At 49.6% G+C, this 144179-nt stretch overlaps 1 protein-coding gene across 1 annotated transcript; it reads left to right on the forward strand.

Annotated features, from left to right (window-relative positions):
- The first annotated feature begins 42852 nt into the window (after positions 1-42852).
- On the forward strand, positions 42853-111870 carry KCNK3 (potassium two pore domain channel subfamily K member 3). The gene is made up of 2 exons (XM_083178856.1): positions 42853-44038; positions 108045-111870. The coding sequence occupies exons 1-2, from the start codon at positions 43756-43758 to the stop codon at positions 108893-108895; spliced, it is 1134 nt and encodes a 377-aa protein (XP_083034982.1). The 5' UTR covers positions 42853-43755; the 3' UTR covers positions 108896-111870.
- Positions 111871-144179: the final 32309 nt, after the last annotated feature.

A 144179-nucleotide genomic window follows, 5' to 3' on the forward strand; every position in this document is an offset into this window, starting at 1 on the left:
GTACATGGCATATATACAGAGTGGGATCTATGCTATGGGGTCTATGTACTAAGCATTGGGCAGTGATACCAGGGGACCGGACCAGCCGGCACACGACATATATACAGAGTGGGATCTATGCTATGGGGTCTATGTACTAAGCATCAGGCAGTGATACCGGGGGACCCGACCGACCTGTACATGGCATATATACAGAGTGGGATCTATGCTATGGGGTCTATGTACTAAGCATCGGGCAGTGATACCGGGGGACCGGACCAGCCGGCACACGGCATATATACAGAGTGGGATCTATGCTACGGGGTCTATGTACTAAGCATCAGGCAGTGATACCGGGGGACCGGACCGACCTCTACATGGCATATATACAGAGTGGGATCTATGCTACGGGGTCTATGTACTAAGCATTAGGCAGTGATTCCGGGGCACCGGACCGGCCTGTACATGGCATATATACAGAGTGTGATCTATGCTACGGGGTCTATGTACTAAGCATTGGGCAGTGATACCTGGGGACCGGACCAGCCTGTACATGGCATATATACAGAGTGGGATCTATGCTACGGGGTCTATGTACTAAGCATCAGGCAGTGATACCTGGGGACCGGACCAGCCGGCACACGGCATATATACAGAGTGGGATCTATGCTATGGGGTCTATGTACTAAGCATCAGGCAGTGATACCGGGGGACCAGACCAGCCGGCACACGGCATATATACAGAGTGTATCACATTGGGCCTCATATCCCAAAATAGATACCTGTCTATGCTTCTATCCATCTGCACAGTGCAGGCTGCCTGATCATCCACTAAGGGGTCTATGTACTAAGCATCAGGCAGTGATACCGGGGAACCGGACCAGCCGGCACACGGCATATATACAGAGTGGGATCTATGCTATGGGGTCTATGTACTAAGCATCAGGCAGTGATACCGGGGGACCAGACCGGTCTGTACATGGCATATATACAGAGTGGGATCTATGCTACAGGGTCTATGTACTAAGCATCAGGCATTGATACCGGGGGACCGGACCAGCCCGCACATGGCATATATACAGAGTGTATCACATTGGGCCTCATATCCCAAAATAGATACCTGTCTATGCTTCTATCCATCTGCACAGTGCAGGCTGCCTGATCATCCACTAAGGGGTCTATGTACTAAGCATTGCACAGGGATGCAGTGAAATATGTCTATTTACTAAGCCTTGGATGGAGATAAGGTGGAGAGAGATAAAGGGATCGACCATCTAATGATTTTGTCCCCACACACAAGGCTGCAAATTAATGTTTATGCAAAACATCCATTCACATGCCTGCGGGGGATCGCGGAGTGTGCGAGGGAGCAGACGGCCGTGCGGGCGGCGTCTGTTGGATGAAATTCGCAGCCTTGCGGGTCCACCAGAATAACCTCCATAGTCCAGTCCTCAGGCACCCATTCTGTGAACACTGTACCCGGCGAGTCTCAGATCTGCACACTGATGTATGCTGTTATGTGTGGTGGGCATGACACACACACACAACACACTGGCATATTGCACGCTCACTGAATGGGCGCACACCCAAGCCAGCGTGTGGCCCCATTTCTCCCAGTGCTGACCCCCCCTCCCCTCTGTTGTCTGCGTGAGGTAAATGTTGTGCTGCCAGGGATTAGTTTCCCGGACGAGAGCAGAATCCAGCTCAGAGCGTTGGTTGCTATTTATAGCGCAGCCGTGTCGTTATGTAAGAATTTAGGGGGGAAAAGTAGGATACGCGGCTGATACTTCCCAGTGTTCAGGTGATTACGTGCTGAGCGCAGCGAGGCGGAAGCCACATTAATGCTCCTTTATAGACCACAAAAGGGGGCTTAACCCTGTGAGTGCCAGCTGGATTTGTCAAAATAGGTGTGAGAATTGCCCAGCAAACATCTCTATTCCTCATAATGACCTGCAACGTTTATATAGGAAATATCATCTTATTTTACACAATATTTTTTATTTGAATTTATATAACAAATGTGAGCGACGCTGGGATTTTTAGCCCATCTCTCACAGAGATGTTGGCACTGAAAGGGTTAAATGCACGGCAGTGGTTACATTACACTGCAGGTGACAGCATTGTTATTTCTACCCATTGTTGTGTTGTGTATTGTGTCACCTACTGTATTACACAGCGCCGCACGTTACCCATCCTGCTGTCCACTCCAATGAGTCTCTTCCCAAATGGCTCTTCCGATGGGGGAAGTGCACCAATCCTTGGAGAGTGAGAAGGTGAAGAAGTTGCCGATAGCAACCTATGAGCTCCTAACTGACAAATTATATAGTAAAGACTTTGTAATGACAGGAGGTGATTGTTTGGGTTTGGCATATACTCAGGGGTTAAAGTGAGGGGGAATGGGGTGCAACTGAGATCCACCACCACTACCACAGCCCTGAACAGTAATTCCAACAGTCCCAGCGGCTTCTTCTTCTCACACGGCGTATGTGATGTCATACCGTCACCGCCGCTGAAGTGAAGAGCCACTAAGAGGAGCGGGCTCAGGGTGAGAGGGGGCTGGAGGGACTGGAGGTGGGGAAACACCCTCCTATGGTTACTCACAATGGGGCCGATTCAGGTTCGCTCAGTAAGCGAAGATCACAGTTTACCAATCGCCTGAGATGCCACCAATCCGAACACTCCCGCCCCCTCCCCCGCTTAACTACTTCAAATTGCAAGCGCCAGGGCAAAGATGGGGCGGGCAGCTGACGTCCTGTGGTGTTAGCCATCCACCCCAGCAAGCATCGGCCCACCCATGGGTACACCCAGCATTTTCATGGGGCGCCTATAAAATGCTGGGTGGTCCCATGGGCCCCCGGCCCTACCGATGCTTCAAGTCGCTGAAGTCATTCGCCTAGGGGAGCGATAACTTGCGCATATTATACCATTGCGCATGTGCAGTCCCCAAAACATCTTGATGGGGCCAAACTCGCTAAATAGCGAGTAAACTTGAATCCCCCCCTATGTCCATTGCAACTTCTACACCAGGGCCAGAATGTCTGCATTCAAAGGCGCAGTTTTTGGTTGCAATACACTCCCCAAATGGTGGTGACACACCTGCTGTTCAGGTGCCACTTCGTCACCTCCTCCAAATGCTCGATGTTACATAGTAACATACTGTAGTAGGTAGAAAAATGACTTCCGTCCATCAAGTCCAACCTTTGATTACCGGTTATATCCCTGGATGTTTTTATCTAATAAATGATTGTCTAGCCTTAATTTAAATTACTGTACGTTGCGGTAACTGCCGACACCACCGCACAGGGAAGAGAGTTCCATCATTTTACCACCCTGACCGTAAAAAGCCCTTCCTTCCAAGTCTTCTAAACCTTCTCTCCTCAAGTCTAAGTGCAGGCCGATTCTCTCCTCCCGTCTAAGTACATGCCCACTTCTTTCCTCCAGTCTAAGTGCAGGCCTGATTCTCTCCTCCAGTCTAAGTGCAGGCCCGATTCTCTCCTCCAGTCTAAGTGCATGCCCGCTTCTCTCGTCCCATCTAAGTGCATGCCCACTTATCTCCTCCAGTCTAAGTACAGGCCCGCTTCTCTCCTCCAGTGTAAGTGCAGACCCGCTTCTCTTCTCCAGTCTAAGTGATGGCCTGCTTTTCTCCTCCAGTCTAAGTGCATGCCCGCTTATCTCCTCCCGTCTAAGTGCAGGCCGGCTTCTCTCATCCAGTCTAAGTGCATGCCCGCTTTTCTCCTCCCGTCTAAGTGCATGCCAGTTTCTCTCCTCCAGTCTAAGTGCAGGTCTGCTTCTCTCCTCCAGTCTAACTGCAGGCCCACTTCTCTCTTCCAGTCTAAGTACTGGTCCACTTTTCTCCTCCAGTCTAAGTGCAGGCCTGCTTCTCTCCTCCAGTCCAATTGCATGGCTGCTTCTCTCCTCCAGTCTAAGTGCATGCCCACTTCTCTCCTCCATTTTAAGTGCTGGCCCGCTTTTCTCCTCCAGTCTAAGAGCAGGCCCGCTTTTCTCCTCCAGTCTAAGTGCAGGCCCGCTTCTCTCCTCTAGTGTAAGTGCAGGCCCACTTCTCTCCTCCAGTGTAAGTGCAGGCCCGATTCTCTCCTCCAGTCTAAGTGCATGCTCTCCTGTCTTAGTATCTGATTTCAGAATAAATAAGGTGCCTGACAGATCAACAGATGTCTGTCAAACAAACTTTCAGCGCAGGAATGACTAGTTGCTACTGCACAGAAACCGCATTCCCCACTGAATCAGGCCCAGTATAAAATACACATTCAGCCAAACCTGCACATGACCTATCTATAACATTACTGTTGTCCCATATACTGTAACATGCATATTATTTACGGCCTCGTTTGGTCCTGAATTACAGCTTTAGGGACTGACTGGACCTTTACGGGAATTTGTTTGTAATGAGTTCGGAGATCACACGTCAGTGCCTGGAGGAAGCGATGCAATTATGTGGAAGTGATACTATGGCGCTCAGGACGCACAGATAAAACACAAAACATTCTGCGGGTACTGTCATTGTTCTCAGCGCACAATATTAATATGTTTCCTTATTGTGGGTTTAAGATAAGCGGTATTATATTCTCCCCCCGGAGTCCTCAGCCTGTGCGCAGATAATTCCCAAACCTTCATATTCCCGTTCTACAATACAGACACCGAAGGACAAGACCATCTGTATATTACAGCGATTCTCAATTAAAGCACTTATTGTGATTCATATTAGAGTTCTGCAGATCTGCACAAAACTCTAAAACCTTTTATTACATTCCACGGGTAAACAACATTACAGGGTTTATTTTTAGCCACGTCTTATATATTGCCTTGCCTGCCGCGAGCCAGGGAAATAATCGCATTGAGGCCTCAAGATAATGTTGGTTTAAAGCATTTGACGTGATTGCAATGCCATTTAAATATGTTAAATGTATGAAATTAGTTTCATATGGGGAAATGTTTTCCGATATTTATTTTGCCGGTCGGCATTTAGCCTTGGCGACGGTTATCCTAATGATCTGATTGGCTACCTGTTTTCCTAGCCCTGTGAATGTTCCTGCGCTCTGATTGGCTACAAGTTTGCATAGTCCTACAACTCAATTCATATTTAAATCCCCATGATTTGCTATGGATGGGTCTCTCCTTGTCCAACTGCAGAAACGGCCTCCATAGGATTTAGTGGGATTTACCAAGCTCCGGAGAGCAAAGCTTGGCACATGAAGATGGCAAATTCATTGTAAAATCATATAGGCATTTGAATTGTGTCTTATGATAAATAGAGCAAATTCCCGCTAAGTACTCTGTTGGTAATCCATTGGTATTGCCAGCTGTGTGCATATTGGGCAGCTGCAGAGTAATGCCAACCGCAGTCCAAGCCGTGGCTTCGGGGAGCCGGCACAACACGTGTGCCTGTATTATGCAGATCTGCAGATCCAAAATTGGCCGCCATCTACTGGACCTCTAGCGTCTGACAGGGAAGCGCAGTGCATATAGGCCCTGATTCTGGTTGGCTGAAGATTGCAGCTTACCAAGCGCTAGAGAGGCCGTCCCACCGAATCCCCACCCACGCCTCCGTTTACCCTCACAACCATGCACGTGGATGTGTAATGAAGACACACCCCTCTCCGACCATCGAATGATTTCTCCTGCAAATAAAAGTCAGTCGGCCATTCGCAGTCAGGGTTTGCACATGCGCAGAAATGCACAAACCTCGACCATCGGGACAAGGGTCGAATTCGGATCACTATGTTTGATCCAGAATCGGCCCCATAGCGCTACCCAGAAGTGCTGGATTCCGGGAGCGTCTGTTAGCAATAAACCCCTGTCAATGGGCAGGAAACCTCTGGCGATGAGCACGTAACCCTTGGCAATGACCAAGAAGCCCCTGCAACGAGAATGATTCTCCTGGCAATGAGCAAGAAGCCCCTGGCAACGAGCATGATTCTCCTGGCAATGAGTAAGAAGCCCCTGTTAATGAGCATTAATACACTGGCAACGTGCAAGAAGCCCCTGGCAATGAGCATGATTCTCCTGGCAATAAACAAGAAGTCCCTGGCAACGAGCATGATTCTCCTGGCAATGAGCAAGAAGCCCCTGGCAACGAGCATGATTCTCCTGGCAATGAGCAAGAAGCCCCTGGCAATGAGCATTAATCTATTGGCAACGGGCAAGAAGCCTCTAGCAATGAGCATTTAGATAAAAAAATATATATATAATTAATATATCGGGGCACCAGAAACTTTTTTTAGGAGGAGGCGTAAAATTTCTAGTTATGCCACTGACGCCAACATTGCACGTGTTCCTTTGCCAGGTAAAACTTGCGATGCCGGCAAATGTGATGTTCCATCCCAGAAAGGGGCATTGCGCTTACGCCTTGAACTGAATTTCTAACTTTAATTTGATGCTTTGTTCCTCTGAATATTCTGATGCTCTGATTGGCTGCAGGTTCGTTGATCTATCTGATATTTGTGGTGCTCTCATTGGTTACAGATTGTTCCATCCCTCTGATAGTCCTGATGTTCTCGCTGGTTACAGTTTGATCTAGCCCTTTGATAGTTTTGATCTGATATTATGATTGGCTGCAAATTTGTCTAACCCCATAAATGTCTCTGTGCTGATTGGTTGCTGGTCACCCTAGCCTAGTCGATGTTCCTGTGATCCAGTTGGCTACGGGTAGGCCTAACCCTGTGCTCTTATTGGCTGCAGGTCCTCAGGGCCATGTGAATCTTCCTGTGCTCTGAAGATTTGCCTGCTGTAGGTCTATAAGTGTTCCTGTTCTCTGATTGGCTACTGAAATCTATAAATGTTTCCATTTCCGTCACTAGGTTCCATGTAAAACCTTATTCATCCGGGGCTATAAAATATGTCAACTCCTTGGCCAAATGCTTGTCTTTATATGACTTTATATAACTGTGTGCAACGAGCAGGCGGTGGTGCGTGCATATTACATATTAACGATCCCGCGGAACACAAATTGCCTGTAATGTATACTGCTGTAACATTATATGCGTGAGACTGGTACACATAGCTGTGTTCTATAATGCTAGGAAAACACAATGCTAGTATACTGTAAATAGTGATATAAAAGCTTGGTAAACAGCGTGTCGGCAACAGTTCATCAGCCATTCACTATAATGTAGCTATCCTGCGCCAAACACCACCAGCATCACAGCTGAGACGGGAGCTCGCCGCCGCTTAAACATTCTTTATTAGATTTTTGCAATAATGCAGCTGCTAAATATTCCATGAGACATTAATAATGGATTAGTGAATAACACAATTGCTGCGCTGGAACGTTATAGATTCTCTAGATCGTCACACGCAGCAGCCTTTGGAGATACAGGATGAAAGAGTCCAGAGCTTAGAACGATTTTCCTCGTTACGTCCATTATCTGGTGTTTGGCGCGAAGGTGCACACTGCACAGACTCCCCTGGTTATCCGCGCGGCTACGTATATATCACATCTGTCGCTTTACAGTCTTTTAATACAGTGACGGAGAGATAAATGCAAATGCAAATGGTTCATATTTAAAAGTCACCGTAGGGGGAAAACACACAACTCAGACAGGCTGCATTATTGTCTGGGTATAAATTGGCAATATGTATAGAACATATTTTGGTGGCAACCAAAGATTTCCCACCGGTACGTCCTTTTCAGTGCTGCTATTTAGAAAGTATATTATTAATTGTTATTATTATCATTAAGAAAATCCGAATGCTGAATATGCAATGAGGAAGCATGAACCACTAAAGGGTGCTGACATGCTGACAATTTAGTTAACCTATCAGCTGGTATGCAAATGAGATAGGGGTTAGCCAATTAGGGCATTTAGGGAGGAGTAGGCAGGATAGAAAGGATCACATGCTATAGTGATCTTCCTCTTTTCTTCTCTGTGGCAGCAGCGCGTCTGGGATGTCGGGCAGGGGTAGTGCCCATGGCTCCAGGTCTAGCAGATGTCATCAGAGCATTGGCAGCCCACACACCGCTGTTCAGCAAGGTGTAGGTGAAGTGAGGCCTACTAGGCGCGAGGCGCATGGCCTGCTGCGAGGCCTGGGTCCCGGAGATCAATGAGGGGGGGGGGGGGGTGACATCGGTGGCTGTGGTGGCAGATGCTGCGCAGCTGCCGTGGCCCCCCAGGTTAGCACTCCCCACCTGTACAGTGAGGCGCCCCTGTCGCCATGCATCCCTCATTCATCCCCAGGCTTGCTAGCAGGCTGGCACAGGTGGACATGGCTCCGCCGGCCGGTCACCCTGTTCTGGGTGGGCAGGCGCCCATCCCTGCTGGTGGGCCCCCGGCCACCACGGTTCGGTCCAGGGGGTTGATAGGTATGTCCCCATTGCACCAAGCCAGGAGACAGTGGCTGCGCAGGTCCAGGATTTTGCCCCAGCGCAGTCCACGGGGAAGGGCCGTGGAGGCTCCAGCGCCAGGGGCCCCTCCTGGGGCCCTGGCAGTCGCATGTCCTCAGCCCATGCTGGCAGGGGACGGGTGCAGCAGAATATGGCCCAATTGACCTCCTTTCTGGGCCAGGTACCCCCACAGGGCCCCCCCCCCCCAGAAGTTTGATAGCTACTCCCCCCCCCCCTCGTGTTGTAGGTCCCCTCTCCGCTCGCTATGGCGGCAGCTCCTGTTCTGGTGTCATCCTGTCCGGCACACCAGACCGGCACTGGGTTGGTGGAAATTGGACAAGGTCCGGCCCCCACGTCTGTCCCTCCAGGCGGGCCGACCTCCTCCCCTGTTGTTATCGCGTCCTATGCAGTTCCAGGTCTTTGGTGGGGACTCCCATTGCCGTCGCCGTGGAGACAAACGTGACGCCCATGCAGGGCACTTCGGGTGGGTCTTTACCTAAGGATTAGCGGCGCAGGGCAGTGCATACGTCCTCCTCCGGCGGGTCCGGTTCGGGTAGAACGCCTGGCCGGCTGGCTGGGTCAGTATCCGAATAGGCGGGATGCGGAGTTCCTGGAAGAGGGTTTTCAGCGGGGCTGAAGAATTCAATTGCGGATAGAGTAGATACAGGTAGAGAATTCAATTGCGGATGCCCTATCCAGGGGCGACTGGGCAAGGTTTAGGGCCTTGGCCCCTGCAGCTTCATTGGTTGAAGAGCCATGTCCTCCTTATGTTTGGCAGGTCATCAGGCCGGTATGGAGGAACTAGCCATGTGTGCTACAGTATTGCACCTAGGATTTTGTGGTGCTATCAGGAGAGATGACACGAGTGGGAGGAGTGAGGTTGTCCGCCTCACAGGCAGGTAAGACACCTGGAGAGGCCATGGTGGCCTTCGTTTGGAGCTTGTACTCCCGGGGATATCCTGTGGCCACGGTGCGGGGTCTAGTTCTTTTCCGCCTTGTATGGGAGGATGGACCCGTCGCGGTCTTTTCTAGTGTCTAGGGCATTGCGTGGCTGGCGACGTGCCTCCATGGACTGCAGGCGCCCTATTGATATTTTGTTGCACCCACCACTGCTGGGGACCCTCCGGGACATCTGTTGGCCTTGGTATGAGGTCCGGTTGTTCCAGTTGGCTTATGCGATGGCGTATCATGGCGCATTCAGGATCGGGGAGTTGGTGGTGCCGTCCAAGTGGTTGCCCTTGCCTTTAGATGTGGAAGATGTTGTGGTCCAAGTGGACTTGGTGTTGTGTCATTTGCGATGATCCAAGATGGACCAGGCTGGTAGGGGATGTGGCTGTCGTTGCTCCCATGTGCGGTGGAAGGGGTGTGCCCTGTGGAATTGGCAGAGGCCTTTTCACAGGTGCGGCCCGACCGTCCTGGCACATGGTTCATGCATGAGGATGGGTCACCTCTTACCAAGTATCAGTTCTGTAATGTCCTGGGTCAGGCACTGCAGGCCTTGGGCCTTGTTCCTAAGGAATTTGGGTTGCCTTCCTTTCAGATCGGGGCTGCTACATCTGCTGCTGCGGCGGGCCGCTCCGACGCAGAGATTCAGTCTCTGGGTCAATGGCGCTCTGCAGCGTTCGGCAGATATATTCGGACGAATGTATCTGTCACTTTACACCATGGTCAACTGGATGCAAAAGCACTCGTCAACCTACTGTGGGGACTTGAAGTGGTTCACATTCCCCCGGGGGCACAATTCGGCCTCTAATGGCATACCTGTTAGTGGCATGGGGGGTTTTTGTGTTTGTGACTCAAGATCTGGTTGGTATGGTCTCTTTTTCTTTTCCCTGTGTGATGCGCAATTGGGTTCTGTGTGACAGATCATGTCAACGTCAATATTAATGTCTTTGTAAATATTGCAGGTCGACCGGACAGCAAACCTGTGTGCGAGGCTGGCCTCGGATGTGTGTGTGTTTCCACAGGCTCATGCGGTTAGGAGGTTAGGTGTGCGTGGTATGCTTTTGGTGTGCGTTGCAGGCTCAACTGTTGCAAGCCTTGCGGGACTTTGGAGTCCCTGAAGTATTGGTGATCCATTTAGGTGGCAATGATTTGGGGCGGTGCACCGCCCTGGACTTGAGGTCGCTGATTATCAGGGACCTGCATATCATTGCACATTCATGGCCAGCTTGTCAGCTGGTGTGGTCCTCCATGATTTCTAGGAGGGTCTGGAGGTCATCCAGGTCTTGCCCCCGCCTTGAGCGCACCCCAAAATAAGGTGAATGCTGCGGTAGGGCGGTTTATGTTGGCTAACGGCAGGGGTGTCATTCACCATGATAGCATTAGTTTTGACCGAGATGCGCTGTGCAGGGATGACGGTGTCCATCTGAGCCCGGAGGGCGTGGCTCTGTTTTTGTCTGCATTGTTTGCGTGTTTAGTTTCCAGGTGCTAAGCGTTTTAGAGCGGTGGTGGTGGTGCGACTTAGGGCCTAGCTTTGGAGGTAAAGAACGGTCATCTTGTGTAGTTGTGTGAGTTTGTAGATAGCGGGTGCGCTCTCCCTGACATCGATTGTCATGAGTCATGCTTCTGCATGGGGGATGGCCACACCATCTGCGAGGGTGGTTGTGCTGGCAGAGTGATAACCAGCGGTGTATGGATGGTATGGTGACGCTTACCCCACTTTTCCTCTCTTGACCGTTCTTTGGTGCCGCAACCATTTTGATAGTTTATAATAAGTTGTCAAAAGAAATTTGCCATTCAAGTTTTGAAACGCCAGCTCTTGTGTCTGTATCTTTATTTTAGAGTTAAGTTATGGTTTAAGTTTCTAAAGTGTTGGGCATAAAGTTACCCAATGGTGAGTTCATTATTATTATTATAATTATTTATATGGCAACAGCATATTCCGCATGACAAAGATAATAATAATAATACAATATGGGCTGCTAACAGACACACAGCAGGGGTCAGGTACAGTAAGTATACTTACCCACCTCTTGCCTCACCCCACAGCTTAAACCTAACACCTCCCTAGGGGTTGTAACTGTGTGTGACTGTATGAATCCCCTGGGCACAAGGCAGAGTGGACCACCGGGATTCCACTGCCGGGATTGAGGCTGATGGGATTCCTCTTCCAGGATTGGACCATGAGGATGCTGACTACCTCCCATTCTGCCACCACTGTGGCAGAGGACAGTATTAATGAAAAGCATTGTCTACTGATATAAACACAAGGCTGAAATACAGAAGGAATAAAAAAAGATGTATTTCTATAACCGCAAGATGTACAGTATCGCTGCATGTTGTGGAAATACAACTTTTACTAGAGCCGCTGCTTAGCAATCCTCAAAGGCACCAAGCAGTGACATCACTGCAGCTTAAAACAATTTGTGACATCACCATGGTGGGGGGTGTTGAAACTCCAATTACCATCGGACATTCTGAGCAAATAGGGACTGTATCCAGACCTTTCATGCTGAGATTTATTATAGATTTATAAACATCAGCGACATTGAAGAGATATTGGTTTTACATTGGGGTATCGCCCCCAGCATTGCTTTACACATTGACCGATCTGTAGTATAACGATTAAAGCAGGGAGCTCGGGAGGATACTGCTCCACTTTTATATGAGATATGGGAACGGAAGGCGGATATTCCCAGGTGCACCGCCTGGCGCTCTATCCGCACTAACGCCTTCACTTTCTGCTATTAATTATATACAACTTCGTTTGATTCATCTTTTTTTTATCTTAACATTTGTAATTCTTTTGAAATAATAAGTCAGCGGGGCATTGCAGGAGCGATCTGTATCAAAGTGATGCTGGACTCAGGCATGAATAATGGATTTCCACAGTCATTTACTATAATTATACTCTCCCAATCCCTGTACACACGGCGCGCTCAGGTGTGGCTGCAGCCAAGGTCTCGTTTCTCCGACAGAGTCATTTCATGTATTTCTGTTCTCTGGTCTCATATTCTGTAGTATGTAATTGTTTAACTTCAAAATATAATGTGTATAGCTCATATAATGGCCCGTGTACACTAGTGAGGTTTTATATATACTCCTGGGCTCATCATCCACACATTCCGCCGCTGGTATGGGGGTGCATTCTGGACACTGTGTGGGTATGGGGGGGGGGGGTATTCTGGACACTGTGTGGGTATGGGGGTGTATTCTGGACACTGGGTGGGTATGGGGGGGTATTCTGGACACTGTGTGGGTGTATTCTGGACACTGTGTGGGTATGGGGGGTGTATTCCGGATACTGTGTGGGTATGGGGGGGGGGTGTATTCTGGACACTGGGTGGGTATGGGGAGGTATTCTGGACACTGTGTGGGTATGGGGGGGTATTCTGGACACTGTGTGGGTGTATTCTGGACACTGTGTGGGTATGGGGGGTGTATTCCGGATACTGTGTGGGTATGGGGTGTATTCTGGACACTGTGTGAGAATGGGGGTGTCTTCTGGACACTGTGTGGGTATGGGGGGGGGGTGTATTCTGGACACTGTGTGGGTATGGGGCAGGGGCTGGCTGGCAACTTTTAGCCTGGGGGGCAAGTCCAGAGCACTGGCCCATAAGTAACAGTGCATCGTTAAATTTAGGTTTAATACAAAATAAAAAAAAACAATAATAGGACACCACAGGCTGCTCCCCTGTATAATATCAGGACACCACAGGCTACTCCCCGTCTTATAATAATAACAGGACAACACAGGCTGCTCCCCTGTATAATAATAGTACCCCCCCACAGGCTGCTACTCCTGTATAATAATCAGACCCCCACAGGCTGCTACTCCTGTATAATAAAAGTACACCACAGGCTGCTTCTCCTGTATAATAAAAGTACACCACAGGCTGCTCACCCTGTATAATCGGACACAACAGGCTGCTCTCCCTGTCTTATAATAATAACAGGACCCCACAGGCTTCTCCCCCTGTATAATAACAGGACCCCACAGGCTGCTCCCCCTGTATAATAATAACAGGGCCCCCACAGGCTGCTCCCCCTGTATAATAACAGGACCCCACAGGCTGCTCCCCCTGTATAATAATAACAGGGCCCCCACAGGCTTCTCCCCCTGTATAATAACAGGACCCCACAGGCTGCTCCCCCTGTATAATAATAATAACAGGGCCCCCACAGGCTGCTCCTCCTGTATAATAATGGGACCCCCACAGGCTGCTCCCCCTGTATAATAAAAGTACACCACAGGCTGCTCCCCCTGTATAATAGGACACAACAGGCTGCTCCCCCTGTCTTATAATAATAACAGGACCCCACAGGCTTCTCCCCCTGTATAACAACAGGACCCCACAGGCTGCTCCGATTCCCGCTGTATAATAACAACAGGACCCCACAGGCTGCTCCCCCTGTATAATAATAACGGGAGCCCCACAGGCTGCTCCCCCTGTATAATAATAACGGGACCCCCACAGGCTGCTCCCCCTGCATAATAAAATTACATCACAGGCTGCTCCCCCTTTATAAAAACAGGACACAACAGGCTGCTCCCCCTGTATTATTATAATAATAATAATAACAACAATAATAACGGGACCCCCACAGGCTGCTCCCCCTGAATATAAAGGGACCCCCACAGGCTGCTCCCCCTGTATAAAAATAACGGGACCCGCACAGGCTCCTCCCCCCCCTGTATAATAATAACAGGGCCCCCACAGGCTGCTCCCCCTGTGTAATAATAACAGGACCCCCACAGGCTGCTCCCCCTGTATAATAAAAATACATCACAGGCTGCTTCCCCTTTATAATAACAGGACACAACAGGCTGCTCCCCCTGTATAACATGACCCCACAGGCTGCTCCCTCTGTATAATAATAATAATAACAGGACCCCCACAGGCTGCTCCCCTTGTATAATAATAATGGGACCCCCCCACAGGCTGCTCCCCCCTGTATAATAACTGAACCTTACAGGCTGCTCAGCCTGTACAGTCCCACTCCCTCTTACCTTGCTTGATGCCAGACAGTGAGGCAGGTTGCAGCATAGGGAAGAAATGTAACGCACAGGCAGGAAGTAGGTGGAACATACAGAGTCTCTGTAGTGGCCTCCTGCACTAGACATGTCCTCAGTGCAGGAGGCCGGCGGCCATGTTTATGGAGACCACTCGGAAACTGGTCAGTCTGGCTGCAGCAGCAGCCTCAGAACAATGGCGGCCCGCACGCAAAACGATTCAGCGGCCCGGGGGGCACATGGCACCCTGCCCCCCAGCCCGCCCCTGGTATGGGGGGTGTATTCTGGACACTGTGTGGGTATGGGGGGTGTCTTCTGGACACTGTGTGGGTAGGGGGGTGTATTCTGGACACTGTGTGGGTAGGGGGGTGTATTCTGGACACTGTGTGGGTATGGGGGTGTATTCTGGACACTGTGTGGGTATGGGGGGTGTATACTCGACACTGTGTGGGTATGGGGGTGTCTTATGGACACTGTGTGGGTAAGGGGGTGTATTTTGGACACTGTGTGAGTATGGGGGTGTATTCTGGACACTGTGTGGGTATGGGGGGGTGTATACAGGACACTGTGTGGGTGTATTCTGGACACTGTGTGGGTATGGGGGTGTATTCTGGACACTGTGTGGGTATGGGGGTGTATTCTGGACACTGTGTGGGTATGGGGGGTGTCTTCTGGACACTGTGTGGGAATGGGGGTGTATTCTGGACACTGTGTGGGTATGGGGGGTGTATACTCGACACTGTGTGGGTATGGGGGTGTCTTATGGACACTGTGTGGGTAGGGGGGTGTATTTTGGACACTGTGTGGGTATGGGGGTGTATTCTGGACACTGTGTGGGTATGGGGGGGTGTATACTGGACACTGTGTGGGTGTATTCTGGACACTGTGTGGGTATGGGGGTGTATTCTGGACACTGTGTAGGTATGGGGGTGTTCCCTGTCTGAATTGACACTAGTGCAGTGAGGTAGCAATACTGACCACTGTACCACCCTTTTCCATGCAGGCCTCTCAGCACGCCCTACCTAATCTCTGCACACTGCTGTATTCTGGACACAGAACAGCTGCAGTTGCTATACACAACAGTATAATACTGCATTATCTTCCAGATTGTACGTGGACATAACAACCAGACTGGGAACAATTCTCCACAACCGTCCCCACCGACCGTGGCACCTCTGACCCGCGCATGGGAATCCTCTGATTGCAGCCGCCACTTGACTCCCGCAATTATAGTAACACGATGAAGCCTCCAAACGAAGGTGTTTAACCTGCAGAACTCGTTTCCCTAAATCATTAGTGTAAATACATTTAGGCCCTGCCAGCTGAACCGATGAAACAAATGTTCTGTGTTACGGAAGGTCGGTGCGCATTAAACCCGCCACACAGTTTCCTTGTTAAAAAATAATATGGTCTCTCGGACGTGCTTCCAAAATGTGGTCACTGAACCGTGGGTAATACGTAGTTACTATAAAAAGTACAATTCTCTCTGAGCCTCAGCAAAAGCGCTCATAAATAATTCACAGTATCCGAGGACGACGGACCTGGTTAATGGAGAACTAGCATCTGGCAAAATGGGAAAACGCGTTTAAAAGCGGAGATTTACTAATGACGTGACAGGAAAATATCACGCCAAGAATAACGGCGCTACGCTTGTATGCAGATTTGCGTGTCATTATGAAAGCACTTAGATAGTGTGGGGGGGGGGGATTTACTAAACATCATTGTACAACCTATTGCAGCGATGGGGAACATGCCACTCCAGCTGGTGTTGAACTACACATCCCAGCATGCACTGCAACAGTTTTAGCATGGCCAACTATCAAAACGGTAGCAGTGCATGCTGGGATGTGTAGTTCAACAACAGCTGGAGTGTTACGGTTCTACTGTATGTGACGACAGCCTCGTTTCGCAGAAGGATGTGGATCATGGGGTCAACAGCATCTAGGTCAACCCCAAAAGATCAACACGCACATTGTCGACACTGGGGAAAGGTTGACACGTGGAAATGGTTGACACAGAAAAGGTTGATGCATAAAAAGGTCGACACGACTTTTCAAAACATTTTGGGGAGTCAATGCTGATCGTGTTGACCCGCCATTAGCATACCGCGTCCCCTCACATTGATGCTTGCGTATGACTCGGGGACTAATCAAGTCACCAAAGCCATTTGCAAAGGGAGGGGGGAGGCTGCACATGAGTATGCGCAGTCTCCAAAACACCGGGACGTGGACGAACTCGCTAAATTGCTGGTCAACCAGAATCACCCCCTTTGTTGCTCTCCACTTTATCTCTCTCCAAGATGTGATACATAAATGTCTCCTGTAGAGTGAAGGTAAGAACGTTCCCTCCCCCGGGGGGCGCCGGCGCGAACATTCTGCCTCTGCATCCATATTACTGGCCCGGTCCCTGTGACATGCGCCGCGCGGAATCAGAACGGCGGAGATGGGAAATATTCCGATGGGATCACATGATTATCATAATATTTCATTTAGATCCCGGTTTCTCATCCAACGTCTTGTACGGTCGCCCTGTGAGAAATACACGGGCTATAAATACAGAGCCTCCCAGCGTGTTTTCATAAGAGAAAAACCCAATTACTTTGCGATGTCCCCCGATGACGCTGAGCCCCGTTCCTACGGTTTAGTAATCTAGAGAATAATATTGTGGAATAATAAACTAGCGGAGAATAAGAAAACATAATAGCGGCTTCTTGGAATGAGTCCGTTTATTCTCAGATGAACACTGGAATCGGGAACGCATTCACTATATTGGAATAGGCAAATCTGTGTAATGTTCCGCTAATGTTCTCCGAACCGAATACGCAAAGGAGAGAAATTGTTGTCAAATGGTAAATGACTAAATATAATATCAGCCTCGTAGCCACGTTCCGGATCCTCGTCTGCAGAGCGCACAGATATTTCTTAGTAATATTGCACTGAAGTGTTTTAAAAATAGACTTTTAATCTTAGCGTTGCCCAAATGTAAGACTTTGAGGGGCTGATTCAGCTCTGTGCACGGCTGCGAATGGCTTTGCAACTGTGCAAAGAGGTGGAAAACACGATCAAACGGATCCCCTACCCACGTGTGCGGCACGTTACACGGCACTGTTACTCGGCACTGCGATGGTCGTGGGGAGATCTGGGCCGCTCCACCTGCGTTTTCATGCAACACTTCCACAAACACGTGCAGCTGTCAGTACGCAAGTGTATGGCCTGCGGTCACAGGCCATCGCTGGCTGTAGCTGCACGGAGGGCTTGCCAGTGCACACTGCGGACTGTCACTATACGGGGTTCATTCTTCCTGCACCAATCAGGCTGTATCTTTGTGTAGTATGTATGTTCTCCCTGTGTTTGGCTCTGAGTGTGCAGAATAAGCGCACAGTCAGAAAATATACAAGTGCTGCAGGTTAAAGCATACGAGAACGCTCCCAATTAGTCAGGGGGTGATGCGGGGATGTGAGTAACAAACCGGCAGTTTAAAGTGGAATTTCCCACTCGCAGAGCATGACACCGGTACCGAAATACAGAGATTGCTGTCAATCCCGATGGCGGTATCCTGATCGGAAATATGCTGGGGCAGAGGTTAGGGTTAGGCATGAGGGAGTGGGTTAGGGTTAGGCTGCGGTGCGGGGAGGGTTGAGGGTCGGGCAGAGATGATGGAAGGTTAGGTTTCAAAGACTGAGAGTTATATAGTGGGAGGAGGGTCCCCAGCAGCACAGAGTATATCAGGAGATAAGTGATTTGTCAGTGATGTCAGGTGTCATGTGACAGGCAATAATATGATGTGTGGAGGGGAATGGAGGCAGCAGGAAGCCACAGACTGAGAGTTATATAGTGGAAGGAGCAGGGTCCCCAGCAGCACAGAGTATATCAGGAGATGAGTGATGTATCAGGGAGGACAGGGCTGCATGTGACAGGGGCAGTGACATGATGTGAGGAGGGGAATGGGGGCAGCAGGAAGCCACAGGCTGAGAGTTATATAGTGGGAGGAGCAGGGTCCCCAGCAGCACAGAGTATATCAGGAGATGAGTGATGTGTCAGTGAGGACAGGGCTGCATGTGACAGAGGCAGTGACATGATGTGAGGAGGGGAATGGAGGCAGCAGGAAGCCACATACTGAGTTATATAGTGGGAGGAGCAGGGTCCCCAGCAGCACAGAGTATATCAGGTGATGAGGGATGTGTCAGTGAGGACAGGGCTGCATGTGACAGGGGCAGTGACATGATGTGAGGAGGGAATGGAGGCAGCAGGGAGCCACAGACTGAGGTTATATAGTGAGAGGATCAGGGTCCCCAGCAGCACAGAGTATATCAGGAGATGAGTGATGTGTCAGTGAGGACAGGGCTGCATGTGACAGGGGCAGTGACATGATGTGAGGAGGGGAATGGGGGCAGCAGGAAGCCACAGACTGAGAGTTATATAGTGGGAGGAGCAGGGTCCCCAGCAGCACAGAGTATATCAGGAGATGAGTGATGTGTCAGTGAGGACAGGGCTGCATGTGACAGGGGCAGTGACATGATGTGAGGAGGGGAATGGAGGCAGCAGGAAGCCACAGACTGAGAGTTATATAGTGGGAGGAGCAGGGGCCCCAGCAGCACAGAGTATATCAGAAGATGAGTGATGTCAGTTAGGACAAGGCTGCATGTGACAGGGGCAGTGACATGCTGTGAGGAGGAGAATGGGGGCAGCAGGAAGCCACATACTGAGTTATATAGTGGGAGGAGCAGGGTCCCCAGCAGCACAGAGTATATCAGAAGATGAGTGATGTCAGTTAGGACAAGGCTGCATGTGACAGGGGCAGTGACATGATGTGAGGAGGGGAATGGAGGCAGCAGGAAGCCACAGACTAAGAGATATATAGTGGGAGGAACAGGGTACCCAGCAGCACAGAGTATATCAGGAGATGAGTGATGTGTCAGTGAGGACAGGGCTGCATGTGACAGGGGCAGTGACATGATATGAGGAGGGGAATGGAGGCAGCAGGAAGCCACAGACTGAGAGTTATATAGTGGGAGGAGCAGGATCCCCAGCAGCACAGAGTATATCAGGAGATGAGTGATGTGTCAGTAAGGACAGAGCTGCATGTGACAGGGGCAGTGACGTGATGTGAGGAGGGGAATGGCAGCAGGAAGCCACAGACTGAGAGTTATATAGTGGGAGGAGCAGGGTCCCCCAGCAGCACAGAGTATATCAGGAGATGAGTGATGTGTCAGTGAGGACAGGGTTGCATGTGACAGGGGCAATGACATGATGTGAGGAGGGGAATGGAGGCAGCAGGAAGCCACAGACTGAGAGTTATATAGTGGGAGGAGCAGGGTCCCCAGCAGCACAGAGTATATCAGGAGAGGAGTGAGGTGTCAGTGAGGACAGGGCTGCATGTGACAGGGGCAGTGACATGATGTGAGGAGGGGAATGGAAGCAGCAGGAAGCCACAGACTGAGAGGTATATAGTGGGAGGAGCAGTGCCCCCAGCAGCACAGAGTATATCAGGAGATGAGGGATGTGGCAGTGAGGACAGGGCTGCATGTGACAGGGGCAGTGACGTGATGTGAGGAGGGGAATGGAAGCAGCAGGAAGTCACAGACTGAGAGTTATATAGTGTGAGGAGCAGGGTACCCAGTAGAACAGAGTATATCAGGAGATTGGGGATTTGTCAGTGAGGACAGGGCTGCATGTGACAGGGGCAGTGACATGATGTGAGGAGGGGAATGGGGGCAGCAGGAAGCCACAGACTGAGAGTTATATAGTGGGAGGAGCAGGGTCCCCAGCAGCACAGAGTATATCAGGAGATGAGTGATCTGTCAGTGAGGACAGGGCTGCATGTGACAGGGGCAGTGACATGATGTGAGGAGGGGAATGGGGGCAGCAGGAAGCCACAGACTGAGAGTTATATAGTGGAGGTGCAGGTCCGCAGAAGCACAGAGTATATCAGGAAATGGGTGATGTGTCAGTGAGGACAGGGCTGCATGTGACAGGGGCAGTGACATGATGTGAGGAGGGGAATGGAGGCAGCAGAAAGCCACAGACTGAGAGTTATATAGTGGGAGGAGCAGGGTACCCAGCAGCACAGAGTATATCAGGAGATGAGGGATTTGTCAGTGAGGACAGGGCTGCATGTGACAGAGGCAGTGACATGATGTGAGGGGGGGAATGGAGGCAGCAGGAAGCCACAGACTGAGAGTTATATAGTGGGAGGTGCAGGTCCGCAGCAGCACAGAGTATATCAGGAAATGGGTGATGTGTCAGTGAGGACAGGGCTGCATGTGACAGGGGCAGTGACATGATGGGAGGAGGGGAATGGAGGCAGCAGGAAGCCACAGACTGAGAGTTATATAGTGGGAGGAGCAGGGTCCCCCAGCAGCACAGAGTATATCAGGAGATGGGTGATGTGTCAGTGAGGACAGGGCTGCATGTGACAGGGGCAGTGACATGCTGTGAGGAGGAGAATGGGGGCAGCAGGAAGCCACAGACTGAGTTATATAGTGGGAGGAGCAGGGTCCCCAGCAGCACAGAGTATATCAGAAGATGAGTGATGTCAGTTAGGACAGGGCTGCATGTGACAGGGGCAGTGACATGATGTGAGGAGGGAATGGAGGCAACAGGAAGCCGCAGACTGAGAGTTATATAGTGGGAGGAGCAGGGTCCCCAGCAGCACAGAGTATATCAGGAGATGAGTGATGTGTCAGTGAGGACAGGGCTGCATGTGACAGGGGCAGTGACATGATGTGAGGAGGGGAATGGAGGCAGCAGGAAGCCACAGACTGAGAGTTATATAGTGGGAGGAGCAGGGGCCCCAGCAGCACAGAGTATATCAGAAGATGAGTGATGTCAGTTAGGACAAGGCTGCATGTGACAGGGGCAGTGACATGCTGTGAGGAGGAGAATGGGGGCAGCAGGAAGCCACAGACTGAGTTATATAGTGGGAGGAGCAGGGTCCCCAGCAGCACAGAGTATATCAGAAGATGAGTGATGTCAGTTAGGACAGGGCTGCATGTGACAGGGGCAGTGACATGATGTGAGGAGGGAATGGAGGCAACAGGAAGCCGCAGACTGAGAGTTATATAGTGGGAGGAGCAGGGTCCCCAGCAGCACAGAGTATATCAGGAGATGAGTGATGTGTCAGTGAGGACAGGGCTGCATGTGACAGGGGCAGTGACATGATGTGAGGAGGGGAATGGAGGCAGCAGGAAGCCACAGACTGAGAGTTATATAGTGGGAGGAACAGGGTACCCAGCAGCACAGAGTATATCAGGAGATGAGTGATGTGTCAGTGAGGACAGGGCTGCATGTGACAGGGGCAGTGACATGATGTGAGGAGGGGAATGGAGGCAGCAGGAAGCCACAGACTGAGAGTTATATAGTGGGAGGAGCAGGGTACCCAGCAGCACAGAGTATATCAGGAGATGAGGGGTTTGTCAGTGAGTACAGGGCTGCATGTGACAGAGGCAGTGACATGATGTGAGGGGGGGAATGGAGGCAGCAGGAAGCCACAGACTGAGAGTTATATAGTGGGAGGAGCAGGGTCTCTAGCAGCACAGAGTATATCAGGAGATGAGTGATGTGTCAGTGAGAACAGGGCTGCATGTGACAGGGGCAGTGACATGATGTGAGGAGGGGAATGGGGGCATCAGGAAGCCACAGACTGGCAGTTATATAGTGGGAGGAGCAGGGTCCCCAGCAGCACAGAGTATATCAGAAGATGAGTGATGTCAGTTAGGACAGGGCTGCATGTGACAGGGGCAGTGACATGATGTGAGGAGGGGAATGGAGGCAGCAGGAAGCCACAGACTGAGAGTTATATAGTGGGAGGAGCAGGGTCCCCAGCAGCACAGAGTATATCAGGAGATGAGTGATGTGTCAGTGAGGACAGGGCTGCATGTGACAGGGGCAGTGACATGATGTGAGGAGGGAAATGGAGGCAGCAGGAAGCCACAGACTGAGAGTTATATAGTGGGAGGAGCAGGGTCCCCAGCAGCACAGAGTATATCAGGAGATGGGTGATGTGTCAGTGAGGACAGGGCTGCATGTGACAGGGGCAGTGACATGATGTGAGGAGAGGAATGGAGGCAGCAGGAAGCCACAGACTGAGAGTTATATAGTGGGAGGAGCAGGGTCCCCAGCAGCACAGAGTATATCAGGAGATGAGTGATGTGTCAGTGAGGAAAGGGCTGCATGTGACAGGGGCAGTGACATGATGTGAGGAGGGGAATGGGGGCAGCAGGAAGCCACAGGCTGAGAGTTATATAGTGGGAGGAGCAGGGGCCCCAGCAGCACAGAGTATATCAGAAGATGAGTGATGTCAGTTAGGACAGGGCTGCATGTGACAGGGGCAGTGACATGATGTGAGGAGGGGAATGGGGGCAGCAGGAAGCCACAGACTGAGAGTTATATAGTGGGAGGAGCAGGGTCCCCAGCAGCACAGAGTATATCAGGAGATGAGTGATGTGTCAGTGAGGACAGGGCTGCATGTGACAGGGGCAGTGACATGATGTGAGGAGGGGAATGGAGGCAGCAGGAAGCCACAGACTGAGAGTTATATAGTGGGAGGAGCAGGGTCCCCAGCAGCACAGAGTATATCAGAAGATGAGTGATGTCAGTTAGGACAGGGCTGCATGTGACAGGGGCAGTGACATGATGTGAGGAGGGAATGGAGGCAACAGGAAGCCGCAGACTGAGAGTTATATAGTGGGAGGAGCAGGGTCCCCAGCAGCACAGAGTATATCAGGAGATGAGTGATGTGTCAGTGAGGACAGGGCTGCATGTGACAGAGGCAGTGACATGATGTGAGGAGGGGAATGGAGGCAGCAGGAAGCCACATACTGAGTTATATAGTGGGAGGAGCAGGATCCCCAGCAGCACAGAGTATATCAGGAGATGAGTGATGTGTCAGTAAGGACAGAGCTGCATGTGACAGGGGCAGTGACGTGGTGTGAGGAGGGGAATGGCAGCAGGAAGCCACAGACTGAGAGTTATATAGTGGGAGGAGCAGGGTCCCCCAGCAGCACAGAGTATATCAGGAGATGAGTGATGTGTCAGTGAGGACAGGGTTGCATGTGACAGGGGCAATGACATGATGTGAGGAGGGGAATGGAGGCAGCAGGAAGCCACAGACTGAGAGTTATATAGTGGGAGGAGCAGGGTCCCCAGCAGCACAGAGTATATCAGGAGAGGAGTGAGGTGTCAGTGAGGACAGGGCTGCATGTGACAGGGGCAGTGACATGATGTGAGGAGGGGAATGGAAGCAGCAGGAAGCCACAGACTGAGAGTTATATAGTGGGAGGAGCAGGGCCCCCAGCAGCACAGAGTATATCAGGAGATGAGGGATGTGGCAGTGAGGACAGGGCTGCATGTGACAGGGTCAGTGACATGATGTGAGGAGGGGAATGGGGGCAGCAGGAAGACACAGACTGATAGTTATATAGTGGGAGGAGCAGGGTCCCCAGCAGCACAGAGTATATCAGGAGATGAGTGATGTGTCAGTGAGGACAGGGCTGCATGTGACAGGGGCAGTGACGTGATGTGAGGAGGGGAATGGAAGCAGCAGGAAGTCACAGACTGAGAGTTATATAGTGTGAGGAGCAGGGTACCCAGTAGAACAGAGTATATCAGGAGATTGGGGATTTGTCAGTGAGGACAGGGCTGCATGTGACAGGGGCAGTGACATGATGTGAGGAGGGGAATGGGGGCAGCAGGAAGCCACAGACTGAGAGTTATATAGTGGGAGGTGCAGGTCCGCAGCAGCACAGAGTATATCAGGAAATGGGTGATGTGTCAGTGAGGACAGGGCTGCATGTGACAGGGGCAGTGACATGATGTGAGGAGGGGAATGGAGGCAGCAGGAAGCCACAGACTGAGAGTTATATAGTGGGAGGAGCAGGGTCCCCAGCAGTACAGAGTATATCAGGAGATGAGTGGTGTCAGTGAGGACATGGCTGCATGTGACAGGGGCAGTGACATGATGTGAGGAGGGGAATGGAGGCAGCAGGAAGCCACAGACTGAGAGTTATATAGTGGGAGGAGCAGGGTCCCCCAGCAGCACAGAGTATATCAGGAGATGGGTGATGTGTCAGTGAGGACAGGGCTGCATGTGACAGGGGCAGTGACATGATGTGAGGAGGGGAATGGAGGCAGCAGGAAGCCACAGACTGAGAGTTATATAGTGGGAGGAGCAGGGTCCCCAGCAGCACAGAGTATATCAGGAGATGAGTGATCTGTCAGTGAGGACAGGGCTGCATGTGACAGGGGCAGTGACATGATGTGAGGAGGGGAATGGAGGCAGCAGGAAGCCACAGACTGAGAGTTATATAGTGGGAGGAGCAGGGTACCCAGCAGCACAGAGTATATCAGGAGATGAGGGATTTGTCAGTGAGGACAGGGCTGCATGTGACAGGGGCAGTGACATGATGTGAGGAGGGGAATGGAGGCAGCAGGAAGCCACAGACTGAGAGTTATATAGTGGGAGGATCAGGGTCCCCAGCAGCACAGAGTATATCAGGAGATGAGTGATCTGTCAGTGAGGACAGGGCTACATGTGACAGGGGCAGTGACATGATGTGAGGAGGGGAATGGAGGCAGCAGGAAGCCACAGACTGAGAGTTATATAGTGGGAGGAGCAGGGTACCCAGCAGCACAGAGTATATCAGGAGATGAGGGATTTGTCAGTGAGGACAGGGCTGCATGTAACAGAGGCAGTGACATGATGTGAGGGGGGGAATGGAGGCAGCAGGAAGCCGCAGACTGAGAGTTATATAGTGGGAGGAGCAGGGTCCTCAGCAGCACAGAGTATATCAGGAGATGAGTTATGTGTCTGTGAGGACAGGGCTGCATGTGACAGGGGCAGTGACATGATGTGAGGAGGGGAATGGAGGCAGCAGGAAGCCACAGACTGAGAGTTATATAGTGGGTGGAGCAGGGTCCCCAGCAGAACAGAGTATATCAGGAGATGAGTGATCTGTCAGTGAGGACAGGGCTGCATGTGACAGGGGCAGTGACATGATGTGAGGAGGGGAATGGAGGCAGCAGGAAGCCACAGACTGAGAGTTATATAGTGGGAGGAGCAGGGTACCCAGCAGCACAGAGTATATCAGGAGATGAGGGATTTGTCAGTGAGGACAGGGCTGCATGTGACAGAGGCAGTGACATGATGTGAGGGGGGGAATGGAGGCAGCAGGAAGCCACAGACTGAGAGTTATATAGTGGGAGGTGCAGGTCCGCAGCAGCACAGAGTATATCAGGAAATGGGTGATGTGTCAGTGAGGACAGGGCTGCATGTGACAGGGGCAGTGACATGATGGGAGGAGGGGAATGGAGGCAGCAGGAAGCCACAGACTGAGAGTTATATAGTGGGAGGAGCAGGGTCCCCCAGCAGCACAGAGTATATCAGGAGATGGGTGATGTGTCAGGGAGGACAGGGCTGCATGTGACAGGGGCAGTGACATGATGTGAGGAGGGGAATGGAGGCAGCAGGAAGCCACAGACTGAGAGTTATATAGTGGGAGGAGCAGGGTCCCCAGCAGCACAGAGTATATCAGGAGATGAGTGATCTGTCAGTGATGACAGGGCTGCATGTGACAGGGGCAGTGACATGATGTGAGGAGGGGAATGGAGGCAGCAGGAAGCCACAGACTGAGAGTTATATAGTGGGAGGAGCAGGGTCCCCAGCAGCACAGAGTATATCAGAAGATGAGTGATGTCAGTTAGGACAGGGCTGCATGTGACAGGGGCAGTGACATGATGTGAGGAGGGAATAGAGGCAACAGGAAGCCGCAGACTGAGAGTTATATAGTGGGAGGAGCAGGGTCCCCAGCAGCACAGAGTATATCAGGAGATGAGTGATGTGTCAGTGAGGACAGGGCTGCATGTGACAGGGGCAGTGACATGATGTGAGGAGGGGAATGGAGGCAGCAGGAAGCCACATACTGAGTTATATAGTGGGAGGAGCAGGATCCCCAGCAGCACAGAGTATATCAGGAGATGAGTGATGTGTCAGTAAGGACAGAGCTGCATGTGACAGGGGCAGTGACGTGGTGTGAGGAGGGGAATGGCAGCAGGAAGCCACAGACTGAGAGTTATATAGTGGGAGGAGCAGGGTCCCCCAGCAGCACAGAGTATATCAGGAGATGAGTGATGTGTCAGTGAGGACAGGGTTGCATGTGACAGGGGCAATGACATGATGTGAGGAGGGGAATGGAGGCAGCAGGAAGCCACAGACTGAGAGTTATATAGTGGGAGGAGCAGGGTCCCCAGCAGCACAGAGTATATCAGGAGAGGAGTGAGGTGTCAGTGAGGACAGGGCTGCATGTGACAGGGGCAGTGACATGATGTGAGGAGGGGAATGGAAGCAGCAGGAAGCCACAGACTGAGAGTTATATAGTGGGAGGAGCAGGGCCCCCAGCAGCACAGAGTATATCAGGAGATGAGGGATGTGGCAGTGAGGACAGGGCTGCATGTGACAGGGTCAGTGACATGATGTGAGGAGGGGAATGGGGGCAGCAGGAAGACACAGACTGATAGTTATATAGTGGGAGGAGCAGGGTCCCCAGCAGCACAGAGTATATCAGGAGATGAGTGATGTGTCAGTGAGGACAGGGCTGCATGTGACAGGGGCAGTGACGTGATGTGAGGAGGGGAATGGAAGCAGCAGGAAGTCACAGACTGAGAGTTATATAGTGTGAGGAGCAGGGTACCCAGTAGAACAGAGTATATCAGGAGATTGGGGATTTGTCAGTGAGGACAGGGCTGCATGTGACAGGGGCAGTGACATGATGTGAGGAGGGGAATGGGGGCAGCAGGAAGCCACAGACTGAGAGTTATATAGTGGGAGGTGCAGGTCCGCAGCAGCACAGAGTATATCAGGAAATGGGTGATGTGTCAGTGAGGACAGGGCTGCATGTGACAGGGGCAGTGACATGATGTGAGGAGGGGAATGGAGGCAGCAGGAAGCCACAGACTGAGAGTTATATAGTGGGAGGAGCAGGGTCCCCAGCAGTACAGAGTATATCAGGAGATGAGTGGTGTCAGTGAGGACATGGCTGCATGTGACAGGGGCAGTGACATGATGTAGGGAGGGGAATGGAGGCAGCAGGAAGCCACAGACTGAGAGTTATATAGTGGGAGGAGCAGGGTCCCCCAGCAGCACAGAGTATATCAGGAGATGGGTGATGTGTCAGTGAGGACAGGGCTGCATGTGACAGGGGCAGTGACATGATGTGAGGAGGGGAATGGAGGCAGCAGGAAGCCACAGACTGAGAGTTATATAGTGGGAGGAGCAGGGTCCCCAGCAGCACAGAGTATATCAGGAGATGAGTGATCTGTCAGTGAGGACAGGGCTGCATGTGACAGGGGCAGTGACATGATGTGAGGAGGGGAATGGAGGCAGCAGGAAGCCACAGACTGAGAGTTATATAGTGGGAGGAGCAGGGTACCCAGCAGCACAGAGTATATCAGGAGATGAGGGATTTGTCAGTGAGGACAGGGCTGCATGTGACAGGGGCAGTGACATGATGTGAGGAGGGGAATGGAGGCAGCAGGAAGCCACAGACTGAGAGTTATATAGTGGGAGGATCAGGGTCCCCAGCAGCACAGAGTATATCAGGAGATGAGTGATCTGTCAGTGAGGACAGGGCTACATGTGACAGGGGCAGTGACATGATGTGAGGAGGGGAATGGAGGCAGCAGGAAGCCACAGACTGAGAGTTATATAGTGGGAGGAGCAGGGTACCCAGCAGCACAGAGTATATCAGGAGATGAGGGATTTGTCAGTGAGGACAGGGCTGCATGTAACAGAGGCAGTGACATGATGTGAGGGGGGGAATGGAGGCAGCAGGAAGCCGCAGACTGAGAGTTATATAGTGGGAGGAGCAGGGTCCTCAGCAGCACAGAGTATATCAGGAGATGAGTTATGTGTCTGTGAGGACAGGGCTGCATGTGACAGGGGCAGTGACATGATGTGAGGAGGGGAATGGAGGCAGCAGGAAGCCACAGACTGAGAGTTATATAGTGGGTGGAGCAGGGTCCCCAGCAGAACAGAGTATATCAGGAGATGAGTGATCTGTCAGTGAGGACAGGGCTGCATGTGACAGGGGCAGTGACATGATGTGAGGAGGGGAATGGAGGCAGCAGGAAGCCACAGACTGAGAGTTATATAGTGGGAGGAGCAGGGTACCCAGCAGCACAGAGTATATCAGGAGATGAGGGATTTGTCAGTGAGGACAGGGCTGCATGTGACAGAGGCAGTGACATGATGTGAGGGGGGGAATGGAGGCAGCAGGAAGCCACAGACTGAGAGTTATATAGTGGGAGGTGCAGGTCCGCAGCAGCACAGAGTATATCAGGAAATGGGTGATGTGTCAGTGAGGACAGGGCTGCATGTGACAGGGGCAGTGACATGATGGGAGGAGGGGAATGGAGGCAGCAGGAAGCCACAGACTGAGAGTTATATAGTGGGAGGAGCAGGGTCCCCCAGCAGCACAGAGTATATCAGGAGATGGGTGATGTGTCAGTGAGGACAGGGCTGCATGTGACAGGGGCAGTGACATGATGTGAGGAGGGGAATGGAGGCAGCAGGAAGCCACAGACTGAGAGTTATATAGTGGGAGGAGCAGGGTCCCCAGCAGCACAGAGTATATCAGGAGATGAGTGATCTGTCAGTGAGGACAGGGCTGCATGTGACAGGGGCAGTGACATGATGTGAGGAGGGGAATGGAGGCAGCAGGAAGCCACAGACTGAGAGTTATATAGTGGGAGGAGCAGGGTACCCAGCAGCACAGAGTATATCAGGAGATGAGGGATTTGTCAGTGAGGACAGGGCTGCATGTGACAGAGGCAGTGACATGATGTGAGGGGGGGGAATGGAGGCAGCAGGAAGCCGCAGACTGAGAGTTATATAGTGGGAGGAGCAGGGTCCTCAGCAGCACAGAGTATATCAGGAGATGAGTTATGTGTCTGTGAGGACAGGGCTGCATGTGACAGGGGCAGTGACATGATGTGAGGAGGGGAATGGAGGCAGCAGGAAGCCACAGACTGAGAGTTATATAGTGGGTGGTAGCGGGTCCCCAGCAGAACAGAGTATATCAGGAGATGAGTGATCTGTCAGTGAGGACAGGGCTGCATGTGACAGGGGCAGTGACATGATGTGAGGAGGGGAATGGAGGCTGCAGGAAGCCACAGACTGAGAGTTATATAGTGGGAGGATCAGGGTACCCAGCAGCACAGAGTATATCAGGAGATGAGGGGTTTGTCAGTGAGTACAGGGCTGCATGTGACAGAGGCAGTGACATGATGTGAGGGGGGGAATGGAGGCAGCAGGAAGCCACAGACTGAGAGTTATATAGTGGGAGGAGCAGGGTCCTCAGCAGCACAGAGTATATCAGGAGATGAGTGATGTGTCTGTGAGGACAGGGCTGCATGTGACAGGGGCAGTGACATGATGTGAGGGGTAGAATGGGGTCAGCAGGAAGTCACAGACTGAGAGTTATATAGTGGGAGGAGCAGGATCCCCAGCTGCACAGAGTATATCAGGAGATGAGTGATGTGTCAGTAAGGACAGGGCTGCATGTGACAGGGGCAGTGACATGATGTGAGGAGGGGAATGGGGGGGGGGGCAGCAGGAAGCCACAGACAGAGAGTTATATAGTGGGAGGAGCATTGTCCCCAGCAGCACAGAGTATATCAGGAGATAAGTGATGTGTCAGTAAGGACAGGGCTGCATGTGACAGGGGCAGTGACATGATGTGAGAAGGGGAATGGGGGCAGCAGGAAGCCACAGACTGAGAGTTATATAGTGGGAGGAGCAGGGTCCCCAGCAGCACAGAGTATATCAGGAGATGAGTGATGTGTCAGTGAGGACAGGGCTGCATGTGACAGGGGCAGTGACGTGATGTGAGGAGGGGAATGGAAGCAGCAGGAAGTCACAGACTGAGAGTTATATAGTGTGAGGAGCAGGGTACCCAGTAGAACAGAGTATATCAGGAGATTGGGGATTTGCCAGTGAGGACAGGGCTGCATGTGACAGGGGCAGTGACATGATGTGAGGAGGGGAATGGGGGCAGCAGGAAGCCACAGACTGAGAGTTATATAGTGGGAGGTGCAGGTCCGCAGCAGCACAGAGTATATCAGGAAATGGGTGATGTGTCAGTGAGGACAGGGCTGCATGTGACAGGGGCAGTGACATGATGTGAGGAGGGGAATGGAGGCAGCAGGAAGCCACAGACTGAGAGTTATATAGTGGGAGGAGCAGGGTCCCCAGCAGTACAGAGTATATCAGGAGATGAGTGGTGTCAGTGAGGACATGGCTGCATGTGACAGGGGCAGTGACATGATGTGAGGAGGGGAATGGAGGCAGCAGGAAGCCACAGACTGAGAGTTATATAGTGGGAGGAGCAGGGTCCCCCAGCAGCACAGAGTATATCAGGAGATGGGTGATGTGTCAGTGAGGACAGGGCTGCATGTGACAGGGGCAGTGACATGATGTGAGGAGGGGAATGGAGGCAGCAGGAAGCCACAGACTGAGAGTTATATAGTGGGAGGAGCAGGGTCCCCAGCAGCACAGAGTATATCAGGAGATGAGTGATCTGTCAGTGAGGACAGGGCTGCATGTGACAGGGGCAGTGACATGATGTGAGGAGGGGAATGGAGGCAGCAGGAAGCCACAGACTGAGAGTTATATAGTGGGAGGAGCAGGGTACCCAGCAGCACAGAGTATATCAGGAGATGAGGGATTTGTCAGTGAGGACAGGGCTGCATGTGACAGGGGCAGTGACATGATGTGAGGAGGGGAATGGAGGCAGCAGGAAGCCACAGACTGAGAGTTATATAGTGGGAGGATCAGGGTCCCCAGCAGCACAGAGTATATCAGGAGATGAGTGATCTGTCAGTGAGGACAGGGCTACATGTGACAGGGGCAGTGACATGATGTGAGGAGGGGAATGGAGGCAGCAGGAAGCCACAGACTGAGAGTTATATAGTGGGAGGAGCAGGGTACCCAGCAGCACAGAGTATATCAGGAGATGAGGGATTTGTCAGTGAGGACAGGGCTGCATGTAACAGAGGCAGTGACATGATGTGAGGGGGGGAATGGAGGCAGCAGGAAGCCGCAGACTGAGAGTTATATAGTGGGAGGAGCAGGGTCCTCAGCAGCACAGAGTATATCAGGAGATGAGTTATGTGTCTGTGAGGACAGGGCTGCATGTGACAGGGGCAGTGACATGATGTGAGGAGGGGAATGGAGGCAGCAGGAAGCCACAGACTGAGAGTTATATAGTGGGTGGAGCAGGGTCCCCAGCAGAACAGAGTATATCAGGAGATGAGTGATCTGTCAGTGAGGACAGGGCTGCATGTGACAGGGGCAGTGACATGATGTGAGGATGGGAATGGAGGCAGCAGGAAGCCACAGACTGAGAGTTATATAGTGGGAGGAGCAGGGTACCCAGCAGCACAGAGTATATCAGGAGATGAGGGATTTGTCAGTGAGGACAGGGCTGCATGTGACAGAGGCAGTGACATGATGTGAGGGGGGGAATGGAGGCAGCAGGAAGCCACAGACTGAGAGTTATATAGTGGGAGGTGCAGGTCCGCAGCAGCACAGAGTATATCAGGAAATGGGTGATGTGTCAGTGAGGACAGGGCTGCATGTGACAGGGGCAGTGACATGATGGGAGGAGGGGAATGGAGGCAGCAGGAAGCCACAGACTGAGAGTTATATAGTGGGAGGAGCAGGGTCCCCCAGCAGCACAGAGTATATCAGGAGATGGGTGATGTGTCAGGGAGGACAGGGCTGCATGTGACAGGGGCAGTGACATGATGTGAGGAGGGGAATGGAGGCAGCAGGAAGCCACAGACTGAGAGTTATATAGTGGGAGGAGCAGGGTCCCCAGCAGCACAGAGTATATCAGGAGATAAGTGATCTGTCAGTGAGGACAGGGCTGCATGTGACAGGGGCAGTGACATGATGTGAGGAGGGGAATGGAGGCAGCAGGAAGCCACAGACTGAGAGTTATATAGTGGGAGGAGCAGGGTCCCCAGCAGCACAGAGTATATCAGAAGATGAGTGATGTCAGTTAGGACAGGGCTGCATGTGACAGGGGCAGTGACATGATGTGAGGAGGGAATGGAGGCAACAGGAAGCCGCAGACTGAGAGTTATATAGTGGGAGGAGCAGGGTCCCCAGCAGCACAGAGTATATCAGGAGATGAGTGATGTGTCAGTGAGGACAGGGCTGCATGTGACAGGGGCAGTGACATGATGTGAGGAGGGGAATGGAGGCAGCAGGAAGCCACATACTGAGTAATATAGTGGGAGGAGCAGGATCCCCAGCAGCACAGAGTATATCAGGAGATGAGTGATGTGTCAGTAAGGACAGAGCTGCATGTGACAGGGGCAGTGACGTGGTGTGAGGAGGGGAATGGCAGCAGGAAGCCACAGACTGAGAGTTATATAGTGGGAGGAGCAGGGTCCCCCAGCAGCACAGAGTATATCAGGAGATGAGTGATGTGTCAGTGAGGACAGGGTTGCATGTGACAGGGGCAATGACATGATGTGAGGAGGGGAATGGAGGCAGCAGGAAGCCACAGACTGAGAGTTATATAGTGGGAGGAGCAGGGTCCCCAGCAGCACAGAGTATATCAGGAGAGGAGTGAGGTGTCAGTGAGGACAGGGCTGCATGTGACAGGGGCAGTGACATGATGTGAGGAGGGGAATGGAAGCAGCAGGAAGCCACAGACTGAGAGTTATATAGTGGGAGGAGCAGGGCCCCCAGCAGCACAGAGTATATCAGGAGATGAGGGATGTGGCAGTGAGGACAGGGCTGCATGTGACAGGGTCAGTGACATGATGTGAGGAGGGGAATGGGGGCAGCAGGAAGACACAGACTGATAGTTATATAGTGGGAGGAGCAGGGTCCCCAGCAGCACAGAGTATATCAGGAGATGAGTGATGTGTCAGTGAGGACAGGGCTGCATGTGACAGGGGCAGTGACGTGATGTGAGGAGGGGAATGGAAGCAGCAGGAAGTCACAGACTGAGAGTTATATAGTGTGAGGAGCAGGGTACCCAGTAGAACAGAGTATATCAGGAGATTGGGGATTTGTCAGTGAGGACAGGGCTGCATGTGACAGGGGCAGTGACATGATGTGAGGAGGGGAATGGGGGCAGCAGGAAGCCACAGACTGAGAGTTATATAGTGGGAGGTGCAGGTCCGCAGCAGCACAGAGTATATCAGGAAATGGGTGATGTGTCAGTGAGGACAGGGCTGCATGTGACAGGGGCAGTGACATGATGTGAGGAGGGGAATGGAGGCAGCAGGAAGCCACAGACTGAGAGTTATATAGTGGGAGGAGCAGGGTCCCCAGCAGTACAGAGTATATCAGGAGATGAGTGGTGTCAGTGAGGACATGGCTGCATGTGACAGGGGCAGTGACATGATGTGAGGAGGGGAATGGAGGCAGCAGGAAGCCACAGACTGAGAGTTATATAGTGGGAGGAGCAGGGTCCCCCAGCAGCACAGAGTATATCAGGAGATGGGTGATGTGTCAGTGAGGACAGGGCTGCATGTGACAGGGGCAGTGACATGATGTGAGGAGGGGAATGGAGGCAGCAGGAAGCCACAGACTGAGAGTTATATAGTGGGAGGAGCAGGGTCCCCAGCAGCACAGAGTATATCAGGAGATGAGTGATCTGTCAGTGAGGACAGGGCTGCATGTGACAGGGGCAGTGACATGATGTGAGGAGGGGAATGGAGGCAGCAGGAAGCCACAGACTGAGAGTTATATAGTGGGAGGAGCAGGGTACCCAGCAGCACAGAGTATATCAGGAGATGAGGGATTTGTCAGTGAGGACAGGGCTGCATGTGACAGGGGCAGTGACATGATGTGAGGAGGGGAATGGAGGCAGCAGGAAGCCACAGACTGAGAGTTATATAGTGGGAGGATCAGGGTCCCCAGCAGCACAGAGTATATCAGGAGATGAGTGATCTGTCAGTGAGGACAGGGCTACATGTGACAGGGGCAGTTACATGATGTGAGGAGGGGAATGGAGGCAGCAGGAAGCCACAGACTGAGAGTTATATAGTGGGAGGAGCAGGGTACCCAGCAGCACAGAGTATATCAGGAGATGAGGGATTTGTCAGTGAGGACAGGGCTGCATGTAACAGAGGCAGTGACATGATGTGAGGGGGGGAATGGAGGCAGCAGGAAGCCGCAGACTGAGAGTTATATAGTGGGAGGAGCAGGGTCCTCAGCAGCACAGAGTATATCAGGAGATGAGTTATGTGTCTGTGAGGACAGGGCTGCATGTGACAGGGGCAGTGACATGATGTGAGGAGGGGAATGGAGGCAGCAGGAAGCCACAGACTGAGAGTTATATAGTGGGTGGAGCAGGGTCCCCAGCAGAACAGAGTATATCAGGAGATGAGTGATCTGTCAGTGAGGACAGGGCTGCATGTGACAGGGGCAGTGACATGATGTGAGGAGGGGAATGGAGGCAGCAGGAAGCCACAGACTGAGAGTTATATAGTGGGAGGAGCAGGGTACCCAGCAGCACAGAGTATATCAGGAGATGAGGGATTTGTCAGTGAGGACAGGGCTGCATGTGACAGAGGCAGTGACATGATGTGAGGGGGGGAATGGAGGCAGCAGGAAGCCACAGACTGAGAGTTATATAGTGGGAGGTGCAGGTCCGCAGCAGCACAGAGTATATCAGGAAATGGGTGATGTGTCAGTGAGGACAGGGCTGCATGTGACAGGGGCAGTGACATGATGGGAGGAGGGGAATGGAGGCAGCAGGAAGCCACAGACTGAGAGTTATATAGTGGGAGGAGCAGGGTCCCCCAGCAGCACAGAGTATATCAGGAGATGGGTGATGTGTCAGTGAGGACAGGGCTGCATGTGACAGGGGCAGTGACATGATGTGAGGAGGGGAATGGAGGCAGCAGGAAGCCACAGACTGAGAGTTATATAGTGGGAGGAGCAGGGTCCCCAGCAGCACAGAGTATATCAGGAGATGAGTGATCTGTCAGTGAGGACAGGGCTGCATGTGACAGGGGCAGTGACATGATGTGAGGAGGGGAATGGAGGCAGCAGGAAGCCACAGACTGAGAGTTATATAGTGGGAGGAGCAGGGTACCCAGCAGCACAGAGTATATCAGGAGATGAGGGATTTGTCAGTGAGGACAGGGCTGCATGTGACAGAGGCAGTGACATGATGTGAGGGGGGGGAATGGAGGCAGCAGGAAGCCGCAGACTGAGAGTTATATAGTGGGAGGAGCAGGGTCCTCAGCAGCACAGAGTATATCAGGAGATGAGTTATGTGTCTGTGAGGACAGGGCTGCATGTGACAGGGGCAGTGACATGATGTGAGGAGGGGAATGGAGGCAGCAGGAAGCCACAGACTGAGAGTTATATAGTGGGTGGTAGCGGGTCCCCAGCAGAACAGAGTATATCAGGAGATGAGTGATCTGTCAGTGAGGACAGGGCTGCATGTGACAGGGGCAGTGACATGATGTGAGGAGGGGAATGGAGGCAGCAGGAAGCCACAGACTGAGAGTTATATAGTGGGAGGATCAGGGTACCCAGCAGCACAGAGTATATCAGGAGATGAGGGGTTTGTCAGTGAGTACAGGGCTGCATGTGACAGAGGCAGTGACATGATGTGAGGGGGGGAATGGAGGCAGCAGGAAGCCACAGACTGAGAGTTATATAGTGGGAGGAGCAGGGTCCTCAGCAGCACAGAGTATATCAGGAGATGAGTGATGTGTCTGTGAGGACAGGGCTGCATGTGACAGGGGCAGTGACATGATGTGAGGGGTAGAATGGGGTCAGCAGGAAGTCACAGACTGAGAGTTATATAGTGGGAGGAGCAGGATCCCCAGCTGCACAGAGTATATCAGGAGATGAGTGATGTGTCAGTAAGGACAGGGCTGCATGTGACAGGGGCAGTGACATGATGTGAGGAGGGGAATGGGGGGGGGGGCAGCAGGAAGCCACAGACAGAGAGTTATATAGTGGGAGGAGCATTGTCCCCAGCAGCACAGAGTATATCAGGAGATAAGTGATGTGTCAGTAAGGACAGGGCTGCATGTGACAGGGGCAGTGACATGATGTGAGGAGGGGAATGGGGGCAGCAGGAAGCCACAGACTGAGAGTTATATAGTGGGAGGAGAAGGGTCCCCAGCAGCACAGAGTATATCAGGAGATGAGTGATGTGTCAGTGAGGACAGGGCTGTATGTGACAGAGGCAGTGACATGATGTGAGGAGGGGAATGGAGGCAGCAGGAAGCCACAGACTAAGAGTTATATAGTGGGAGGAGCAGGGTGCCCAGCAGCACAGATTATATCAGGAGATGAGGGATGTGTCAGTGAGGACAGGGCTGCATGTGACAGGGGCAGTGACATGATGTGAGGAGGGGAATGGAGGCAGCAGGAAGCCACAGACTGAGAGTTATACAGTGGAGGGAGCAGGGTCCTCAGACAGTATAGACGTTTAAGGGGGGACATGGTCAACATGTACAAGTATATCAAGGGCCAATATAAGGAACTGTCACACACCCTCTTTTCTACTAGAAAGGAATCTAGGACGCGAGGGCATGAGTATAGATTAGAAGAAAAAAGATTTAATTCAGCTAGTAGAAAGAATTTCTTTACAGTCAGAACAGTCAAACTTTGGAACTCTCTTCCCAGTTGGTAACGGCTGGCTCATTAAATGCGTTCAAGCAGTGGCGTAACTAAGTTTTGGGTGCCCCCCGCCGCCGCCCCGCCAAGCACCCCCCAATCACCCGCCGCCCATGCAAACTACCCCCCCCCCCCCCCAATCCCCTGCAGCCTTACCTATCGCGCTGGTCCCGGTGGCTCCGTTCTTCTTCTGCTGAGGACCACCACAAAATGGCAGCCCCCATACAGCAGACAGTTTCAGAGAACTGTGTGCTATATGGGGCGGCCATTTTGTGGTGGTCCTCATCAGAAGAACGGAGCTGCCGGGACCAGCGAGATAGGTAAGTCTGCGGGGATTGGGGGGGGGGGGGTGTAACTATAGCACCGAAGCCCCTGGCGCCCCCACATGCACAGCGCCTCCCCCCCCCCCCCGCGCGGTGGCGGGGGCTGCGTTGCTATAGTTACGCCGCTGCGTTCAAGGCAAAGTTGGACAAACATTTACTGGAGAAAAACATCCATGGGTACAAATAAGAAATATAATTTGTCTGTAAAATACCAGAACCTACCAAATCAGCAATGGATATCTATACCAGGTTGAACTAGATGGACGCAAGTCTTTTTTCAGCCTTACCTACTATGTAACTATGTAACTATGTAACTATGTAACCAAACACACAGATACAGGAAGACTGAGTGACATCTGTTTCTATGATCAGCTCATTTAAACGTTAAATACAGTAATGTAATTTGTATGTAGAGCTGCCGGGCGCATCCTCTGCACATTAACTCATTCTACTGTTTGCAATCTCTCACAATTGCACTTACTGGTCACATCGGGTACGTACTGTACATTTACTGGTCGTGGTTTATTCTACCATCCCAAGCAGCTGCAGCTGTGTCAGTAAGGAGCCTTATACAGTATCCACTAATGATCCGGGTTAGAGCCAGATTCTCTAAGCTTCAAAAGTGATAAAATGAAGAGTGATAAACAGCCAGCCAATCAGCTCCTAGCTGCCATGTCACAGGCTCTGTTTGAAAAATGTCAGGCAGGAGCTGATTGGCTGGCTGTTTATCACTCTCTATTTTATCACATTTGAAGCTTAGAGAATCTGGCCCTAAGTGACTTATCGCACCATTTAAATGGCCTAAACCGACAACAATTCTGCAAGAAGAAAAAAAACTGATTTTTTTTGGTGTCGATCGTGTTCTTGTCCTCCAGCATTCATCTGCAATGGCTCCCATGAGGGAGGGGAGGAAAGGCCATCTTACTGTATAGGCCCACTGGGCAGCTGGCTAGACCCCCACAATTCTCTGGGCCATCAAACTGGCACAGATAGGGGTCGCACAATCCTTCTCTCCTGCCTCCCAGCTATCACTATGCTGATTGGTAGAGGGCTGGAGCAATCCACCAATTACAGTGCTGACAGCTATCACTATGCTGATTGGTAGAGGGCTGGAGCTATCCACCAATTACAGTGCTGACAGCCATTCACATGGACACCTGTGGGATAAAGAGATGGGTCACAGCCACAGGGGGGAAGTACAATCTATCATTCAGAATGTTGCACTGTCGCTTTCTCTACCTGTTCATTGTGGGGCCTGTAACAGAGTCAAACAGAGAAAATGCAGTTACTAAGATGGGAGTTCTATTGGGATGTTGCCCATAGCAACCAATGAAATTCTATCTATTATCTTGTAGAAGGTGCTAGATAAATAAGGAGTGAAATCTGTTTGGTTGCCATGGGCAATGGTGGGGCTGATTTGTGGGGCGAGTCTGCAGCTGCCACCCCAAGGTTTCCGGGTGTGGATTGTATTGTCGACAGCTCTTCGGTTGACAGTCATTAGGTCGACACCATTGGGTGGACAGGTGGCAAGGTCGACAGGTGTCTAGGTCGACGTGGGACAAGGTCGACATGGGACAAGGTCGACACAGTGTTGGGTCGACCTGGGTTATGTCGACATGGTTTTTTTTTTACTTTTTTTACCCAAATGTTGACACAGTCAAATGGACACAGTTGGAAGTCAACCGCAGCCCCTCGCATCGCTTGCTACACTCCCCATGCTACGGGAACACTATTTTATTCCCCTCACATAAGTCTGTATCTCCGGACCTGCACTTAGATTCCCCTGTCATTGCTAGCTGCCCTACAAATCCTAGGAGCATTGGTTGTTATTCCCACCAATGAGGAGTAATTCATTCATATTATTACTCTGCAATTATCAGGTAATTGCTGCAGCCACCTGCTACACGCACCCCGCACACACCTATGCCACTAATGTCATTGCTGCTCCGCTGTCACCTGGTATCCAGCTGCCGGGCAGCGCCGCCTCCGGTTACCTCTGCACTTCATCCGCCATAAAGCGATTAGGGAATCAGACGTATTGCACATATCTGTGGAGCCTACAAATAGGTCCCAGTAATAAGCTAGCCACTTACATGCGGGGGGATGCTACCGTCTTCCTCCCACGCTCGGCGCTGACGCCATCATCTGCTTCACAAAGTTATCATTTTACACAACTGTCCGCATCATGGTTTGTTTATATAAAGCACTAGTAATGGGGTCATATGGAAGCGAATGGATACAGATGCGTCTGTACACTTATCCTACAGACCTGCCAAATAGTCCCGTTTAGGACTTTTCTATGTAGCTATGCCATAATATAATTATGCTTGTATTTAATTTATAAGGCGCAACAAGGGGTTGGCAGCGCCATACACCTGCCACACATTAGCACAATAAAATAGAACATAACAGTACACTGGGGCAAGTCGACCCATTTAAAAAGATGAGCGAGGTCTGTAATTTCCATCATAGCAACACTTCATCTGTGAGACAGAATGAGGAAAAAACAGGAAATCGCATTGTATGATTTGTAAACAATTTATTTGTATATTCGTATGGAAAATAAATATTTATATCCAATTAACTTTTGCAATTAACACACTTGTATAAAAAAAAGTACTGTCTGATTGTAGTGTAATGGGAATCCGAGCTGCTCATCTCTATACACAGTAAGACCAGTGTGAAAGCTGCTCAATCACACTAGTAATGCCCCCCCAGGTGCTGCAAGCGAGGGGATTTAACCCCGAGCACACCAAAGGGAATTAGTAATACGATTTGAAAAACCAACATAATAGAGGGTCATTCAGAGATCTATGGCTGTGTACAAACGGGGCGATTTTGGTCAATAGGTCAATGTTAGTCGACATGCCATAGGTCGACACAAGAAAAAGGTAGACTAAAAAAAGGTCGACTTGACAAAGGTTGACGTTTTTCGTGAGGTTTTTTTTTATTACTTTTTTCATACTTTACCATCCAAATGGACATAGAGGGAGCGAGGCGCCGTGCCCCAGGGAATGCGGTACACTTATATGGTGTCCATGTCAACATAGACACTAAAAGGCATGTCGACATTTTCACTGTGTTGACCTTTTGACCATTTAGTCCTATTTACTGTCAGGACCCAGACCCGTGGACGCTGCCACAGAGCCCCCACCTGGGGTGTAACATTACTCAGGCTGCTTGGCGTAGGAAGGCTTCCGCGGTCCCTGGCCGCTCCTGGAATAAGGAGATGACACGCCTCCATTTCTGGAAGCGTCAGTCGCCCGCTCCCTTCCCACGAATGCCTTTTCATTTTTGCCATGTGATCGTAGGACTTGCAGGACCCCTGTATCTGACCAGTAAGGTGTTGAGATGTCTGTAATGAATGGAAACATAATCAGGCCTTTAATAACCCCCAGCGCCCTGGTGCTGTTAAGGTGCATACACACTGTACAATTTTTTTGACCAATTTCGTTGAAAGACATTTCCCTTGAACCCAGTGTCGTCGACGAAAGACATTGACGACAGACGAAAGATCTAGCTACAGTTTATAGGCTCTTTCTGAAAGATATCTAAATTGAGCTGCGTGCACAGTTGACGAACAACCTTGATGAACAACTGGCGGCAATGCGCATCATCATTCGTCCTTTGTCGCAAACGCACTGAAAGATATTTTGACCAATTTCCTTCAGAATGGCCGAAATTAACGAAATTGGTCAAAAGAGTTGGTCAAAAAAATTGTAAATTTAGTGTGTGTGTGTGGGGGGGGGGGGAGTGTTGGTGTCAAAGAATGAATGACAATGAAGTGAGTTTAAATATACATAACAGAGAACTTAAATAGTACAAGGAGCACAACTGTTCTGCAATGACAGTAATATAATCACATACACAATGGCAGGTTTCAATTAACCATATCAGTGCCAACGTTGCTGTGAGAAATGTGCAAAAAAAATCTGCTAAAAATGCGAGCGCCACTCACAGCGACTGTTATTTTTATAAAAAAAATTGGTACTGCTTTCCTAGCACGGCGCCCGTCTCATTGATTGTATGCCTTAAGTTTAAGGTACTTAAGGCATACAATCAACGCAATGGACCAGATTTTTTAATCTCATGGATCTTATGCATCCATTAGATGCATGAGATCCATGAGATAAAAAATTGTGAGCCCCCAATAACCATTGTTAACGCCACCAGCACTATCAATGCCAACCCGAAGCGTGGCGATCGCAGCGAGCCCGTGAGGGACGGCGGTACTCGTCCTCCGACCTTTTCATACCCCCACTACCCACGTCGGCGTGGAGTCGATTTTATATAGTGTGGCGAGCCACGGAGCCCGAAGTGTGGCGAGCCCCGCGAGGGGACGCGGACTACTTTACATGTATTCCGCGCCCCCTCGCGGGGCTCGCTGCGCTCGCCACGCTTCGGGCTCGGTACTATATAAAATCAACTCCATGCCGACGTGGATAGTAGGGGTATGAAAAGGTCAGAGGACACGTACCGCCGCCCCTCCCGGGCTCGCTGCGCTCGCCACGCTTCGGGTTGGCGTCAATAGTGGGGTGGCTCTAACAATGGGGGGGCCATTTCACCCATGAGGGGGGGTTAGCAATTAAAATTGGGGTTTTGGGGCCTTTTTACATTGATTCCAATGTAAAAATCTCGTTGATTGCGTCGATTGCATCATCTCATGCATCTTATGCCGCACAAACACATAAGATGCATGAGATGCTTGAGATATCAGCCCCACACATACAATCTAGATCGTGGGCGCCGTGCTAGGAAAGCAGTACCAAAAAATTTGCCGCAATGTTTTACCAAACTTTAATAAATTAACTTCAGAAAAGGATTCATATCCCTCGGCTTCGACCTTGGCATTTTTAGCGGATATTTTGAACATCGCTCGCAATAACGTTGGCACTCAAAGAGTTAACTAACCATTCAATGACTGCCGAGCGCTCACAATAAAGGTGTAGTACCTGTATGAGCCACTAGAGGGAGACTGTTGTCTCACAGTGAGTTGAAGTTGCAGTGTTTCTTGGCATTGCTATAACCAGTGGTTGTGACTTTAAGAAATACTGTATCACTTGCTGTAAATCCTTGAAGGGTAACCTATGGCTCACCAGCTGTTGTAGAACTACAAGCTCCAGCATGCTGAGAAATTCAGACTGGAATGCACTTTGCAATTGTAGCATTAGATAAATGAAGCAGAACAGCGCTGGGAATAATGTTGCAAACTATATATGATGTACATTGCTAATATTCACACTGTCATATACAGCATGTGTACTCACTGAGTGCAGAAATTCCGATAAACCCCGTGTATACATTTACAGCAGCCTATTAATAATGCAACAGGAGTGCCAGCGGCCAAATCCTGGCAGAAGAAATACAGGGTACCCTCCCATTACCACAGCTGCCCAGTGCCACTCACCCCTGCAAGCCTGCTGTCCTTTCCGACACTTGTCTCTCTAGTTAAAACTTTCAGGACATGCTGAGCCTTGTAGTTGTACAGCTACAGCAGGAGAGTCTCAGCTTGCCTCCATGTGTCTGTTGCAGGAGGATTACTATTTGTATGCTGGTGGTTTAGCCCACCCCTCCTCTGTGGGATCTGCTGCATACAGAGAGCACAGGGAGGGAGACAGCATCTAAATGACATTTCTGTGTGACTGACCAGCAGCTAAAGGCAATCTCGGGAATGGCATGTGCTGTCCCTATGAGGACACTGCCAGCTCCCCTCTGTGAGCACAGCTCACTGGCAATTTCAGAGCTTTCAAGACCTGTCAGCTCATCCCTCCCCCTCACATCTCCTCAGCCTCTCTCTGCCCCTGTTGTCTCCTCAGCCTCTCCATTAGCTTGGCTTACCCTGGGGAAAGAGAGATAGACCTTTAAGTCCCCATCCTTGCAGTTCCCTGGCGCTGCTGAGTCCAAGGATCCTCAGCCCTAGGATAAGCAGCTAGGTGGGGGCTTTAAGTGGAGGACCACCACTATTTGTAGATAGAGGACAGCTCTCCCATGGAGTGACTTTGCAAGGAACACTTTGGGAAGTGGTACAAGTTAATGCCACCATCACTGGGATGCTGAAGTCCACATTACTCCACCACTGCTTACAATCTGTATCCTTGCAGCCCTTGGACCAGTGCTGGCCACCTTCTTCCTTAAGTCCAAGCCATTGATGGGTCCTACAAGAGTCCAGGCTGCCTCCTCTAAGGACCAGCGCTTCTGGTAAGAGTCCTCAGAAAAGAATTTGGTGGCCCCCGGGTCTCCCTGTGCCTCTGCTGCTCTCCTGTCCCTGCCCTCCCCCTTTAGGAGAGGAGAGAGCCTTATATGGCCGGGGCTGGCTGTCACAGAGGGTGGTGCTGAAAGGACAGCTCCCTGAGATCCGGAGCCAGCAGCCACCTCTGGAGCTTCTCCTAGAGACCCCAAGCAGCAGTAGCCCTGTGGACCTATGGTGCAGTAGCCATGACCTGGAGGAGGACCACCACCAGACACTGGCAGGAAGCCCCTGAGATGCCCACAGCCGCACCATGAAGAGACAAAACGTCAGGACACTAGCTCTCATCATCTGCACCTTCACCTACCTGCTGGTGGGAGCCGCCGTCTTTGATGTCCTGGAGTCCGATGAGGAGACCACCGAGAAGAAGAAGCTGGAGGACAAGAGGAATGAGCTTCGGGGAAAGTATAACCTAACGGAGGAGAACTACAAGGAGCTGGAATGGGTGGTCCTGAAACTTAAACCTCACAAAGCCGGGGTGCAGTGGACCTTCGCTGGCTCTTTCTACTTTGCCATCACTGTGATCACCACCATAGGTAGGACCTCTGCTTTGTGGGGTGGCATCTGCATGAGGCGCTAATTACCACTTCATACTGTATGATGATACGTAATTCCGCAGGGCAGTGGCAGTGATGCATGTACATGCTTGGGTTACATACATGTATCATGCATACATGCCATAGGTATTGTGCCATCAGAGGCGTTTATACTGCAGGCTGCTGGACAAGTAGCTTCACATCCAATTCCTGGACAGCTTGTAGGAAACTTCAAGGTTTTCCAGGTCCCATGAGATGCTCGGTCAGCAGAAGATGGAATGGTTGCAGTCACTTAGTGACATGGTGTGTGTGTGTGTGTGTGTGTGTGTGTGTGACATATAGTGTATCTGGTGTTGTGTGTGTGTGTCTGTAACATTCCGTGTGTGTGTGTGTGTGACATGCAGTGTATGTGTGTGTCTGTGTGTGTGTGACATGCAGTGTGTGTGTGTGTGTGTGTGAGACATATAGTGTATCTGGTGTTGTGTGTGTGTGTGTGTGTGTCTGTAACATTCAGCGTGTGCATGTGTGACATGCAGTGTATGTGTGTGTCTGTGTGTGTGACATATAGTGGTGGTGGTGTTGTGTGTATGTGTGACATATAGTGTATCTGGTGTTGTGTGTGTGTGTGTCTGTGACATTCAGTGCTTGTGTGTGTGTACATGTCTCCCGTGTTATGTAAGTGCCCCCAACCTGTGTGCTGATGGGAATAACAAAGTAACAGGCTGATTCAGGAATAGTAGCTGCTACTGTATGTATATATATATATATATATATATATATATATATATATATACATAGTGAGGTTCTCTAGCACAGTGTAACAGATTAGACAGGAGCTGAGAAAGTAGAGTGCGATTAATTGGAGGAAAATAGAAAAATCTGTCAGCACTAAACCCCACCGGCCACTGTCACACATGGGGTGTGACATCTATTTCGGGTGGCAGAAGATGTTCAGAGAGAAGAAATTCCATAACTACAGTACATACTGTACAAAGCTCCATGTCAGGGGGGCATAGAAAGGCAGTAATTGGTGGCAGGCGGCATAGATAGGCAGCAGTAGGTGAAAGGGGGCATAGATAGACAGTAGTAGGTGGCAGGGTTATAGGTAGGCAGCAGTAAGGGGCAAGGGGGCATAGGTAGTCAGCAGTAGGTAGCAGGTGGCATAGGTAGGCAGCCGTAGGTGACAGGGGGCATATATAGGCAGTAGTAGGTGGCAGGTGGCATAGGTAGGCAGCAGTAGGTAGCAGGGAGCATAGGTAGGCAGCATGAGGTGACAGGGAGCATAGGTAGGCAGCAGTAGGTGGCAGGGGGCATAGGTGGGCAAATGTAGGGGCAGAGGGCAAAGGTAGGCAGCAGTAGGTGGCAGGGGGTATAGGTAGGCAGAAGTAGGTGGCAGAGGGCATAGGTAGGCAGAAATAGGTGGTAGGGGGCATAGGTAGGTGGCAGGGGGCATAGGTAGGTAGCAGTAGGTGGCAGGGGGGCATAGGTAGGCAGCAGCAGGTGACAGGGGCATAGGTAGGCAGCAGCAGGTGGCAGGGGGCATAAGTAGGCAGCAGTAGAGGGCAGCCTCTACAGCTTTTGGGCAACTACAAGTCCCAGCATGTGGTGCCATCCTCCGGGACTTGTGGTTCCACCACCATTAGGGAGGCAAAGGTTATCCTAATAGACAATGTGCATCACCACTTCCTAATAATGGCTTCTAATGTAGATTATGAATCGCGTGTACACAAGCAATTAGCAATTTACCAGCAACCAGGAGTATAATGAGGACAGGAGAGCATCTGTGGTACTGTATTGTAGAGTGCGGTAACAATGGAAGAGGATATGACAAAAAAAAACAACACTCAGAAAATGTATTACAAAAAATAGTGTATATATATATATATATATATATATATATATATACATATACATATACATGTACACTATATATGATGAAGAATGGTGCGCGTTTATAAGTTAGCGCAGAATAATGTTTCCATGAGTCCTGCAGATGTTCGGCCGGCAGTAAGTGGTGATTATGTATCTGACGTAGGTCCAGTGCTGGCCACTAAGCGTGACATGTACAATATATCACTAAGTATCAGCCATGGATAATGTGAAACAGAGCAATTCTCTCCAGTGCTACAGAAAATCTATATGTAAGAGTAACCTGCTAGTAATAGCACAAAAGACAAATAGATGTTCAATAAAAAGGTTATAGAAGGGGAAGGTTGGGGGTTGGGGGGGGGGGGTTATTGCAAAAATGCATTTCAGAGTCAGTTTATTGGGGGGGGGTCTGATTATAGCCCTGATGACTGAGCCCTTTTTAGAATGATAGCAGCCTCTATCTCTATCTGTATCCCTTACAGCTTGGTATAGTCATCTACTGAAGCCTGGAAAGCAAATCCCAAAGTCTGGTCGCAGGGCACATTTTGTTTGCAAATGGACAAAACCATGCTGCAGGTGGGGCAGATGTAATGTGCAGAGAGAGCTAGATTTGGGGCAGTTATTATGTTTCTGTGCAGGGTAAATACTGGCTGCTTTATTGTTACCCTGCAATTTAGACTTCAGTTTGAACACACCCCACCCAAATCTAACTCTCCCTGCACCTGTTACATCTGCCCCACCTGCAGCGCTTCATGGTTTTGTCCATTTGCAAACAAAATGTGCCCTGCCATCAAGTCTGAATTCGGTGGTGAAGTTCTTATAGGGATGTGCATGTGACCTGGAACCATCCCCTCGCGCCCTGCACCCCTGCAAACATGGCCTTCAGCGGTGTTGTTATATCATCAGTCCCGAGTTGTGTACATGTCATTGGAATACACCAGAAAGCTGCTTCCCGGGCCCGGTTGTGTCCAATCCACAGAGCACAGCCCAGCTGTGTCCTATCCCCGGGCAGGGGAAATAATCCTCTTTAGCTTGGAAGGAAACATCTCTAAACATGAAAATACACTTCCTAAATGAAGGCCGGCGCTGCGTTGCGTAACGGTACAGAATGGCTAAGCCGCCAGATTATAATGTTCCTATTAACCATGGAGGTAAAGTGCATGGTTCTATATTAACCCCAGGGGGATACAGGTCCAGGGGCCCTTAATCTGTGGGGGCCCATGACCATTACTGCAAATACTCACATTTGATAAAAGTGGCTAAAAGTTTGGGAGCTGCCCTGACAATCCTCTGCTCCCAGTGACCTCTTCCCAAAACACCAGCACCTGGTATGAATGATATAAGGTCCATAAGTCGACACTAGGGCTGTAGGTCGACATGGCTAAGGTTCACAGTCAAAAAGTCGATGTGAGTTTTTACCAGTGGTATGCGATGGGCGCCGTGCTAGGAAACAAGTACCGACTAGATAAAGGGGTACGTTAGAGCTCTGGGGCATTTCATTGGGTCTAATGGGGCTCTGGGCCGGTATATAAGGTCACAATGGGGCTCTGGGCCGGTATATAAGGTCACAATGGGGCTCTGGGCCGGTATATAAGGTCACAATGGGGCTCTGGGCCGGTATATAAGGTCACAATGGGGCTCTGGGCCGGTATAAAAGGTCACAATGGGGCTCTGGGCCGGTATATATGGTCACAATGGGGCTCTGGGCCGGTATATAAGGTCACAATTTGGCTCTGGGCCGGTATATAAGGTCACAATGGGGCTCTGGGCCGGTATTTAAGGTCACAATGGGGCTCTGGGCCGGTATATAATGTCACAATGGGGCTCTGGGCCGGTATATAAGGTCACAATGGGGCTCTGGGCCGGTATATAATGTCACAATGGGGCTCTGGGCCGGTATATAAGGTCACAATGGGGCTCTGGGCCGGTATATAAGGTCACAATGGGGCTCTGGGCCGGTATATAAGGTCACAATGGGGCTCTGGGCCGGTATATAAGGTCACAATGGGGTTCTGGGCCGGTATATAAGGTCACAATGGGGCTCTGGGCCGGTATATAAGGTCACAATGGGGCTCTGGGCCGGTATATTAGGTCACAATGGGACTCTGGGCCGGTATATAAGGTCACAATGGGGTTCTGGGCCGGTATATAAGGTCACAATGGGGCTCTGGGCCGGTATATAAGGTCACAATGGGGCTCTGGGCCGGTATATAAGGTCACAATGGGGTTCTGGGCCGGTATATAAGGTCACAATGGGGCTCTGGGCAGGTATATAAGGTCACAATGGGGCTCTGGGCCGGTATATAAGGTCACAATGGGGTTCTGGGCCGGTATATAAGGTCACAATGGGGCTCTGGGCCGGTATATAAGGTCACAATGGGGTTCTGGGCCGGTATATAAGGTCACAATGGGGCGCTGGGCCGGTATATAAGGTCACAATGGGGCTCTGGGCCGGTATATAAGGTCACAATGGGGCTCTGGGCCGGTATATAAGGTCACAATGGGGTTCTGGGCCGGTATATAAGGTCACAATGGGGCTCTGGGACGGTATATAAGGTCACAATGGGGTTCTGGGCCGGTATATAAGGTCACAATGGGGATCTGGGCCGGTATATAAGGTCACAATGGGGCTCTGGGCCGGTATATAAGGTCACAATGGGGCTCTGAATGGGCCCTGAGGTGTATAAAGGGGTATGAATAGTCCTAGGCAGGCATTTCATACATGTGCTTTGATGTATATAAGGGTATATAAGAGGCTGATTTATTTCAGTGGTTACACAACAGCCTGGAACTGCTGTTCGAATCACTCCCCTCGGGCACACCCCTGCCCTGGAATTTGAATATTAAAATGTGGTGGTAACCCTAACTGCCAGTCTGCTCCAATAGAGCCTAATGAGGCCACTCACACATGATTAGGACAGGGATCTTTTGGAATTTGTAAGGGTTGTTCATCTGAGAATGCAGTCATTTGAGCACCTGGGAAATCACTTGCCCCGCCCTTACCTATTACTCGACCAATCCACACAGGGTATTTCTGCAAAGCAAGTACAGTATGTCTGTGAGATGATCCTCTGCGTGCTGTCTTAGAAAAACTGCAAACAGATTTAATCATGAATATGATAGTGGCCTGGCTCACTCCGCGCAGGTACATGGCTGAGCGCCGCATTCCTCCCTGCTTTACATACTGTCGCGCAAGCTGAGCCGCGAGCGCACATGGCACGCATCAATGATAAACTTCATTCACTAATATCAGCTGTCATACGGGATAGATAGGGTGATGATTAATACACGTAAACGTTCCTCGAGAACTGCACTACATAATCATGAAAACTGCACAGAAGCATCCGGCAGTTTTTGAGATTAGCACGTTCAGACAGACAGACGCGTACGGGGACTTTAAGCTATGTAAGGATGGCACACATACACCCATGGGCATTTATGCGCCCGCCTCTGGCGTTATGTTGACAAGCTGAACTATGTAAAAACCCAGTTACGCCTCATCGGTGGGAAGTGTAGAAGCCACTGAGATACATAGGCCTACAGCACAGGATCTCAAACTCCATCCTCGGGACCCCACGCAGACCATGTTTTCCAGGTCACCTGTAGATTTTTAAAATGACAGTTGGTGACACACAGCGCACCTGGCGGGTGACCTGGAAAACGTGGACTGCGTGGGGACCTGAGGACCTGGTTTGACAACCACCGGTCTGCCCCACAGTATCTGGCATACTTGCTGGTACCTGGGACAGGTGCAGCGCAGTCACGTGTCCGGTAACCTCAGCTTTGTGGGTTTATGTGACATGACTGGCTGTGTAACAGTGGGAGTGTAACACACCTGTGTGTGGGACAGGGAGGGTAGAGGGAGTATTTGCTTGTGTCCTGTGCAGCTATACGTCCCCGACCGTTGTCCCCTCCTCTGTCTGTTCCTTTCCAAAAGGTACCAAATCCATTTCTCTGTCTCGGGCGGCGTTAACCTACTCGCTAGTCTCCTAATATACGCAGGTTAGTGACAGGTTTGAATCAGGCCCAATGTGTGTAGCTGTCTGGTGACCCCATGGGCTTGGTGACGCGTGATTGCAAACAGGTGATGCTCCCCTTGTACTTTATCTTGTGCTTGTTTAGCAGATGGCATTATTTATATATATTGCAGCAAATTCTGTTGCACGTTATGATTGTGATACACCGAACTGGGTATTTATAGAACAAAAGGTAGGAGGGCCCTGCTCACACGCTTACAATGTATGAACTCTCCCCATCCAACAATGGAAGACAGTTTCTGCATCAATTGTTTGCAAAGGCAAATGAAGGGGGGGGGGGGGGGGGGTCCAGTTGCCCTGTAAATACTTTAAAGGGTGTTAACACCCAGAACCCCTGAAAAGTCTATGGATTTGTGTGTTATCAGGGATCCGGCAGTCGGGGAGTTTTCCTCTCTTCTGTTCATATTCTACAAATATTATCTGGCAAAGTGCTGCTGGCGGGGTGCTAATTAAATAGCCCCGGGGGTCTATTAGCCTGCAGTAATTTACTGTGGCTAATTGAATTCCTCTCTAGACATCTTTTTTTTGCTACAGTTTTATAGTTCTGTCGTATTGTCATTTAACGTTTGGAATACCATGTTGTATAAGTATTGTTAGGTATAGTCACGCACTAATGATTTCCTTGGGGAGGAACGTAACACATAACAGCATATTGTATTTGGCGCGTTTCGTCTGGACCTTGCAGCGTATCCAGGCAGTAATATGTGCCTGTGTTTGCTCAGTTCCTACAGAGGTGCGAGCACAGACAGGAGACGTTATCCTGCTATAATATCCTGATACTGTATGTGCACAGCAGCATAGCGATACCTCTGAGACACTGTATAATCCTTCCATTCACACTGAGCCCTGGTTAGTTACTCCTCAGAGATGCAGGTGAGTGTTCCATCGTATGACTGAAGTTGCGTTTTATTATACACAGGCGGAATAGCGCCAAAGCATGTGGGTGTCTCAGTAGGAAGACCATCAGCTGCACCAGTAGCGGCTGCAGTCACCTCCGAATCAGACCCGTCAAGTGCAGCTATATAATTCCACATGCAGTAATGCATCATACTAGGTAACTAGGTCATGGTAATCTACTGGATCAGTCTGCCTTTTATACTAGGTAACTAGATCATGGTAATCTACTGGATCAGTCTGCCTTTTATACTAGGTAACTAGGTCATGGTAATCTACTGGATCTGTCTGCCTTTTATACTAGGTAACTAGGTCATGGTAATCTACTGGATCAGTCTGCCTTTTATACTAGGTAACTAGGTCATGGTAATTTACTGGATCAGTCTGCCTTTTATACTAGGTAACTAGATCATGGTAATCTACTGGATCTGTCTGCCTCTTATACTAGGTAACTAGGTCATGGTAATCTACTGGATCAGTCTGCCTCTTATACTAGGTAACTAGGTCATGGTAATCTACTGGATCAGTCTGCCTTTTATACTAGGTAACTAGGTCATGGTAATCTACTGGATCTATCTGCCTTTTATACTAGGTTACTAGATCATGGTAATCTACTGGATCAGTCTGCCTTTTATACTAGGTAACTAGGTCATGGTAATCTACTGGATCAGTCTGCCTTTTATACTAGGTAACTAGATCATGGTAATCTACTGGATCAGTCTGCCTCTTATACTAGGTAACTAGGTCATGGTAATCTACTGGATCAGTCTGCCTCTTATACTAGGTAACTAGGTCATGGTAATCTACTGGATCAGTCTGCCTTTTATACTAGGTAACTAGGTCATGGTAATCTACTGGATCTGTCTGCCTTTTATACTAGGTAAGTAGATCATGGTAAACTACTGGATCCGTCTGCCTTTTATACTAGGTAACTAGGTCATGGTAATCTACTGGATCAGTCTGCCTTTTATACTAGGTAACTAGGTCATGGTAATCTACTGGATCCGTCTGCCTTTTATACTAGGTAACTAGGTCATGGTAATCTACTGGATCAGTCTGCCTTTTATACTAGGTAACTAGATCATGGTAATCTACTGGATCTGTCTGCCTTTTATACTAGGTAACTAGGTCATGGTAATCTACTGGATCAGTCTGCCTCTTATACTAGGTAACTAGATCATGGTAATCTGTGTTGGGATCATTTGGTCTACAGCATTATGGTCGACAGTCATTAGGTGGACACCATTAGGTTGACATGTGAAAAGGTCGACATGGGTTTAGATCAAAAGGTCATTAGTTCGACATTGTCTAGGTTGACAGTCAAAAGGTTGACATCCGGTTTTTCAGTTTTTTTACCTGAATGTCAACACAGTCGACATGGACACAGTTTAAAGTGCACCGCCTCCCATGGCATCGCTCGCAATGCGTCGGGCTCGGTGCCTCGCTTCGCTCGGCACACTATTTTATTCTCCCACCATGCCCTAGTGGATGGTAGGGCATGAAATACCGCCTGTCGGCACATGTCGGCTCAAAAACAGTGAAAAACTCCATGTCGACATTTTGACTGTCGACCTAGACACTGTCGAACTAACGACCTGTCGAACTAACAACCTGTCAAACTAATGACCTTTCGATCTAGAACCATATCGACCTTTTCTCATGTCGACCTAGACCCATGTCGACCTAATGGTGTCGACCTAATGACTGTCGAACATAATGCTGTAGACCAAATGACCGCATCTCAGTAATCTACTGGATCATTCTGCCTTTGTATCCTGCGTACACAGACCCAGTCAGTAATTACCATGTTTACATTCTGGGGTTGGATAGATATTGATTACCATTATAACGATGGAATATTTACCAGCTCTTTCCTTATGTCTGACCACCTACTGTATATTGTTCAGTTAACGCTTTGTTGCACACTGTTATATATATATACATATACGACTGTGAATAATTAAAAGCAGCAGGTACACCTTGTAAAAAGGGCCTGATTCAGGTTCGTTAGCACAGCATAAATACACACAAATGGACAAAACCATGCTGTGCTGCAGAAGGGGCTGATGCAACACGTGCAGAGAGTTACATTTGGTTGTTTCAACTAAAATATCAATTGCAGTGTAAAAAGAAAGCAGCCAGTATTTACCCTGCACAGAAAATATATATATAACCCACCCACATCTATCTCTGCACGTGTTACATCAGCCATGTGAAAATCGCCAGAAACAAATGGTCGCCGCGCCGCTTTTCTGAGCATCTTCGCTTACGTGGTGGGGGTGGTTCAGGGACCGGTCCTGTGGGCTGATTTAGCCCTGGTCACAGCTGTGCGGTGTGTGATGCTCTGACTGACCGCTGTGTCCCAAACATGACTTACATCCAGCTATGAATAAACCAAGCAATGTATTTATATACCTACTATATACCAGTATGCCAGACATCTCAGTACCCCCCGCTGTCCATTCCTGGCCCCAGCTCTGACCTCTCCACCTGTTCCGCTCCGTCCTACCATCCCATCCCACTCCGCTACCCAACCCCCACCCCATCTGCCCTACAAACTCCTAGTGCACCTATAACTTTACTGAGTGTACGCGATAACTGGTAGCCACACAGCTATTGGTTGCTAGGGGCTTTACCTGCAAAAACAGCCAAAAACATCCTACATAAAAACAAAAAAACGTGTTTAGCTCTGCGGATTGGAGCTATCCAGGTCCTGGGTGACCCGTGGCGCCTCTTAGCTTGGCTATTATTATTACGTCATAATCACACTATGGCCGGCCGGTACGGTTAATCTGCACAGATACGCAGACATAATCCGCGACACGTCTGCGAGGTACGAGGCACACACGGTATAACACATCTATCACGGCTGTGTTTGACAGAACAGCATCAGAGAGCGAGTCTGTGCTGTGTAGTAATGGGAGTGTGGGGGGGGGGGGGGGGGGCAGGGGGAGTAAGTTGCTGTGGGCCAGATGCATTAAACTTCAAAAGTAATAGAGTAATGGAGAGTGATTAACAACCAGCCAATCAGCTCCTACCTGCCAGGTCACAGACTGTGTTTGAAAAATGTCAGGCCAGAGCTGATTGGTTGGTTGTTTATCACTCTACATTTTGTCACTTTTGAAGCTTAGTGCATCTGGCCCTGTGTGTGCATCCAGCGCTCGTTCTAAGGCCTCTGACCACGGCTGCAAACTGAAGTTCATTCTCCATGATTATCAGACGATATTGATGGAACATCGCTCCAAATACGTCTTACAGACCATTTACTACAGTGTTTGCAGCACAGAGACTGGACGTTCTACTGGTATTCGCTTCTTTCCGGGCAGGATGTACTAAGCCTTGAAAAGTGATAAAGTGGAGAGGGATAAAGTAGCAGCAATTTTGGGTGTAATTTTTTCCTATTAAAGGTAGATTTAGGTAGATAGATTGATAGATAGATAGATAGATAGATAGATAGATAGATAGATAGATAGATAGATAGATAGATAGATAGATAGATGTGGTATACAAATATATGGGATAGATAGATAGATAGATAGATAGATAGATAGATAGATAGATGGATGTGGTATAGATAGATAGATAGAAAGATATATAGATAGATAGATAGATAGATAGATAGATAGATAGATAGATGTGGTATAGATAGATAGATAGATAGATAGATAGATAGATAGATAGATAGATGGATGTGGTATAGATAGATAGATAGAAAGATATATAGATAGATAGATAGATAGATAGATAGATAGATAGATAGATAGATGTGGTATAGATAGATAGATAGATAGATAGATAGATAGATAGATAGATAGACAGACAGACAGACAGACAGAGAGATGTGGTATAGATAGGTAGATAGATAGATAGATAGATAGATAGATAGATAGATAAATAGATAGATGTGGTATAGATAGATAGAAAGATATATAGATAGATAGATAGATAGATAGATAGATAGATAGATAGATGTGGTATAGATAGATAGATAGATAGATAGGTAGGTAGATAGATAGATAGATGTGGTATAGATAGATAGATAGATAGATAGATAGATAGATAGATAGACAGACAGACAGACAGACAGACAGACAGGTGTGGTATAGATAGATAGATAGATAGATAGATAGATAGATACAGTAGGTAGGTAGATAGATAGATAGATAGGTAGGTAGGTAGATAGATAGATAGATAGATAGATAGATAGATAGATAGATAGATAGATAGATAGATAGATAGATAGATAGATAGATAGATAGCTGAGGTGCGTACACACGTACAGATTTTTCTGTCTGATCTATCTGGTGGGAAAAAAAACCAGGAAATGTATGGGAGCAACTGACAATCAAAAATGTCCACCCAAATGCAGGAAAACAGAAAAAAATATCTGCTTTGATAAATTTGTAAATGATTTAAACAATTTGTCTGACCGATCACTGTCTGTTTTCAAGTGTTTGGGAACAATTTTCTGATTGTCAGTTGCTCCCATACATTTCCAGGTTTTTGTTCCCACCAGATAGATCAGACAGAAAAATCTGTACATGTGTACGCACCTATAGATAGATGTGGTATGTATAGATAGATAGATAGATAGATAGATAGATAGATAGATAGATAGATAGATAGATAGACAGACAGGTGTGGTATAGATAGATAGATAGATAGATAGATAAATAGATAGATAGATAGATAGATAGACTGATTCCCTCTATATAGTGCATTGTACTGATTCCCTCTATATATATAGTATACTGATTCCCTCTATATGGTGCATTGTACTGATTCCCTCTATATAGTGCATTGTACTGATTCCCTCTATATATATAGTATACTGATTCCCTGTATATAGTGCATTGTACTGATTCCCTCTATATAGTGCATTGTACTGATTCCCTGTATATAGTGCATTGTGCTGATTCCCTGTATATAGTGCATTGTACTGATTCCCTGTATATAGTGCATTGTATTGATTCCCTGTATATAGTGCATTGTACTGATTCCCTCTATATGGTGCATTGTACTGATTCCCTCTATATAGTGCATTGTACTGATTCCCTCTATATAGTGCATTGTACTGATTCCCTCTATATAGTGCATTGTACTGATTCCCTCTATATAGTGCATTGTACTGATCCCCTCTATGTAGTGCATTGTACTGATTCCCTGTATATAGTGCATAGTACTGATTCCCTGTATATAGTGCATTGTACTGATTCCCTCTATATAGTGCATTGTACTGATTCTCTCTATATAGTGCATAGTACTGATTCCCTGTATATAGTGCATTGTACTGATTCCCTCTATATAGTGCATTGTACTGATTCCCTCTATATAGTGCATTGTACTGATTCCCTGTATATAGTGCGTTGTACTGATTCCCTCTATATAGTGCATTGTACTGATTCCCTCTATATAGTGCATTGTACTGATTCCCTCTATATAGTGCATTGTACTGATCCCCTCTATGTAGTGCATTGTACTGATTCCCTGTATATAGTGCATAGTACTGATTCCCTGTATATAGTGCATTGTACTGATTCCCTCTATATAGTGCATTGTACTGATTCCCTCTATATAGTGCATTGTACTGATTCCCTCTATATAGTGCATTGTACTGATTCCCTCTATATAGTGCATTGTACTGATTCCCTGTATATAGTGCATTGTGCTGATTCCCTGTATATAGTACGTTGTACTGATTCCCTGTATATAGTGCATTGTACTGATTCCCTGTATATAGTACGTTGTACTGATTCCCTGTATATGGTGCATTGTACTGATTTCCTCTTTATGGCGCATTGTAGTAATTCCCTCTATATGGTGCATTGTACTGATTCCCTCTATATAGTACATTGTATTGATTCCCTCTAGATAGTTCACTGTACTGATTCCTTCTATATAGTGAATTGTACTGATTCCCTGTATATAGTGCACTGTACTGATTCCTTCTATATAGTGCATTGTACTGATTCCCTCTATATAGTGCACTGTACTGATTCCCTGTATATAGTGCATTGTACTGATTCCCTCTATATAGTGCATTGTACTGATTCCCTCTATATGGTGCATTGTACTGATTCCCTGTATATAGTGCATTGTACTGATTCCCTCTATATGGTGCATTGTACTGATTCCCTCTATATAGTGCATCATACTGATTCCCTCTATATAGTGCATTGTACTGATTCCCTCTATATAGTGCATTGTACTGATTCCTCTATATGGTGCATTGTACTGATTTCCTCTTTATGGCGCATTGTAGTAATTCCCTCTATATGGTGCATTGTACTGATTCCCTCTATATAGTACATTGTATTGATTCCCTCTAGATAGTGCACTGTACTGATTCCTTCTATATAGTGAATTGTACTGATTCCCTGTATATAGTGCACTGTACTGATTCCTTCTATATAGTGCATTGTACTGATTCCCTCTATATAGTGCACTGTACTGATTCCCTGTATATAGTGCATTGTACTGATTCCCTCTATATAGTGCATTGTACTGATTCCCTCTATATGGTGCATTGTACTGATTCCCTCTATATAGTGCATTGTACTGACTCCCTCTATATAGTGCATTGTACTGATTCCCTCTATATGGTGCATTGTACTGATTCCCTCTATATATAGTGTACTGATTCCCTCTACATAGTGCATTGTACTGACTCCCTCTATATAGTGCATTGTACTGATTCCCTCTATATAGTGCATTGTACTGATTCCCTCTATATAGTACATTGGATTGATTCCCTCTATATAGTACATTGGATTGATTCCCTCTATATAGTGCACTGTACTGATTCCTTCTATATAGTGCATTGCACTGATTCCCTGTATATAGTGCATTGTACTGATCCCCTCTATATAGTGCATTGTAATGATTCCCTCTATATGGTGCATTGTACTGATTCCCTCTATATAGCTCATTGTACTGATTCCCTCTATATACTGCAGTGTACTGATTCCCTATATATAGCGCATTGTACTGATTCCCTCTATATGGTGCATTGTACTGATTCCCTCTATATAGCTCATTGTACTGATTCCCTCTATGTAGTGCATTGTACTGATTCCCTGTATATAGTGCGTTGTACTGATTCCCTCTATATGGTGCATCGTACTGATACCATCTATATAGTGCATCGTACTGATTCCCTCTATATAGTGCATTGTACTGATTCCCTATATATAGCGCATTGTACTGATTCCCTCTATATAGTGCATTGTACTGATTCCCTCTATATAGTTCATTGTACTGATTCCCTCTATACAGCGCATTGTACTGATTCCCTCTATACAGCGCATTGTACTGATTCCCTCTATCTAGTGCATTGTACTGATTCCCTCTATATAGTGCATTGTACTGATTCCCTCTATATAGTGCATTGTACTGATTCCCTCTATATAGTACATTGGATTGATTCCCTCTATATAGTACATTGGATTGATTCCCTCTATATAGTGCACTATACTGATTCCTTCTATATAGTGCATTGCACTGATTCCCTGTATATAGTGCATTGTACTGATTCCCTGTATATAGTGCATTGTACTGATTCCCTGTATATAGTGCATTGTACTGATTCCCTGTATATAGTGCATTGTACTGATTCCCTGTATATAGTGCATTGTACTGATTCCCTGTATATAGTGCATTGTACTGATTCCCTCTACATGGTGCATTGTACTGATTCCCTCTATATGGTGCATTGTACTGATTCCCTGTATATAGTGCATTGTACTGATTCCCTCTACATGGTGCATTGTGCTGATTCCCTCTATATAGTGCATTGTACTGATTCCCTCTATATAGTGCATTGTACTGATTCCCTGTATATAGTGCATTGTACTGATTCCCTGTATATAGTGCATTGTACTGATTCCCTCTATATGGTGCATTGTACTGATTCCCTGTATATAGTGTGTTGTACTGATTCCCTCTATATGGTGCATTGTACTGATTCCCTCTATATGGTGCATTGTACTGATTCCCTCTATATAGTGCATTGTACTGATTCCCTCTATATAGTGCATTGTACTGATTCCCTCTATATAGTGCATTGTACTGATTCCCTCTATATAGTACATTGTACTGATTTCCTGTATATAGTGCATTGTGCTGATTCCCTGTATATGGTGCATTGTACTAATTCCCTCTATATGGTGCGTTGTACTGATTCCCTCTATATGGTGCGTTGTACTGATTCCCTCTATATGGTGCGTTGTACTGATTCCCTCTATATGGTGCATTGTACTGATTCCCTCTATATAGTGCATTGTACTGATTCCCTGTATATAGTGCGTTGTACTGATTCCCTGTATATAGTGCGTTGTACTGATTCCCTGTATATAGTGCGTTGTACTGATTCCCTTATGTAACAATGTGTGTCACATCCAGGTTCACCTACTTCTTGAGCAGTGGTCCCGAGGGGGGATAAAGGCCGTTCTCCTGCTTGTATAATCTCTCCCTGTCACTGGGTCGTACCGCACTGATAAATATAGGAACACAATACTCTGCCATACACAATGATGGGCCTAATTGAGACCGGATCACAGGGCACATTTTTTAGAAAATTAGCAAAACCATGCTGCCCTGCAGGTGGGGCAGATGTAACATGTGCAGCGCTGTGAAATCACCGGATAAATGGTCAACGAACCATTTATCGTGAGGTCTGAGTGAGCCCCCACTAAGGACACCTGGGGGCCCAGGACCACCTGCTCATGTCTCCTTATCCTGTAGCAACTGGCCCAGTCCTCCCCCAGGGGTTCCTGGCTTACAGATAACTGTTCGCTGCCTCTAATCCTATCGTTCTCTCCTATTATCAGGTTTACGCTGTGTAACATCGTTACGGGGATTTCATTGAACGCGTGTAATTGCTTGATGAAATTTAAGCTGGGCTTGATAATAGAACCTATACACATCGTAGTCCCATGCCTCAGCAACACAGGACAGGCCATGGGCCCAATTCAGTCCTGCTCGCTAAGCTGCGTATATCCGCGACCGGATTCGGACCTGTACAATGTATAAGGGTCATACAGCGGCCATTTGGGGCTTATTAGCTGTTTTATTGCAGCAGTAGATGATACCTTTTTCTTTAGTTCTAGAAGTTTGGCCTAACGATATCATTATTCAGCAGGTAACCCCAATGCAGATACGACAATGGGTGCAGCGTGTGAGGTGCGTACGGGCCCCTCCCATACATTTTTCACACTTTTTTCCCTCAGATAACTTGTCTGCGATGCATAAATTGGCACCGTGCAAGGGTATGCATCCCACTAATTGGGGGTTCATGTCGACATAGACAATCTCAATGTCGACCTTTTTGTATGTTGCCCATGTCAACCTAGTCGACATTTTAAATGTGTCACCCTTTTAACTGTTGAACAATAGTGGTCGACCTAATTACTAATGACCCACTTCCCTGCGTTTCTGTATCACTGCTTGCTCACTCTCCTGTGCATCACTGATACTGGTGGGAGGAGTCTGTGCATCACTGATACTGGTGGGAGGAGCCTGTGCATTACTGACACTTGTGGGAGGAGCCTGTGCATCACTGATACTGTCAGGAGGAGCCTGTTCATCACTGACACTGGTGGGAGGAGCCTGTCCATCACTGACACTGGTGGGAGGAGCCTGCACATTACTGATACTGGTGGGAGGAGCCTGTGCATCACTGATACTGGTGGGAGGGGCCTGTGCATCACTGATACTGGTGGGAGGAGCCTGTCACAGCTTGCAGAAAGCATTGAATATACCCCTATATGGGGAAGTACCGCCAGTGACCGCTTCACCTCAACTACACACCACTCTACGGACCAAATTACTCCTTAACAGAAAGTGAAACCAAAATGATGTTTCTTCCTGGATATGGAGAGAGGGCGCTGTGAGGACAGAGATTGGAGGTAGGAGCAGATAGGGACTAAACCGTCATTTTGATGGTCTTATAACTAGTGTTACATATTATTATAGAAGTGGTGTACTGTAGGTGTTCTGACTAGAGATGAGCGGGTCGGATTCCACGGAATCCGAACCGCTCCGAACACTGCCGGCCCAATGACCCGCTTTGTTCAGAAACCCGAGCGCGGCCGAAGCTGGCGTCAGTTTCTTGCAAGATGCTGAGTCTATAAACGATTGGCGTCCCAAGAATTTGGCGCCATTCCACAGTCACGCTTCATGCTGTGCACAGCTCTGTTCGCAGCAGTGGCGGGCTTCTGGGGCGTTGTGCACTGGGCTGTTTTAAACTTTAACTGAGGGTTGTTGTGCAGACTGCAGAGGGGTGCTGTCTGCTGTGCATCTCAGAGTCATCTCAGAGTCAGACAGAGGGTGCTGTGCAGTGCAGACAAAGGGGTGTTATGCAGTGCAGACAGAGGGGTGTTGTGTGCAGTGCATGCAGAGTCAGACTGCAGAGGGGTTTGGCACTGGGCTATTTAACTTGAACTTGTACTTGTCAGCATCAATCACTCAGAGACATCATCATTAGTGTGCAGAGGGGTGTTATGCAGTGCAGACAGAGGGGTGTTGTGTGCAGTGCATAAAGACTGTAGAGGGGGTTGGCACTGGGGGGTTTAACTTAAGGCCCCCATACACTAGCCGATTTTGGTCAGATTTCAGCCAGATCAGTCGGATCTGGCCGAAATCGGACCAAAATCGGCTAGTTTTGATGTCCCCTCAGATCCGATGCGCGGTCCCGTGCGCATCGGATCTGCGACGGGTGGTCGGACCTGCTGCACGTCCGACCACCCGACTTGGGACCTAGTGGGGCGGCGCGGCGGTGGAGGGAGCAGGGGGGGCTGGGGACGCTGCGGGGGACACGTCTGTGTCCCCCGCTGCTGGGGACGCTGTCTGTGCGGCGAGAAGGTAGAGGGAGCAGGGGGGGCTGGAGACGCTGCGGGGGACACAGGCTGCATAGAGCCGGGCAGGGGGAGCCGGCCGGGAGCTGTCAGTAATGAATAAAAAAAAAGCCCATACAATGAATGGGCAGCCTGTGATTGGCTGCTGAGCGCTCTCTCAGCCAATTGCTGACTGGCTGAGAGAGCGCTCAGCCAATCACAGGCCGCCCATTCATTGTATGGGCTTTTTTTTTTTATTCATTACTGACAGCTCCCGGCCGGCTCCCCCTGCCCGGCTCTATGCAGCCTGTGTCCCCCGCAGCGTCTCCAGCCCCCCCTGCTCCCTCTACCTTCTCGCCGCACAGACGCTGTCCCCCGCAGCGTCCCCAGCAGCGGGGGACACAGACGTGTCCCCCGCAGCGTCTCCAGCCCCCCCTGCTCCCTCTACCTTCTCGCCGCACAGACGCTGTCCCCCGCAGCGTCCCCAGCCCCCCTGCTCCCACCTCTTAGCCCCCCCCCCCTGCTCCCCGGGTTTTTTACATGTGATAAATCGAGACGATTTATCACATGTAAAAAATGGCACATCAAGTGCCAATCTAATCAAGCTCCCCCGGGGAGCAGCCGGGGAAGCTCAGGGGGAAGTCGGGGGCGACTTGTCCTAAGGACAAGTCGCCCTAGTGTATGGGGGCCTTTAAACTTGAACTTGTTATCATCTATCACTCAGTCATCATTACATTAGTGTGCAGAGGGGTGTGGTGCAGACTGCAGAGGGGTGCTGTGCAGTGCAGACAGAGGGGTGTTGTGCAGTGCAGGCAGAGGTATGCTGTGCAGTGCAGACAGAGGGGTGCTGTGCAGTGCAGACAGTGCAGAGGGGTGTTGCGAACTTGTGCAGTGAAGACTATATACCATATATACTACTGTCAGAAGAAGTAGAACAAGTACCGTGTGTGATTGTTCTGCATCCACGGTGTTATCACAGGGCTGTAAATAAAAAAAGAAAGACAATGTAAAAATCTATTTTGCTGTTCTTTATTTTTTTTGCTGTATACTGCACGTCTTTAATTATTCATTCTTTGTGTGTACTGCACCCATAGTATATACTGTGAGAAGGTGGGTGGGTGATTGTTATACAAGCTGTGCATTAAAAACAAATTACATTTTAAAAATCCTAATCAATTTTTCTCGTTAGCATAGTTATCTAGCTACCTCGGTGCAACCTTTTGCAATAAAAACAATATTGTGAGGTGTAAAGTGGTCAAACTTGTCTGGAAAGGGCTGGAAATTAATGTTATTAAGGTTAATATTACTCTAGGGACAAAAAAAACACAAAAATACAGATGTAGCCTGGCTCATCTTTGCTGGGGATGGCGATTCTACCGCCATCCCCCGCCAGCGTCTCGCTACCGCCAGGGGCGCGCGCAGAGCTTGGCGGGGGGTCCCCGCTGCTTCACCCCGCCGTCCCCACCAGTCACCCTCTCCGCCCGACCCCCCCGAACTGGGCAGCATCTCCCTGAAGCGGAGACATGCAGGGAGATGCTTCCCAGCCGCCGTGATACTTGGACATGCGTCCCAGTCTCTATCGCCAGTGCTCGCCAGTGAAAGGGATCTTGCGGGTGCCGGCCAAGGATGAGAGGTGCTACATCTGTACGTGATTTGGGCATTTTTTGACCGTTTTTCAAAAAAATCCAAATCCAAAACTTTTCACCGCCGCTCGACAAAGCCAAATCCAAGTCTCGGCAACGAATCCAAATCCAACCCTTTGGTCCCGGCGCTCATCCCTAGTTCTGCCAGGATTATGAATCTCACCATAATACTCGGTATTCTCAGATAAGCAACACTGTGGTATGGTTGGAAAAGTTGCAAAGGGGTTAATATAATAAGCTAATGGATCGGTGCCAAGTGCTGAAGAGCGGGCACCAGCTGCGGAATCTAACCCCTGACTGCTGACGCATCACAGCCGGCAGGGAGTGGACGGTAGGGAGCGGGCGGTGAGTTTGATACTGAGATTGTGTCAATGAGCCAAATAATATCGTAGTGAGATATTAAATGCTGTATAAATATTATAGGCTGATTCCGACTATATTATAGGCCTGATTATGACTATATTATAGGCCTGATTATGACTATATTATAGGCCTGATTACGACTATATTATAGGCCTGATGTTGGCGGGTTTGCGGTCGATCTTGATGGATTTGATATCGGGCTTAATCGATGTTGGTCTTCCAGGGCCAGAACACACATTTGCTAACATTTAAAAAATGAATCCCAACATCGATTAAGATATATTTTAAAGTGATCAACATCGACCATAAAAGGACCAGCATTGACTGCTGAGAAGTTATGGAAATGGGACTACAAACTCCTCCCCGTGTGTTGCAATTGTATGCCCGAAAGTTCCGCTTTTAGCGCCCATGCACATTATCATAGCGATTGGTGCGTGCTTATTCGCCACCATGAGTGGCACCGTAGAAACCACAGCGCTGGTGCAGTTCCCCGTCTGACTACAGCCTCCTGCCGCTGGGAACGCACCTGCTACATTGTGTTACATTGCTGACCTTTATCTGTGCGCAGCTGGCACCGCCAGTCACACCTTGTAATCACACACTGGTGGCACCCGAGGCGCACATTTATAATATGCCACTCTGACATTGCTCCTGGACTTGGCAGATGATACTGACACATGTGTAAGAGAATAGAAATGGATCAATGTAAATCTCTGTATTGCACGGCAGTCACTGGAATGCTATCTGTATTGTATGGAAATAACGTGTGCTATATTTTATGGCAGTCATTGGAATTTCTGTGTATTGTACGGTGGTCATGAGGTGTTCTATTGTATGCTGATCAGTAGGATGCTCTTTATATAATGTGGTGGTGACTGGGATACTCAGAGTGACCACCATATATGTGGAATGTATGATGGTCTTTATATTATACAGGGTATGCGTTCAGTACTGTATAGCAACATTTAAGATGCTCTCTGTATTGTATGACATTCACTAAGAACCTCTCTTTATTACAGTATGTGTTGATCCCTATGTTGTATTGTGTGGAAGTCACTAAGATGCTCCCTGAAGTGCATTACCTTCTTTTGGATACTCTTTATTTTGTATGGTGGTCAAAAGATGCATTCGGCATTGTATGGTGGTGTCCCCCAGTATGTTTTCTGTATTGTTCAAGAGTCACTCGGGTGCTCTCTGTATTGTAATGCATGCACTAGGATGCCGCATTCAGCACAAGAGAAGTGGCCCTACAGTATATCTAGCATACGGAACAAGGAATTAGTACTCTGCAGATTATGGGATGACAAGAAGAAAGTACAACAGGCAGTTAGTGCAGAGACGTTCTTCCCATCCACACAGACAAGTCTGACATCACAAGCGCACGGCGTATGTAGGTGATGTCACACCCTGCAATAATGGAAAGTCCAGATGCCAGGTTCATCGGGCGTCTGAGAAGACATGGAGGAAAGTTATAGATAGCGCTGGAGGACCGAGGATCATTGCTGACTCATCCGGCAGGGAAATCATTGCGCACGTCAGGCTGCACATTGAACATTTCTTATAAATTAGCTGTAATATTCTGTTTATAGACTTGATGTTAGATTACTGGAACGGATGCATTTATTACAGTCCTACAGTAATTGTACCCAGCAGAGGTACACAGATACTGGACGTCCTTACTAATCTGATGGGAAATATATTACACAGTATGGGCCTTATTCTAGTTGTCTCGCGTTCGCACCGGGGAACAATGTTTTTGGTCTGCACATGTGCATACACTGGGTGTGAGCTGGTATGGGGGACTGCTAGTTTGCTGTCCCGTTTGCACCTACCAGTGCGGGTGGTGGGCGTGGGTCGACAGCGACGGGCTGCACCCATGGCAACACCCAGCATTTCATGGGTGTTCACAAGGATGCCAATGGATGTTTATGCAAAAAATCCATTCGCAGCCGTGCGGGGAACTCGGCGAGCGAGGGGGGGCGAGCGGCTGTGAGAGCGGCGGGCGTTGTATAATCCACACGCAGCGCCGCAAAATTCGCAGCATTGTGTGCGGACCAGAATAAGGTCCCATAAATCCAATGGCAACGGTAAATATCATTTATCACTTAATATCTTATATAATATAATGGTAAATCTAAAAATGAGAATTTGTCAACTCTCTCCCCAGATCTGCCCCGCGGCCGAGGGGGACAAATTTACCTCCATTTGCAGCATTTGGTACAGCGCATAGTACATTTAAAAAAAAAAAATTGGGAGGGGGTATGACCACGTCCCCTACAATATGGCCGCACCCCAGCGCACTTGACCAACACTACACTCGGCTGCCCATGCTGGCATTCTATTTGGGTTGGGATCATTGGGTCTACAGCATGATGGTCGACAGTCAATAGTTGATACCATTAGTTGATACCATTAGGTCGACATGGGTGTAGGTCGACATGAGAAAAGGTTGACATGGTTCTAAGTTGAAAGGGCATTAGTTCGACAACGTCTATGTCGACAGTCAAAAGGTCGACATGGGGTTTCTCACTGTTTTTTTTTACCTGAATGTCAACACAGTCGACATGGGCACAGTTTCAAGTGCACCGCATCCCCTCGCATTGCTCGCTGCGCTCCCTATGCGTCGGGCACGGTGCCTCGCTGCGCTCGGCACACTATTTTATTCTCCCACCACGCCCTAGTGGATGATGGGCATGAAATACCGCCTGTCGGCACATGTCGGCTCAAAAAACAGTGAAAAACCCCATGTCAACCATTTGACTGTTGACATTGTCGAACTAATGACCTGTCGAACTAATGACCTTTCGACCTAGAATCCTGTCAACCTTTTCCTATGTCGACCTAGACCCATGTTGACCTTTTCGCATGTCGACCTAATGGTGTCGACCTAATGACTGTCGACCATCATGCTGTAGACCATGTGACCAGATCTAAATCCATTCGAGAGCATCGAGCTCATTACCTTTTACACGTGGCAATATACTGAGGACATCTTCAGTTCAGGCAGTTTATTGGGGATGACAATTGCAAAGCGTTGCCTAACATCCTATTATGTCACATCCAATTTGCAGCAGAACAAAAGTGTATTTGTACAGCAGTAAATCCAGGTCACCGCGCTCCGTCTCTCTATACAGAGTCTTCTTTTGCTTTTCTATCTTTTTGTCGGAACATTTTGATGGAACCAAGTTCTTTTACAATTCACTGCTGATTTTGGGGAATCAAATCTCAAGTGCGCAGCCAAATGCGCCCTGGCTCGTATATAGCCATAGCGTCTGCATTGTGTACACACAGTCCTGCAACCTCATCGCTCATTATTAAGGGACATCCGCTGAAGGGGAACTGACAGCTAGGCCCCAACATCCTTTTTTATTAATTAACTTAATTACCTCTCAGAGCACATTCCCAACTGGTCATTTGTTCTCTGTGGATGGGATCAGTTATGCAGCTAAAATGTTTTGATAAATTATTAATAGCTCAGACTGACTTATCCGAGGCACTGAGCGTAGCTGATGCCAAACCACAGAGCCTAGAGATTGTCAGGGCACACAGGTACAAATGTGAACCAGCGGCTGAACATACGAGTGGTGGGCCCAGGTGCAAATATAGGATTTGGGCTCCCCCTCTGACCACCCCACAGGGAGAGGGTGATGGGGTGAGGCAAAGGGTAATGGGGAAGGCAGGGAGTAATGGGGGAGAAAGTGGATTACAGGGATGACAGGGAGAGACAGTGTGTGGCAAAGGCTGACAGGGAGAGGCAGTAAATGACAACAGGAGGGTGATGGCAGAGAGTGGGAGGGAGAGGCAGTGGTTGACGGGAGGTAGTGGGAGACTCGGGATGCAGATGGGGACAGGAAGAGGCAGTAGGTGATTTGAGAGACAAAGGATGACACAGAGAAGCAGTGGGTGATAACAGGAGATGTAGTAGGTGACAGGGGCAGAGGGTGACCGCGGGAGGCAGTGGGTGACAGCAGGAGGCAGTGGTTGTCAAAGTGTGACAGGTAGAGGCCGTGAGTGATGGGAAGATGCAGTAGATGACAACAGCAGGCAGCGCACGGCAGAGGGTGGGAGGGAGAGGCAGTGGTTGATGGGAGGTAGTGAGTGATTCTGGATGCAGGTGGTGACAGGAAGAGACAGTAGGGGATTTGAGAGACAAAGGGTGAAAGGGAGAGGCAGAGATTGATGGGGAGAGGCAGAAGATGACAGTGGGTGGCAGAGGGAGGCAGATGGGAGAGGTAGGCAGTGTTGGGTGACTAGTAGGCAGGTGGTGACAGCAGGAGGCAGTGACTGACAGGATGCAGGAGGCATAGGCATCGGAGGTAGAGGAGTGGGTGACATCGGGATGCAGTGGGTGGCTGAGGTTGATAGGGAGAGGCAGTGAGTGATTGGGGAGCATTTAAAAGCGTGGTGGTAAAGTGAGCGTACACTGCACTGCCTGAGTGATCTACTGTCCATTAACCCCTTCCCGACATATGACGTACATGTACGTCATATGACGGTTGCGGGGGAATCAAGCCAGCTCACGGAGTGAGCTGGCTTGAAAGAGAGCAGGTAATGGCTGTATATTACAGCCAGGTACCTGCTCTCACTGCCACGAGCGGCGAGTTCGCCGATCGTGGCCGTTTAACCCTTTAAGCACCGCGGGCAAAGCGCCCGCAGTGCTTAAATAGCTGATCGGAGGGGGGGCGCCCCCCTCCGGCGCCGATCGGGGCCCCCCGCGGCGAGATCGGAGGGTGCCGATCGGTTGCCATGGCAGCCAGGGGTCTAATGTAGACCCCTGTGCTGGCCATGTCAGCATTCCTATTACATCCTGCCTGAGGCAGGATGTAATAGGAAGTGCTGAAAATCACTATGTTCAGCCATAGAGCTCTATGGCTGAACCTAGTACAGGCGATCGCGCCCCCTAGTGGTCAAGTACACTAGGGGGCCTTGTAGTAAAAGTAAAAAAAAAAAAAAAAAGTTAAAAAAAAAAAAAAAAAAATATTAAAAGTTCAAATCACCCCCCTTTCCCCATTTCACAAATAAAAATAAATAAAAAATAAAAAAAATAAACATATTTGGTATCGCCGCGTTCCTAAAAGTCCGATCTATTAAAATATAACATTAGTTATCCCGCACGGTTAAAGGCGTAAACGGAAAAACGCCAAAAAGACTACGTTTTTTGGTCGCATCGCCTACCCAAAAAAATGTAAATAAAAGAGATCAGAAAGTCGCACATATCCCATAATGGTATTAATTAAAAAGTACACTTCAGCCCGCAAAAAATGAGCCCTCACCCAGGTCCGTAGGTGGAAAAATAAAAAAGTTATAAGCCGCAGAACATGGCGACGTGACGCAAATTAGAAAAAACGTAAAATTTTCTATTTTTTTTTTAGTGGTAAAACGTAACGAAAACTATATAAGTTTGGTATCACCAGAATCGTAACGACCCATAGAATAAAGATAACCCATCATTTTAAACGAACTATGAACTCCAAAAAAACCGTAACCAGCGCAAAATTGTGGAATTGCGTTTTTTTTTCCTTTTTACCCCACATTGAATTATTTCCTGATTCCCCAGAATATTATACGGTATAGTAAATGGTACCATTAAAAAGTACAACTTGTCCCGCAAAAAAAAAGCCCTCTTGTGTCTATATAGCCGGAAAATTAAAAAAGGTACGCTTATTTGAACGCAAGGAGGAAAAAAAAAAGAAAAGTTAACAAAAAACGCCCCGTCGGGAAAGGGTTAAAATATAAGCAAGCCCCATAGTAGTTGTAGATCTGCAATATCTTACATGTATACATATATATATATACACCATGTTTACTTTTTTGCAAGTATACTACAGCTACTTAATACTAGTACGGTGCAATTGGGGAGATTTATAGATTATTCAGGGAGTCGGGGAGATTACTATAGTATTAGGGAGTCTCCCTTACATTCAGGGAGAGTTGGCTAGTTTGAGTTGAATTACAATGTATTCCTTGCTACAGTATATTGGTTAATGGCTGTCTAGTGAACTGTACTATACTGGTTAGAGACTTTGGGGTATCTCTCTATACACACTTTGTAATGAGGAATTATCCTTAATAAACAAGACGGCATCGTTGCTAGTAGAATAGACAGGACCTGGGAGGCTCCATAACTAACATTGTTACAGTCACCGCTAATTCTGGGTTATGTGAATGTTTGCGCTACTAACAAGCTGTACTAACACTGGAAATAAGCTTATTATACAGACAGAGACTTACAGTAAGCTAACTGTATATCATATTAGGAAATCTCCATGGGGAAGTATATTATATTCAATACAGTACTGAAGAAGCGTCCGTGCAACGTAATGTAGTACGCAGACGATATCTGTGGCCTCATATTACAATCGGGCGAGAGGATCAGAAAGTGAGAGATCTGGTAAGAAGTCTCCAGGGTTATTAATGCGGCAATCATTTACACTGCAAAGTCACACTGGTTCTACACTGCAAAGTCACACTGGTTCTACACTGCAAAGTCACACTGGTTCTACACTGCAAACTCACACTGGTTCTACACTGCAAAGTCACACTGGTTCTACACTGCAAAGTCACACTGGTTCTACACTGCAAAGTCACACTGGTTCTACACTGCAAAGTCACACTGGTTCTACACCGCAAAGTCACACTGGTTCTACACCGCAAAGTCACACTGGTTCTACACCGCAAAGTCACACTGGTTCTACACCGCAAACTCACACTGGTTCTACACCGCAAACTCACACTGGTTCTACACCGCAAAGTCACACTGGTTCTACACCGCAAAGTCACACTGGTTCTACACTGCAAAGTCACACTGGTTCTACACTGCAAAGTCACACTGGTTCTACACCGCAAAGTCACACTGGTTCTACACCGCAAAGTCACACTGGTTCTACACCGCAAAGTCACACTGGTTCTACACCGCAAAGTCACACTGGTTCTACACCGCAAAGTCACACTGGTTCTACACCGCAAAGTCACACTGGTTCTACACCGCAAAGTCACACTGGTTCTACACCGCAAAGTCACACTGGTTCTACACCGCAAAGTCACACTGGTTCTACACCGCAAAGTCACACTGGTTCTACACCGCAAAGTCACACTGGTTCTACACTACAAAGTCACACTGGTTCTACACTACAAAGTCACACTGGTTCTACACTGCAAAGTCACACTGGTTCTACACTGCAAAGTCACACTGATTCTACACTGCAAAGTCACACTGGTTCTACACTGCAAAGTCACACTGGTTCTACACTGCAAAGTCACACTGGTTCTACACTGCAAAGTCACACTGGTTCTACACTGCAAAGTCACACTGGTTCTACACTACAAAGTCACACTGGTTCTACACTGAAAAGTCACACTGGTTCTACACTGCAAACTTACACTGGTTCTACACTGCAAAGTCACACTGGTTCTACACTGCAAAGTCACACTGGTTCTACACCGCAAAGTCACACTGGTTCTACACCGCAAAGTCACACTGGTTCTACACCGCAAAGTCACACTGGTTCTACACCGCAAACTCACACTGGTTCTACACCGCAAACTCACACTGGTTCTACACCGCAAAGTCACACTGGTTCTACACCGCAAAGTCACACTGGTTCTACACTGCAAAGTCACACTGGTTCTACACTGCAAAGTCACACTGGTTCTACACTGCAAAGTCACACTGGTTCTACACTGCAAAGTCACACTGGTTCTACACCGCAAAGTCACACTGGTTCTACACCGCAAAGTCACACTGGTTCTACACCGCAAAGTCACACTGGTTCTACACCGCAAAGTCACACTGGTTCTACACCGCAAAGTCACACTGGTTCTACACCGCAAAGTCACACTGGTTCTACACCGCAAAGTCACACTGGTTCTACACTGCAAAGTCACACTGGTTCTACACTGCAAAGTCACACTGGTTCTACACTGCAAAGTCACACTGGTTCTACACTACAAAGTCACACTGGTTCTACACTGCAAAGTCACACTGGTTCTACACTGCAAAGTCACACTGGTTCTACACTGCAAAGTCACACTGGTTCTACACTGCAAAGTCACACTGGTTCTACACTGCAAAGTCACACTGGTTCTACACTGCAAAGTCACACTGGTTCTACACTGCAAAGTCACACTGGTTCTACAGTGCAAATGATTAAAAAAAAAAAAATACTGGAGATTTCTTACCAAATCTCTCACTTTCTGATCCTCTCCCCTATTACATTTCACCCCTTGGGTTATTAATGCAGATGATATATATACTGTGTGTATATATATATATATATATATATATATATATATATATATATACACACACACACACACATTGAAGGATTTGATGGATTTAACCCTGTGAGTGCCAACATTGCTGTGGCCGTATTGTGGCCACAGGCTGCAATGAATTGACTTGCTGTGGCCGTATTTGTATTTACTTATATAGAACAGTCGCTGTGAGAGACGCTGGCATTTTTAGCCGATATTTGGGGGATCTCTCACAGCGATGTTGGCACTCAAAGGGTTAAAACTTTTTAATTATGAAACATTCTGCCCGTAACAAGGGCAATAACTATTTATATTGTGAAGGCAGAGAAGTCGCATTATTACACTTTGGGGGCGATATTACATGTAGGTACACAGGCCCTTATTCTGATTGAGTCGGATGGCTCAGAGTGCGGTCGGACGGACGATGTTTGGTATTTGCGCATGTGCAGAGGCGTATCTGCGCATGTCCGATCACAGCGTGAGGTCAGTGCAGAAAATGATCATACGGAACCATCCGAGCAGGGGGTGGAGAGGGGCGTGAAGGGCTGTTTGGGCTCATTACCATATGCGTACAACCTGCGTTTCATGGGCGTTCCCATGATAACGCTGGGCGTACGTATGGTAATGAGGCCGTGACGCACGTGTGGGGGGCGGACAGCTGACATAGCCGGATGCCAGCTGACCGCCCAGATTCCTGCTTTCATACGGAAACATGTCCGAGTGGTCTGGAGCACTCGGTGCTGCCTGACCGCTCGTTCCATCATCCGATGGTCGGGGAAGATGGAGGAGGTGTTCACATGAAATATCCACTCGCGGTCTGTACACTTGGCATCTGACCGCATGCGGACGGTGTGAGCGATCTGTACGGTGGGCTGGACACTCCTGTCCGATATACGCATCCGTCCGAATCAACTAGATAAGGCCCAATATGAGTGTTTTTGGACACGTTTTCCCTTTAATAAATCCCGCCCTATGAATGGTGCCCACTCTTACGCAGTGACTGGGTTTTGCCAGGGAGTCCTAGTATACTAAGTACCGATTCCCCCTCTCTTACTGCAGCCTCACCGGCTCCACATAGCAGTCTTGTCAAGTAAATCGGATGATAGGTCAAACTGATATGGTCGGCATGCCCAAATGACAGAAGGTCGACATAAGCAAAAGTTTGACGTGAAAAAGGTTGACACCAGTGGCGGCTCCGGGGGGGGGGGGATTTCTAAACTGGCTCCCTGGCAGTTGGTGTAGCTTTCTTATTTGAATTTTGAACTGGGGCCGCCACTGCTTGAAACGTGACAAGGTCGAGATACTGTAAGTATTCATGTTATTTTTTTCCCTTTTTTAACTTTTTCCCCACGCACAGTGTGCCGAGTGCAGCGGTAATAGAGCGAGGCACCTGTCGGGAAGTATGGCGAGCAAAGCAAGCGACGCAAGGGTACACAGTACACTAATTCTGGGTCCATAAGATCAGGTGCTCACGTTGACAAATAAAATAGTGAAAAACTCCCCATTAACTTTTCATGTGTTGATCTTTTCCGTGCCAACGTTTGGCTTTTGCCAACACTTCATTTAATGTCAAGCATTTATTGCCGACCTAAACACTGTCGGCTCTACGATCCTTATTCCTCGTCACACCAGATCCTGTGCAACTTGGCCGAGCCGAGCGTCTCTTTACGTAAAAAATGTTCCTCTAATTCACATAGTCAAAACCCACAGAAGGGACACAGCTGCATTGCGAGCGTACACTGACCACTGGGGTGCGCGACATTGGTACCTGTATGACTGAGTATAAGAGGCTCCGACGTGAGCCAGCTCTTCCTCTGTAGCGCTTTATCTGCGTCTCTAGTGCACTGTAACCATCTTTCGCTACGTCTGCGATGTGACTCCAGCTGGCCGTACACTTGGCCGATTTGGCCGTTTTTTACAAAAAATTGTGTGAATAATTGGCCAAATCGCAGGTGTTTAACATCTGATCCGATCTAATGCGCATCATATCGGAGTCCGTGGTCAGACCTGCTGAAGGAAGGATCTGTTGGATAGTGCAGCGGTTAATGGGGACTGCGTTCGATATATCACATGCTATCCTACCATCTATGAAGCTCCCGGTTGGTTTGGATCACTAATCCGAAAAATCACAAATTGAATGATTATCGAATGACTGTGCGTGTGTACCGTAAGCAACGTACATGCGCGAGGGTGAATAGCCACAGAAAATGGATTAAAAACGCGATGCGGTCAGACTCGGAGCTGGACTGACGGGAAGTCGGTGTCTGTGTGTGGTTACCGCCCCTTTTCTGGGTGTGTCAGAAAAAAACAGTCGTGCCCAGGCATTGTAATGGAGAGTCCGTGACGTCAGTGGTGGCCTCGTTCATCCGGACTCAGTCACAGATAACGGAAGAGTCAGTCACATCTGCACCGGCGGCTGAGTCCTATCGATGGTTCGGTAATTACATCGGGATCTGCACGTGGAGAGCGATCTGTGATAGTTCTCTGATGCATTTGCAGAGTTGAATTAGGCCCACTGACCACTGGGGTGTGCAGCATGTTACACACGGCCCTGCAGATGTTAAGCTTGCACCTAAATGCACCGAAATAATAGTATAAATATTAGTAAATATAAGTATTATACAGTGTATATATATTTATATTTGAAGAGCCCGATTCGGGAGTACCAGCCCGACGTGCGATGACACTTTCTGAAATAGACATGATAATGTGTTTGTATAGAACGACAAGAAAACAGCGCTGTGATAACGTTTCCCGACAGCTGCGCTTCCCACACCCTCTTTGCACTTTCTGTGGTATTATCGAATGTTTCTATTTTAAGGTCTGTGGCAGGAGACTAAATTTAGAGGAAGAAAATGTAAACATACAACAAACATTACAGGGAACAAGAGGCCTGCATGTGGCGATGTGCGCTGCGGGCCTGATACACAGCCGGGGGCGCTGCGGGCCTGATACACGGCGCGGGGGCGCTGGGATTACACTGCCGGGGGCGCTGGCAGGACTCTGAAACACGACACCAGCTAAAATAAAATGTGAACTTTAGCAGCGTAGAACAAAAGGCCGGAGCTGAGGTTTCCTGTAACGGGATATTGTGCGCTTGTATTTATATCGGAATATTCCTCCTGATTCATTTGTCTATTACAGGGACCAGCTGATGTCGCCTGTCACCTGTGGCCGGATATATCGTGTTCCGTTCAGCATGCTGAGGTTAATGGCCAATGGAAGATTAGAAATATTAGATGTATACGTAGCGCAGAGTCTTAGGCCGGCCATACAAAAGCGATGCAATCCACGGGCGCGGAACTGTTCCGCCGATCAGCATCGAAAACACGGTGTGCGTCAGACATCGATGATCACTGATCTGTCGGGGAATCGGGGAAAATGTCTAAAAAATCCTGATTCTCAAAGTGGTGGCTAAGGTCCAGCCCCCACAGTATCTCACATTCCTAGCCCCCACATTGTCTCTCCTGCAGTGCAGTGTTGTTGCCTGTTTGCACAGTTACATCTGCCACCTGCAGCGCTGCATGATGTTGCCCAGTTGCACAGTTACATCTGCCCCCTGCAGTGCAGCATGGTGATGCCCAGTTGCACAGTTACATCTGCCCCCTGCAGCGCTGCATGGTGTTGCCCAGTTGCAGAGTTACATCTACCCCCTGCAGCGCTGCATGGTGTTGCTCAGTTGCACAGTTACATCTGCCCCCTGTAGCGCAGCATGGTGTTGCCCAGTTGCACAGTTACATCTGCCCCCTGCAGCGCAGCATGATGTTGCTCAGTTACATCTGCCCCCTGCAGTGCTGCATGGTGTTGCCCAGTTGCACAGTTACATCTGCGCCCTGCAGTGCAGTATGGTGTTGCACAGTTACATCTGACCCCTGCAGTGCTGCATGGTGTTGCACAGTTACATCTGCCCCCTGCAGTGCAACATGGTGTTGCCCAGTTGCACAGTTACATCAGCGCCCTGCAGTGCAGCATGGTGTTGCACAGTTACATCTGCCCCCTGCAGTGCTGCATGGTGTTGCACAGTTGCACAGTTACATCTGCCCCCTGCAGCGCTGCATGGTGTTGCCCAGTTGCAGAGTTACATCTACCCCCTGCAGCGCTGCATGGTGTTGCTCAGTTGCACAGTTACATCTGCCCCCTGTAGCGCAGCATGGTGTTGCCCAGTTGCACAGTTACATCTGCCCCCTGCAGCGCAGCATGATGTTGCTCAGTTACATCTGCCCCCTGCAGTGCTGCATGGTGTTGCCCAGTTGCACAGTTACATCTGCGCCCTGCAGTGCAGTATGGTGTTGCACAGTTACATCTGCCCCCTGCAGTGCTGCATGGTGTTGCACAGTTACATCTGCCCCCTGCAGTGCAACATGGTGTTGCCCAGTTGCACAGTTACATCTGCCCCCTGCAGCGCTGCATGGTGTTGCACAGTTACATCTGCCCCCTGCAGTGCTGCATGGTATTGCACAGTTACATCTGCCCCCTGCAGTGCAACATGGTGTTGCCCAGTTGCACAGTTACATCTGCCCCCTGCAGCGCTGCATGGTGTTGCACGGTTACATCTGCCCCCTGCAGTGCTGCATGGTGTTGCACAGTTACATCTGCCCCCTGCAGTGCAGCATGGTGTTGCCCAGTTGCACAGTTACATCTGCCCCCTGCAGCGCTGCATGGTGTTGCACGGTTACATCTGCCCCCTGCAGTGCAGCATGGTGTTGCCCAATTGCACAGTTACATCTGCCCCCTGCAGTGTTGCATGGTGTTGCACAGTTACATCTGCCCCCTGCAGTGCAGCATGGTGTTGCCCAGTTGCACAGTTACATCAGTGCCCTGCAGTGCAGCATGGTGTTGCACAGTTACATCTGCCCCCTGCAGTGCTGCATGGTGTTGCACAGTTACATCTGCCCCCTGCAGTGCAGCATGGTGTTGCCCAGTTGCACAGTTACATCTGCCCCCCTGCAGCGCTGCATGGTGTTGCGCGGTTACATCTGCCCCCTGCAGCGCTGCATGGTGTTGCACGGTTACATCTGCCCCCTGCAGTGCAGCATGGTGTTGCCCAGTTGCACAGTTACATCTGCCCCCCCCTGCAGCGCTGCATGGTGTTGCATGGTTACATCTGCCCCCTGCAGTGCAGCATGGTGTTGCCCAATTGCACAGTTACATCTGCCCCCTGCAGTGTTGCATGGTGTTGCACAGTTACATCTGCCCCCTGCAGTGCAGCATGGTGTTGCCCAGTTGCACAGTTACATCAGCGCCCTGCAGTGCAGCATGGTGTTGCACAGTTACATCTGCCCCCTGCAGTGCTGCATGGTGTTGCACAGTTACATCTGCCCCCTGCAGTGCAGCATGGTGTTGCCCAGTTGCACAGTTACATCTGCCCCCCTGCAGCGCTGCATGGTGTTGCGCGGTTACATCTGCCCCCTGCAGCGCTGCATGGTGTTGCACGGTTACATCTGCCCCCTGCAGTGCAGCATGGTGTTGCCCAGTTGCACAGTTACATCTGCCCCCCCCCCTGCAGCGCTGCATGGTGTTGCATGGTTACATCTGCCCCCTGCAGTGCAGCATGGTGTTGCCCAGTTGCTTGCTTTATTTCCCTTTCCTAACAAACATGAATCAGACCCTTATTGATATTCTACTCAGTGTCTCCTTGTAAATCCAATCCATCTCTATGGTGGAGAACACTCCATTACTGGGCGCGCCGCGGTCTCACGGTAATGCGTGTGGGAAGTGATAAATATGCATGGCGAGCCAGCCGACCATTCTGTGATTGCTTTACGTGACTTATTTCCATACAGCCTCGCGGCTCCTACGTCTCGCCAGCCCACCGTCACCCACACTTGGCGAATGTAATGAAGTGAATCCCTGGGTTGGGCAGGTGACCAAAGTGCCCCCAATTATGCTGCTATAGTTCCCCTTGGTTACTCAGACATGGGCGCTGTCCATAAAGTACTTCATCACTGGGATATGTGCGCGTCTCCGGGGAACAAGGGGACTTTAATGTCGGCAATATTCCTCATCCATTTGTCATTTGTGGAAATCATCATTTTTATATTGTGAGAGATTCTGTAAGGCTTTCCCAGCATAGATTGATGGCAACTTAAGTAATAGGCTGCACATTACCATAAATCCTGCAGTGTCTGGCACACAGATCCCGTCCCTGGACAAGGCCGCTGTAAATTCCACATTACACTAAATATAAACATTCATTTCTGCGCTATAAATATTCCCATGAACATTGCCGTGTTTTCTGCTTAGCTGCAGTCCTGCCTGCACAGGTAAGTACAAATGGAGACGTGCTCATCATTGCTGCGGCATTGGTGTACCAATATCGCAGCCGCGGCACGGAATCACTACGCTATGCCGTCGCCACCCATTGGGCCAGATGCACTAAGTTTCAAAAGTGATAAAATGGAGAGTGATAAACAACCAACCAATCAGCTCCTGCCTGACATTTTTTAAACACAGTCTGTGACATGGCAGGTAGTAGCTGATTGGTTGGTTATTGGCGCGAGTGGGGGAGGGGGGGTCCGGGTGCCGCAAGTGGGGGAGGGCGGAATTGCCGTGAGTATGGGGGGGCCCGGGGGGGGGCCCGCCCAGAGGCCCTGCTCAACTGTTCGCGCCTTATTACCTTGTGGGTGGTAACACGCCCTTTATCAGAGGAAAGGGATTTATTAAGTTAAAGCCCTGAAATGCTGCAGAATCCGGGGCTTGTATGCAGCGGGCACCGCCATCTTTTTTTTTATGAAAAGGCCCGATAAAAGCCAATAGGTTTTTCTATTGCACCTCCCCAATTAGACCGATCCAGTCGGACCATCCCAGGACCCTCCTGAGGTGCTCACGAGACGACTCCGGGTCATAAGCCCAGAATTCGGATCATCACATCGGTCAGCTGTTACTGCGAACGTTGTCCTATGCACTATTCCTCTGCGTACGGCGTAACTTAGCACCAATGTGCGCCTGGGGATTATCGGGGGCATCTCATGCTAAATGCCGCACTTGGTGCTTCCCACCCTACACACCAATCTAGATGCCAGGGGTGCGGAGATAGAGGGACATTATTCAACGGAGATGTTCTTAGCCATTAGGAGAGATAAAGGGGGTAATTCTGGTTGCTTCGCTTGGATGTGAATTTGCACCCTTGCAAATCAACGAAACCCCGCCTTGAGAATGGTTGCAAGCGCGATTCGCACACAGGGCATTCCCAGGCCAGGGGGAACCTCCCACATCTTTCCATGCTCTGAGCAACCTTACATATGCGTGCATGCTGGGAAGGAAATGGGCGGGCATCCGGTGATGTCAGCTGCCCGCCCCCCGCACCCACGCCACGGCCTCATTAGCATGAGAATGCCGATATGCTAATGGGGCCGTCCCACGCCTCTCACCACCGCGCCTCCCCTCTCCCCGCCCGCTGCCCTGGGTGGGTACAGACTGTTTGCCATGAGTGCATGCACTCCAGAAATGCGCATACGCAGTAATACAACATCAGTCCCCGTAGTGCTGCTACGAATGGACCTGGATAAGGTCTAAAGGATCAGCCCCTAACTGTCATTGCAGTGTCTGTGTTTGAAAAATGACTGTGGGGGGCGATTAGATGGTACTTTATCTCTCTTCATTTTATCTCTCAAGGCTTAGTATATCTGCCCCTTAAGGTTCCGCCCTCTGTTCCTGGCAACATAAATGACAAAACGGGATTACTCCTGGAGAGATCGCCCAGTATCGCCTGGCACCTGAATATCACTCATTTCTTTGTAAATAAATAATACTGATAAACAGTAAGTAAGTAAGTAATCTGATCATTCCTTGCAGTGATCCAATATGAGACGTATCTCCGGGATACATACTAGCGGGATGTCAGCCCCCCAGGAATGTTCCCTGGGAGCCACTTGGACAATCCTCCCCACGTTGGTGCATGGCTGTGGGTTCCCATACTACAGTAATAACACAGTCACCACCCCAATCAGTCCCTGGCGGGTTGCGCAGTAGAGTCGTCGTACAGAACCCGATCAGACATATCTGCTTGGCACATAGTAAAACATACAAGTTAAAGAAGCAGGAATTGTGCCAGTGAGGCGCGGCTGGGTAATGGGAAAGCCGTATGTCCCTGCCGTGCGTGGTATTGGAACTCTGCAAGGGCAAACTGGGAAAGCACAGTACTGCCAGTAATTATACACTAACCCTGCGCAAAGCCGTCCCGTCACATTATAAAATATATGCGTCATCCCAGACCCCAGACCTTCGGCTTCAGAGGAAACAGTAACTTGGCGGAGCAGTGCGGAGACCCAGGGTGAAATGGCGCTTCTGTAATTTGGGGTGAAATGTAATGGGGCGAGAGGATCAGAAAGTGAGAGATTTGGTAAGAAATCTCCATTTTTTTTTAAAGCGGCAATCATTTTCACTGCCAAATCAAACTGGTGTTGCAGTGTAGATGATTGCCGCTTTATGAAAAAACTTGGAGATTTCTTTCCAAATCTCTCACTTTCTGATCCTCTCGCCCCATTACATTTCACCCCAAATTACAGAAGCACTATCATTTTAGAAAATATACTCGGTAACTGCTACCTTGAAGCTGATTGGTCCGCTGCCTCAGTTTTATTTTATATTTAGGGTGCTTACGGAGCCCCTGTCGGGATTCTCCATATTGGGATGCCAGGATCGGTCTTCTGACCGCAGCGCATCCCCGCCGCCGGGATTCCGTATGTATCCCCGCCTCCGGGATTCTGTATGTATCCCCGCCGCCGGGATTCCGTATGTTTCCCCGCCGCCGGGATTCCGTATGTTTCCCCGCCGCCGGGATTCCGTATGTATCCCCGCTGCCGGGATTCCGTATGTATCCCCGCCGCCGGGATTCCGTATGTTTCCCCCGCCGCCGGGATTCCGTATGTTTCCCCGCCGCCGGGATTCCGTATGTATCCCCGCCGCCGGGATTCCGTATGTATCCCCGCCGCCGGGATTCCGTATGTTTCCCCGCCGCCGGGATTCCGTATGTTTCCCCGCCGCCGGGATTCCGTATGTATCCCCGCCGCCGGGATTCCGTATGTATCCCCGCCGCCGGGATTCCGTATGTATCCCCGCCGCCGGGATTCCGTATGTATCCCCGCCGCCGGGATTCCGTATGTTTCCCCGCCGCCGGGATTCCGTATGTTTCCCCGCCGCCGGGATTCCGTATGTATCCCCGCCGCCGGGATTCCGTATGTATCCCCGCCGCCGGGATTCCGTATGTATCCCCGCCGCCGGGATTCCGTATGTTTCCCCGCCGCCGGGATTCCGTATGTTTCCCCGCCGCCGGGATTCCGTATGTATCCCCGCCGCCGGGATTCCGTATGTATCCCCGCCGCCGGGATTCCGTATGTATCCCCGCCGCCGGGATTCCGTATGTATCCCCGCCGCCGGGATTCCGTATGTATCCCCGCTGCCTTTCGCATGAGCTGCTCAGATGCATTATTATGAATTATAATGATAACTTCCTGAGGTTTCACCCAAATGTGCTATAAAAAAACACGCAGGGACAGGGGGGAGCGCCCATTGCTGGGGAGGTTTCCTACGGATCCCATTCCCATTAATGTCTGTACAGCAACCAGTGCCATCTGAAGATGGCGATCGCTGGCAGAGAAAAGTTCCAGCATGCTTTGTATTCGGTAGCTTGGTAAATCCGGAAGACCCTAAAGAAAACTATGGGCGGGGCGGCAGTGATGGTGACAATCTTATAGCATTTAATCACCAATGGTGACCGTTTACATTTTGGGAGCCCTATTAGCGCTGAACAGCGGTTCCATTATTGTGCGCATCAACAGTAATTAGGTCAATTACAAGCAAACTATTAACGCTGAAATGGTCGACTTGAGGTGTTCACTTTTTTTGTGTCAATTTGCAGATTTCAACAATGAGTGTACCACATTCCCCGCACACTTTACCGTTCCCAATCTTAACCCTTTGAGGGACAGCATTGCTGTCAGAGATGTGCAAAATATCCGCTAAAAATGGCGGCGTCGTAGTCGGAGAATATGAATCACTTTAGTTATTGCCGGCAAACGATCTGAAGTCAATTCTTTGAAGTTTTGTTAAACATTGCGCTGTGAGCGGATAACTTTTCATATATTTTCATATATTGAGCATTGCCATGTTGATCTTTGGCTTGTGTCAACCGACTGTCCATGTCAACTTAATGGCGACCAAAAGTCCGTATCCCCCTTCCATAGACCTCCTTGCTCAGTACTTGTGCGCTCACCGTTTTTTCCACCCGTCGCCATGCCTCCCGCTCACCCTATTCAATGCGTCAGCTGCTCGCCGCCCCCTGATGGCGAGCATTGACCAATGCGGCGTACGAGAAGTAAATCTAGGCAGTGTTCAGAAAAATGCTAATTATTATACGATATGCGGAAAAATGCAAATTAGCCTCAACAAACGATTCCAAATCAGCAGACTGCTAATGCTAATGCCAAACAAAGGAGTGAGGAAGAAGAGGTGAAACATGGGTAATAACTGAGGTGAATCATGGGTAATAACTGAGGTGAATCATGGGTGATAACTGAGGTGAATCATGGGTAATAACTGAGGTGAATCGTGGGTAATAACTGAGGTGAATCATGGGTGATAACTGAGGAGAATCATGGGTAATAATAACTGAGGAGAATCATGGGTAGAGTTAACAATGAGAAAACAAAATGCGCGTCTAAAGAAAAAAAATAATATAGATCCTTCAAATAATAAAAAAAAAAATAGACTTGCAAACAACAAAGAGAAAAGAAAATACAGTTTTTTTAATAAATACGTAAGTTGAGTTCACCGGAAAAAAGATGCAGAGATTCTTAGGACAGAGGGGGTTATTTTGTTTCACTCTTTCTGACAAATTCCTTCTTAGATGGACAAAACCATGTGCACTGCAGGTGGGGCAGATGTTACTTGTGCAGAGAGAGTTAGATTTGGTGGGGGTTTTACTTCAAACTGATATCTATATTGCAGTGTAAAAATAAAGCAGCCAGTATTAACCCTGCACAAAAATAAACTAACTCACCCAAATCTAATTCTCACTGCACATGTTACATCTGCCCCACCTGCAGTGCACATGGTTTTGTCCTTCTAAGAAGGAATTTGTCAGAAAGAGTGAACCAAAATAACCCCCACAGTGACAGCGAATATTCTTATCAGCATCAGATTTAGGATGATGAGAGTTAGTATCTGGGGGGAGAAAGAAGTGGCACGGATCTAGCACCAGAGTGGAATGCGTTGGATTGCGGGTGATTTTGGGGTGGTACGAGGGTGTCACCCAGCCTGGCGCTGATAAATGGACAGAAGTCCTGTTGTGTATGTATAATGTACTCCAGGAGTCTAATCAGCCGAGTGCATCAGCGTAGACAGAGAAAAGAGTGTCCTTAAAGCAAACATCGTCTCCTTCCTGCAGAAATAAAGCGATTTATCAGCCGCACATTGTCACAGCACGGTCCAGAAGAGCATTAATGGGCTCCTCGTGCGGTTTAAAAGCCGGGCAGAGCAAACATTGATATACCGCCAGGCGTTCTGCTAGATGCTCTCCAGTCTCCGCTCCCCCGTCATTGTGAGATCCCCAGGATACAGCCGCTATAAAGAGTTTTATTAATGACTGTCTGACAAGACCTTCTATTGCGTCACACGTACATTGTTATCATGGCATGAGTTCTCAGTTAGCGATAAGGCTGCGCACATTGTATTTCAGGATCCCCATCGCTCACTTTATAATGATACAATACACATTATGTTGTCACTAGCATTTATTCGCTATGTAACAATAACATTGTACAGTATGTGTTATTACATTCTTCATAACTGTGGAATATTTTATTATACTATTACAGGAACACCTCCGATAGTCCGTCACCTCTTTAAATCCAGACTCATCAGGTGATAGGAAAAATTTTAATTCATGTGGGCTCAGGGGGGTCAGTGGGAGAGTTAATAAGGCAGCGTGGGGGGGTTCTTACTGTGAGGGGGGGGACAGACGCTGAGCAGGGGTGATGATCATGGGTGAGAGGCGGGAGTAAAGCTGCAAAGGGGTCCAGATAAGTCATACCGCTAGGGGAGATAATTCGGCAGATGCCAGAAACGAGGGTGCGGGATTATCAGCCGTACTGCTCACGCACCCAAGTGTCCGGTGTTGTGCAAATCAGTGCAATACTTGAGAAAGGGTTTGTGGTACCTGGGTGTTTCAGGGTAGAGACTAGGAGGTGACCAGTGGCAGATCCATGGGGGGGGGGGGGGGGCAGTGATTAGGAGCTTAGCCAATGACACAGGCCTCCATCCCTCATCTGTTTCTGGCCTCAGGGACTTTTCTGAGCATTTTTTCTGGTAATCCCAAACACTCCGTGTCTGCATTGGTGGATTGCTGGCGGCTGGAATGTGGTCCTGGCGGTCGTAGTGGGGGTGAGGTTGAGGATGCTTGGTGAGTCTCGAGGAAATCCAGATTGACCCCATAATGAAGTGGGCATTGATGTGATGGGGGAGCAGTAAAACAGGCATTGTATATTGGGGTGCGAGGCTACGATGAAGCGATTCACCATAATTCACAACACTGGGTTCCCATTGGACCACCCACATGTGCTTTGTAGGGGGGGGGGGTGGGGGGGTAGGAGGTGCTGGTGGTGCAGACGATCTTTCCAGGGGGCCAACCAATGTTCCGGAAAGGTAGGCAAGCATCTACACTACAGTATCTAACACTAACCACAGACTTATCCTAAGCCGCATGAAAACCCTAAATACAGCCCAACATAACATTAACCTCAGCCTATCTCTACAGAAATTGCAGCTTGACACTATCCGCAGCCTGACCATATGCGCAGCCTGACCCTAACTGCAGCCTGACCCTATCCGCAGCCTGACCCCACCCGCAGCCTGACCCTAACTGCAGCATGACCCTAACTGCAGCCTGACCCTACCGCAGCCTGACCCTCCCGCAGCCTGACCCTAACTGCAGCCTGACCCTCCCGCAGCCTGACCCTAACTGCAGCCTGACCCTCCCGCAGCCTGACCCTAACTGCAGCCTGACCCTCCCGCAGCCTGACCCTAACTGCAGCCTGACCCTCCCGCAGCCTGACCCTAACTGCAGCCTGACCCTAACTGCAGCCTTACCCTATCCGCAGCCTGACCCTAACTGCAGCCTGACCCTAACTGCAGCCTGACCCTATCTGCAACCTGACCCTAACTGCAGCCTGACCCTAACTGCAGCCTGACCCTATCCGCAGCCTGACACTAACTGCAGCCTGACCCTAACTGCAGCCTGACCCTATCCGCAGCCTGACCCTAACTGCAGCCTGACCCTATCTGCAACCTGACCCTATCCGCAGCCTGACCCTACCCGCAGCCTGACCCTACCCGCAGCCTGACCCCATCCGCAGCCTGACCCTAACTGCAGCCTGACCCTATCTGCAGCCTAACCCTAACTGCAGCCTGACCCTCCCGCAGCCTGACCCGATCCGCAGCCTGACCCGATCCGCAGCCTGACCCTACCCGCAACCTGACCCGATCCGCAGCCTGACCCTAACTGCAGCCTAACCCTAACTGCAGCCTAACCCTACCCGCAGCCTAACCCTAACTGCAGCCTGACCCTACCCGCAGCCTGACCCGATCCGCAGCCTGACCCTATCCGCAGCCTAACCCTAACTGCAGCCTGGCCCGATCCGCAGCCTGACCCTACCCGCAGCCTGAGCCTAACTGCAGCCTGACCCTAACTGTAGCCTGACCCTATCCGCAGCCTGACCCCACCCGCAGCCTGACCCTAACTGCAGCATGACCCTAACTGCAGCCTGACCCTACCGCAGCCTGACCCTCCCGCAGCCTGACCCTAACTGCAGCCTGACCCTCCCGCAGCCTGACCCTAACTGCAGCCTGACCCTCCCGCAGCCTGACCCTAACTGCAGCCTGACCCTCCCGCAGCCTGACCCTAACTGCAGCCTGACCCTCCCGCAGCCTGACCCTAACTGCAGCCTGACCCTAACTGCAGCCTTACCCTATCCGCAGCCTGACCCTAACTGCAGCCTGACCCTAACTGCAGCCTGACCCTATCTGCAACCTGACCCTAACTGCAGCCTGACCCTAACTGCAGCCTGACCCTATCAGCAGCCTGACCCCACCCGCAGCCTGACCCTAACTGCAGCATGACCCTAACTGCAGCCTGACCCTACCGCAGCCTGACCCTCCCGCAGCCTGACCCTAACTGCAGCCTGACCCTCCCGCAGCCTGACCCTAACTGCAGCCTGACCCTCCCGCAGCCTGACCCTAACTGCAGCCTGACCCTCCCGCAGCCTGACCCTAACTGCAGCCTGACCCTCCCGCAGCCTGACCCTAACTGCAGCCTGACCCTAACTGCAGCCTTACCCTATCCGCAGCCTGACCCTAACTGCAGCCTGACCCTAACTGCAGCCTGACCCTATCTGCAACCTGACCCTAACTGCAGCCTGACCCTAACTGCAGCCTGACCCTATCCGCAGCCTGACACTAACTGCAGCCTGACCCTAACTGCAGCCTGACCCTATCCGCAGCCTGACCCTAACTGCAGCCTGACCCTATCTGCAACCTGACCCTATCCGCAGCCTGACCCTACCCGCAGCCTGACCCTACCCGCAGCCTGACCCCATCCGCAGCCTGACCCTAACTGCAGCCTGACCCTATCTGCAGCCTAACCCTAACTGCAGCCTGACCCTCCCGCAGCCTGACCCGATCCGCAGCCTGACCCGATCCGCAGCCTGACCCTACCCGCAACCTGACCCGATCCGCAGCCTGACCCTAACTGCAGCCTAACCCTAACTGCAGCCTAACCCTACCCGCAGCCTAACCCTAACTGCAGCCTGACCCTACCCGCAGCCTGACCCGATCCGCAGCCTGACCCTATCCGCAGCCTAACCCTAACTGGAGCCTGGCCCGATCCGCAGCCTGACCCTACCCGCAGCCTGAGCCTAACTGCAGCCTGACCCTAACTGTAGCCTGACCCTAACTGCAGCCTGACCCTAACTGCAGCCTAATCCTAACTGCAGCCTGACCCTACCCGCAGCCTGACCCTAACTGCAGCCTGACCCTAACTGCAGCCTGACCCGATCCGCAACCTGACCATACTCGCAGCCTGACCCTAACTGCAGCCTAACCCTAACTACAGCCTGACTCGATCCGCAGCCTGACCCTACCCGCAGCCTGACCCTAACTGCAGCCTGACCCTAACTGCAGCCTGACCCTACCCGCAGCCTGACCCTAACTGCAGCCTAACCCTACCCGCAGCCTGACCCTAACTGCAGCCTGACCCTAACTGCAGCCTGACCCTAACTGCAGCCTAATCCTAACTGCAGCCTGACCCTACCCGCAGCCTGACCCTAACTGCAGCCTGACCCTAACTGCAGCCTGACCCGATCCGCAGCCTGACCCTAACTGCAGCCTAACCCTACCTGCAGCCTGACCCGATCCGCAGCCTGACCCTACCCGCAGCCTGACCCTACCCGCAGCCTGACCCTAACTGCAGCCTGACCCTAACTGCAGCCTGACCCTACCCGCAGCCTGACCCTAACTGCAGCCTGACCCTAACTGCAGCCTGACTCGATCCGCAGCCTGACCCTATCCACAGCCTAACCCTAACTGCAGCCTGGCCCGATCCGCAGCCTGACCCTACCCACAGCCTGACCCTAACTGCAGCCTGACCCTAACTGCAGCCTGACCCTAACTGCAGCCTAACCCTTACTGCAGCCTGACCCGATCCGCAGCCTGACCCTAACTGCAGCCTGACCCTACCCGCAGCCTGACCCTAACTGCAGCCTGACCCCATCCGCAGCCTGACCCTAATTGCAGCCTGACCCTAACTGCAGCCTGACCCTAACTGCAGCCTGACCCTAACTGCAGCCTAATCCTACCCGCAGCCTGACCCTAACTGCAGCCTGACCCTCCCGCAGCCTGACCCTAACTGCAGCCTGACCCTCCTGCAGCCTGAACCTAACTGCAGCCTGACCCTAACTGCAGCCTGACCCGATCTGCAGCCTGACCCGATCCGCAGCCTGACCCTACCCGCAGCCTGACCCGATCCGCAGCCTGACCCTGACTGCAGCCTAACCCTAACTGCAGCCTAACCCTACCCGCAGCCTAACCCTAACTGCAGCCTGGCCCGATCCGCAGCCTGACCCTACCCACAGCCTGACCCTACCCGCAGCCTGACCCTAACTGTAGCCTGACCCTAACTGCAGCCTGACCCTAACTGCAGCCTAACCCTAACTGCAGCCTGACCCTAACTGCAGCCTGACCCTAACTGCAACCTGACCCTATCCGCAGCCTGACCCTAACTGCAGCCTGACCCTACCCGCAGCCTGACCCTAACTGCAGCCTGACCCCATCCGCAGCCTGACCCTAACTGCAGCCTGACCCTAACTGCAGCCTAATCCTACCCGCAGCCTGACCCTAACTGCAGCCTGACCCTCCCGCAGCCTGACCCTAACTGCAGCCTGACCCTCCCGCAGCCTGACCTTAACTGCGGCCTGACCCTCCTGCAGCCTGACTCTAACTGCAGCCTCACCCTAACTGCAGCCTGACCCCATCCGCAGCCTGACCCTAATTGCAGCCTGACCCTAACTGCAGCCTGACCCTAACTGCAGCCTGACCCCATCCGCAGCCTGACCCTAATTGCAGCCTGACCCTAACTGCAGCCTGACCCTAACTGCAGCCTGACCCTAACTGCAGCCTAATCCTACCCGCAGCCTGACCCTAACTGCAGCCTGACCCTCCCGCAGCCTGACCCTAACTGCAGCCTGACCCTCCCGCAGCCTGACCCTAACTGCAGCCTGACCCTAACTGCAGCCTGACCCTAACTGCAGCCTGATCCGATCCGCAGCCTGACCCTACCCGCAGCCTGACCTGATCCGCAGCCTGACCCTGACTGCAGCCTAACCCTAACTGCAGCCTAACCCTACCCGCAGCCTAACCCTAACTGCAGCCTGGCCCGATCCGCAGCCTGACCCTACCCACAGCCTGACCCTACCCGCAGCCTGACCCTAACTGTAGCCTGACCCTAACTGCAGCCTGACCCTAACTGCAGCCTAACCCTAACTGCAGCCTGACCCTAACTGCAGCCTGACCCTAACTGCAACCTGACCCTATCCGCAGCCTGACCCTAACTGCAGCCTGACCCTACCCGCAGCCTGACCCTAACTGCAGCCTGACCCTAAATGCAGCCTGACCCTAACCGCAGCCTGACCCTAACTGCAGCCTAATCCTACCCGCAGCCTGACCCTAACTGCAGCCTGACCCTCCCGCAGCCTGACCCTAACTGCAGCCTGACCCTCCCGCAGCCTGACCCTAACTGCGGCCTGACCCTCCCGCAGCCTGACCCTAACTGCGGCCTGACCCTCCTGCAGCCTGACCCTAACTGCAGCCTGACCCTAACTGCAGCCTGACCCTAACTGCAGCCTGACCCGATCTGCATCCTGACCCGATCCGCAGCCTGACCCTACCCGCAGCCTGACCCAATCCGCAGCCTGACCCTAACTGCAGCCTAACACTAACTGCAGCCTGACCCTACCGCAGCCTAACCCTAACTGCAGCCTGACCCGATCCGCAGCCTGACCCTATCCGCAGCCTAACCCTAACTGCTGCCTGGCCCGATCCGCAGCCTGACCCTACCCACAGCCTGACCCTAAATGCAGCCTGACCCTAACTGTAGCCTGACCCTAACTGCAGCCTGACCCTAACTGCAGCCTAATCCTAACTGCAGCCTGACCCTACCCGCAGCCTGACCCTAACTGCAGCCTAACCCTAACTGCAGCCTGACCCTAACTGCAGCCTGACCCTAACTGCAGCCTGACCCTTACTTCAACCTAATCCTACCCGCAGCCTGACCCTAACTGCAGCCTGACCCTCCCGCAGCCTGACCCTAACTGCAGCCTGACCCTCCCGCAGGCTGACCCTAACTGCAGCCTGACCCTTCCTGCAGCCTGACCCGATCTGCAGCCTGACCCGATCCGCAGCCTGACCCTACCCGCAGCCTGACCCGATCCGCAGCCTGACCCTGACTGCAGCCTAACCCTAACTGCAGCCTAACCCTACCCGCAGCCTAACCCTAACTGCAGCCTGGCCCGATCCGCAGCCTGACCCTACCCACAGCCTGACCCTAAATGCAGCCTGACCCTAACTGTAGCCTGACCGTAACTGCAGCCTGACCCTAACTGCAGCCTAACCCTAACTGCAGCCTGACCCTAACTGCAGCCTGACCCTAACTGCAACCTGACCCTATCCGCAGCCTGACCCTAAATGCAGCCTGACCCTACCCGCAGCCTGACCCTAACTGCAGCCTGACCCTAACTGCAGCCTGACCCTAACTGCAGCCTGACCCTAACTGCAGCCTAATCCTACCCGCAGCCTGACCCTAACTGCAGCCTGACCCTCCCGCAGCCTGACCCTAACTGCAGCCTGACCCTAACTGCAGCCTGACCCTAACTGCAGCCTGATCCGATCCGCAGCCTGACCCTACCCGCAGCCTGACCTGATCCGCAGCCTGACCCTGACTGCAGCCTAACCCTAACTGCAGCCTAACCCTACCCGCAGCCTAACCCTAACTGCAGCCTGGCCCGATCCGCAGCCTGACCCTACCCACAGCCTGACCCTACCCGCAGCCTGACCCTAACTGTAGCCTGACCCTAACTGCAGCCTGACCCTAACTGCAGCCTAACCCTAACTGCAGCCTGACCCTAACTGCAGCCTGACCCTAACTGCAACCTGACCCTATCCGCAGCCTGACCCTAACTGCAGCCTGACCCTACCCGCAGCCTGACCCTAACTGCAGCCTGACCCTAAATGCAGCCTGACCCTAACTGCAGCCTGACCCTAACTGCAGCCTAATCCTACCCGCAGCCTGACCCTAACTGCAGCCTGACCCTCCCGCAGCCTGACCCTAACTGCAGCCTGACCCTCCCGCAGCCTGACCCTAACTGCGGCCTGACCCTCCCGCAGCCTGACCCTAACTGCGGCCTGACCCTCCTGCAGCCTGACCCTAACTGCAGCCTCACCCTAACTGCAGCCTGACCCTAACTGCAGCCTGACCCGATCTGCATCCTGACCCGATCCGCAGCCTGACCCTACCCGCAGCCTGACCCAATCCGCAGCCTGACCCTAACTGCAGCCTAACACTAACTGCAGCCTGACCCTACCGCAGCCTAACCCTAACTGCAGCCTGACCCGATCCGCAGCCTGACCCTATCCGCAGCCTAACCCTAACTGCTGCCTGGCCCGATCCGCAGCCTGACCCTACCCACAGCCTGACCCTAAATGCAGCCTGACCCTAACTGTAGCCTGACCCTAACTGCAGCCTGACCCTAACTGCAGCCTAATCCTAACTGCAGCCTGACCCTACCCGCAGCCTGACCCTAACTGCAGCCTAACCCTAACTGCAGCCTGACCCTAACTGCAGCCTGACCCTAACTGCAGCCTGACCCTTACTTCAACCTAATCCTACCCGCAGCCTGACCCTAACTGCAGCCTGACCCTCCCGCAGCCTGACCCTAACTGCAGCCTGACCCTCCCGCAGGCTGACCCTAACTGCAGCCTGACCCTTCCTGCAGCCTGACCCGATCTGCAGCCTGACCCGATCCGCAGCCTGACCCTACCCGCAGCCTGACCCGATCCGCAGCCTGACCCTGACTGCAGCCTAACCCTAACTGCAGCCTAACCCTACCCGCAGCCTAACCCTAACTGCAGCCTGGCCCGATCCGCAGCCTGACCCTACCCACAGCCTGACCCTAAATGCAGCCTGACCCTAACTGTAGCCTGACCCTAACTGCAGCCTGACCCTAACTGCAGCCTAACCCTAACTGCAGCCTGACCCTAACTGCAGCCTGACCCTAACTGCAACCTGACCCTATCCGCAGCCTGACCCTAACTGCAGCCTGACCCTACCCGCAGCCTGACCCTAACTGCAGCCTGACCCTAACTGCAGCCTGACCCTAACTGCAGCCTGACCCTAACTGCAGCCTAATCCTACCCGCAGCCTGACCCTAACTGCAGCCTGACCCTCCCGCAGCCTGACCCTAACTGCAGCCTGACCCTAACTGCAGCCTGACCCTAACTGCAGCCTGATCCGATCCGCAGCCTGACCCTACCCGCAGCCTGACCTGATCCGCAGCCTGACCCTGACTGCAGCCTAACCCTAACTGCAGCCTAACCCTACCCGCAGCCTAACCCTAACTGCAGCCTGGCCCGATCCGCAGCCTGACCCTACCCACAGCCTGACCCTACCCGCAGCCTGACCCTAACTGTAGCCTGACCCTAACTGCAGCCTGACCCTAACTGCAGCCTAACCCTAACTGCAGCCTGACCCTAACTGCAGCCTGACCCTAACTGCAACCTGACCCTATCCGCAGCCTGACCCTAACTGCAGCCTGACCCTACCCGCAGCCTGACCCTAACTGCAGCCTGACCCTAAATGCAGCCTGACCCTAACTGCAGCCTGACCCTAACTGCAGCCTAATCCTACCCGCAGCCTGACCCTAACTGCAGCCTGACCCTCCCGCAGCCTGACCCTAACTGCAGCCTGACCCTCCCGCAGCCTGACCCTAACTGCGGCCTGACCCTCCCGCAGCCTGACCCTAACTGCGGCCTGACCCTCCTGCAGCCTGACCCTAACTGCAGCCTCACCCTAACTGCAGCCTGACCCTAACTGCAGCCTGACCCGATCTGCATCCTGACCCGATCCGCAGCCTGACCCTACCCGCAGCCTGACCCAATCCGCAGCCTGACCCTAACTGCAGCCTAACACTAACTGCAGCCTGACCCTACCGCAGCCTAACCCTAACTGCAGCCTGACCCGATCCGCAGCCTGACCCTATCCGCAGCCTAACCCTAACTGCTGCCTGGCCCGATCCGCAGCCTGACCCTACCCACAGCCTGACCCTAAATGCAGCCTGACCCTAACTGTAGCCTGACCCTAACTGCAGCCTGACCCTAACTGCAGCCTAATCCTAACTGCAGCCTGACCCTACCCGCAGCCTGACCCTAACTGCAGCCTAACCCTAACTGCAGCCTGACCCTAACTGAAGCCTGACCCTAACTGCAGCCTGACCCTTACTTCAACCTAATCCTACCCGCAGCCTGACCCTAACTGCAGCCTGACCCTCCCGCAGCCTGACCCTAACTGCAGCCTGACCCTCCCGCAGGCTGACCCTAACTGCAGCCTGACCCTTCCTGCAGCCTGACCCGATCTGCAGCCTGACCCGATCCGCAGCCTGACCCTACCCGCAGCCTGACCCGATCCGCAGCCTGACCCTGACTGCAGCCTAACCCTAACTGCAGCCTAACCCTACCCGCAGCCTAACCCTAACTGCAGCCTGGCCCGATCCGCAGCCTGACCCTACCCACAGCCTGACCCTAAATGCAGCCTGACCCTAACTGTAGCCTGACCCTAACTGCAGCCTGACCCTAACTGCAGCCTAACCCTAACTGCAGCCTGACCCTAACTGCAGCCTGACCCTAACTGCAACCTGACCCTATCCGCAGCCTGACCCTAACTGCAGCCTGACCCTACCCGCAGCCTGACCCTAACTGCAGCCTGACCCTAACTGCAGCCTGACCCTAACTGCAGCCTGACCCTAACTGCAGCCTAATCCTACCCGCAGCCTGACCCTAACTGCAGCCTGACCCTCCCGCAGCCTGACCCTAACTGCAGCCTGACCCTCCCACAGCCCGACCCTAACTGCAGCCTGACCCTCCTGCAGCCTGACCCTAACTGCAGCCTCACCCTAACTGCAGCCTGACCCGATCTGCAGCCTGACCCGATCCGCAGCCTGACCCTACCCGCAGCCTGACCCAATCCGCAGCCTGACCCTAACTGCAGCCTATGCCTAACTGCAGCCTAACCCTACCCGCAGCCTAACCCTAACTGCAGCCTGACCCGATCCGCAGCCTGACCCTATCCGCAGCCTAACCCTAAATGCAGCCTGGCCCGATCCGCAGCCTGACCCTACCCACAGCCTGACCTTACCCGCAGCCTGACCCTAACTGCAGCCTGACCCTCCCGCAGCCTGACCCTAACTGCGGCCTGATCCTCCCGCAGCCTGACCCTAACTGCGGCCTGACCCTCCTGCAGCCTGACCCTAACTGCAGCCTGACCCTAACTGCAGCCTGACCCTAACTGCAGCCTGACCCGATCTGCATCCTGACCCGATCCGCAGCCTGACCCTCCCGCAGCCTGACCCTAACTGCAGCCTGACCCTCCCGCAGGCTGACCCTAACTGCAGCCTGACCCTTCCTGCAGCCTGACCCGATCCGCAGCCTGACCCTACCCGCAGCCTGACCCGATCCGCAGCCTGACCCTGACTGCAGCCTAACCCTAACTGCAGCCTAACCCTACCCGCAGCCTAACCCTAACTGCAGCCTGGCCCGATCCGCAGCCTGACCCTACCCACAGCCTGACCCTAACTGCAGCCTGACCCTAACTGTAGCCTGACCCTAACTGCAGCCTGACCCTAACTGCAGCCTAACCCTAACTGCAGCCTGACCCTAACTGCATCCTGACCCTAACTGCAACCTGACCCTATCCGCAGCCTGACCCTAACTGCAGCCTGACCCTACCCGCAGCCTGACCCTAACTGCAGCCTGACCCTAACTGCAGCCTGACCCTAACTGCAGCCTGACCCTAACTGCAGCCTAATCCTACCCGCAGCCTGACCCTAACTGCAGCCTGACCCTCCCGCAGCCTGACCCTAACTGCAGCCTGACCCTCCCACAGCCTGACCCTAACTGCAGCCTGACCCTCCTGCAGCCTGACCCTAACTGCAGCCTCACCCTAACTGCAGCCTGACCCTAACTGCAGCCTGACCCGATCTGCAGCCTGACCCGATCCGCAGCCTGACCCTACCCGCAGCCTGACCCAATCCGCAGCCTGACCCTAACTGCAGCCTAACCCTAACTGCAGCCTAACCCTACCCGCAGCCTAACCCTAACTGCAGCCTGACCCGATCCGCAGCCTGACCCTATCCGCAGCCTAACCCTAAATGCAGCCTGGCCCGATCCGCATCCTGACCCTACCCACAGCCTGACCCTAACTGCAGCCTGACCCTAACTGTAGCCTGACCCTAACTGCAGCCTGACCCTAACTGCAGCCTAATCCTAACTGCAGCCTGACCCTACCCGCAGCCTGACCCTAACTGCAGCATAACCCTAACTGCAGCCTGACCCTAACTGCAGCCTGACCCTAACTGCAGCCTAATCCTACCCGCAGCCTGACCCTAACTGCAGCCTGACCCTCCCGCAGCCTGACCCTAACTGCAGCCTGACCCTCCCGCAGCCTGACCCTAACTGCAGCCTGACCCTTCCTGCAGCCTGACCCGATCTGCAGCCTGACCCGATCCGCAGCCTGACCCTACCCGCAGCCTGACCCGATCCGCAGCCTGACCCTGACTGCAGCCTAACCCTAACTGCAGCCTAACCCTACCCGCAGCCTAACCCTAACTGCAGCCTGGCCCGATCCGCAGCCTGACCCTACCCACAGCCTGACCCTAACTGCAGCCTGACCCTAACTGTAGCCTGACCCTAACTGCAGCCTGACCCTAACTGCAGCCTGACCCTAACTGCAGCCTGACCCTAACTGCAGCCTGACCCTAACTGCAACCTGACCCTATCCGCAGCCTGACCCTAACTGCAGCCTGACCCTACCCGCAGCCTGACCCTAACTGCAGCCTGACCCTAACTGCAGCCTGACCCTAACTGCAGCCTGACCCTAACTGCAGCCTAATCCTACCCGCAGCCTGACCCTAACTGCAGCCTGACCCTCCCGCAGCCTGACCCTATCCGCAGCCTGACCCTACCCGCAGCCTGACCCTCCCGCAGCCTGACCCTAACTGCAGCCTGACCCTCCCGCAGCCTGACCCTAACTGCAGCCTGACCCTCCTGCAGCCTGACCCTAACTGCAGCCTCACCCTAACTGCAGCCTGACCCTAACTGCAGCCTGACCCGATCTGCAGCCTGACCCTACCCGCAGCCTGACCCTAACACTTACCGCAGCCGAATCCTAACACTGCATGTGATCCCTCGCACCCGCCATGGCCCTCCACCCAAGCTCCCACAAAATGGTCCATTGCCATCCCCCAAAATTGCCCGTCACCACCCTCAATGTGTGATTCCTGCTCCCTTTGCATCTCTTTGACAACGCAGTTTAAGTGCTCGTACATGCGTGTTCCAGGGCACACATGCTCAGAAGTGTGGAAATCGCCGAATTGCGATTTCCGCGTTTCTGTGCCCATCTTTGAATCGACCCTATGTACAAGGTTGTCTACATTCCTAATGTGAACATTCAGAACCATTTTACATTACAGCGAGGACATGGCGGATGTGGACCGTATGATGCCGTGTCCTGTGTTATTATATCATTATAACATACAAAATAACTCAGCACAGGTTGAATATTCTCCTATAACTACACTGAGAGATAAGATATCATACAGTAGCTTAGATACAGAAACCTGACCGCTATAAGGAAAGGAATGATACAGCCTAATAATTGCATTATACCTTCAGCACGATGAGCCCGTATACAGGCTGCAGAGCCACATTATATGGGGGACTACTGCGATACTGGAAGAGCAAACAGCTGCAATTCACTAGCACGCCACAAACTGACCTCTATAGTCCACATTGCAATTATTAATGAGAAAAGGAAGTGATTTAGGAATCAGGCACTGTCTTTCAGTTTATCTCTTATGGTGGTTCTAATACCAGAAGGCTAGCCTTTCAATGCCACTAAGACTGCCCCCTAGTGTCCTGCCAGAGTGATAACAGCTCCAAGCCCCTAGGTGATGACTGCGCAGTTGTGCATACGCGGTGCGATCCTGGTCACTGCATGCTGGCGTCTGCGCTTATCCTGATTATCATATGGAATATTTAAAACCATATCATCCCTTAGAGTCTGTATACGAATTACCAGCAGGTAATTGATAAATGATGACACAATCTGTAACTAAACTGTATAAATAATATGTGTACAGTTCGGTTCTCCAGAAATCCGAATCCTTGGAAATTTTCTGTATCCCGGTCTGTATTCCCCGGAGGAGATCTAATCCAAATCGAGCCCCTGGTTAGAATCTTCCCGCAGCTCAGAATTCGGATTTTAAATCCGAATTTCAGGATTTGGATTGCAAAAAAGTCCATCTGCTGGGTCCCTGCTCTGAGCAACCTTACACATGAGTGCATGCTGGGAAGGAAATGGGCGGGCAGCTGACAACCGGTGATGTCATCTGCCCGCCTCCTCACCCGCGTCATGGCCTCATTAGAATGAGAACGCCCAGAATTCTCATGGGAATGCCTGTGAAACGCTGGGCGTTCCCATATGCTAATGTCTGTTCGCCGTGGGTGCACGCTCCGTGCGTATCCACATGTGCAGAAATGCACACAGCACCTCCATCGGTACATGTGCGAACGCATTCTGGTTTCACAGCAACCAGAATAAGGCCCTATGTATGCGTTTTATAAATAACTGGCGATAACTAAAATTAAATTTAGCAAAGTTGTTATTGCAGTCATTGCACCCATTGTAGAGACACCAATAGGCAGAGGGGAAATCAGTGATGGACGACTGAAGTCTTTATTACAGGCAAGATGTGCTGGAATAAGAACAGAGGAGAGATGATTGGACGGCGTCCAGCTCACAGCGAAACTGCCAGTTCTTGTGAACCCTGAGCTCCCACTTCTGCGATTTTCCATGACACGGCCCAAAATATCAGTGCGGAAGTACTGAGAGGAGGCACCGGAGCCCCAGAAGGACAACTGACAGCGAATCATCGACCTTATAACGACTTCCAATTAAAGGGAACGGCTTCATTCATGTCCTTCGGTTTGTGACGAGCCGGAGCGGGGAATTGTCCAGATTAGATTTCGCTGCTGGCTTATTGCTGGAACGTCGCAGATAAACGTCTGACTGCAGCTGTTATCATTTACTGCAAGTCAATTTCTCCGTAGCTCCAGGCTCTGTCCAGGCGGACGGGTCCTTCCTAAATGGACATCTGGACGCAGCGCCCGGGGCTAGTCGTGTCGCACCGCGTTGCATCACTAGAAAATAATATTCTGTTTTATATCTTTGTGGATGAAAGACGCCATTGTAGCTTTATTTATATGTCATAAAACTGGGGGGGGGGGATTGACCATTAAAGAATGTTTTATGTCAAAAAAGAGATTTCATTTAAAACAAACGCTTTAGTGGATTGCTGTTTATTTGACACCATGGTGCTCTCTCTCTTAATTTTTTCAGGGGGGTGAAGGCCCCACCCCCTACATTTTACTGGGCCCCATCCGACATGTTGGCAACTCCGGTGGTCGGCTCCCGGAACTGGCCACATATTTTCTCCTTAACCACTTAAGTGTTATGCCCGGAGATTTTCCAGGCTCAGCTGCGCTGCCGCAGCGGGCTGTCCCGGAAAACTTGCGTGCCTACCACTATGTAGGTGCGCGCCAGTGGTGTCTCCATCGGAGCACCACTGGCGCACTACCTTAGGGGTCACCCCCCACCCCTCTCGTTGCCCCCCCCCCCCCCCCCCCGGATCCCTATGCTCTGGCGTACACGACGATCGTGGCCAGCCACCAATCATCCTGTAGTGACATAGGCGGAGGCTCTGGGATGTTCGGGGCGGCTCAGGGGGACTCGGGAGAGTTCAGTCACCCGAGTCCTCACAAGCCGTCGCGAAACATCCCCGAGCCTGTCTGATGACTGTACTAATGCCGGAGCGAAGGTGAGGGGGGGGGGGGGCAACGGCAGCTTATGATCTGTGGTGGATTTTGCTGGGGCAGGACAAACCTGCCCTGGTAGGTTTGTCCTGCCCCAGCAAAACCCACCACTCAAGGGGTTAAACCCCATGTCCTCTACCCTCTCTATGTTATAAACTTTGTCATATCTTACTTCCCTGACCCCTGTGTAGTGGCCGGACCACTATTTGGGCTCCTGGGACCACCACAGGGTCGGGATTGGAAGTCTTAGTGGCCATGAGCCTAATCTGAACACCTTGCGTTGGCTTCGTCCAAATCGGTCCAACAGTGTCCGAATGAATACAGGAAAAACAGACAAATAACAGAGAACAAATATGTAAGAGAATAACAATATCTGTGGGTAGTTTTGTATAAGTGTTGGTACTAACATTGTTGCCTGCAATATGGGGGGTGAGATTTAATAGGATGAGAGATTCAGAAAGTGAGAGATTTGGGAAGAAATCTCCAGTTTTTTTAAAGCGGCAATCATTTACACGGCAAAATCACACTGGTCCTGAAGTGTAAATGATTGCCGCTTTAAAAAAACTGGAGATTTCTTCCCAAATCTCTCACTTTCTGAATCTCTCATCCTATTACATCTCACCCGGGGTTTCTTGCTGTGATAGTTCCTTTCTTCTAACCCTGCACAGTATACATGTGATGCCAGGATACGGTCATTGGGTCACAGTCATTAGGTCGACATGCACTTATGTCAACATAAATCTAGGTCGACATGGGTTAGGTCAACATGATCATTAGGTCGACGTGGGTTAGGTCAACAGTCAAATGGTCGACGTGGGGTTTTTCACTTTTTTTTTTTTGAGCCGTGATGTGCCGACAGGCGATATTAAACAAATGTGTTTAATTACAGAGAAATTACTAACCAAAATTGTTACCCTAAGTCACAGATCACAAGCAACTGCAGCAGCATGCTACGGATGAGTGCACAGCAGCAGAATGTGTGTTATCATGCACTGTGTCAGGGGTTCCCACAAGGGGGGGGGGGGGGATGACTGAGCAGCTACAGTGATTACAGCAAATCATTGTCCTTGCAAAAAGACTCCTTAGAGGCAGAATCTGATGAATCTGGGAGATTAGTAGTACATTGCCCAGCAGCAGGAGATTTATGGCTAAAACAGAAGCCTCCTGCAGGATGCAGGTGTGTAGGCAACTATCCATACATACCTCAGACCTCCCCTCGCAGCTTCCGAGGTGCAGTTTCACAGATTGCAGCTGGATTCAGTACATTGTACACGCTGGGATTTTAGCTATGGAGCCAGCTTGAGTTTCTGGAAATTGCTGCTTTTGCATGTCACGTGTAAAGATGCCAAAAAGCACGCAGTTCAGTGTAACCCATTGATGTACTAATTGTGTCCTAACGTCATTGCCTAGTACCCATTATGTACTGTAATTAAGTTTGTTTTTTGTTTTATACTGAAATATGAATAGATGTTAATAAAGTGAATCTCATCTCATAAATGTAGACTGCTGGATGAGTCCTGTCTTATACTGCACTGTATGTAGCTCTGTGCTGATGGCCGCCTGCTTTATGTATTTACTGTAGGCTGGATTTGTGTAATACTTGTGTACTTGTGTGTTCCCAGGCCAGGCCTGCTTATATTTACTGTATGCTGGATTTGTGTAATACTTGTGTACTTGTGTGTTCCCAGGCCAGGCCTGCTTATATTTACTGTAGGCTGGATTTGTGTAATACTTGTGTACTTGTGTGTTCCCAGGCCAGGCCTGCTTATATTTACTGTATGCTGGATTTGTGTAATACTTGTGTACTTGTGTGTTCCCAGGCCAGGCCTGCTCATATTTACTGTAGGCTGGATTTGTGTAATACTTGTGTACTTGTGTGTTCCCAGGCCAGGCCTGCTCATATTTACTGTATGCTGGATTTGTGTAATACTTGTGTACTTGTGTGTTCCCAGGCCAGGCCTGCTCATATTTACTGTAGGCTGGATTTGTGTAATACTTGTGTGTTCCCAGGCCAGGCCTGCTCATATTTACTGTATGCTGGATTTGTGTAATACTTGTGTACTTGTATGTTCCCAGGCCAGGCCTGCTTTATGTATTTACTGTATCCTGGATTTGTGTAATACTTGTGTACTTGTGTGTTCCCAGGCCAGGCCTGCTCATATTTACTGTAGGCTGGATTTGTGTAATACTTGTGTACTTGTGTGTTCCCAGGCCAGGCCTGCTCATATTTAATGTTGGTAATTCTCTGCCGACTTGTCGGCCCTGTGCTGTGCATACAGATGGGTTTGTTCTACGTGGATTGTACCAGCATTAGCTTCCTGCAGACTCCATTTACCATTGTCAATGACTCTCACACACTCACTGAGTCGGCAAGTTCACAGCTGCTGACGCAATATGTGTTTATGTATATACAGTAGTGCACAGCGCTATACAGAGAATATGTGGCCATTCACATCAGCCCCTGCCACAGAGGAGCTTACACTCTGCATTCCCTACCACAGGAAACAATTAGGAAACAATTAACCTAGAGTATATGCTGGATGGTGAGAGGAAACCCACAGGGAGAATATACAAACCCCACACAGAACCAAGGACCTCATTGTTGTGAGGCAGTTATAGCCATGCTCCATATCATTTACATTAATTAATTATCCACACCCCAGCAGCACAGAGTATATCAGGAGATGAGTGATGTGTCAGTGAGGACAGGGCTGCATGTGACAGGGGCAGTGACATGATGTGAGGAGGGGAATGGAGGCAGCAGGAAGCCACAGACTGAGAGTTATATAGTGGGAGGAGCAGGGTCCCCAGCAGCACAGAGTATATCAGGAGATGAGTGATGTGACAGTGAGGACAGGGCTGCATGTAACAGGGGCAGTGACATGATGGGAGGAGGGGAATGGAGGCAGCAGGAAGCCACAGACTGGGAGTTATATAGTGGGAGGAGCAGGGTCCCCAGCAGCACAGAGTATATCAGGAGATGAGGGATGTGTCGGGGAGGACAGGGCTGCATGTGACAGGGGCAGTGACATGATGTGAGGAGGGGAATGGGGGCAGCAGGAAGCCACAGACTGAGAGTAATATAGTGGGAGGAGCAGGGTCCCCAGCAGCACAGAGTATATCAGGAGATGAGCGATGTGTCAGTGAGGACAGGGCTGCATGTGACAGGGGCAGTGACATGATGTGAGGAGGGGAATGGGGGCAGCAGGAAGCCACAGACTGAGAGTTATATAGTGGGAGGAGCAGGGTCCCCAGCAGCACAGAGTGTATCAGGAGATGAGGGATGTGTCAGTGAGGACAGGGCTGCATGTGACAGGGGCAGTGACATGATGTGAGGAGGGGAATGGAGGCAGCAGGAAGTCACAGACTGAGAGTTATATAGTGGGAGGAGCAGGGTCCCCAGCAGCACAGAGTATATCAGGAGATGTGTGATGTGTCAGTGAGGACAGGGCTTCATGTGACAGGGGCAGTGACATGATGTGAGGAGGGGAATGGAGGCAGCAGGAAGCCACAGACTGAGAGTTATATAGTGGGAGGAGCAGGGTCCCCAGCAGCACAGAGTATATCAGGAGATGAGTGATGTGTCAGTGAGGACAGGGCTGCATGTGACAGGGGCAGTGACATGATGTGAGGAGGGGAATGGGGGCAGCAGGAAGCCACAGACTGAGAGTTATATAGTGGGAGGAGCAGGGTCCTCAGCAGCACAGAGTATATCAGGAGATGAGGGATGTGTCAGTGAGGACAGGGCTGTATGTGACAGGGACAGTGACATGATGTGAGGAGGGGAATGGGGGCAGCAGGAAGCCACAGACTGCGTGTTATACAGTGGGAGGAGCAGGGTTCCCAGCAGCACAGAGTATATCAGGAGATGAGTGATGTGTCAGTGAGGACAGGGCTGCATGTGACAGGGGCATTGACATGATGTGAGGAAGGGAATGGGGGCAGCAGGATGCCAAATACTAGGAGTTATATAGTGGGAGGAGCAGGGTCCCCAGCAGCACAGAGTATATCAGGAGATGAGTGATGTGTCAGTGAGGACAGGGCTGCATGTGACAGGGGCAGTGACATGATGTGAGGAGGGGAATGGAGGCAGCAGGAAGCCACAGACTGAGAGTTATATAGTGGGAGGAGCAGGGTCCCCAGCAGCACAGAGTATATCAGGAGATGAGCATACCTCCCAACTTTTAATGTGAAGAAATAGGGACACTCGCGCGGCGAAGCCGCGCGAGCGACCGAAAAGGGGGCGTGGCGTATGCAAATGAGGGCGCGGCTTATGCTAATTAGCCGCGACCTCATTTTCATACGAGAATAGACGCTGTGCGCATGCGCACAGCGTCTATTCTACTACATTGGGGGGTCTCCCAACTGCCACCCCCCCGCAGCGGGACAATGCCTGCCGCGGGTGGGACGTCGGGACAGGACCCGAAAATCGGGACTGTCCCGACGGAATCGTGACAGTTGGGAGGTATGGATGAGTGATGTGTCAGTGAGGACAGGGCTGCATGTGACAGGGGCTGTGACCTTTTGTGAGGAGGGGAATGGAGGCAGCAGGAAGCCACAGACTGAGAGTTATATAGTGGGAGGAGCAGGGTCCCCAGAAGCACAGAGTATATCAGGAGATGAGTGATGTGTCAGTGAGGACAGGGCTGCATGTGACAGGGGCAGTGACATGATGTGAGGAGGGGAATGGAGGCAGCAGGAAGCCACAGACTGAGAGTTATATAGTGGGAGGAGCAGTATCCCCAGCAGCACAGAGTATATCAGGAGATAAGTGATGTGTCAGTGAGGACAGGGCTGCATGTGACAGGGGCAGTAACATGATGTGAGGAGGGGAATGGGGGCAGCAGGAAGCCACAGACTGAGCGTTATTTAGTGGGAGGAGCAGGGTCCCCAGCAGCACAGAGTATATCAGGAGATGAGTGATGTGTCAGTGAGGACAGGGCTGCATGTGACAGGGGCAGTGACATGATGTGAGGAGGGGAATGGAGGCAGCAGGAAGCCACAGACTGAGAGTTATATAGTGGGAGGAGCAGTATCCCCAGCAGCACAGAGTATATCAGGAGATAAGTGATGTGTCAGTGAGGACAGGGCTGCATGTGACAGGGGCAGTAACATGATGTGAGGAGGGGAATGGGGGCAGCAGGAAGCCACAGACTGAGCGTTATTTAGTGGGAGGAGCAGGGTCCCCAGCAGCACAGAGTATATCAGGAGATGGGTGATGTGTCAGTGAGGACAGGACTTTTGCCGGTCCGTTCGCAGACATCGTTCGTTCAGACGGAGACAGATGTTTAGCATATGCGCAACCGCATTTGTCTTTGAGAGGTGCACGCAGTGGGGATGTACGTAGGGTACATGCATCGGGTGTTTGGGGTGGAAACCGGACGTTGTTTGTATTCATTCGTAAACCAGAATTCGTCTGGGTAGGGGGGAAAAATCTCCCTGTCTCTGCCTCTGTCCCTATTTGTCTGTCTTTCTCAGTCCCTATCTCTGTCTCTTTCTCTCTGTCTGTCTCTTTCTCTCCCTTGGTCTCTCTCTGTCTCTCACACTCTCTCTCTCTCTCTGTCAGTCTATCTCTCTCTGTCTCTCTCTCTCTCTGTCTCTCTCTCTGTCTCTCACTCTCTTTGTGTCTCTCTCTCTCTCTGTCAGTCTCTTACACTCTCTCTCTCTCTTTCTGTCTCTCTCTCTCTCTCACTCTGTCTCTCTCTGTCTCTCTCTCTCTCTCCTCTAAGCCCACTACCCATCATTCCTGGCTCGGCTTTCCCTGTTGTCAGGTTGCTCTGAATGTTCTCTGTACAATGCAGGATCCCGTCCAGCTCTGAGCGCAGCAGATGTGGCGGCTGCACCGGGTAAGCTGTTGGAATATAATACATGTGCTCACAGTGGGTCTGATTCTGAGAGAGAAGCCAGACAGAGCCGGTGCCTGCGCACCTGCACCAAGCACGCTGCAATTCTACAGGAGCTCATACATATATATTTTTGCATGCAGGGTAAATACTGCCTGCTTTTCCATGTAGCCCATATTTTATTTGTACGAGTGTGGACTTGCACCTCCCAAATCTATTTCTCCATGTGCTGCATGGTTTGCCAAGGGACTCACTTACTTGCTGTGTTTCTGGGTTACTGACACCTATTGTGACACGGGTATGGGTCATAGGTAGGATTGCCACCGCACACATCACTGATTCCTGGAGATTGACACCCCCCCAATGCACCCTCATGCGCGCACCTGCGGCACATGTAGGTGTGGCCTCGTAAAATGGGCATGGTCTCGTCCGTCTGGAGGGGAGTAGATTAAAAAGAAGTGTCTGGTGGGGTTGTAAACACCTTACGCGTTTCACTGCTATCTGCAGCTCTTTCAAACACCCTGTGAATAATCCGGAGACTTTGTTCCCCAGACTCATTAATCTGGATTACAATAAGGCTCCCTCCACACGGATCTACTAATAATTATTATTCTTCAAAGTTCTCTACCCCCCAAAAGGTGGACCACCACCAGGCCTATCTTTATACAGACTGACCTCTGGAGAGCTAATGAGAGCTATATATTAATATATTTATAAGTCTGGTTTGCTTAATAATACATGCTTTTAATGTTTTATTCTAACTATTACATTTATTTTATACTTCACACACCTGATCATTTCTGTTTAAGATTTAAGCGCAGTCGTTATCTCTTCGTCTGTGAAGCCGCTACCTCTGTGAAGCCACTCCCTCAGCCTAGCTGCTCCCTCAGCCTAGCCGCTCCCTCAGCCTAGTAGCTCCCTCAGCCTAGCCGCTCCTTCTGCCCAGCTACTTCCTCTGTGAAGCCACTCCCTCAGCCCAGCCACTCCCTCTGCCCAGCTGCTCCCTCTGCCCAGCCTTTTGCTCTGCTCAGCCGCTCCCTCTGCCCAGCCACTCCCTCTGCCCAGCCACTCCCTCTGCCCAGCCTTTACCTTTGCCCAACCATTTCCTGTATCCAGCCACTCTCTCTGCCCAGTGAATCCCACTGCCCAACAATTTACCATTTCACATCATTGTCTAGATCAGTGGTTCCCAAAATTCCTTGACCAGGGCGCAGTTTCTTATAAAAAACATAGTAACTTGTGCTTAACGGGCACCCCCAGGTTCAGTTATGTGGTGGGGAACATAACCGTGGTTCTAATTGTCCATATATGGTATGATTAGCAGCCATCAGCACTGGTTTTGCCTATTACTTTGAGCACAAATAATTTGTTTTGGTTGTCGATCCCCAATCTGAGGCAACCTTGCAAGCATCCCGAGGCACCCCAGGGTGCCTAGGCACACAGTTTGGGAACCACTGGTCTAGATAGTTAAGAAGAGAGAACTTTACCCATAGTGACAGGTCATATTTATCATTTACACACTGTCCCTGATGAGAGTTTAGCATATGAATCGTCCCTTTCCCACTCGTCACCATATTGCTGTTTAATTCATTAAAAGTCTTTGTCATTCTATAACTTTGTTTGTGGAATAATGTCAGGGCGTTCTCCGCAGAATCCTCTCAATGTGCGGGATGTCAGGAGGAGACAGGCGGCGTTTTGTACAATGCTTTGTCTTATGAAATTACACCTTTTGTTATTCCAATCAGTCATTTCGGAAGTATTATTAAAATGTCTGCATCGGTTTATCAACAGACAAAGCATCACTTTTAATGAAATGTTCCTGCGAAATAGTGACATAGGTATTAATTAATAAGTCTCCTTGTCAGAGCTGTAATGGAATCATATCTACTTCAAAAACAAGTGCTGTGTTATCTCACGTGGGGCAGCATGATTGGTGTAGTGGTTAGTGTTGTGGCCTAGCAGCACTGTGGTCCTGAGCTAAATTTCCCGTTATGGCATATATGTCTAAAGTTTGTATGTTCTCTGCATGTTTACTTGACTCTCCTCCCACACTCCATAACATACTGGTAGACTAGTTGGCTTCAGATGTTTGAACGTCCAGGAGATACATAACATAGATTGTAAGACACTGGGTCAAGTCTTCTCACACTCGTGCATGCGTGAGGTCATAAATATGTCCCTGGGACTGGGGGTGGCCATTTTACCGGTGGCAATGGTGACATCATACACCCCGTCCAATAAGTTCTCTGAGAGAGGCCCGTGCAGGGGTTAAGGAAGTTCCATCTGAACTGGTGACCTAAGGAAAGTGGGTGATGGGTTCACAGAAGTCCTGAAAATGAATTGAATAGCAGACAATGGTGACTTTCAGTGGGCGATTTATTCTGTCCACCATATTCTTTTTAATTTACCCATTTTTCGTAGCCCCATTGATATCCCCCAGGGCATAAATAGAAAAGGGTGAGGAGTAACAGGGTAATGACGAAGGACCTGTCATTGCTTTTGTCCCCTCAGGAGACTCATTGAACTATCCACAGATACAGTTTTTGGAGAAGTGGAATGGAAAACTGAGCTGCCTATTCTTCCCTGAATAACACCCCCAAATCTAGTGTATGGGGGATCTACACTAATGTGATATTTCTACATGGTATCCCCTTCTCTGGATGGGGCGAAACTGTGAGACGTCCTGTTGTCGCAAGGGATGAGTGACAAATGGCTTTGTACTGCCACATAAATAGACACTGAACTTCTTTCCCGGTGGTCACTGCTTTAGAGGAAAAGTTTTGGGAACTTAGCAATTTACTGCTGTCCTCTGTCAACATTTACTAAATACTTTGCCTTATTGGTCTTCTTTCTGTGTTTTTCACCAATGTCTTCATATCATAACAAATGTTGAGTCCTTCCTTGAGCTTGGAGCCACACAGAGTGGTGCTTCTCACAGCTCAAGACGAGGCCTTCAGAGACAGGAATTCAGGGGGAAATGTTATGTACAGTATTAAACCTTATAAAGAGTAGATGTGGAGAGTCAGTCCAGATCAACCAACCAGATTCCAGGTAGCTTTTTCAGTAATATCTGTAAAATTATAGATAGAAGCTGATTGGTGCTGAAGGGAACATCTGCACTTGTCCATGCCCCCACTCTTTACAAAGATTGATACATTTCCCCGGTCTGTTGCTGTAAGATCCTCTTCGGTCTTAAGTCCCACCTTCTAGTCATGTTCATTTGTCCAAAATTCTACAAGGCAATGATAGCCTTCATTAATGTCTATTTCCATTTAACTCATTTATTATTATCAAAATTAACTCTAACTGATATTAATGCTTAAAACATATTTAGGAGTGTTACATAATCTTATTTAGTTTATTGTTTGGATTCCTTTTTGTATTGTTTGTGTGAATAAATTACCATTTTGGAGCTAAAAAGTAAACGGACCTACAGTAGGTCGACCGTACCTATGTAACCTTCACCTCAGCATTAGTTTTGAGTTAAAGGCTACATAAGTATGATCGACCTACTGAAGAGCTGAAGGGTATGTGTTGAGGACATCCCACGGTTGACCAATTCCTAACTTTCTACATCTGTTTTCTAGGTTATGGACACGCTGCTCCAAGCACAGATGGAGGTAAAGTCTTCTGCATGTTCTATGCCCTCTTGGGGATTCCACTCACCCTGGTCATGTTCCAGAGCCTGGGAGAAAGGATCAACACCTTGGTTAGGTATCTACTCTACCGTATCAAGAAGTGCCTTGGAATGAGACGGGCTGAGGTATCCATGGCCAACATGGTCATTATTGGCTTCTTCTCCTGCATAAGCACCCTGTGCATCGGAGCCGCTGCTTTTTCCCACTACGAGCAATGGAGCTTTTTCCACGCGTACTATTACTGCTTCATCACCCTCACCACCATTGGGTTCGGTGACTATGTGGCGCTTCAGAAGGATGCGGCCCTGCAAAATAAGCCGCAGTATGTTGCCTTTAGCTTCGTGTACATACTGACGGGACTTACCGTCATTGGAGCATTCCTCAACTTGGTGGTTCTACGGTTCATGACCATGAACGCAGAGGATGAAAAGAGGGATGCTGAACATCGGGCCTTGCTGAGCAGGAACGGTCACTCCAGCATTCACACCACGGACACAAGTTCTTCGACAGGGGGTTTTCGGAATGTGTACGCAGAGGTCCTCCATTTCCAGTCCATGTGTTCTTGTTTATGGTACAAGAGTAGGGAAAAACTGCAATACTCTATCCCCATGATCATACCCCGTGACTTGTCCACCTCTGACACGTGTGTGGAGCAGAACCATTCTCCGGGCAGGTACTTGGGAACTGCATCTAATGGATGCATTTGCAACACCCAGCATTCAGCCATCAGCTCCGTTTCAACGGGACTCCACAGCCTCTCAGCGTTTAGAGGACTCATGAAGCGGAGAAGTTCTGTATAGTCCAAATCAGTCCAGAAAAAAACCCATAGACTTTTATTACAGTGATCTACAGCAATCAGTGGGTTCAAGCGAGAGAAACCTAGTTTTTGTTAAATTTAGAGACATCTGAACAGCTTTGTAGGTCCTGGGCAAAGCAATGTACCTCCCCTCACATCCATTCATGAGAACCAATTCATAAAAACTCTGAAGTTTTCCCTCTGGTGGTTCAATTTCTTCTCTCCACAAGTTCTGTACGGTGGATGTCTTCTAGCACTCTGATTGGTGATGGCGCCAGTCATCCACCAATCAGCATGCTCAAAGCCATTCCCTCCCTGGCTGCTACATTGAGATTGTGTAATCACCATACAACCAGTTTGCCCATCTGGAAGGGCCCTAGAATTGCGAGGCCTCGGGCAGCTGCCTCCCATGCCTACATATTACCATGGCCCTGATTAGGTTGTCTGCGTCTCCTGTGCAGGGTGGTGGCACTGCCTGTGGGGTGATATACAGCTTGGTGCCTCCTGCCTTAGTGAAGTCACCAGTTCCTAGTGATTGACTGGCTAAACGCACATTCAGGTTTGCCGCCATTGTGCGTAGGAGAATGCTGCACTGTCACATAGAAGTGACAACTTCTTGCTTTGTGGGTCCTTACGATGAGGATTCTGTACAGTTATTACAGATGAGTTGCAAATCACTGCAGCGCATTTTACACGAGCTGACAGCCCTCACATAACATCGATCTATAATGTGGCAGCCTTGGGAAGCAGATACGTGTTCAGGAGCCTTTATACTGAGAATAATGAGAGGTAACGCTAATAAGGCTTGCGGCTGACCATCTCATGAATACTTAAAGCCATTTCTCCAATTTTATTTTTGTAAATTGTCCTCCTGCAGTATGAGAAACCCTTTTCTGGATGCTGAGATGCTTCCCTAGCTCCTGTATGTCTCTGCTTTGTGTCCCCCTCCGTTATGGTCTGCTGAAGAGAATAACATAAACCTATGCGTTCCCGTGGTCAGTGCTGCATAGCCTGATACCTTCCTCTCCCCCTGGGGTACAATCCGGGCAGCTGCAAGGTGGGCTTCATGTGCCCAAAATAAAACAATCCCAGGGCTTATTTATTCCAAATGATAATTGTTACAATTGTTTGTTATAAACGCCAAATAGCATATCTTTGTACACCATTTACAACAAGAAAACATGAGGTCAGTATACAGGGTATGCGCCCTATCATCCATAAATAGCTGTATGTTACATGAGGTGCAGTAGATGCTCAGGTATAACACTTATTTTTCGATATGATCAGTTATTTTCTACAAAACCACAGGGGCAGATGTATTAATCCTGGTGAAGTGATAAAGTGGAAGGTGAAGTGATAAAGTTGAGAGTGACATCATAGCAGCCAATTATCTCCTAACTGTCACATTACAGACTAGGTTTAAACAATGACAGCTGGGAGCTGATTGGCTGCTTTGTTATCACCGGGCACGTCATCACTTCACCAGGCTTAATACATCTGCCCCACAATCTCAGTGTCACCCCTGATTTAGAGCAGGTAGCACCCAAGTGCATTTGTCCAATGTAAAAATCGATTTGGAGCTGAACTGATGTCAACGTGCGGATCTTCACTTTGTCCAGGGCATGGAGGAGCAATTACAAGACAGTACAGGGGCCAGAGGCAAAGAAAGTGCACCACAACCATCATACATACTGTAAAAGGAGATGTAATAAGCTAGGGCGTAACTACTATAGGTGCAGGTGGTGCAGCTGCTATGGGGCACAGAGCTGAGAGGGGCCACCTTCCCTGTCACAGTTACATGTGTTATATACAGGGTGTAACTACCATAGGTGCAGAGGGTGCAGCTGCTATGGGGCACAGAGCTGAGAGGGGCCACCTTCTCTGTCACAGTTACATGTGTTATATACAGGGGTGTAGCTACCATAGGTGCAGGGAGTGCAGCTGATTTGGGGCCCAGAGCTGAGAGGGGCCACCTTCTCTGTCACAGTTACATGTGTTATATACAGGGGCGTAACTACTATAGGTGCAGGGGGTGCAGCTGCTATGGGGCCCAGAGTCGAGGGGGGCCACCTTCCCTATCATAGTTACTTGTGAGCCTTTGTGAGAGATAGAGTGTAGAGAGATTATGTACCAGCCAATCAGCTTCTAACTGACGTGTTACAGGCCATGGTTTAATAATGACAGTTCACTGGTGGTTGCTTGGTACATTGTTTCTCTCCTAGGCTTAGCTGTTGCTCCTATATAAACCAGGGGCACCTAGCGGAGTTGATGATGATGATGACTGCGTACCTGGGCGCGCTTCCCTAGTGAATGAGACCCACATCACTGCACTGCGCTGTAATGAACGGACCGACTGCTCCCACTTACCTGCACAGAAACACGTCGGAGGCGGTCTAGCTAAGTTGCTCTGTGCTGCTGTTCGCATTCTAATGCTTTGATTGGCTACAGTCTGCTCTTGTTCCTCCCACTTCTTCCATCTATTGTATGTCTGTGGGGGAGTGGCATCAAACCTTTGTGAGTTTGCCCAGATACATCTCCCCCTGTCCCATTTCATAGAGAGAATGAACACAGTGCGGGCTGTGACGTTAGCCAATCGCGTCTAATCGGTACAGTAGCTCACTGTAACATAGACCCATTATTGTCCTCCATATGCTTAATGATTCTTTGTGGTACAGGCGCACTTTCACAATGTCCGTCCTCTCTCATTGGGCGGGATTCACTAATAACCCCCGCTGCACATCGCCGGCATTCGCATTGTTAATAATTGCATATGCACTAACATATGCGATTATTAACTCATAGGCGATGGCCGGCGATGTGCACCGGGTCCCCCCCTCCCTGCCGGAACCCTTACCCGGCTTTAAGGGCTCCGTTTCCTCCTCCCTGCACTCGGAAGAGGTGCAGGGAGGAGGAGGTCACTGGTCCGGGCAGCACAGCAGGAGGCTGCCCGGACACAGGTGAGGGGGGTGCATCGCGGATCGGCGGGGGGTGCGTGGGGCGGCGGGGGATGCGAAGGGAAGCCCATAGGCTTCCATGGGGTTACAGCATCTAGAACTGGTGTAACCCCCCGCAGTGAAGCCCCGGCGGTGGGGCTTTGCTGCATTTGAAAATGCAGTAAAAACCCCGAAAACTGGGTTTTTACAGCATTTTTAGTTTGGTGAATCTTGGCCAGTGTTATAACTGCTTGTTGTTTGTAGACACGCGCAGTTGATTCTTCCGGACCCCACTTGTGTCCACCTGCTGAAGCCGCTGCACATCTATCTGTGTGCAGTTACTTAACAAGCAGCCTCCCTCCCCCACCTATATGGTAGTGCCACAAACCTCCAGCACACCTCCTTCATCCACCTATAAGGCAGTGCCAGGCACCTCCAGCGCACCTCCTTCATCCACCTATAAGGTAGTGCCACACACCTCCAGCACACCTCCCTCCCCCACCTATATGGTAGAGCCACATACCTCCAGCACACCTTCCTCCCCCACCTATATGGTAGAGCCACACACCTCCAGCGCGCCTCCCTCCCCCACCTATAAGGTAGTGCCACGCACCTCCAGCGCACCTCCTTCATCCACCTATAATGTAGTGCCACACACCTCCAGCACACCTCCCTCCCCCACCTATATGGTAGAGCCACATACCTCCAGCACACCTACCTCCCCCACCTATATGGTAGAGCCACACACCTCCAGCGTGCCTCCCTCCCCCACCTATATGGTAGTGCCACAAACCTCCAGCACACCTCCTTCATCCACCTATAAGGTAGTGCCACGCACCTCCAGCGCACCTCCTTCATCCACCTATATGGTGGTGCCACATACCTCCAGCACAACTTCCTCCCCCACCTATATGGTAGAGCCACACACCTCCAGCGTGCCTCCCTCCCCCACCTATATGGTAGTGCCACACACCTCCAGCACACCTCCTTTATCCACCTATAAGGTAGTGCCACACACCTCCAGCACACCTCCTTCATCCACCTATAAGGTAGTACCACGCACCTCCAGTGCACCTCCTTCATCCACCTATAAGGTAGGGCCACGCACCTCCTTCATCCACCTATAAGGTAGTGCCACACACCTCCAGCACACCTCCCTCCCCACCTATAAGGTAGTGCCACACACCTCCAGTGCACCTCCTTCATCCCCACACACCTCCCTCCCCCACCTATATGGTAGAGCCACACACCTCCAGCGCGCCTCCCTCCCTCACCTATATGGTAGTGCCACACACCTCCAGCACACCTCCTTCATCCAGCTATATGGTTGTGCCACACATCTCCAGCGCACCTCCTTCACCCACCTATAAGGTAGTGCCGCACACCTCCTTCATCCACCTATAAGGTAGTGCCACGCACCTCCAGCGCACCTCCTTCATCCACCTATAAGGTAGTGCCACACACCTCCAGCACACCTCCCTCCCTCACCTATATGGTAGAGCCACACACCTCCAGCGCGCCTCCTTCACCCGTGCCTTTAAACTTTTACCTTATCGCGACCCTCAAGTGGCAAATATTCTTAGAGGGGGACAGTCCCCCCCGTGTTTTAGAGTATACAGCAAATACGGTAATCATGTATGCTCCTATGGAAGATGGCATCATGACGAAAGATGGAGAAATGCGGAAGTGCAAGGATCGCACTTCCGCAAAACCTGATTGGAGCGTATGCTATACACACAATGGACGCGTTAAATATGACAGAACGCAGCGGTAAGCCTTAGTGCATCCCGCCCTTTATCTGGTTCCGGAAATAAAAAATAATGATACGCAGGCCTGATAGCCGAGCGACTATAACACAAAACATTAGAGCTTTGCTCGTCCGTCTGCCCTGCCGGATCCCGGAAATTCAGCAATTACTAGTCTATATTCCAGATCTGCAACTGTATCATTATAAGACTCTTGCTCCATTCATTATGGTTCTGCAATGTGTATCCTGCTATCCTATTGTTATCTCCAAACAACTGAATTAAGCCACTATTAGAATAACCAGATCTCTGCTGAATCAGGACAGGAGACAAGTGTCGTCTATCTAATGCGATCAGCTTCTGGTTCCTGCACGTAGCCTTTTGTTTGCAGAAAACAGATTACAGGCGTTCGACACTTGGCAGGAGCTCAACTTAACCACACTACAAGGATCTAACACAGTGCATGGGCCCCTGTGGACTAAGGGCCCACTGCTGCCCCTGTCACCCTCTGTCTCTCCCTGTCACCTTCTACCTCTCCTTGTCACCCACTGCCGCAGTGTTGCATATTGTAAACTTGGGTTGGTGTGGAGGAAGGGAGCCCAAATTATAATTTTGCACCCGGGCTCACCACCTACAAGTTCCACCACTGGTTCAGTCTATGGCATAAGACTGGACAGGTTCTAAGTCAATACAATCAAGTGAAGTACAAGTTATATTTTCAGCCGGAATGGCTACAATCTATTCTCCCCTGGCCGTACCTGCCAATGAGTAAACCAGTAGTGACTTCACAGCACTAATGGTTGGTGCACTACGGAAAGAGAAATGGTTGACTGAAGGTCGCCTCCAATTTAAGATTTTGAATCCCCCGGCAGCCACAGTGAGCGGTCTTTTAGAACGTTTCATCTCATTTTCCCAGGACAGCCACAGATTAGGAAATGTTTACTCAGAAAATGATGAAAAACACCCGTTTTTGGGTACCCGCCAGCCACGTCATCGCAGGGCAGGGTATCACTACCTTGGATACCCTATAGAAGCCTATGGGCTTCTATCGCCACCCGCCACAGACTTCTACCCCCCTCCCCGTCCTCCGTGAAACTCCTCCTCCCCCTAGCATATGTCACAGCTGGATGTCCTTCTGGCTGCAGACAGGAGGAGGAGGTGCCGGGGACAGCTGTGTTGGAGACCCCCGCACACGACATCACAGGTATCGCGGGGGGCCTCCATCACCGCACTGTGATGCTAGCTGCATATGTTAATAAAATATTAATTGGTGCGGTGAGTGGCGGCGATGTATTTTAATACATCACGCACTATGGCCCTTATTCTAGTCGATGCTCGGACGGATACGTATTTTCGGACGGGCACCGAGTGTTCTTAGCCCCGCCTACCGTATGGATCCGACCGAACATGCAACCGTCCGACTCAATCAGAATAAGGGCCTATGTGTGGTGGGACTGGGAAGTGTCTTACAGTACTTGGCACCCAGTAACGAGCAAGCTGTGGAATACTTAGCACCCAGTAACGAGCAAGCTGTGGAGTACTTAGCACCCAGTAACGAGCAAGCTGTGGAGTACTTAGCACCCAGTAATGAGCAAGCTGTGGAGTACTTAGCACCCAGTAATGAGCAAGCTATGGAATACTTAGCACCCAGTAATGAGCAAGCTGTGGAGTACTTAGCACCCAGTAACGAGCAAGCTGTGGAATACTTAGCACCCAGTAACGAGCAAGCTGTGGAGTACTTAGCACCCAGTAACGAGCAAGCTGTGGAGTACTTAGCACCCAGTAATGAGCAAGCTGTGGAGTACTTAGCACCCAGTAATGAGCAAGCTATGGAATACTTAGCACCCAGTAATGAGCAAGCTGTGGAGTACTTAGAACCCAGTAACGAGCAAGCTGTGGAGTACTTAGCGCCCAGTAATGAGCAAGCTGTGGAGTACTTAGCACCCAGTAACGAGCAAGCTGTGGAATACTTAGCACCCAGTAACGAGCAAGCTGTGGAGTACTTAGCACCCAGTAACGAGCAAGCTGTGGAATACTTAGCACCCAGTAACGAGCAAGCTGTGGAGTACTTAGCACCCAGAAACGAGCAAGCTGTGGAATACTTAGCACCCAGTAATGAGCAAGCTATTGAATACTTAGCACCCAGTAACGAGCAAGCTGTGGAATACTTAGCACCCAGTAACGAGCAAGCTGTGGAGTATTTAGCACCCAGTAACGAGCAAGCTGTGGAGTACTTAGCACCCAGTAATGAGCAAGCTGTGGAGTACTTAGCACCCAGTAATGAGCAAGCTATGGAATACTTAGCACCCAGTAATGAGCAAGCTGTGGAGTACTTAGAACCCAGTAACGAGCAAGCTGTGGAGTACTTAGCGCCCAGTAACAAGCAAGCTGTGGAGTACTTAGCACCCAGTAACGAGCAAGCTGTGGATTACTTAGCACCCAGTAACGAGCAAGCTGTGGAATACTTAGCACCCAGTAACGAGCAAGCTGTGGAGTACTTAGCACCCAGTAACGAGCAAGCTGTGGAATACTTAGCACCCAGTAACGAGCAAGCTGTGGAGTACTTAGCACCCAGAAACGAGCAAGCTGTGGAATACTTAGCACCCAGTAATGAGCAAGCTATGGAATACTTAGCACCCAGTAACGATCAAGCTGTGGAGTACTTAGCACCCAGTAACGAGCAAGCTGTGGAGTACTTAGCACCCAGTAACGAGCAAGCAGTGGAATACTTAGCACCCAGTAACGAGCAAGCTGTGGAATACTTAGCACCCAGTAACGAGCAAGCTGTGGAATACTTAGCACCCAGTAACGAGCAAGCTGTGGAGTACTTAGCACCCAGTAACGAGCAAGCTGTGGAGTACTTAGCACCCAGTAACGAGCAAGCTGTGGAGTACTTAGCACCCAGTAACGAGCAAGCTGTGGAATACTTAGCACCCAGTAACGAGCAAGCTGTGGAGTACTTAGCACCCAGTAACGAGCAAGCTGTGGAGTACTTAGCACCCAGTAACGAGCAAGCTGTGGAGTACTTAGCACCCAGTAACGAGCAAGCTGTGGAATACTTAGCACCCAGTAACGAGCAAGCTGTGGAGTACTTAGCACCCAGTAACGAGCAAGCTGTGGAGTACTTAGCACCCAGTAACGAGCAAGCTGTGGAGTACTTAGCACCCAGTAACGAGCAAGCTGTGGAGTACTTAGCACCCAGTAACGAGCAAGCTGTGGAATACTTAGCACCCAGTAACGAGCAAGCTGTGGAGTACTTAGCACCCAGTAACGAGCAAGCTGTGGAATACTTTATACGGGTTAAAAAAAACTTTGAGTCTCTTTGTGGTTCCAGTCTCTGATCAATAATTCTGGAATTTGGACTTTAGAGGCACAATTATTATTCAGGTCTTCCCAATGCTGTGGCAATCCATAAGGGTGGCATGACATGAGCTACATGTCTGATTCTGAAACAATTTTTGGCAAGATCACCGATTGAAAGACTGTAGGCAAGATGACCTACCTCATTCCCAGTCAGCAACCCACAAAGAGAGTTAATAATCTGTTTCCCCTATGGGATGCGTTGAGTGAGCTCAGGAGGGATTATTTTATAAAAAATAAAAAAATTACATAAAAATAAAATCTTATCATCTGTGCTCCAATAGTCATCCAAGCCTTGCTTTCTTGGAATTTTCCTTTAAATATATTACCATTGGGAAAGTAGAGCTCTTGGGGTCCGTAGAGTAGGTTCATGTCTTTGGCCAATGTCCATCTCTATCCTTTTTAGGTTCCATTTGTGTTTTCTGCCCTAGTCCATCTAATAATTGTCTATACCTGAAGGTCTTCTCAGGCAGTTCCATTTTGGGGAACTGATAAAAAACTAAAAGATAAGTCGAGAGGTGGTTGGTGGAACAGGGACCTGTCTGAGAGCTGTGGTAGTAGAACCTCAGAAGGTTCCAGGTCATTCTACAAATGACAAACTAAATGTAACAATGATTGTCCTGAAAAAATGTATGAAATGCACAAATAATGTACAAATAGATATTAGATAGGTCAATAAATAGCTTAAACACTAGAAGGATCAAAGAACAATAGACAGATGGTCCAGAGGTATCAATGGTGGATCTACCCACACCAATAGCCATCCAGATATAAGGGTCCTGGAAGATAGTGAGGTGAATGGGATTGTCCATGAGGGCACGGGTGGGTAGAAGCCCTTTCTGGGTTTCAGTTCCATAAATATAACACCAAAGGGCTTAACATCTTGTCCAAAAAAAAGAAAACAGGAAGCCCCCCACCCAAATTCTATATACATTTTCTATTATCAGACAGAAGTTGCAATTCAGAGTTTTACGCTATAGCCTATGTTCACATAACAGCGCAATAATTGACAGACAGTGCGTGGACTGTGTTCAAGTACAAGCGTCAAGGTGCCGCTGCAACCCTGGTATTTTATTGCAAGTCATCGTGACTGACAGGAAGTGATGACTTGGAGGTGCTAATGGGGAGTGTCATGGCTGTTGACTGGGCATGTACAGATGTGTCCCACTACATTGTTGCTACATATAGAAGCCTTTTGTTGTGGGAACTCAATGCGTACACTTCGCCGCATGCCACATTGTATGCATCGCTAGTCAGGTCCCATAGACTTCAATGGGTGGCAGAAGCATGCGCTCTTTGGCTTCCAAATCTCTATCTACCATCATCTGCGGTCTTGTATGTACAAAAACACTTCTGCTGTGACCAATCTGCCAGAGGGTTCCCCTTAATCTCAATGTTCCTCGATTTTGCACATAGGCTGCGATTAAATGGGTCTCATCCTCTGATCTGATGATATAAAATGTAGATTAAAAGTCACTGTATAAAGCCAGAATGTGTGGTAAAAGTTACACACACCACACACACACACACACACACACACACACACACACACGTTGTCTTTAGGTGAAAACTCCATGAAATAACATTTTGATGCAAGCCATGGCAGTCCTTCCCCCCATGCCTCATTAAATAAGGAGTACGGTTAGGGTTATGATTATAATTATGTGGAAGCGCAGATTCAATTTGAGCTTTTGACCTCAGTGTTGGCTGAGGACAAACTCGTGCTGTCCTCACTCGGCCACACTGACATTTGCAGGAGACCTGTGAGGTAGGCGATAATATCTGCAGAATGGAGATGCCAGCATCTGCCAGCTGTGCTCCGTAGAGATTGAGTCTGTCGCTGTTTATTTAGGTAATTACCAAAGACGCTTAGTGAAAATGACAATGAGAGGTTCCAGCCTATTGATCCATTTTACTGTCACAAAGAAAATATTTTTTTACAAGAAAACAGAAGTTTGTGTGTGTATATATTTACTGGATGCATTTATTTAGACGTAGCCCCAGAGCCATCTGGATTCTTTTCCTATGAGGAGCTGTCTCCTCAAAACGCATCGAGACTGTCGGCCATTTTGTCACTTGTCACAAACCTTGTGTGATTGTATGTAAAGGATGAGATTCATGATAGTTTCCATACAGTTAGTCATAGCCCACAATGATTTATCGTCAAAATGAAAATGAAAAAGTGCTACCAAGAAACGTCAAGGCAGTCAGCCATTTTGTTGGAGGCAGTTGTGCATAAAGGGTGTATGTATAAAGGGTGTGGCACGCTGAGAAATGTAGTTTTAATTCAAATAGAAGTCTTAAATGAAATAAAATAAACATGTATTGATTTATTTTTGCAAAATAATATTGTTAAAAAACAATATTACTTTAAAATTGTTATTTAGTGCCTCTGATCTGGAGCAGCATGTCTCCATTCCTGAGGTAAAAATGATAGGAAAAGGTATTTTTTGTCCTGAATGAGTCTTTTATTAAACGCTTGTGTTTAAAACTAACCAATAAGCATTGTTTTATATTGCAAAATTATTATTTTTTTCTATCTAAATAGAAAACTCTCATTGACATATTGGGGTAAATTTACCAAAGCTTCTAAACATGAAGAGAGGTGATATTGCCCATAGTAACCAATCAGATTCTGTCTGTCATTTCTCTTGCATCCTATAAAATGATAGAATTAAATTGGTTGCTATGAGCAACAGGACCAAATTTGCTCAGATGTTGTAATCATGGGACATGGAGTGGTTGTAATGTTATATCACGTGTTACCCATGTTTGACAGACATGTTTCCATCTGAGCGACTAGAAAAACTTAAGACACTGTGCACCTTAGCCAATGAACTGCTTGCTTTCATTTTGTAAACTGTACTCGGTTGCCATACAGTAATTTCATTGGTTGTTGTAGAATCCAGAGGCATTTTTCAAGATAAGGGGAGATCTGTAGTATCAAAGCTTAGATGGAGATAAAGCAGAGAGAGAGATAAAGTACCCTCCCACCAACCAGCTCCTGCCGTTTTTTCAAACACAGCCTGTAACGTGGCAGTTATACTCTGATTGTCCGGTGTTTTATCTCTCTCCAAGTTTTGATGCATCTACCCCTTAGCCTGAAGCAGGCGCATGTCATTGTTTTTTTCCATGCTGTCCGCTGATATTTCTGTCACAACATCCCCCTTCTGCCCAGGATATCTGATGCTAAGCAGGGCCGCTTTTCAGTCCCTATAAAACCATGCGTATCTGATAGTACAGGCTCTGCCTATCGTCCCCATAATACTCTAAGTCTCGCTGGGGAAACTTGTTTGTTTTCCAGGATCCTGAAATAGGTTCCGTCCCACTCGCTCAGCAGTAAAGGAGAGTGACTACTTGGCCCTGCATGAACTTCAGGCGCGCTTGATAAACTGCTTGATAGAGAGCGCGGCTTTATTTCATAGACCAATTTACCATGTCGCTGATGTTTAGACACTTTAATACTGCCTGGAGGTTTAACAGGCCGGTTGTGATCTTTCTATATTCCCCCAAACTCTATCCTTCTGGAAAGAGCGGGTGTACAAATTGTCTTTTTAGTAAAGTCGGCCATTTTGTTTCTTGACACTCATCACCCTTTTGCCGCCCACCAGTTGAAAAGCTTTCTTGATACTTGACTTAATGTACATAGATGGTGGACATAACATATTCTATTATATATATATACAGATATCACTGCTTTAATGTGTACAGATCTCTATACATATATATAAATATACTAATTTGTAAAATATTGCATATATAAAGGAACTGCGGGACTCTGTGAAATATACATATCTATGATTTGCTAACGCTGAGCGTGTTGCTTTATTCAAGGGGCTGTATTAAATAATATATATATGAGGGAGTCATGTCAACTCCTATGCCAAAGTATATTTATACTACTGATGATTTTCAATAGAGAAGGAAATAAAGACTGTTTTGAAACTTGTACAGAGATCAGTCTTCATTTATTGGATGGGTAAGGATGGGGTGGGAGGGGGATGCAGGATTGGTTGAAGCCAGAGATGGCAGCCATTTTGTGTGCTGAACAGTCGTAAAGGTGGCAAGAAGATGGCTGTCTACACTGTGTGCATCATGACCCAGCGAATGTAGGGAGGGCCATTAACCAATGATGGTTACATTGAATACTTTTGCCAACAATGGTAAAGTGCCAGTTGTGTTCCCCCACTGATGACATAGAACTACCTGATGGTTGTATTTTAAACCCTACAGTGCCCAGACAAGGAGCATGGACCACCCCCTGACTCCAGTGAAGGCCCACTCCCCATTTGATTGGGCCATTGGCCTGTCAATGGAAGTACGAGGATGAGCTTTGAGTTGTGTAACCATCGATGGTCATCTACGGCAAAGCAAGCACCAATCTATAGAAACGTGCCATTTCTCCATTGTTGGTGACCATTGATGGTAGGTATGCTGATGGCCATGCCTAGCTCAATGGTCCCTTGCCAATTCATAGCCTCCAATTTCATATGGATGCATTAGACGGCAAAATGGATTATCGTTGTGTACCAATACTGACCACTGATCGGGCTCTCGCCTGCTCCCTTGCTACATTTAATTAGTGTACTAGACCGACTACGGACCCCAAACTGACCTTATTACATGGTTATTTTACCCCCTTATATTGAGTCAAAACTAAACAATATAAAAAAAACCCAGTAAAATAAAAGTCTAACTTTCGCCTAACTCTTTGAAGCTAATTCCAACTTGTCCACATAAGCAAAGTCAGCCAGTTAGGGTTTGTTATAAGATAGCGCAGATAACACATGTGCCAGGCTTGGCTGTTGTCCTAGTGAAAATGTTCTAAAGAGCCGAGTTCACTGCGCACAGCTGCAAACATCACAACAAACACATCATTCCCGAGCCGCGGCTTCTATCATCTGTGGAATCGGGACTGTTTGTGGAATGGGGGGAGGAGTTCATCTTCTGTGTACAGATCTGTCCATTACAAGGCATCAGGATCTCCGGGGGAAGAACAGAAGTCTGGGGGTATATATACTGGGACCCGCACTTTGGGTCGCTGCTGGGTTTCTAGCATTATTTTGCACGTCCTCAGTGCGCACAATCGCAGCTGCGATCGGCACAGCGTCTGTCAGAGCTCCACCCAGAGCCGCCATCAGGGGGGTACCGTGGGGACAAGTGTCCCGGGCCCTGCAGCTCTAAAGAAAGGGTCCAGCCCGCTGATTCGATGACCTCTTCATAACTTGATAGTGCATGGCCGCTGGTCCCCTGCTGCCCACTGGAAATAGACAGCGGAGACAGATGCTAGAGGTGCTCCTGCAAAATAGGTGGGAAAATTGCCCAGCAAACATTTGTATTCACCATAATGACCTGTAATGTTACCTTATATAGGAAATAGAATCTTTTTTTTTTTTACACATTTTTTATTTGAATTTATATAACAAATGTGAGAGACGCTGGGATTTTTAGCTGATATTTTGCACACCTCTCACAGAGATACTGGCACTGAAAGGGTAATGACCATTTCAAAGTAGTTTTTACTAAGCTAAAATCCTACGTTTTATTCCACAAACCCTACGGCATGGCCAAATAACGACACAATTTCCAAATTTATAATAATAGTAATAATAATTAGCTGGTGTGAACAGTTTTGACCAGGCGTAGGTTTATCCCCTTTTCACCCCATTAGGAGTCGCAAAATCCCTGCTTGATGGTAGGCTGTAAATAACTGTCACAGTTTCCACACCACAAAGCAGGTCACATGTTCTAGGTCACCGCCGCACAGGGAGAGTTCACCAACTGCCACATTCTCCAGAGTACAATGATGATGCATTGTAAATGGTTGCCACGTAACTCTGAAATAAAGCAAGCACATACCACGTCCCAATATAATTCTGCAAAACTACAGAGCAAGAGCTTTAATTTGAAATATTTAACGTGCTCAGACAATGGCACTAAAGAGACAAATCAATCATAAATGTCACCCTTCTGCTAGTAATATATAGTAATATATAGATAATAATAATAATAATAATAATAATAATAATAATATTATAAGTAGACATGGACAATCTATGCCCCCTCAGATGTCAACCAACTGCTCAGCAGCTGCCCGGCACCCCAAGTAGGTAATGCAATAATATTCTCCATTTAGCATCAGTACAGATGTAAAACATAAGACACCTGCCCCTTCCCCTCATCGACCTGATTGTGCAGGAGAGGAGAAGAGACTTGTTTTGTTACCTGCACCATTACCATACCTCCCAACATTAAAGAGAAGTGACGAAGTTGTGTCTGAAAATTTTGGGGTGTGGCCTGGCAGGGAGGGGGCATGGCCTATACTTGCGATGCTCCCACGAGGCCACCCCCCATTTTTGACCCCCCATTTTCGACACTGAGGGGGCATCGTCTAATCACGGGAGACTCCCAACTACCCACCTGCCGCGGGACACTGCCAGCCCCGGGCAGGGCGTGTGAAAGTCCCCCAAAAAGTTGGGAGGTTTGCATTACAGATCTACACAATGATGAAGCGCTGCGAAGGGAATCTACGTGGTACAGAAATGAGCAGATTAGGATGTTTCAGAAGAGAATTAGAATGATCCAAATCAGAAGAATCAAATCCCCACTTTAATAACAACCTTAGAACAAGAACAAGTCTAGGACTATAGAAAAGGATTAGTACAATAATAGGAACCACTACCTGCCCAGATATAATCATTTCCGCTTTTCTCCCACATCTAGAATTTTCCCAGAGGCTTCGCTGGCCACTGGTTACTATCCCCAATAGATGTTCACTTGGTTTTGCAACTGTTGATCTTTTGCATCAGTCTAATGCATGTCGACCGTATGGTGCTGACACTGTCGAACTTATATATTTGCCGGGCATCCCATGACAACAGACATTTTTTCGTCCGATATTCAAAATATAAGGGGTCAATGGTTGCCGCAGGTGTGGGGTGTCAGACCTCCGATATGCAGTAGTGCCATGGGTTCCCACATTTATTATTATTATTGTTTATTTATATGGCAGCACAAGGGTTCTGCAGCGCCTGACAATACATAGATAAGCAAAAAACAAATGAAGAATTACAGTACAATGCAATTTAGGACAGTACATGGTAAATAAGGACAGTTCCATCAGGGGACAGGACACTGACACAATTATTAGGGTGGCAGAGATCTATTCTAAGAAAAGCACATGAGGAGAGAGGGCCCTGCTCGTGAGAGCTTACATTCTAAAGGAAGGGGCAGACAGAATAACCATTTTCCAATACTTGCCTAACATTCTGGAATGGCATGGAGCCTGCCAAAATTGAGTGGTCCTCCCAGCCCTCCAAGTAGGTGGGCAAGGCTCTTGCTTTCTCTGGAGGCCCCCCGGGACCCTCCCCTTTGCCACCCACAACAGAGTACAGGAAGAGAGGGCAGCAAAATAGGGAAGTATGCCTCAAGAGAAAGTATGTAGGTGAGGTTGTAGAGGTTCCACAGCAACCACCTGCATTAAGCATAACAAGGATCCTCACAGACATCCTTGATTTTTTGATAGGCAGACTTGGTGGCGCCCCCCTAGATCCCCGTGCCCTAGGCAGCTGCCTAAAGCTGCCTAGTGGTAGAGCCAGCCCTGAGCGGCAGGCAGCCCCTCTTCCCTCCTGTTGTCAAGGCCCTCTTCTCTTCACATGTCACTCACAGCTCTCCTATACTCTAACACTCAGTGACCATCTTCGTCTGCATACCCATCTCCATCATTGGCCTCAAGCCTCTAGTTGTATGTTGATTGAGTCCTCACTACTTATATTTAAGCTGTAATGTGTATTGAACTGTGGTGCTCTTTATTTGTACTGTATTTTTGTTATTTATTCAATGTTATGCCAAGCTTTGTCTCCCTGTATTGTTCCTTTGTACGGCGCTGCGAAACACCTGTGGCGCCTTATAAATAAAATTATAATAATAATAACAGTAGTAAGGGGGATGCCACATTGCTATGCTGGGGAGAGGGAGCTGAAGACCTGGGGAAAGCAGCCCTGCAGTGCTGTTAAAGGTACATACACTGTTTTGGAGTGGGCAGAGCTCTCCCTCTACCCCCTCTTTCCCCCCCTTTCCCTCTCTCTCCCCCCTTCCTCTCCCCCCTCTCTCTCCCCTCCCTCTCTATCCCCCCTCCCTCTCTCTCCCCCCTCCCTCCCTCTCCCCCCTCCCTCCCTCTCTCTCCCCCTCCCTCCCTCTCTCTACCTCTCTCCCTGCCTATCCCTCTCTCTCTCCCCCTCCCTCTTTCCCCGCTCTCCCCCTCCCACTATCTTCCCCCTCTCTTCCCCTCCTTCTATCTCCCCCTCCCTCTACCCCCCTCTTCCCCCCCCTCTCTCTTTCCCTCTCCCCTCCTCTCTCTCTCTCTCCCTCCCCCCTCCTCTCTCTCTCCCTCCCCCTTCTCTGTCTCCCTTTTATCTCCCTACCTATATTGAGGGGGGGGTAGGTGGCAAAAAAAGCGGTGCCTAGGGGCGGACTGACACTTAAATCCGGCCCTGCCAGACACCTCATGTGTCCTCCCCTGAATCTTCCTCCTAAATAACAGACTAATCTGAAAAATCCTAAACCTTTTAATAATACATAGGTGCCATTGGGGAGACGTGTTCTCTGTGCTAGGTGACGGTGTACAGCTCTAACACTGATTTACTGTATGGGAGTTTATTTTAAATAGAAACAGTCCATGATTGAAAGTTCTACAATGTCCATGATTACAATATACGGTATAATTACAGCCCTCGGGGCCTTCGGTTCTATTAGTCACTGAAGATTCGAGACTCCCCTTCATGGCAAGAGAATCCCTGACTTGCTAAACATTAACGTTGCATTCTGTATCTTCCCTGCAAGCAGTCATCATTACAGGCTGCTAAAGTCTATTACAGCAAAACAGATGGTCATCGGAAGCCCTGTGTCCCCAGAATGGTCTGCAAAATGCCATTGCTATTATACAATATATTGCATACTGTATATGGTACATGGGGGGGAGATTCTCTAAGAATCTCGTCCCCCCTTCGCCACCCATCGCATATTTAATTATCGCATATGCTGTAACACAGTGGTCGCCAACCCGTCGCTCGCGAGCTACCAGTAGCTCGCGGCAGCGATCGGGGTAGCTCGACCACTGTCACCGCCCGCCCCTCCATTATCCGCCGCCGTCCGCCCCTGCTTCAATTTTTCCCTGAGGGGAGGAGAGAGCATTGCGCTTCTCTCCTACCCTTCCCTGTGCGTCCCAGCTCCCTGTGACTGCGGCGTCCGCCAACCAGAGCTCGCGGGCCGGCAGCCAATCAGCAGCCGGCCCGCGAGCTTTGAATGGCAGACGGCGCAGTAACAAGGAAGTGAGGGGAAGGAGAGATGCGTGCTGCGCTGTGCTCTCCTCCCCTGAAAGGGAAGCAGCACGCCGACAGAGGAGGACACCGCCGGACAGAGACAGTGCCAGCAGCACCACAGGGGGCACCGGATGGCCGAATAGTTCTCTCCCCGGCGGCAGCAGCAACAATGGTAAGTGTGCTGCTGGGGAACACATGACACTGTGGGGGCATACTCTGAACTGTGGGGGCTTATTTATTGGCACTGTGGGGGCATACTCTGAACTGTGGGGCATACTTATTGGCACTGTGGGGGCATACTCTGAACTGTGGGGCATACTTATTGGCACTGTGGGGGCATACTCTGAACTGTGGGGCATACTTATTGGCACTGTGGGGGCATATTTATTGGCACTGTGGGGGCATATTTATTGGCACTGTGGGGGCATACTTATTGGCACTGTGGGGGCATATTTATTGCCACTGTGGGGGCTTATTTATTGGCACTGTGGGGGCATACTCTGAACTGTGGGGCATACTTATTGGCACTGTGGGGGCATATTTATTGGCACTGTGGGGGCATATTTATTGGCACTGTGGGGGCATACTTATTGGCACTGTGGGGGCATATTTATTGGCACTGTGGAGGCTTATTTATTGGCACTGTGGGGGCATATTTATTGGCACTGTGGGGGCATACTTATTGGCACTGTGGTGGCATATTTATTGGCACTGTGGGGGCATACTTATTGGCACTGTGGGGGCATATTTATTGGCACTGTGGGGGCTTATTTGTTGGCACTGTGGGGGCATACTTGTTGGCACTGTGGGGGCATACTTGTTGGCACTGTGGGGGCATACTTGTTGGCACTGTGGGGGCATACTTGTTGGCACTGTGGGGGCATAACCGGCACTGTGGGGGAATTGTTGGCACCATGGGGTCATACCTGGCAATGTGAGGGTATTCCTGTTTCTGGCACTGTGGGGGCATACCTGGCACCGTGGGAGCATATGTATATCTGGCACTGCACTATTGGGGGCATATGTGTATCACACCCCCATTTTCCATGGCAGCACCCCATGTGGCTACAGCTCTTAGAGAGCTGACTATGCCCCCATAGCGGAAAAAATGGGGGATGTAGCCTCGCAGGAGTTCCACGGTAGTAGCTGAACCTTCTAATTTTTGGCGCGTGCCTTCGGCACGCGCAGATGACTCCTCTCCTCTGCCTCCAGTGTTGTGAGGTATGTTTTGGGGCATTGCAGTGTGTGGCATAATGTGTCAGGGGCATTACAGTTTGTAGCATTATGTGTAAAGGGCATTTTTTGGGATATTATGCAGATTTTATTTATTTTTTTTACTTTAGTAGCTCTTCGGGCGGTTTATTTTGTCGCGAGTAGCTCCCGACCCAAAAAAGGTTGGAGACCACTGCTGTAACATATGCGATAATTAAGGCAAAGGACAGCTCTTGCGTTAAGAGCTGTCCTTTGCGGTGAGAGTTGCCGGGTCCCAGCAGGTCCCGGCGGCTCCCCCCTCCCTCCCACACCCGGCGCTGCTGCTGCTGTGCCGGGCTCTCCTCCTCCCTGCACCCGGAAGAGGATCAGTGCAGGGAGGAGGTCACAGGTCCGGGCAGCACTGTGCTGTGCTGCCCGGACACAGGTGAGGGTGCGGGGCGGCGGTGGGTCGGCGCGGGGCGGCGGAGGGTTGCGATAGGTAACCCGGTGGGGGATGCTTACAGCATCCTAAAATGCGGTAAAAACCCCGATAACGGGGTTTTTACCGCATTTTTAGCTTAGAGAATCTCGCCCCATGGTGAGGGTGCAGCGGGTGCTTGTGCTCAATAAGTACCTTGGTCAGCTCCTCGTCAGAGATACTTTCTTGCTGTTCCACACCTCAGCAGAGAGGTAAAGACAACACCCAGAACAGATACAAATGGGTTCAATTATTTAAGGATAAAGATACTTTATACATCCCAAAATACAAGTAACAAAGGCATCCTAAAGTATTGCAATAATCAAAATGACTATTAATCAAGACAATGTAGTAATATTGGTAGTGTTTAATCAGTGGCTAGCACAGAAATACAGTCCTCCTTTATTACATAAAGGCTTCTTTCAACAGAATCTCTCAATATTTTTCTAGAATTTTTTTGTCTAGGGTCAACAGGAAAAAATCATCAGGGATCAGTTTTGGCCAGACTGTATTTTTAAGGCTGTTTCTAAAACTGTAATCAGAATGCAATGGAACTCCAGATGATTAGAGGGTTCTTCCATCTACAAAAGCCACCCATTTTTCCCTTGTTGGTGTTTGATGTATACACCGGTACTTAGGATGCTGCCTGGGCTTACAACCACAGCAGAATGGGCTTTCCCAATTGGCTGGAGACTGCAGGGTATTGGCTAGAGTATAAGGGACATGAAAAAAATTAGTGGAGGTGAGTGGGTAAACTGGCAGAAATAGCCCGCATACAATAATAAGAAATCACAATGCAGCTGGATCAGCACATGTATCTAACCTCTGGATTCACTTGGCAACAGGGAACACAGTAGCTGTCTGGCGTCCCCGTTACCCAGCAACCAGCAGTGTGCACTGGCCCTTGTGGACAAAAGATTTGATGTCCCTGATGCAACAACTGATACTAACAATGAAGTGAGGAGATTTCCTACGGTTACTTATAAAAAATTGAAGTAGCTCATTTTTGGTGGGCCACAAATTGGAGGATGGGGACGGGACGGGGGGGGGTTTAATGGATAAAAAAATTCCGAAAGGCCCCCAATCCTCTGGAATTAAACACTTGACTAGCTATCCATAAATGGATATGTGAAACATTTCTGAGACTTATCAAGTCTTATGGATATAAGGTTGGGGTGGAGAACATCCTACAGTAGATATGGAAGTCGCTTCCAAGGGTTTCGGAACAAAGGCTTGATGACTGACCACTGTTGGATGGTGCATAGTGATAGTCCAGAAACCCCATATAATAAAAGGATAACACTGCTCTATGGGGGTCATTCAAGTGTTCTGTGGGCCAGCAGCCACTAGGTGACACCTGACAGATTAACCCAAGTGTTGCTATGGCCGGTGGCACACAGCCGCCGAACCTGACATTACTGTTATCTTTTGATGGGCTGGTAACTGGTAATTCATAAAAGAAAAGCTCACGCTCAACGCTTGGGGTAAATATTTTAAGAGGGGAGATCTGTTTCAGATGGGCAACCAATCAGACACTATCGATTATCTTCTAGAAGGTGCTAAATAAATAAGTAGATTCTGATTGGTTGGCGATAGCAACATCCCATGTGAAATACAACGCCCATCTTAGTAAATGTACCACTTTACGTATTTATCATATGATTGACAGTAGCAAGGTCGTTAGTCAATGTATGTGGACACAAAAATGTAGAAATTCACAATATTGGCACCGGTAGACACAAACAAATGGGCGGCACTGAAACTGTCGACACATAAAATGGTTGATATGTGTTCTTAGATACTGCTGACCCATCATTCGGATCCCAGGTGCTTTTAAGATGTTGTAATGACAAAAAAAAAAGAAAACAATTATATAAATACAACATCTGTGATAATCAAATGAATCTATACGTGCAAGAAAGACCTAAAATCAGATTTGGAATCAGCGCCAACAACACATTCAAAAGAGTGCATTTATGTGTGTGACGCGGAAGAGACGTCATGTGACGTAATCAGCCCGCCCCGGCAGGCTGGAGATTGCCTGCATCTGGGGCCCGCTGTCACGATTTTTGACTCGGACGGGTGAATGCCAGACCGGGAATTGGCTTGACCTGACTCAGGGGTGCGGAGTCTAACCGTACCAGTGGTTTTCGCCAGTGACCCCTCCAAGCGGGATTTGGGCTTCGCTGCACTCGGTACGCCGGTCGCGGTCCCCTGGTCAGGTTTCCCACATGGTGCTGGTAAACACTGGGCGTAAGGCAGGGTAAGCTCTGGAATACTCATGGTCAGACTTGCCGGGTCAGGAACTTGTAGACAGATACAGGTACTATAGGAGTAGGCTTGAGCAAGAGTCCAAGTACTAGCCCGGTCATACACTGGGAGTCACAGGATGCAGTACACAGGGAGCGGGCAGGAGAATGGTCAAAGAACAAGCCAAGGTCATACACTGGGAGTCACAGGATGCAGTACACAGGGAGCGGGCAGGAGAATGGTCACAGAACAAGCCAAGGTCATACACTGGGAGTCACAGGATGCAGTACACAGGGAGCGGGCAGGAGAATGGTCACAGAACAAGCCAAGGTCATACACTGGGAGTCACAGGATGCAGGACACAGGGAGCAGGCAGGAGAATAGTCAGGAGAATAGCCGGAATCATACACTGGTAACACTGGATATCAGACCAAGCACTGGGAACGCTGGAGCAGGTTAGTGAACCTATACTCTGGCAGCTTCTGTCTGCTAGAGACTGCCTAAGCCAGAGTGTACTTAAGAGGCTTACATTTTTTGGGTTGGCAGGAAAGAGTTAATGACTTCTAAATATCTTAAGTTAGTTTCAGTTTTGTGGTTAGCCTTTGGGGAACTTAGGGGCGTGAGCTTAGGATAGGGGTATCTAGGCAGGTCCTTACAGGAAATACTTCCTCTTGCAGAAGTCTTTTATCCCCACCCACCCTCCCTTGCCATTCGCATCTCAATTTATAGTCCATTCATTGGTACATTTACCATTATCAGAACTGGGGCGGTAGGGCGTCATGATCCAGCGGTCACTTGTGGCATGAGAGGGTGCTGGGAGGCACTGCCCCTTGGAAAGCCGGCGGGGTGTCCTGCCTTTGCGGGGGGGCGCTGTGGGCACTTCATCAGGGAGTGTCCACACCGGCCAGAGAAGGGATGGTGAGACTTCCCAGCGTTAGGTTGTGCCTTAGTCGTATGGGTCCGTCTAAGTCGTCCCAATGTTAGTCAGTTGGGGCGTTTAAGTCGCCGCCATTTTTTATGTGACTAGAGCTGGTCATCCGTGGCACCTTATTGCCAGCCAGGGGTGGATCCAGGATAAAATGACAGGGGGGGCACCATGATAAAAGAGGGTTTAGGTGGGGGAGGGGCGGTGTTAGTGGTGCCAGTGTACATGCTAAGAGAGCTGCAGAGAGAGGGTGGCAATGGGATTAAAAATAGGCCCTGGCATTTAAAGTACGCAGGCTCACCATGGTGACAAAAGTGAAGGATGTAGTTGTGCTCCGGAAAAGGGGGTGTGGCCACTCAACAGGGGGTGTGTCATTGAGTGTAGTGTACAACACCATATACAACTTATATACATTATGCAACAAAATACTAGACCCCATTATTCTTGCCCCTTACACATAATGCCACATGGATTGCGCCAAAATTCACATAATGCCACACGGATTGTGCCAGAATTCACAATACGCTTCATAAACAGGGACATTGCGCGCATTAAACATTTACACCATAATGTCCATTACACGTTAAGTTACACGCCATTACAGTATGTCCATTATGTGTTATGCCAAACACCATAATGCCTATTAAAATTTATGCTACATAAGTGCTGCTTATCTACATGCTCATTGTCAAGGGTTCCATGCTCATTGCCAGAGGTTCCATGCTCGTTGCCATGTGGGATTACATGCTCATTGCCAAGGGGGAATATATGCTTGCGGTAAATGGGGGACAGCCGCCACCAGGCAGAAGTGATAGCCACTGACAGTGGCAGAGCCTGGCTGTATTCAGAGCACTGCAGGTCCCGGCTATTTGAAATAATACCCCTTTCACACCAGAAAATGCATTCCCAGGTTGGCCCCTTTTACACCAGCCTAGTCTCTGCATTTTCTGGTGTGAGGGGGAGAGAAAACCACCCCTCCCCCTTTAACCAGTTATCTCATTTAACCGGCTATATCTTCGGAACCAACTGACCCATTTACATGCGACAAGTATCATATTGAAGAACTTTTGAGAGGGCTTTGAATGATTTTGGTCCAGTGAAACTGGAATGTTTGGTTCCAGAGTAATTTGCCCTCAAAGAACAAAAAAAAAAAAAAATCGGTTTACACGCAATATCTCTGGAAGTGATTGACCGATATGGACCAGCCTGGTATCATATTGAAGGCTTTGGAATTGAATGAGATTAACCACAAGCTTCTGAGATACCAGGGGGGGAACTGGCAGCCGTCGGAACCGGGTGGGGGTCGGAATTGACGGGTCCCATATTATCCTATGGGGAAAAAACGTTACAGCTTTGCCAGGCGATATCTCAGGTTCCCTGGGGGCTAGAGACACGGGGCTGGGCTCGTTGGAAAGCCCTGGTCCTCAGCTATGTGCCCGAGTGCCCCCCCTGAATCCGCCACTGTTGCCAACCCTTTACGAAGAAGGGTCATACCACATAATAAATATACATATGACCTTTAAATCTAATTGCTTTGGTGTCCGTGTCTTTATTGTGTCAGCGTGAGTTATTTTTAGTTAAGCTAGCTTAAAGTGTTAAGTTCAAGCCAAATAAATGTATAGACGCCTTATACAGAGCTGTCAGCAGCATGAGACAAAGCCAGCAGGATCTCACAAGCAGGTAACACTGAAATACTTGCATATTGTGACACCCGCCAAGTGTTTCTATAGGCCCGCCCACTGTTTTTTGTTGGTGTGCCCATGAAACACCTGGTGTCTCCTGAATGCCAATCACTATGCGAACACCCCGGCGAGTTAAAATCTCGCTCTCCTCCGCACACACACACTCTCCTCTGCACCCCCATACCCCTGTATAGACGGAAATAGGGGACAGGCTGATGACGCATTTCACATAAAATAGACCCTGCCACTGGCGTTTCTGGATCAGTCTCCCCTTGCTCTTCTCATTGGCTGCCCCTATATGTTGCATTACCTTCCCATAGTGTGTTGATATGAATACCAGATGGAAAATAAGTCACTGTTCTGCTAATGGCGTATCCCAGAAGTCGGCCCGCCTGGACAGTCTCAGCTTAGTAACTTCTCCCTGACACGTTCCATGCTTTCCGTGAGAGCTCAGCAGGTTCTGGTTCCACGTGTAGGTTACAATGTACGGTATGACATGGCTGATTAGTGGTTCCGGTCTGGGACCTCACTTCCAGTAGTACATCATTTATTGTCACTTATTAATGTAGCACACACATATTCTGCAGCACATTGCAGAGACTACATGGGCCCATAGATCAGCAGAGTATTGCAACAATTCCCCCTTCTACTGATGCCTAGGTCGGTGGAATCTGGAAAATCGAAATGTTGGAAAGGTTCGATACACCAATTCCAACTCGAAAATGATCGGCATCAGGGAGTCAGGGATTTTAATATACTGGATTTGTTCATCATTGGGCTACAATTGGCATTTTTGTTATCATTGATTGGCGGATCAGATCATTAAGGGCCTTATTCAGATCTGAGCTCAGTACAAATTTGTTCAGAAAATGGGCAAAACCATGTGCACTGCAGGTGGGGCAGATGTAACATGTGCAAATAGAGTTACATTTGGGTGAGTTATTTTGTTTCTGTGCAGGGTAAATACTGGCTGATTTATTTTTATTTAGATTTCAGTTTCAGCACACCCCACCCAAATTTAACTCTCATTGCACAGGTTAGATCTGCCCCACCTGCAGTGCACATGGTTTTGCCCATTTTCCGAACACATTTGTACTGTGCTCAGATCTGAATAAGGCCCTAAATCAGGCATTCCCAACCACGGCCCTCAAGGCACACCAACAGTGCAGGTTTTGTAGATAGCCAGGCTTGAGCACAGGTGACTTAATTAGTACCTGAGTGATTCTAATTAAACCATCTGTGCTGAAGCCTGGATATCACTAAAACCTGCACTGTTGGTGTGCCTTGAGGACCGTGGTTGGGAATGCCTGCCCTAAGTAATGCATCCTTCCCATAGCCGGTTGTGTGTGGTTGGCTCCTGGGCCAACCATACACAAGTTCCATCACTGTGACAACCAGTGACAGCGCTGATTGGTTATACTGATCAGGTGACCTACATTTCTGCCGGGGAACGAAACTCATGTGCGCTCTATACTGCATTCCATGCCCTTACAGGAGGTGCCACACATGTAACTATCGATGGCTGGTTGCAGAATCGCCATCAATGGCAACTGCACCAATGGCCATTCCAAACTGAAAGTGGCCATGGGAAACTATGTAGCAGTGGCCTGCAATGTTTAGCACCGGAGGTATAACACCGCGTGGCCCCATCACTGGATAGCGGAGTTACTGTACTGCAGAGATGGAATAACAGAATGAATGGGGATAATGCAGGGTAGTGAGTGCGGTGAGTGGTCTGCAGGAGTGGGGCCATATGTCTGCAAAGGAAACAGGCCTTGGATATACTTAAGCCCACCGGGAATGTTCCCTGTGGCTAGAGTGACCAACTCATCCCTTTAATGCGGGACACATATTAATTACACAGGTTCTGTGGCTGGCTTTCACCTGGTTTTAAACTGCCACAGAACCTGTGTAATTAATATGTGTCCCGGATTAAAGGGATGAGTTGGTCACCCTACCTGTGGCCCACATGACCAATCCACCCCTTAATGGTGATTGTCTTATTTCAATCATTGCCCTCATCGTTTATATTGGAATAATCAATCAGGATTTAAGAACGACCCACTGTATATCCGCATTGGCAGTGAGTGCACGGTAGTGTCTAGATCCCCTTCAGTTTTGACAATTTTTCCATCATGCCCTGGGTACACATATACCTGGAGGCGTAATATAAAACTGTGCCCAAAGCGTGCGAGCGTAGTGATCCCGCAAGGGTACAATGCAGCTAAAATAAAACAAAATAACCCACACCTACGTGAATTACAGATGAAATAAAAAACCGTTGTGAGGGCATCTAACAACTTCCGCCCTCACTGACATCACATCCTGTAACCAATACTGAGGGGGATCTAGTCTCTACCGTGAGTGCACCCACTAAATGCCTGTGTCAGGTACCTTTGGTCCTGGTCTTGTAGGGCTGGGGAAGTCAGGAAGCCAATCTTGGAACAGATTCTCATACAGGCAGTGGGTGGAGGGGGTAGGTCAACATGTATAAGGGTCGACTTGTTCATACTTTACCCTTCCAGCATGCATAGAGGGAGTATATGCCCACAGTGCTGAGCGCAGTGAGGTGACGCGGCACACTGACAACAACAAACAACTCATGTCAGCCTTTTACCATGGTGACCATTTGCTTGCGTCCACCTTTTTAATGTCGACCAAATGATACACACGGTTCTGGCAGATGGGTTTCGTACCAGCTGTAATCGGTGCAGTTCTTTTGCTTGGAGAACCCGGGTGAGGGCATCGCAGTAGTCTAGGCGTAATGAGGCAATAAGTGGCATGACCCCGCCCACATAAAGTCATTCTGAATAAATAAGTTGCCACGCGGTCATGTGCCCACACGGCAGTGCTGCATATTTGTCCCACTTTGCAGCTGGCGTGGGCGTCTGTCTCCGGTACAAGCCTGGGCATAGCAATCAGTACCCCCCTCCCTCCCCCAGGTATCTGGATGTTGACAGTCAATGGTAAACATACATATGGTCGACGCAAGAAAATGCTGACATGGTTGCCATGAGTTTTTGGAGGGTTTTGTAACATTTTTGGAACTTTTTCAAACATAACCATCCACCCGGACTACAATCAGTGAGCCATGCCAGTATGTGGTTGACACTAGTTAGATGTCACCCGTTTCACGTGCCGACGTTGCGTCAAACTTTTTCCAGCGTCAACTTGAGTGTGTCGATCTTTTGGCGTCAACCCTGGCATTAGAAACCTAAGCTCTATTCCTAGACAGCAAATTCCTCGTAAACTGATAAACGCAGGATGAAATGATGGATGAAAGATGGCTCCGGGAGATCGCACCAGTGCCACCGCAACTTCGACAGCTGCCTCCGCCATTATCTCTCTTCCAATCTGGAATTCGATTTGCGCCTTCGCTCAAATACTGCATTGTGGGTATTTTATTAATTTCTGAATAATCGGGCTGTAAATACGGCAATTATGTCTATTGATCTTGGGCAGTAAAACGAGGACGATAGAAAGGACTTTGGGATACTTTGATCTGAGTGTTTCTCCGGGTTCCAGCTGTCTGTAATTCTTTGTCTGGTAATTGTATTAGATGAAGTGAATGGCTTTTTATTTAATGCTGGCGGTTCCAGCGCGGCATCTGTGGCAGCTACTAAGCCCTGCTGTTCCCTGCCAGCTGCCGTCTGTGCCAGATGATCTAATGCCCACCTCACCAGAGGGCCCGCTGTCACGGTTTTTGATTCGGACGGGTGAATGCCAGACCGGGAATTGGCTTGACCTGACTCAGGGGTGCGGAGTCTAACCGTACCGGTGGTTTTCGCCAGTGACCCCTCCAAGCGGGATTTAGGCTTCGCTGCACTAGGTACGCCGGTCGCGGTCCCCTGGTCAGGTTTCCCACATGGTGCTGGTAAACACTGGGCGTAAGGCAGGGTAAGCTCTGGAATACTCATGGTCAGATTTGCCGGGTCAGGAACTTGTAGACAGATACAGGTACTATAGGAGTAGGCTTGAGCAAGAGTCCAAGTACTAGCCGGGTCATACACTCGGAGTCACAGGATGCAGTACACAGGGAGCGGGCAGGAGAATGGTCGCAGAACAAGCCAAGGTCATACACTGGATGTCACGAATGCAGGACACAGGGAGCAGGCAGGAGAATGGTCACAAAACAAGCCAAGGTCATACACTGGGAGTCACAGGATGCAGGACACAGGGAGCAGGCAGGAGAATGGTCACAGAACAAGCCAAGGTCATACACTGGGAGTCACAGGATGCAGGACACAGGGAGCAGGCAGGAGAATGGTCACAGAACAAGCCAAGGTCATACACTGGGAGTCACAGGATGCAGGACACAGGGAGCAGGCAGGAGAATGGTCACAGAACAAGCCAAGGTCATACACTGGATGTCACAGATGTAGTACACAGGGAGCAGGCAGGAGAATAGCCGGAATCATACACTGGTAACACTGGATATCAGACCAAGCACTGGGAACGCTGGAGCAGGTTAGTGAACCTATACTCTGGCAGCTTCTGTCTGCCAGAGACTGCCTTTTATAGGAAGCACAATTAGCTGGATACTCACAGGTGCCTTAATCAATGAGGGCTGAGCATGGTCAGTTTACACAGAACTTCCTTGCAGGAGAGATTCACCAGGTGTTGTAACTAATTAGCAGAGCTCAGATCACACAGACTTTCCTGCAGCATGGAGTGGACCAGGTGCTGTAATCAGCATGCAATGTTTAACTAGATTAAGCGAGGGCTGCCTAAGCCAGAGTGTACTTAAGAGGCTTACATTTTTTGGGTTGGCAGGAAAGAGTTAATGACTGCTAGATATCTTAAGTTAGTTTCAGTTTTGTGGTTAGCCTTTGGGGAACTTAGGGGTGTGAGCTTAGGATAGGGGTATATAGGCAGGTCCTTACAGGAAATACTTCCTCTTGCAGAAGTATTTCAGCCCCGCCCACCCTCTCTTGCCATTGGCATCTCAATTTATAGTCCATTCATTGGTACATTTACCATTATCAGAAATGGGGCGGTAGGGCGTCACGGTCCAGCGGTCAATTGTGGCATGAGAGGGTGCTGGGAGGCACTGCCCCTTGGAAAGACGGCGGGGTGTCCTGCCTTTGCAGGGGGGCGCTGTGGGCACTTTATCAGGGAGTGTTCACACCTGCCAGAGAAGGGGTGGTGAGACTTCCCAGCGTTAGGTTGTGCCTTAGTCGGATGGGTCCGTCTAAGTCGTCCCTATGTTAAAATCAGTCAGTTGGGGCATTTAAGTCGCCGCCATTTTTGATGTGACTAGAGCTGGTCATCCGTGGCACCTTATTTCCAGCCCTTTACGAAGAAGGGTCATACCACATAATAAATATACATATGACCTTTAAATCTAATTGCTTTGGTGTCCGTGTCTTTATTGTGTCAGCGTGAGTTATTTTTAGTTAAGCTAGCTTAAAGTGAGTGTTAAGTTCAAGCCAAATAAATGTATAGACGCCTTGTACAGAGCTGTCAGCAGCATGAGACAAAGCCAGCAGGATCTCACAAGCAGGTAACACTGAAATACTTGCATATTGTTTCTATAGGCCCGCCCACTGTTTTTTGTGGGTGCGCCCATGAAACACCTGGTGTCTCCTGAATGCCAATCACTATGCGAACACCCCGGCGAGTTAAAATCTCGCTCTCCCCCTGTATAGACGGAAATAGGGGACAGGCTGATGACGCATTTCACATAAAATAGACCCTGCCACTGGTGTTTCTGGATCAGTCTCCCCTTTCTCTTCTCATTGGCTGCCCCTATATGTTGCATTACCTTCCCATAGTGTGTTGATATGAATACCAGAATGGGAATCAGTCACTGTTCTGCTAATGGCGTATCCCAGAAGTCGGCCCGCCTGGACAGTCTCAGCTTAGTAACTTCTCCCTGACACGTTCCATGCTTTCCGTGAGAGCTCAGCAGGTTCTGGTTCCACGTGTAGGTTACAATGTACAGTATGACATGGCTGATTAGTGGTTCCGGTCTGGGACCTCACTTCCAGTAGTACTTAATTTATTGTCACTTATTAATGTAGCACACACATATTCTGCAGCACATTGCAGAGACTACATGGCTCCATAGATCAGCAGAGTATTGCAACAATTCTACTGATTCTACTGATGCCTAGGTCGGTGGAATCTGGAAAATCGAAATGTTGGAAAGGTTCGATACACCAATTCCAACTCGAAAATGATCGGCATCAGGGAGTCAGGGTTCTCAATATGCTGGATTTGGTTATCATTGGGCTACAATTGGCATTTTTGTTATCATCGATTGGCGGATCAGATCATTAAGGGCCTTATTCAGATCTGAGCTCAGTACAAATTTGTTCAGAAAATGGGCAAAACCATGTGCACTGCAGGTGGGGCAGATGTAACATGTGCAAAGAGAGTTAAATTTGGGTGAGTTATTTTGTTTCTGTGCAGGGTAAATACTGGCTGATTTATTTTTATTTAGATTTCAGTTTCAGCACACCCCACCCAAATTTAACTCTCATTGCACAGGTTAGATCTTCCCCACCTGCAGTGCACAAGGTTTTTCCCATTTTCCGAACACATTTGTACTGTGCTCAGAGCTGAATAAGGCCCTAAATCAGGCATTCCCAACCACGGCCCTCAAGGCACACCAACAGTGCAGGTTTTGTAGATATCCAGGCTTGAGCACAGGTGACTTAGTTAGTACCTGAGTGATTCTAATTAAACCATCTGTGCTGAAGCCTGGATATCACTAAAACCTGCACTGTTGGTGTGCCTTGAGGACCGTGGTTGGGAATGCCTGCCCTAAGTAATGCATCCTTCCCATAGCCGGTTGTGTGTGGTTGGCTCCTGGGCCAACCATACACAAGTTCCATCACTGTGACAACCAGTGACAGCGCTGATTGGTTATACTGATCAGGTGACCTACATTTCTGCCGGGGAACGAAACTCATGTGCGCTCTATACTGCATTCCATGCCCTTACAGGAGGTGCCAAACATGTAACTATCGATGGCTGGTTGCAGAATCGCCATCAATGGCAACTGCACCAATGGCCATTCCAAACTGAAAGTGGCCATGGGAAACTATGTAGCAGTGGCCTGCAATGTTTAGCACCGGAGGTATAACACCGCGTGGCCCCATCACTGGATAGCGGAGTTACTGTACTGCAGAGATGGAATAACAGAATGAATGGGGATAATGCAGGGTAGTGAGTGCGGTGAGTGGTCTGCAGGAGTGGGGCCATATGTCTGCAAAGGAAACAGGCCTTGGATATACTTAAGCCCACCGGGAATGTTCCCTGTGGCTAGAGTGACCAACTCATCCCTTTAATCTGGGACACATATTAATTACACAGGTTCTGTGGCTGGCTTTCACCTGGTTTTAAACTGCCACAGAACCTGTGTAATTAATATGAGTCCCGGATTAAAGGGATGAGTTGGTCACCCTACCTGTGGCCCACATGACCAATCCACCCCTTAATGGTGATTGTCTTATTTCAATCATTGCCCTCATCGTTTATATTGGAATAATCAATCAGGATTTAAGAACGACCCACTGTATATCCGCATTGGCAGTGAGTGCACGGTAGTGTCTAGATCCCCTTCAGTTTTGACAATTTTCCCATCATGCCCTGGGTACACATATACCTGGAGGGGGAATATAAAACCGTGCCCAAAGCGTGCGAGCGTAGTGAGCCCGTGAGGGTACAGTGCAGCCAAAATAACCGACACCTACGTGAATTACAGATAAAATAAAAAAACTTTGGCCCTTATTCAGATCGGTGCGGATATTCCCGCATTCTTACGGAGCGGTCCGCACGCCACGGTGTTTTGCCGCATGCGGCCATCGTCCGTAGAAACGCCCACGTGTCCTCCGCATTCGGACGGACTCACTCTTTAAGAACAGGGCGTGTTTACGGACGACATACAAACCATGCGTGTGCGGGAGAAACACTCCGATTCTGCACGGTATTACAGAATATTACAGAGTATGCTCGGAAATACCGCATCCGACCGGGAGCCAAGCGGTGCTACCGCCCGTAAGCGGAGTATTTACGCCAAACAACCCACTATGAAGTATCTTCTGCAATACATCACATGACCCACTTATTCAATTACCTATCCTCATAAAAAACAGCTTATTTGGAATTGGAATCAATTAGATGCCAATATATCCTTACAAGCATGCCTAACACATGCATTGCACACATTAACCCTTACAGCAATGTAAGTGCAATGGTTTGTATTACACCCTGTGTAAAAGATTATAAACAATCTACACATATACTGTTTCAAGTGCAAATAAAACCAACAACTGTGAACTTGCATAAAGAATTTATTTAAAAACAGCATTAACATAGAAAAAAAAAATTATAAAATAATAAATTAAAGCAGCAGATCGCGGATGTCCTGCAGGTCTGCTAAAAGGAGCCTCAAGTGGTGCTCCGCTCGCAGGACGGCCCCACGCACCCCCTCATCTGCTGGTGTGGTGTCATCTGTGGGCATGTCAAAGGGGCAAAAATTAGTCATGTTATTCATGCATACATTTCACATACTGCGACATAAATGGCACAAATGCTAGGTGACATGTGTGTATATATATATATATATATATATCTATCTATGTAGAGAGATAGAGACACACATAGATAAATAGATATGACACATACATATATACATACATGCAAACTTATTTACTACATACTGTCTTTTTTGGCCTCTACCCTTTACTCTGCAGAAGACATAACAGTCATAGTGTTTCTTCTCAGTCACAACCCACCCATGACTAACCAATGACAAGCATGTCATGGCCTCCGTCAATAAGAACTTGTCACAATCTGCTCAGTCTAAGTTCAGTGATGGTTCGTGGCATGGGAGTTATGCAAATGTCAGGAATGCACAGTACACATCCTCAAAATCTTAATTCTGTCTAAACCAACCTACAATTCTGTGAGGTCAAAAAAACAATCTGAACTACAGGGAGTGTTTAGGTAGAGGAGGCTCCTGGGACACTGGCAACTTGTGACTCCATTCCAAGGTAGGCCGGCCCCTACTCCATTTATAGCATACATCCTAGAGTTTATAAATAACATTCAGCAACCATATAGATTCCACTATTTGATGGGTCATAATCTACGCTTGCAGCAGGTGATTTTAATCCACAAATGATCCACTCATCCCTTTACTCCTGGATCCTGTTTAACTACAACGGTTATGTGGCAGTCAAAATGGACCTCCAACCCATCCCACAAACCTGTGTAATTGAGAGGTGTCCTGGATGAAAGGGATGCCTTGGACACCCCATCTAACCCGTACCTGTATCTGTAGCTACCCACTTTGGGGTCTATATGAATAGGATGGGCCCAAAATTTATTATCACCAGTGCTACATAAGAAATACCAGTACAACTACTTCATGAATGATGCATTATGTTAACATACCGATCTGCTGGTACTCCGGGGCCTGGCACGCCTCCTCCCCCTCGTCATCCGAATTCTCCGGGGCAACCGTGGCCTCCTCAGCCCCCTCCTCCGCCAGCTCCTCTGCCACAAGAACCTCCTCCTCCACCTCCTCCTCCACCTCCTCCTCCACCTCCTCCTCCTCCTCCACCTCCTCCTCCTCCTCCTCCTCCTCCTCCACCACCACCACCACCTCCTCCTCCACCTCCTCCTCCGCCACCAACACCTCCTCCTCCGCCACCAACTCCGCTTCCACATCCTCCTCCACCACCTCCTCACGCACCTCCTCCTCCTCCTCCACCACCTCCTCCACCATCTCCTCCAACATTTGCTCCTCCTCCACTTCCTCCTCCTCCACCCTTGCCGCCACCTCCTCCTCCGGGTCTTGGGCCTCCTCCTGGCCCAGGGCTGCCTCCGCCTCTTCACGGGCCTGTCGGGCTCGGGCTCGTGCTGTGTGGTAGAAAAAAACATCATGGTCAATGTCGGGTCATTGGGGCACATGTATTAATCCATAACAAGACATACATGGAAGGGTGATAATGATGGCAAACGATGCAGGAAAGTAGCTCCTTACTGTTAATGGATTCCAAATTGTGACATTTAAATTATTATGTGATTGTTAGTAATTTGTTCACACATTACAACCCAGGCATTTATCAATGTGTAACACATATTAGATCTGGCACATTGTATGCATCAGAATCCTCAATGCTATGGCATTACATATAAAAGCCACATGACTGCATGTTAACCAGGAAGAAGCACACATAACAGTCTATGGACTTTTAAACCCATGGACACCCACTTATCATGAGACACATTTTATTGTTTCTAGATGCTATGTTGTAAGTGCGAAATTTCATAGCTAAAATACTCACACTCAGCAATTTCGCCCCTGATTTGCTGGAGCAGCTGGGGCTGGCGCCTGCGGAGGTCCGACCACCGCCTCTCCAGCTGCCCGAGGGACCTCCGCACCCGAGTGCGGGCGTAAATACGGCGCCCTGCCGCAGCATACGCCCTCCGCTTATGGCGGTTTGTGATGAAGGGCCCCGCACGGCCCAGCCTTGTCTCCATGACGGAGACAAGAACCCTCAGCTCCGCATGTGTGAAGGGTTCTGCCCTTCGTGTCTCCGCCATGTTGACAATGGCATCTATCAACCAATCAGGTGGTGGCATTGGTTGATCACAGTTATTTGTGTTAATAACTTTATTGTTCATCTTTACATGAACAGCGTCTCTGCGCCAACACAAATGGTGACAAATTCGCATGCCTTCAAAACAGTAGTGTTGATGTATGGCAATGAACAAATCTGATATATATAAAACACATTGTGTATGCACTTAGCAAATCCAATGACGCCTCGCTCCGCCAAGCAACGCGTGCTATAGCTTAGCAACGCATAGCTGTAGTTAGCATTACTTACTCTATGCATCTATGTGTATGCGTACATTTATGTGTAAAAGACACATACACACACTTGCAGGTATCCTGAGACCAGCATTATACACCAGCCCTGCCTGCCTGCCTGCCTGCCTGGCTGCCTGCTCCTTGAAATGTTGAAACATGTGAATAAATTCAAATATCATATATATAGATATATATATATATATATATATATATATATATATATATATCTGCAAACAAATCAGACATCAACACATGAAAAAATCCCCAACACATTACAGAATAAATCAATGTACTCACCAGTCATCAGGGATAGTATCAACTACAATAATGAAGATATAACAAACACATAAGATCCCTTGAACAAGGTATAATAATTAGCACCTATATTTAACTTCCCCCAAAACTAAGCACATATGATAAATATCTACTATTTCTTTGCCATTAGGAGGGCAGGCTGGCTAATTTTCGTGTTGTAACACTGACAACTAACACACTGTACTTATTTGAAGGGGTGATTTTTACAATAATTGGTGTGTTCTGTCAACTCGATAACATGTACCTGAAGTATCTTTG

The sequence above is a fragment of the Crinia signifera genome, chromosome 3 (assembly GCF_055691185.1).
Source record: "Crinia signifera chromosome 3, ASM5569118v1, whole genome shotgun sequence".
NCBI lineage: Eukaryota > Metazoa > Chordata > Amphibia > Anura > Myobatrachidae > Crinia > Crinia signifera.

Coding starts and splice junctions, on each gene's coding strand:
- KCNK3 (XM_083178856.1), top strand. CDS start 43,756: ATGAAGAGACAAAACGTCAGGACACTAGCTCTCATCATCTGCACCTTC. Junction 44,039..108,044: donor CACTGTGATCACCACCATAG/GTAGGACCTCTG, acceptor TCTGTTTTCTAG/GTTATGGACACGCTGCTCCA.